The 144179-nt window shown below is 44.3% G+C and overlaps 2 protein-coding genes across 2 annotated transcripts; both read right to left on the bottom strand.

Annotated features, from left to right (window-relative positions):
- Positions 1-9672: 9672 nt before the first annotated feature.
- LOC309545785 (uncharacterized protein) lies at positions 9673-10401 on the bottom strand (the record flags this gene model as incomplete). The annotated part of the gene is made up of 1 exon (XM_082245136.1): positions 9673-10401. The coding sequence occupies one exon, from the start codon at positions 10399-10401 to the stop codon at positions 9673-9675; it is 729 nt and encodes a 242-aa protein (XP_082101262.1).
- A 47981-nt stretch (positions 10402-58382) lies between these two features.
- Positions 58383-138071, bottom strand: LOC309548371 (uncharacterized protein; the record flags this gene model as incomplete). The annotated part of the gene is made up of 3 exons (XM_082248309.1): positions 58383-58678; positions 59596-60366; positions 136859-138071. 3 exons carry the CDS (start codon positions 138069-138071, stop codon positions 58383-58385), a joined length of 2280 nt encoding a protein of 759 aa, XP_082104435.1.
- Between the last annotated feature and the right edge of the window lie 6108 nt (positions 138072-144179).

Raw genomic sequence — 144179 nt, 5'->3', positions numbered from 1 at the left:
CCCCTTCATGTCCAGGGCTTGTTTTGCAATTCAACACTGTGCTACTTTAACCAGTTCAGTACTGGGAACTTCTACCTCCTTCCTGCCCAGGCTAGATTTCAGCTTTCAGAACTGTCACACTTTGAATGACGATTACGTGGTCTAATGTGTCTACTGTACCCATTAGAAATTTTTATCATTTTTCCCACACAAATAGAGCATTGTTTTGATGATATTTAATCACCACTGGGTCTTTTATTGTTTGCTAAATAAATGAAAAACTACAGAAAATTTTGAAAAAAAAAAGTTTTCCTTTTCTGTTACTGTTATAACATTTTGCAAAATAATAATCTTCCTTCAGAAATTTAGGCCAAAATGTATTCTGCTAATTTTTTTATGAAAATAACCCAAATCAGTGTATATTATTTAGTCTGTAGGAAAGTTATCGAGTCTACAAAGTACTGTATGAGTAACTATTGAAAATCAATCAATCCTCATATACTGATGGCCGATCTCATTTCTTCAGGCCTGAAAATGCCAGGACAGTACAAATACCCCCCCTCCCCCCCCCCAAATTATCCCTTTTGGAAAGTAGAAAGTCCAAGGTATTTAGTAAGAGGTGTGGCAAGTTTTTTGAAGTTATAATTTTTTGTCACAATTTTTGGGAAAATTAAAAAAAACATTTATTTTTCACATTTTTTTTTACATATTGTCATCAGTGCTCTACAACATTATCATATAATGGGTGTGATGGTGATCAGGGACATTAACTGGTGACAGTATGTAAAAAAAAAAAAAAAAAATATATATATATATATATATATATATATATATATATATATATATATATATATATATATATATATATATATATATATATATATTAATAAATAATAATATTTTTCGTTTTTATTACTTTTTTTCACATTTTTTTCTTTTTTTTTTTTTTACAAATTATGATTGTTTATACCAGTAAATTTTACTAATCTGATCAACCATTTTTACTGAATGAATGATTCATTTGGTCTGTTTTTTTGTGATTAGCTGTGATTGGTCACTTTAATCACATGGTACATACGGGCTGTGATTGGCCCTGTCTGTACCATGTGATCAGTGTGACCAATCACAGTTAGCTGCCCAATTGTACACAATGGATGGCATGAAAGAAAACCATCCATTGTTTACAAATGTCATGTGATCTGCTGTGATTGGTCACAGTAATCACATGGTAAAGGCAGCCGGTACACTGATCAGTCATTGATGGATGCAGCAGAGAACACGGGCATATGATGAATCGGGTCTTTGGACCAATATGACTGGAATTCATTATTTTTTGCAATGCCCATGTTAAGGGTTAGGCCCAAAAAGTCTTACATTCAGATAAAATCCCAATAAATGTATATTAATTGGTTTGTGTGAAAGTTATATTGTCTACAAATGGTGGTGAATATACTGGAATTTACACAGCTTTACTTTCTGGTAGCCTATCACATTTCTTGAGGCAGTAAAATGTAAAGACAGTACAAACATCCCCCAAAGGACCCCTTTTTGGAAGATATTTGCTCAGAGACATGTTGAATCCATGGAAGATTTCATTTATTTGGCAGCCTAGCCACATAGAGGTCCCCAAAATCCAATGACCACCTTCAGGCTTTCAAAGCAAATTGAGTTTCCTGACTACCTATCACATTTTCGGAGGCTCCTAAATGCTAGGTCCGTAAAACATCCCCTAAATGACTTTCCTTTTTGGAAAGTATACACCCCACAGGATTTGCTGAGAGGCATGTTGAGTCCATGGAAGATCTTATTTTTTTGCTACAAGTGTATTGTCATTGAAGTGCATGAAACACATTATTTTCTTCTATCTATGCCTGCCATTGCAGCAGAGAACACGGGGATATGATGAATCGGGTCTGTGGACCAATATGACTGCAATTCATTTTTTTTTTGTAACGCTCATATTAAGGGTGAGGTCCAAAAGAGTCTTAAATTCAGAAATCGTGACAGGTTTCTACTTGAATGGCCTGGCAAGGTATGCGTTTGGGTTGGCGGTGATGTACTGGTCAGCATACAGGTTAGTTTGGTCCACAATCAAACTAAAGAGGTCTTCGGTTAAGTTTGCCATTTCCATCTGAACCCTGAGCTGGGCTGTGAATGGGGGGGGGGGTAATGGGTGCTGCTGAATCTGGGGGCAGCCAATTAGAGTTCACAAGCACCTCTGGATGGGCTCTACAGGCCTGTGCTTGAAATCTTGGTGGCTGCGCTTGCACTCCGCTATTAGTGCCGGCCTCCTCACCAGCTTGTACTGCACTTCTGGGACTCTCCACATCACCATGGGATACTGCAGTGCTGGTGTGTAAAAGGCCAGGATGTACGAGGCCTCTGGAGCAGCGCTAGTACTGGCACTCTGCTGCATATGAGCATAACTCTGCTTTTCTAGCACCTCAGTAACCTGGGGTCGGGTACGTCTGATCTTAGCAGGGACATCTTCTCCATCGTCTGAGCTCCCTGTCAGGGTGCCGCTGCTTTCCTCAGGCTCATGTTCTGAGCCGGATTCTGATAGAGAGGATTCCCCTTCACTCTCATCTGTCATACTCAGAATCCTGTAGGCCTCCTCACTAGTGGACCTTTCTTTGGACATTTTGGGCAGTAAATTTACAGGTACCTAGTGCGACTCACGGGAAAAAGAGCTCCTGGCTGTCAGTGATGGTTTGTGTGCTAGAAATAAGATTTCCCTGCTAGTGCTGCAGAGATCAGGCCTGATCTTTCTAACACTGCAGTTTTGTGTACAATGTATCAGAGGTGGCAGTGATCAGAGAACGGGGCTGATCCCACTAACACTGCATTTTTGGGGACACTATACTATTGGGGACACTGGTAAAGTTCTGTTTGTGATCAATATACTGATCCATGTTCAGACTCTATATCAATATTGGCGGTTATAGTGTGAGTTTGATAATGTTTCTGGCAATAAAGGAGTTAAATGTGGATGGCGATAGTGTGGCGGACAATCTGACGCTATCTGGGAGGGACACTGACTGACTCTGACGTTATCTGAAGTCACTAGTGACACTAATACAGTGATCAGTGAAAATGCTGTACACTGTACTAATGACACTGTGAGAGGGCAGTGAAAGGGTTACCTGGAGGGAGATCAAGGGGTTAAATGTGCCTCACTAAGTGTGTGGAAGTGTAAATGTGCTGATTGGACTCACACAGGTCTGCTTTCTTCTCTCTCTGAACAGAAAAGGGCTCAGAGAGAGAGAAGAACGGTGCAGTTCCTGTGTCTGTGATTACAAAACATTGACACGGCTGATCTGTGATTCCGTACAGCCAATCAGCAGGTCCAGGCCAAAAATCATTGGCTGGGACCTGCTGACCGACTTGTGCTGCACTGAATGACAGCACAGATGGGGTGGTGGGAGCGCCCCCTACCTGGAAATGCTGGATGTCATCTATGTACCTCATCCAGCACAGCGGGGCCGCTCGGCCGCAGTAAGAATGCAGTGGGCGGTCCACAAGCAGTGAAAATGTCACCTATTGATCATTTTGGGCGCTGTAATTCTCCCAGTCTCATGGACACACACAGGATTTGTATCCTTTTACTCCACACAACTTCATCTTTTATTTTCTACAAACAATGTGGTATTATATTGTGCTTTGTCTGCACTAACATTTATTGGAACGTAGAGTTTACTGAAAATGTAGAACTGATAAAAAGTTACACAAATATTGTGTGACCGAAAAAATTCCAACCACCATCTTTTTATTCTACAGGGTCTCCGCTTTCAGAAAATATATCAAATTTTGGTAGTTTTTTTTAAACTATCATATACTCACTGTGCTATAGTCACACTGGAGGGGGAGGGGCAGTAGTGACAGTTTCTTCTTCTTTGTTCAGTCACAGGAGGGGGCAGGGTGGTGACCAATCTGAATTCCTTATACAGTGCAGAGAAAAGTGAGGTCACAACCTGGCTCTGCTGTCTGGCAGGGGGACATAAATAACATAACTGGCTGAACAGAATAACATTCATACAAATAGGTAGAAAAGTTTACACAGATTTATTTATAAGTAAAATGTCTCCATGGAGTCTGTCCGCGTCTGCCTTGAGGTTACAAGGTAGGAGGAAATTCAGAACAGGATTAGAATCGGCAACTAGAGGGAAGAAATACTACCAATGAATTCCTTAAAGTGAACTGAAAAGACGGTCCTCTTATTTAACCACTTGCTGACCGTATACTGTATATATATGGCGGCAGAGTGGCTCTCCCAGGCAAAACCACGTATTGGTATGTCATTTGCCTGGGAGGAGCCAGGGGACGAGCGTGCGCCGGCAGCAGCGCACTCCCACCCCCGATCGTCAACGAGGAAGCTGGCACGTGTGTCAGGCGGCCCCGATTGCCACCTGACACCCGCAATCTCTCCCCACTGAGAGAGAAGGACGGTCGAATGTTGTAAACACAGCCGCCCGTCCTTCTCCCTGAAATGATCACAGAGCTCATGTGATCCTTCTATATAGGATTGCATGTCTCTCTGATCATTTCACAAGCCCAACCCCCCCACAGTTAGAATCACTACCCTAGGCTTACATTTAACCCCTTGATCACGTACAGTGTTAACCCCTTCCCTGCCAGTGTCATTAGTACAGTGACAGTGCATATTTTTAGCACTGATTACTGTAGTAATGTCACTGTTTCCCCCAAAAGTGTCAGTTAGGGGTCCGATCTGTCCGCCGCAATGTTGCAGTCCCAAAAAAAAAAAAAAAAATCGCAGATTGCCGCCATTACTAGTAAAAAAAAAAAAAAAAATGACAAAAATCTTTCCCATAGTTAGTAGATGCAATAACTTTTGCACAAACCAATCAAAATACGCTTATGGTATTTTTTTTTTTTTTTTTTACCAAAAATATGTAGCAGAATACAAATTGGCCTAAAATGTAAAAAAAATGTATTTATTTATTTTATTTTTTTTTAGAATGTCATATAGCAGAATGTGAAAAATATTGTTTTTTTATTTTTTATTTTAATGTTAATGTTAAAAAATTTGGATTTTTTAATTTTTTTGGGGAATGTTATATATCAGAATGTGAAAATATTGTTTTTTTTTTTTTTCTTGTCGCTCTTTTTTTGTTTATAGCGCAAAAAAATAAAAATTGTAGAGGTGATCAAATACCACCAAAAAATCTCTATTTGTGGGAAAAAGGACGTCAATTTTATTTGGTTACAGCTTCGCACGACCGCGCAATTGTCAGTTAAAGTAACGCAGTGCCGAATGGAAAAATATGGCCTGGTAATTAAAGGGGAAAATCCTTCCAGTCCAGAAGTGGTTAAACAAGGCCCATCCCTAGGACAAACAAACTGCAATAAAATGTATAAAAACGATGGAAAAAAGTACCATAAATCTACTCATCTTACCCCTAGCGGAACCCTCTAGGATCTGTAAGTAGCTGGGATCCCCCACCCTGCACAGCCAGACACCCCGAATCTTCCCTATATATAACACTGATATCTGTACACTGAGTGGCACTCCGTATAAAGATGTCAGTGTTATATATGCAGGTAGGTACCAGCACTCAGTGTACACATATCAGTCTTATACAGTATATAGGGAATAGCACTCACTATGTATATAGAAATCAGGGTTATTATATATGGGATAGGGAATAGCACCTGGGGGATGGGCAATGGGCAGGAACACTCAGCCTTGCTGGTATAGAATAAAGCAGAGTGACACTAAACTGCTGGGCTGGCGATCACACACTGACCTGCTACACACAAGGCGGGTTGCTAGCTCTGAGATGACTCCGCTCTGCAGTGCCTTCTGCCACCTCCAGCTCTCTAAGTTCAGCACTGGCTGTCCCCCATGGTGGGGATGTGGATGGTAGCCCCACCCCTCTGCTGAATTCCACAGGGGGAGAGGTGGCCGGCGTGGCTGCCGCTGCTACCATCCCCATGGCTCCACCATCGCTCTCTCATCCCGGCCAGCACCGGAGTCCTCTCCCAGCACTGCAGAAACCGTCATAAAGAATGCCATGCCTCCTTCAGTCTTAAACCTCTCTTCTGCATATTAAGCTGTGGGCACCTCCAGGAGTGGACTGAGCCTCTTTCAGGGCCCCCCTACTGACCACGGACCCTCCGACAGTGCCAGAGTGCCCAAATGGGCAATCCGCCCCTAGACCTAAGAGATACAATCAGCTTGTCACCCATTCCACCAGACTCCTATAACTGGAAGATTACATTTTTGGGTGGATGTGTTGTAGAAGAACCCAGACCACAGTATTGTGCGGTGAAAATAAAATCCAACTTTATTAATCATATATATGTGACACTTTACCAACAGAAGAAAAGAGATACATTGTTTACATTTCAAGGATCTATTTATACCATTTATATCATCTATGCTAAGAAACTGATCATATGACACGCCCCTCATTAATACCAGCCACGCCCACTTATGTAACCCTCTAAACATCCAAATCCCTGTAAATTCCCAGAAGACACTTTCATCTTTTATCCATAACAAGCTCATTGGGTAGAAGATAACCCCGAGCCCCTCCTACTCATTCCCACACAACAAGTCCATGTCACCATCTACAAGGTTAGAGGACCTGAAGGAGAACAACTAAACTAAAGTTTAAAAAAATTTAAGTAAAACACTGCAAATAAAAACAAACCACAAAACAAATTTTATACCCCCAGTTCCCATATACATATGGAAATGTCAGTGCTGGGTGCGGTTATGTAGGAAAACAACAATCACACGACACATCTTACATATCGCTGCACACACCAGAGTGAGAGGAATAACTCTAGGGACATCATTCATGGATAACTATTTATACTGATGACCTGTAAAGGTTTGTATAGCGTCACCTATGGGACATTTGTAGGTACTGAAGTTTGTCACCATTTCACAAGTTCATCCAATTTTTAGAGCTTGACATGTTTGGTATCTATATACAAGACACAAACCTCATATTTTATATTTCAGCAAAGAAATTGGGTAATACATTGTGTTTGTGGGCACTAAAATTATCTGCAGTGCTTTTTTTTTTTTTTTTACAGAAAATGTGCATTTGATAAAAAATTGTGCCAATATCCTCCAACATAAAAAAATAAATCCTCCGAAATAAAAAAATAAAACTAACAACATTTTATTCTCCAGAGTCTCTGCTTTGAGTAAAAAAAAAATGTTTGTGAGTTTTAAATAATCATCTGGCCTAAAAATGTGAATTTAACCATGTGCATAAAAAGTGTACAATCAACTCTGGCAGTAAAAGAAAGAACCACACCAATGTAGAAAATTATTATCACAACTATAGTAACAACTAATGGCATAAGAAGCAAACCCACCATATTACTCAACCAAGTTCCAACTAAACCCATCCAAGACAATGGATCAAACTTCCTCCCACCTAGGTGCCTGTTGGAACTCCTTTACCTTGTGTAGATATCTCCTTCTGAGATCCTCATGATTTAAAATAAATGTACAACACTCTCTATGTGACACCAGATTGTAGACTCCACCTTGAGCATCCGAGAGATAGTCAGCAGCCATGCAGTTCTGTGACACCACCTTAGGTGATGGAGACACTTCTGCTGTCAGCTCATTGGTTATCTGATCCATGACTCCAGTACACGGGTTCATCGTAATTATCTTAGATTACTTAGATTCCCCATCCCGTCTATGAAGGGATCACTGCATAAAACATTTCCACTCCTGAGAAAATGTTTCTTCTCACTGGAAGGCCAGGGGAGCATTGGGAGAAATTGAGGCTTTCCCTTACAGATATGGGAGGAGCAACATAACCTAAAGTACAGCTATGGGGGGAATTGAAGAGAAGACATTTTAGGGGCTCCTTCCACACAAGAAGTATATTTTATCTGGAAGGACTAGGAATCCATTGAACCAATTGTCCGTTAAAATAACGCTGCGCCGAATCACAAAATATGGCCTGGTTATTAAGGGGGAAAATCTTCCGGTCCAGAAGTGGTTAAAAAAAACTGCCACCTAAAAAAACATCACATTGTCCCCTATGTGATGAAAGGGAAGTAAAACAGAAATTACAAAATATTTTTATTCATTTGCAAAAAAAAAATAGCACATAAAATTTCTCCCCCCCTCCCGAAGAAATTTTGAGGCCCTCCACCTCCACATATATGCTGGTAGAAACGTAAGTGCATGCGTCGCGGTGCCTACGCGTGAAAAAGTTGATTGCGATACACATGTTGCCATGGACACGGGAGTGAAAGCAATAAATCTAACACCAGACCTCCTCCATAACACTAAACTGATACATGTAGGGGGCTTTTTAAGCATTGCCTATAGAAAATATAGGGGACTGAAGTTTGTTGCCATTTTACAGGCACACACAAATTTAAGGTTTGGCAAATTTGGTATCCATTTACTCAGCGCAACCTCTTTTATATTTTACCAAAATGTGGGTAATTGATTGCATATGTTCACCCTAATGTTCACGTTAGTTTTTTATTTTCACTTAAATTTTGTGTTTCCTATACCTTTAAGGTAATATCGGGTGACATAAATTTGAACTACCACTATTTTATTCTCTAGGGAGCTCTCAGAAAATATATAATGTTTGGGGGTTTTACATAATTTTCAAGGCTAAAATGATTTTTAAACGTGTGCAAAAAATGCAAAAAGGGGTCAGGCAGCAAAAAGGTTAAAAGTGAACCCCAACTGGAGGAATGTCAGTCCTCAAAAGTGGTAAGAATGTGACCACACACTTCACACTTGGTAAGCTCAGAGCTCTTGCCATTGTGCTGTGTAAATAGTCTATGGAGATGAATAATAGCTGGACAGAGGAAGAAGATATCAAGGACATTCTTTCTTCACCAGATGGAATCCCGGAGACTTTCAGTAGAACCAAATGTAACACAAAGTAGCCAGCTGAAATTAAATGGTACTGTTAAATGCATCCAATAAACAGCAGCAAGTCAGTGTTGAAGGCCTACAGAAGCTTAGAAAGTTACTTTCTTACTGAACAGAGACTTCTCCCTGGTTGGTGTCCCAACCACAGACCTGCCTGCAAAGCGGTCATTCATGAGAGGAGATGAAACATGGAAAGGAGGCATTGATCATGGGAGAGGAAGTTTGGATAAGGTGAGCATAGCTGGAGCCCCAAAGCCTGGCATATGGTGTATCAACTGTCAGAAGAACCTGGAAGGGACTCTCCCACTGAGGCTTAAGAGGCTTGGCAAGATGCCATTGGATCCCATCCCAGTCTCTGATACTGAGGCAGTGTTGGTCATGTATTCGCTCAGGCAAGGAAGAAAACACTTGGGAACACAGCTCAGTTAGTGAATGATGAAAATGCATTACATGTTCAGTCACTGATACTTATCTGAAAAAAATAAAATAAAGTTATAATATTTACTGCCCTTCTAGGTGTGTGTGTGATGGACATAAGCACTACAGTTAGTGCATCCAATCATTACATTCCAGTTTGCTCACAGATTTTAGTTTATTTTTTTTCTAAAGTCACATTTTATCTTTTCACGACTTCCCTAGCTTGTGGGATGGCATTGGGGCTGTGAAACAAACGGGACACCCGCAAATCCTTTATTATTCCTCCTTCTTCCAGAGTTTCCCCTCTGCAGCTGAAGCTTATGAATCCTCTGGTGATACATTAGCGCAGCATTTACTGTATAATATTTCTCACATTCAAAGCATTAAAATGGTTTCCTTCCAGTGTGAACCCTCTGGTGTCTGATAAGATGTGACTTCATTGTAAAAGCTTTGCCACATTCAGAACACTGATATGGCTTCTCTCCAGTGTGAACCCTCTGGTGTGCGATAAGGTTTGACTTCACTGTAAAAGCTTTGCCACATTCAGAACACTGATATGACTTCTCTCCAGTGTGAATCCTCGGGTGTGTGATAAGATATGACTTCTGTGTAAAAGCTTTACCACATTCAGAACACTGATATGGCTTCTCTCCAGTGTGAATCCTCTGGTGTCTGATAAGATCTTTCTTGGTTATAAAAGCTTTGCCACATTCAGAACATTGATATGGCTTCTCACCAGTGTGAATCATCTGGTGTCTGATAAGATCTGACTTATGTGTAAAAGCTTTGTCACATTCAGAACATTGATATGACTTCTCTCCAGTGTGAATCCTCTTGTGAGTGATAAGATGTGACTTCTGTGTAAAAGCTTTGTCACATTCAGAACATTGATATGGCTTCTCTCCAGTGTGAATCATCTGGTGTGTGATAAGATGTGACTTCTGTGTAAAAGCTTTGTCACATTCAGAACACTGATAGGACTTCTCTCCAGTGTGAATCCTCTTGTGTTTGACAAGATTTGACTTCATTGTAAAAGTTTTATCACATTCAGAACATGGATATGGCTTCTTTCCAGTGTGAACCTTCTGGTGTGTTATACCTTTTGCCTCCATTGTAAAACCTTTATCACATTCCAAACAAGAAATATCTTCTGAAATGACTTCTCATATATACATGGGTTGGACTTTACAGTAAAGACATTGTCACTTCCAGAGCACTAAAATTACTTCTCGTTTGTTGTCCTCTGAGGTTGGATCAATGTTGAAGAGCATTCAAAACATTCATGACATTTAGAACACGGATAGGTCTTGTGTCCTGTGTGAATCTTCCAGTGAACTGCAATAAAGACTTTCAGTCACTTATAACATCCATATTGCTTGCTTCTCATGTAACTTTGTTGTATTGTTGTAACAAGACAAGCATGACCAAAAAATGGTTCATCAATCCACCTGTGCAGAAAAAAAAACAGAAGTCAGAATTCTATAAAAAGGGTTAAAAAAAGTTGCTTCCATTTTTAACATTTATTATTAACTGCTTCCCGCTGGGCCTATTGTAATATGACAGCCAAACAGGAGCCCCATTGTTACATTAGTTAGTGAGGTTGAAAAAAATACATCAGTCCATCCAGTTAAATCTGTGTGTGTGTGTTTGTTTGCTGCTAACCGAACATTGTATACCCGTGTATGTTGTTCTTAAGGTGCTCATCTAATCGTTTTTTGGAAACTATCGATGCTCCCTGCTAATGCCACTGCTTGTGGAAGAGAATTCCACATCCTGACCGCTCTGACATTAAAGATTCCCTTACGTAGTTTAAGGTTAAACCATTTTTTTCTAGTTTTAGTGAGTGGCCCCGTGTTTTACTGTATTCCCTTTCTCTGAAAAGTTTGTTCCTTATGCTATGGTCACCAGTACAGTCTTTGTACATTGTTATCATATCCCCTCTCAAGCGTCTCTTCTCCAGAGAGAATAAGTTCAATGCTTGTAGTCTTCCTCATAGCTGATGTCCAACATTCCCCTAATTATTTTTGTTGTCCTTCTCTGGACTCTCTCCAGTTCCAGCACATCCTTCCTGAGGACCGGTGCCCAGAACTGGACGGCACTATCTGATAAACTGTGTAACTCACTACACTCTCCCTGAAGGAATGTGGAATTGTGTGTACGGCGAGATAGAAGTTAGTTAGGTAGGGAGAGTGTTAGATTAATAAGCAGGCTTGACGGTGGCGCAAGTGAGAGACTGTGGCGCAAGTGAGAGACTGTGGGTTGGAATCCCTTGGCCAGCAGGTGATTGATTTTAATTATGGATATTAATTAAAACCTATTAAATTAATAATGGATGTGGGAACTCGAAGTCCCCGCGAAGAAGCCCATTTGCTCGCTATTCTGCGAACAGGCAGTGTTCGAGTCGAAGTTAGGTTCATCTCGAACACGAAGCTCATCACTATACACCGATTTGGGTTCTTTTTACCAAAGAAATGTAGCAGAAAACATTTTAGCCTAAAATTAAGATGAAAGGCTATTTATTTGCAAAATTTTATAACAGAAATGAAAAGGTGAATGTGTTAAAGATAAGGGTTTTCAGAGATCACCTAAATACAGAGTAGAAGATAATCAGACAGATTGAGGTAGAGACTTGCAGAAGATGGGAAAGGCTCTGGAGAAGTCCTGGAGGTGAGGAGAGTAGGAGGTATTGTGAGGAGTGAAGAGAATGGTTTGGTTGATATTTTGAGACAAGGTTGGTGATGTAGCTGGGGGAAAAGAAGAGTTGTGGAGGGCTTTGTAAGATGTTGTAAGTATTTTGGATAATAATAATAGGAAGAGATCAAACAAAAAAGAGTTGAACGGGCATTATTGCACCTCCAACAGGTAGGAAAGGTTGTGGGAAAAATGTTGTGCAAAGGTGGAGAATGTATACCATCTGGTCAAAGGTTATATCTGGACTCCTGGAGACTGCTGGAAAAGGAGGATTTGTGAGTAGGGTTGAGCGGACACCTAGATGTCCGTGTTCGACGGGTTCGGCCGAACTTTAAAAAAAAGTCCGGGTCCGTGTCCCGCACTTTTACCGAACTTTTCCCGGACACCGAACCCAATTGAAGTCAATGGGGACCCGAACTTTAAGGCACTAAAATGGCTCGAAAACACCAATGGAAAGGGCTAGAGTGCTGCAAATGGCAGCAAAACGTAGTTAAGAGCATGCCAAGTGCTCTGCAAACAAATGTGGATAGGGAAATAACTTAAAACAACAAAAAAAAACAGAAAAATAAAACAATGTTCTTCATCTCTGAAGGACAAGGCCCATATGGAGTAGGAGGGAGGTTGAGGTGGTGGTGGATGTGGCGGTGTCATAGGCGTGCGCACAGGGTGTGCCGGGTGTACCTGGGCACACCCTAATCACCTAGGGCACATAGCATTATCGCTCTGTTTGCCAGTGAGGAGATGGGAAAGATCTCCCTCGGACCTGCTCTGCTCTATTTCTCTTTGCCAGCAGGGAGAGTAATGTATCGGGGCCATGTACATGTAGGCAAACACATGCATGTGTATTTCAACTTTGGGGTGCACACCCTAATGCAATAGGCTGCGCACACCTATGGGCGGTGTAGGTGGAAGCGGCGGTGGAGGAGGACCAGGGCCGGATTAAGAGCATCATGGTCTTGGTGCTGAGGATTTTGAAGGGCCTTAAGGGCCGTGCCTTGGCATGCACCCAGAGGAGGAAGGGTGCAGCCATGCATGCCTAATTCAACATGGGATGCTGTCTCTGAAGCCCATAAACACATCCATGCATCGGCAACTGTCCCTCCTTGTCCGGCCTTCGCGCTGTGTGGGGAGGTTCTGAGGGTGCTGCCTGGGGAAGCGAGCATAGAAGCCAGACTTCTGTGTTTACAAGTGACAGAAGAGCGGTAACAGTGAATATGGCCAATCCGGGGCCTATATAAAAGGTAGGGGCCTGGAGCTGCAGCTCCAATAGCCCCTACGTTAATCTGGCCCTGAGGAGGAGGACGAGGTAGCCAACACTGCTTCTTTTCACAAATTTTAAATGAGGGTACACCCCAAAAGAGTGAGAAAGAGCAAAAATGGAACAATGGGTGGGTAAGGTCGGTATCCATTGCTATTCTGCATAAGGTACGGAAAAGTCCCGTGGGATCCATGCCTGGTTCATTTTAATGAACGTGAGCTTGTCCACATTGTCTCTGGACAGGCGGCTGCGCTTGTCTGTTATAACGCCCCCAGCTGTGCTAAATACCCGTTCAGATAATACACTGGCTGCAGGGCACTCCAGCACCTCCAAGGCGTAAAGGGCAAGCTCAGGCCATGTGCCCAATTTGGAGACCCAGAAGTTGAAGGGTGCAGACCCCTCATTCACTACATGTAGGCGTGTGCACACATACTGCTCCACCATGTTGGTAAAATGCTGCCTCCTGCTAAGACGTTCCATCTGAGCTGCTGGTGCTGCTGTTTGTTGTGGCATGCTGACAAAGCTTTTCCACATTTCGGCCATGCTAACCCTGCCTTCTGAGGTGCTGGCGGTGCCCTGGTTGCGTTGGCGACCTCCTCCTCCTCCTCATCCTCCTCTGCCTTGTGCTTCCACTGTGGCCCCGCTATCAGATGCGAATGCCAGCAGCATCGCGTCTACCAGCGTGCGCTTGTACTCGCGCATCTTGCGATCGCGCTCCAGTGAGTGAATTAAGGACGGTACGTTGTCCTTGTAATGGGGATCCAGCAGCGTGGCCACCCAGTAATCAGCACAAGTTAGAATGTGGGCAACTCGGCGGTCGTTGTGGAGACACTGCAGCATGTAATCGCTCATGTGTGCCAGGCTGCCCAGAGGCGACGAAAGGCTGTCCTCTGTGGGAGGTGTATCGTCCGTGTCCTCTGTATCCCCCCAGCCACGCACCAGTGATGGCCATGAGCTGGCCTGGGTGCCACCCTGCTGTGAACATGGTTCCATCTCCTCCTCCAGCTCCTCCTCCTCATCCTCCAGAACTGTGCCCCTGCTGGACAATTGTGTCCCTGGCGTTTGTGTGTGCAGGAACCCACCCTCGGAGCCCCTTGCGAATGACTGCCCTGAAAGCCTTGGAAATGTTACCTCTTCATCCTCCTCCTCCTCCTCCTCATCCTGTGCCACATCCTCTTCCATCATCGCCCGAATTGTTTTTTCAAGGAGGCATAGAAGTGGGATAGTTAAGCTGAGAACGGCGTCATTGCCACTGGCCATGTTGGTGGAGTACTCAAAACAGCGCAACAAGGCACACAGGTCTCGCATGGAGGCCCAGTTATTGGTGGTGAAGTGGTGCTGTTCCGCAGAGCGACTCACGCGTGCGTGCTGCAGCTGAAACTCCACTATGGCCTGCTGCTGCTCGCACAGTCTTTGCAGCATGTGCAAGGTGGAGTTCCACCTTGTGGGCACGTCACATATGAGGCGGTGAGCGGGAAGGCTGAAGTTACGCTGCAGCGCTGCCAGGCGAGCAGCAGCAGGGTGAGAACGCCGAAAGTGCGCACAGACGGCCTGCATTTTCTGCAGCAGCTCTGACATATCGGGGTAGTTTTTAAGAAACCTCTGCACCACCAAATTCAGCACATGCGCCAGGCAAGGGATGTGCGTCAAACCGGCTAGGCCCAGAGCTGCTATGAGATTTCGCCCGTTATCGCACACCACCAGGCCGGGCTTGAGGCTCGCTGGCAGCAACCACTCATTGTCTGCTGTTCCATGCTCCGCCACAACTCCTGCGCGGTGTGTGGTTTGTCCCCCAAACAGGCAAGTTGTAAAACTGCCTGCTGTCGTTTAGCCCTGGCCGTGCTGAAGTTGGTGGTGAAGGTATTACGCTGTCCGGATGAGGAGGCGGTAGAGGATGAGGTAGCGGAGTAGGATGAGTTAGGAACAGGAGGCAAACTGAAGCGCCCTGCAATCCTCGGTGGTGGAAGGACATGCGCCAAATTGCTATCCGCCTCAGGCCCATCCGCCACTGCATTTACCCAGTGTGCCGTTAGGGAGATATAACGCCCCTGACCGTGCTTACTGGTCCACGTATGGGTAGTTAGGTGGACCTTGGCACAGATGGCGTTGCGCAGTGCACACCTGATTTTTTCCCCCACTTGGTTGAGCAGGGAAGGGATGGCTTGCCTGGAAAAGTAGTGGCGGCTGGGCACGACGTACTGTGGGACAGCCACCGACATAAGCTTTTTAAAACTGGGCGTCTCCACCAGACGGAATGACAGCATTTCAAAGGCCAATAATTGTGAAATGCTGGCATTCAGGGCCAGGGTTCGCGGGTGGGTAGGGGGTTACTTCCTCTTCCTCTCAAGTGTTTGGGAAATGGAAAGCTGAACACTTCCACGGGACATTGTGGAGATGGTTGTTGGTGACCCAGGTGGTGGTGTTGCTGACAGATCGTCTGTTTGCGGGTTGGCAGGTGCCGGTATGACTACAGATGTGGCTGGAGCGGCCGAGACTGCAGCAGAAGAGGAAGCAGGATGAGCCAGAGACGTTTCTTGGTTTTGAAGGTGTGTACTCCACTGCAGCTTGTGCTTTGCACTTAGATGCCTGATCATGCAGGTTGTGCTCAGGTTGAGAAGGTTTATGCCTCGCTTCAGGCTCTGATTGCACAGGGTGCAAACCACTCGTGTCCTGTCATCAGCACATTTTCTAAAGAACTTCCACGCTAGAGAACTCTTTTGAGCTGACTTTGGTGCGCTCGTTCCCTTGCTGCGTTGGGCAGTAGCAGGTGTAGTGTCTAGGGCACGGCCGCTCCGCTTCTGCACCCTGCTCCCTCTTCTGCTGTGCTGGTGGCTCTGTGCGACCACCGCCTCTTCCTCCAAACTACTCAGGTCACCTGCATGACCTTCATTCCATGTGGGGTCGAGGACCTCATCGTCCTCCACATCATCTTCCACCCAGTCTTCACCCCTGCCCTCCCTGTCGGTCTCCACAATGCTGAACGCCGCAGCAGTTGGCACCTGCGTTTCGTCATCATCGGAGACGTGCTGTGATGGTCCTTCCATGTACTCATCTTGAGAAATAAGTGGTTGGGCATCGCTGCACTCAATCTCTTCCACTTCTGGGGCAGGGCTATGTGGATGGCCCTGGGAAACCCTGCTGACAGAGTCCTCGAAAAGAATAAGAGACTGCTGTATGGCTTGGGGCTCAGACTGCTTGCCTGATTTGCAAGGGGGTGAGGTGAAAGACGGTTGGACATTGGCTGCAGGTGCCAACTCTGACCTTTCTGCAGTAGACTGGGTGGGAGACAATGTGAAGGAACTGGAGGCACTGTCAGCAGCAAACCAATCTACTATCGCCTCTACGTGTTCTGGCCTCATCACTTCTAGAGGCGTATGATGCCCTACCAAATACTGATGCAGGTTCTGTCGCCTACTAACACTTGAGGAAGGTGTTTCACTTTTGCGTGTAGCTGGCACAGATCGACCACGTCCTCTCCTTGCAACAGGAGCTCTAGCAGCAGCACCACGACCCAGGCTGTGTATCTCACATGTACAAACACAGACTAGGCCCGATTAAATTTTTTCCTACCCTAAAGGGAGGATGAGGAAGAGGAGTATGGAACAGGCAGCACCCTCAAATCTTCAGAAGTATGAGATGAACCTCAAAAACTTGGAAAGGTGGATCTCACACGTACCGACACAGACTATTCCGCAATTTAATTGATCCCCAAAGGTTTTTATTGAATAGCGGAATAGGAAATATGATCAAAAAAAAGTGTATGTATCTCACACGTACAGAAGCACACTAGGCCCCAATTACTATTGTTTGTACCCCTAAAAGGATGGATGAGGAGGAGGAGTATGGAACAGGCAGCACCCTCAAATCTTCAGAAGTATGAGATGAACCCCAAAAACTTGGAAAGGTGGATCTCACACGTACCAACACAGACTATCCCGCAATTTAATTGATCCCCAAAGGTTTTTATTGAATAGCGGAATAGGAAATATGATAAAAAAAAAGTGTATGTATCTCACACGTACACCACCACACTAGGCCCCAATTACTATTGTTTGTACCCCTAAAAGGATGGATGAGGAGGAGGAGGATGAAACAGGCAGCACCCTCAAATCTTCAGAAGTATGAGATTGTGTTCACTGTACCCCACAAAGATTGTGTTCACTGCACCCCAAAAGGATTGTGTTCACTGCACCCCACAAAGATTGTGTTCACTGTACCCCACAAAGATTTTGTTCACTGCACCCCACAAAGATTGTGTTCACTGCACCCCCACAAAGCTTGTGTTCACTGCACCCCAAAAGGATTGTCTTCACTGCACCCCACAAAGATTTTGTTCACTTCACCCCAAAAGGATTTTGTTCACTGCACCCCACAAAGATTGTGTTCACTGCACCCCACAAAGATTGTGTTCACTGCACCCCAAAAGGATTGTCTGCACTGCACCCCACAAAGATTTTGTTCACTGCACCCCAAAAGGATTTTGTTCACTGCACCCCACAAAGATTGTGTTCACTGCCCCCCACAAAGATTTTGTTCACTGCACCCCACAAAGATTGTGTTCACTGCACCCCCACAAAGCTTGTGTTCACTGCACCCCCACAAAGCTTGTGTTCACTGCACCCCAAAAGAATTTTGTTCACTGCACCCCAAAAGGATTTTGTTCACTGCACCCCAAAAAGATTGTGTTCACTGTACCCCACAAAGATTGTGTTCACTGCACCCTAAAAGGATTTTGTTCACTGCACCCCAAAAGGATTGTCTTCACTGAACCCCACAAAGATTGTGTTCACTGCACCCTAAAAGGATTTTGTTCACTGCACCCCACAAAGATTGTGTTCACTGCACCCCCACAAAGCTTGTGTTCACTGCACCCCCACAAAGCTTGTGTTCACTGCCCCCCAAAAGGATTTTGTACACTGCACCCCAAAAGGATTGTCTGCACTGCACCCCACAAAGATTTTGTTCACTGCACCCCAAAAGGATTTTGTTCACTGCACCCCACAAAGATTATGTTCACTGCACCCCACAAAGATTTTGTTCACTGCACCCCACAAAGATTGTGTTCACTGCACCCCCACAAAGCTTGTGTTCACTGCACCCCAAAAGGATTTTGTTCACTGAACCCCACAAAGATTGTGTTCACTGCACCCCAAAAGGATTTTGTTCACTGCACCCCAAAAAGATTGTGTTCACTGTACCCCACAAAGATTGTGTTCACTGCACCCTAAAAGGATGTTGTTCACTGCACCCCAAAAAGGATGTTTTTCACTGCACCCCACAAAGGATTTTGATCACTGCACCCCAAAAAGATTGTGTTCACTACACCCCAAAAAGGATTTTGTTCACTGCACCCCAAAACGATTGTGTTCACTGCACCCTAAAAGGATTTTGTTCACTGCACCCCAAAAAGATTGTGTTCACTGCACCCCAAAAAGATTGTGTTCACTGCACCCCAGACACAGAAAAATGGATGTGGATCACTGACACCTGCCTATCTCCTATCCCACACCACACAGCAATATCAATTGTAGTTTGTAGAACACACTTTCCCTAAAATTCAGCAGCAGCCTCTCCCTAACAGAATTGAGAAGAGATCGTAGATCGGGACTAAGTGCAGACCCCACCCCACACAGCAATATCGATTGTAGTTTGTAGAACACTCTGACCCTAAAATTCAGCAGCAGCCTCTCCCTAACAGGATTGAGAAGAGATCGTAGATCAGTATTAAGTGCAGACCCCACCCCACACAGCAATATCGATTGTAGTTTGTAGAACACACTGACCCTATAATTCAGCAGACTCTATCCCTAAAATGCCTACAACTCGCCCTGCCTAAACACTCCGACCTGTCCCTCAATTCTATCCGGACACCAATTCGTTTTCCCTGCCTGTCTTTCCCTAATCAGCAGCCAGCACGTATGTGTGCTCTGTCCCTGATCTAAGCAGCAGAATGACGCCGCTGCGGCTGCCTCGAACTTATAAAGACTTGGTCACATGCTTCAGACGGCCAATCACAGCTACTGATACATTTGCAGGCATGGCTGGGATGGCTTAAGGCACACCAGTTAAACGATTGTTGATTGGCTGTTGAAAGCCCGCCATGAAAAGAGAACCAAAACATGCAAAACCCGGAAATAAAACGACCGAACACGGATTTTTACCCGAACATACAGTAAAGTGTCCGTGTTCGGGTAACAAAAATCCAATTATTCGGTACAAACACGAATAATACAGTCCATGTTCGCTCAACACTATTTGTGAGCAAAGAATATGATATGATCTCTTTCTGTCTGGGTGAATGTGTGACCCAAATCTCTTCCCATTTCAGAAGGAATAAAGTTGTGAAATCTCCGTTTTGATTTGTAAGGAAGTGATGGGATATGGAAATTGTGTGACCTGTTGGCTGACTTATCTTTATTCCGGTGTAACGTTAAAAAACCATACCCCGTGAAGAAACCATACCCTCGTCACTTCCGGTCTGAAACAGCTGAGCAGCGCAGTAGTGCGCATGCTCAGAGCCCCGGATACGTGATTGAAGAAGAAAGAATTTGAGAAGTGCACATGCTCGGTGGGCATGAAATTATCACGGCACTGTTTCTAATGTTATACTTGCGGCGGGTACATTAAAACACTTCAGGTGCAACATAAATCATGTCCTCTCCTATCGCTGTAACATCCCTCATCTCCGGTAATAAATATAAAAGCGGCGGCGGGTGTATGAGCCGGAAATGTGACGGCGATCGCGGCTCCGTGATCCGCTTTTATATTTATTACCGGAGATGAGGGATGTTACAGCGATAGGAGAGGACATGATTTATGTTGCACCCGAAGTGTTTTAATGTACCCGCCACAAGTTTAACTACCGTGAGAAATCCATACCCTCCGTAGCGGAACCGGAAGTGACGAGGGTATGGTTTTCTCACGGGTATGGTTTTTTCACGGAACACCGGCATCATGGAAGAATGCATTGTCATCTGACCTGTCTGTAACGCTCATTAATAAATGTTTCATCAATAAATGCATAATATTTTGCCAAACGCAATACGTATATATTCGTTGCAGTTTTGAAATGGTTTACCGGGATTATGGCTGAAGCCTGCAATTCTGTTTCTCATAAAAGCGATCTGAACAGTAGCCGTTGGATCACTTTTAGAAGCAGTGAGAGGGGGGGTGTCCCCTTCCCCCCCACCCTCCTGCTTCTCACCAGTGTTTCTCAGGCCTTCTGTTCTTACCAGTGAGCCTGGTCACAGAGGTGAGAAGAAACCAGATCGTCTCTGATCACCTCTACAATCTAGGAGGACCAGAGCTACATCATGACATCACTTCCAGTCTAGGGCCGAGGTAACCAGGTTTGTTTTTTTTTTTTTTTTAAAGCAAAAGATCACTTTTATTTTTTGATCTTTTGCTTTCAAAGGTAAACCCCGGTTCTCTCCATAAAGAAGAAGACTTGTCATTCCTTATTTGTGTTAACATTTCTTGTAATAGGAATAAAAGTGATAAAAAAAATAAAGGGACATTGTAAAAAAAAAAAGTCAAAAATGTAAATAAATAAGAAAAAAAAAGGCTTGCGAGCAGAAGTGAACACATTCTTAAGTCACACACACATACTGTATGTAAATGGTGTTTGCAACACATGTGAGGTATCATTGTGAACGTTAGAGCGAGAGCAAGAATTCTAGCGCTGGACCTCCTCTATAACTCTAAACATGTAGGCTGTAAAACAATTTAAATTGTAGGCTACGGAGATTTTTAAGTATCTTAGTGTGTCACCATTCCACGAGCACGCACTATTTTAAAGCGTAACATCTTACGATCTTACTTGGCGTAAAGTCATCTTTTTTTTATATTTTCCATAAAAATAGGTTATATATTGTATAATTTTGTACTAAAAAATTCATTAAAGCATACTTTTTCCCAAAAAATTACGATTGAAAAACTGCTACGCAAATACAGTATAAAAAAAAAAAATTGCAACAACCGCCATTTAGGGTCTCTGCTAAAAAATATATGTATAATGTGTGGGGGTTCTAAGTAACTTTCCAGCAAAAAATACAGATTTCTACTGATTTGCCAGAAAAGGCTTGGTCCTTAAGTGGTTGAGCTGGTTAGTTTCTGTCCAACTGAAGTGTTGGAGGGACAGCTGGATGTGGAATCTGCACTGAACCATACCAGGCCACGTGCCCTTAACATGAGAAGGGTACCATGACAGAGGCACCCTAGCAAAGCACCATGTCCTCATGTTGATAGGGACAAGGCCTCTTTCCCACAACTCTGGCCCAGTGGTTGTGGGGGTCTGCAGGAGGGGGTTTATCAGAATCTGGAAGCCCACTTAAAAAAGGGTCCCCCAGAAATCCTGCTCCCCCTACATCAATGAGTAAGGATTACATAGTATGCCTGGTTACTCATTTACAACAAAAACACAGGACAGCACAATGAGAAAGTCCAATCAGCAAAAAACCTAACAAATCCCTAATTATTCATGGCATCCAGCAATGTAGCTCCCTCCAATAGAGCCAAAGAAAAACACACTGACCAGCGGGACTATCGGGAGACTAACTATCGGGAGTCTAACTATCGGGAGACTAACGGGACTTAGAACCTATAAAATCACTTTGAAATATTGGGTCTGTAATATGGAGCATAGTTGTGATAACCCCATTTTCAATGCCTCTGCCTCTCAGAAATTTGGTTTCAGCAGCTAAGCCATCAAAGCTTGTGACCGAGAAGCAGGGTGAAAAATCGGATCTTTAGATAACAGATCTTGTCCATCTGGTAGAGGCCACAGAGCACCGGCTGACAGATAAATGAAGCCAGCATACCCCACTCTGCAAGGTCAATCCTAATCTATGAGAATGACTTGCTTGTCCTTGCTTTCTATCCATTAAAGCTGAACTCCAGCTTTTGATATAATTTACTTATTTTCTTTGGGCCAGCTTGTAAAACTATGTCCCTCACTAACATGTGAGGCCACTGGATGTTCAGTATAAACTGTATGTAGCTGAGGCTCAATGCATTATACGGCACTGTTCTGGGTTTATGCAGAGACTTCGTCTCATACCTGGAACACAGTAGAGTATCTGATCAGTGCTCAGCCATTCAGAGAAAGTGATGTATTCTAGCAATGAATATAAAGCTTCCTCTGATTGGCGGAGTCAGAGGTTGTGACATCATCAGCCCGCCTCTCTGACTCAGCCAATTCACTGCTAGAATACATCGCTTTCTCTGAATGGCTGAGCACCTCTGTGATAGACCACTGTGTTCCAGGTATGAGACAGGAAGTCTCGGCTCGAACCCGGAACACAGTGCTGTCTAATGTATGTAGCCTCAGCTACATACACTTTACACCACACATCCAGTGGCTTCACAGGTTAGTGAGGAACATGGCCCAAATGACCTAAGCTGCCCCAATCAAACATGTAAAAGTGTATCAAAAGCTGGAGTTCAGCTTTAAAGTAGAGGAGGTAAGAACTTCAGTGGAGAAAAAGCATAGATTATGGCATACTGATCCCACTGTACAATTATTTCCCCAAGATAGACATACAACCCAGAACAACTCCTGATGGAGAGACTATTCCTCCAGGTCCAGATGAAACAATTTACAATTCTCCACCCCAGGAATGTGCACCATGGAGACTGACAGAACATGAAGCTCCACCCAGGAATCTACACAATAGAGATTGCTGGAACATGAAGCTCCACGCAGGAATGTGCACCATGGAGATTGCAGGAACACAAAACTCCACCCAGGAGGGGGCGGGTCCTAACGGCGCGAGTGAATGGCTGCCTAATCCCTCAGTTCTGCAACGCATCCAGCCGAACCGACTGACAGCGACCCCCACCAACTGTACCGAACTGAGCCACAACGACCCTACATCGATCCAACTTTGATGTAAAAAAGGAGGAAGGAATACACATCTAAAAGGCTCACCGTCTTCTTCTCTTCCTCGGGCCTCACTAACAGCAAAGATGGCACCGGCGGTACATGCAGCTGCTCGGCGAGACTTTCCTCACTATCCTCTGGACATGAATACCTCCAGCCTCCAGAAAAAGAGTCCAGCTCCTGCGAACATGGTGAGTCATCTCCCCAAACTCACCCTCCACATCCAGCCCTGCCAAATCGAGGCCCAGGATGGAGGAGCCTGAGCACACTCTGCTCACTGCAGCTCCAGGCCTGTTCTCTGTCCCTCCTACTCAGCAAACAATCATGCTTGTGTTGGAGATACAACAGCTTTCAGCTTAGCAGATTAACTGCAGTTCACAAATAGGACACTAGATGTTGCTAATGCTCAGTGATATGCTATGCATTTCTATGATGTGTTGTAATTTCCTGTACACTGTACTGAACTTGTTGGTTATCTCTTCCTGTTCTGTTGTTCTTATTACAATGAGGTGACATCTTTGATTTCTGTGTTATGTTCCAATAAAGAAGCCAGTTCCTGTTTACTCCACAATGTCTGATCTAAATGGACTCCGCTGTACCCAGTGATCACACTCTGCAACAACTATGAGGGAGAAGAAAAGGACAAAGCGGGGCAATGTGGGGTCACTGTGAGTATAGAGGAGAGGAACAATTGTGGGGAAATGTGGGGTCACTATTAGGGAAAGAAGCAGAAACCATGAAGGGGCAATGTTGGGTCACTATGGGGGGGAGAAGAGGGGAACCAATGTGGGGTCACTATGGGGTAGAAAAGGGGAACCATGGGGGGGCAATGTGAGATCACTATAGAGGAGAAGAGAGGAACCGTGAAGGGTGAATATAAGGTCACTGTGGGGGGAGGGCAGCACAAAAACCCAAGAGGGGGTGACAAGCTACATCCTGGGGGGATTCTGGAACAGAACACACAATTCTCAGGGCTCAGTCACAATAACAGTTATGTTGGCCATACACCAGGAGATTTTTAAACGCACGTCTATACAGACATTCATACAAAAGCAGATCTGATGACATGACGAATGTACTGGAAGAAACCTTTGTTTGGAATGAATGGACTTTCCTGAATGAAATCACATTCACTGCTAGAAATTTCTTCTTTCCACAAACATTTTCCATCCGGATCCTTCCAATTTCCTCATCACTGCCATCACACACTTCCATTTCACTCCACTAACCAGAAGAAAATGGAGGGAAGGATCTTACAATGAAAAGATTGGAAGGAGATTGTACGAGTGTATGGGCAGCTGAACAAGGCGATGTTCCCGATGTTCTATGGCTTCTCACCCCTCCCCCATACACAGCCCTTCTCACCCCTCCCCCATACACAGACCTCCCCATCTTCTCACCCCTCCCCCATATGCAGACCTCCCCAGCTTTTCACCCCTCCCCAATAAACATTCCTCCAGATATTACACACCTTCCCTTTCACATTACTCCTCACATACAATGGTCTTACAATATGCCTACCTTATCAAACACAGATCACCTACCTCCCCAACACAGAGCCAACAGATCACCTACCTCCCCCCAACAACAGAGAACCCACAGATCACCTACCTCCCCCAACACAGAACCCACAGATCACCTACCTCCCCCAACACAGAACCCATAGATCACCTACCCCCCCAACACAGAACCCACAGATCACCTACCTCCCCCAGCAACACAGAACACACAGATCACCGACCTCCCCCAACAACACAGAAGCCACAGATCACATACCTCCCCCAACAACACAGAACCCACAGATCACCCCCCCCCAACAACAGAGAACCCACAGAACACCTACCTCCTCCAACACCGAACCCACAGAACACCTACCTCCCCCAACACAGAACCCACAGAACACCTACCTCCCCCAACACAGAATCCACAGATCACCCCCCCCAACAACAGAGAACCCACAGATCCCCTACCTCCCCCAACACAGAACCCACAGATCACCTACCTTCACCCAACACAGAACCCACAGATCACCTACCTCCACCCAACACAGAACCCACAGATCACCTACCCCCCCAACACAGAACCCACAGATCACCTACCTCCACCCAACACAGAACCCACAGATCACCTACCTCCACCCAACACAGAACCCACAGTTCACCCCCCCCCCTCCAACAACAGAGAACCCACAGAACACCTACCTCCCCCAACACAGAACCCACAGATCACCTACCTCCCCCAACACAGAACCCACGGATCACCTACCTCCACCCAAGACAGAACCCACAGATCACCCCCCCAACAACAGAGAACCCACAGAACACCTACCTCCCCCAACACAGAACCCACAGATCACCTACCTCCCCCAACACAGAACCCACAGATCATCTACCTCCCCCAACACAGAACCCACATATCACCTTCTTCCACCCAAGACAGAACCCACAGATCACCTACCTCCCCCAAAACAGAACCCACAGATCACCTACCCCTCCCACACACACACACACAAATAAACACAATAGATCACCTACCTCCCCCTCTCACACAGATCTATAAATTACCTACCTTCCTGTAGAAAACCAGGCCGATGTTGTCCCTCTATAGATCCTAATAAAGTGTCACTGGCAGAGGAGGGAAGTGATGGGTCAGAGTCTGTAGAAGAAGCTCTAGTGACCAGTCTAGATGGACGAGGTGAGAATGTTGTGTAGGTGACCCTCCAAGAGTTCGCCTGATTAGTAGATCTTTAGACGTTGAACTCCCTCTGACAATGCAGACTGCAGTGTAGACTCCACCGGTGTGATCTGTGCATCCAGAGCAGCTTCTTCCTTCTGGAGAAATGAAACTCGGAGAACAATGGAGCTTTTGTTTAGAACTTATGTAAACAGACCATTGTACTCCTCCCTGTCCGCAAACAAAGCTGGGATCAGTTTACCTCGGAGCCCCCTGGGAATATGCTGTGATTTCCAATATTCAGCTAAAGTCATGCCATGGAATCTCAATGACAGTTGTCTGTTTAGGAACTTCTCAGGAGGATTTATATCTGGAGATATTTCCCCAAAAACTGGCTGGATCCTCGTGTCCCAGCTGTGATTTCATCTCCCCATCTGCAGAGAGGGAGAACCCCCCCACTTGTTGTAGAGCCAACTCCGGTCTCCATAGAGGAGAAAGGTAATTCCCAGTAGCAGGTATAATATACAGCAGGGGCATTGGATTAAATTCACGAAGGTCCAATCAGTAAAATATTCTTCCAGCGGAGGTCTGAATCTGTTTTACGGTGACTCAGGTCCTTCACATCACAGTCCCCCTCTATTTTTAAGCTAGATTCACATATCTGTGGCTGCAGAATACGCAGGAAATCACATGAGTTCCCGACCCGCAGAGAAACGCACTGCACTTTAGCAGATACACGGGGTTGTTATTAAAAATGAGTACATTGGCACCTATGGCACATTTTCAAGCTCACCAAATCACATGGAACTGCAGCACTCTGTGGTTTGGTGTGGTACAAAATAAAAAGGGTCAGGACTACTTTCCCTACAGTTCTCTTGGGTAGGCAGCCCATTATAATGAATGTGGTGCCCTACCCCCAACATGCATGCACAAATGTGAATCCAGCCTCATATCACAATTCCATTCTTACATCAGCATCCTCAGTCCCCCTTCACATCAAAATCCCTCTTTACATGACTGTCCTCAGCTCCCCTTCACATCACAATCCCCCTTCACAAGACTGTCCTCAGCCCTCCATTACTGTCCTCAGCGCCTCTTATTAATGTCCTCCGCCTTCCCATTATTGTCTCCAGCCCCCCCCCCCCCCCATTGCTGTTCTCAGCTCCAGCAATTACAGTCCTTAGCCTTTCCCCATTACTGTCCTCAATTTCTCCCTAATATTGTTCTCAGCCTCTCATTACTATCCTCATCTCCCCCCAGTACTCTTCTCAGCCCCTCATTACTGTCCTCAGTCTTCCCTATTACTGTCCTCAGCCCCCCTTCACATTTCTGTCCTCTGCCCCCCTTCTGTCCGCAGCTCTCCTATTTGTGTCTTCAACTCCTCTTTTACTGTCTTCAGACCCACGTCCCATTACTGTTCCCCCTCCCCCTCCAAACCAGCATCTTGTGCCTTACAGCGAGGAGCCTACACACATTGAATGAGAAGTGTCTCTTGTGCTTGTAGCTACTATTTTCATTAAACTCTTCATTCCATTGCCCCCCCCCCCACAGCTGTGATCTTCTGGTGCTGCGAGGGTCAATACCAGCCACTGGACCTGTCTCAGGCACTCACCAGAAGTGGCAACTGTCCTCGCCCTTTCCTGTCCCCACCTTTTCCTGTCCCTGACTTCTCCTGTCCCCGTCCTATCCTGTCCCTGCCCTTTCCTGTCCCTCACCTCTCCTTTCCCCGTCCTTTCCTGTCCCCACCCTTTCCTGTCCCTGACCTCTCTTGTCCCCGTCCTCTCTTGTCCCCATCCTTTCCTGTCCCCACCCTTTCCTGTCCCTGACCTCTACTGTCCCCATCCTTTCCTGTCCCCACCCTTTCTTTTCCATGACCTCTCTTGTCCCCATTCTTTCCTGTCCCCACCCTTTCTTGTCCATGACCTCTCCTGTCCCCACCCTTTCTTGTCCCTGTCCTCTCCTGTCCCCATCCTTTCCTGTCCCCACCCTTTCTTGTCCATGACCTCTCCTGTTCCCATCCTCTCCTGTCCCCATCCTTTCCTGTCCCCATCCTTTCTTGTCCATGACCTCTCCTGTCCCCATCCTTTCCTGTCCCTGCCCTTTTCTTTTCCTGACCTCTCCTGTCCATGCCCTTTCCTGTTTCTAACCTTTCCTGTCCTTACCCTTTCCACCCCTCCTCCATTTATAGAAGCTGTACTATCACCTCTCACAATGAAAAGTGCCCTATGAATGGAGAAGGTGGACCCTTCATCCATCTGCCTCTCCTCCAATCATAGAGAATGACGTATCATTGTGGGAAGTGATACTACAGCTTCTATGAGGGCGGAGGAATGAATATTTCCACATAAATATCCGCCAGCACAAGCGACAATTTCACTGAACTTACACTTTAAGAGAAAAATGTCAGAATTAAAAGAAATCTTCACTCCTCTAGAAATTAGGATTTTTCTCCCAGAAGTGAGTCCATTTCTCCTGGCCGGGGACAGAGGGACATGTGTAATAAAGGAGATCTCACAAAGACTAAGCCCTCTTTTTATGGGACAAATGTCTCACATCTGCATAGACACAATCAGACATGTCAGCGCCATCTAATGGCCATAATGCAGAATTTTTCCCAACTCAGGTTATTAAATAAATATACTGCATTGTGGCCATTAGATGGCGCTGACAATATAGGAACTAATCATATTAGAGAGAAATATGGCAACTTTTAAATGTGTCCTTCCTTTGAGGTTGTGTGAATGTTTGTCACATTTCTACAGTCAGTGCCGGGAAAAGGCCACCCAGTGCCGTGACAAGGCCATCCAGTGCCAGGACAAGGCCATCCAGTGCCAGGACAAGGCCATCCAGTGCCAGTAAAAGGCCATCCAGTGCTGGGACAAGACCATCCAGTGCCAGGAAAATGCCATTTAGTGCCTGGACAAGGACATCCAGTGCCGGGACAAGGCAGTGCCAGGACAAGGCCATCCAGTGCTGGGACAATATCATCCAGTGCTGGGAAAAGGCCATCCAGTGCCTTGACAAGGCCATCCAGTGCCTTGACAAGGCCATTCAGTGCTGGGACAAGGCCTTTCAGTAATGGACAATATTATCCAGTGCCTGGATAAGGTAATCCAGTGTTGGAACAAGGTAATCCAGTGCTGAGACAAGGCCATTCAGTGCTGGGACAAGGTCATCCAGTGCCGGTACAAGGCCATTCAGTGCTGGGACAAGGCCATTCAGTGCTGGGACAAGGTCATCCATTGCCGGGATAAGGCCATTCAGTGCTGGGACAAGGTCATCCAGTGCCGGTACAAGGCCATTCAGTGCTGGGACAAGGTGATCCAGTGCTGGGACAAGTCCATCCAGTGCTGGGACAATATCATCCAGTGTCGGGAAAAGGCCATTCAGTGCTGGGACAAGCAAATAAAATAAAGACCTCCACGCAAAAATAAAATGAAATGGGAGAGGCAGCTTGCAATAAGAAAGACACAGTTCCTTCACATGAAAAATAGAAAAGATTGCAGCGCCCAAGGTTGAATAAATAAAATAGTCACTTAGCTTTGAAAACAAAAGAGAACAAGTGTCATTTAGGTCTTCCAAACAGACTGTTGTGACTGTCCAGTGAACAACGGATAGGTTCATAGATCCTCCATAAGTCACTCAAAGTTGGAACATAAAGAATCCAACATAGCGTGATTCTGTTGGGAATCACAAAAATACATGTAATAGGGGAGGGTCACACCCGTGATGGAAAAAACACTTTAGTGCTGGCATGGTGACAATTTCTTCCTCCTTCACCCATGCAGTGCACACTCACCAACTGCTGGCTGATTATACGCCAGCATATAGGGAGCGAGAAAACCCCACACTCTGAAAACTTCGTTCTACAGGCACACACCAATGGATGACAGCACCCCCACACGTAATACAAGAAAGACCGAGGATTAGAACCCAATTCCGTTTATTTAGATAAAAGCAAATGAAAAAAGTTTACTTACCTGGACAAGGCCATCCAAGCTGGGACAAGGTCATTCAATGCTAGGACAAGGCCAATTATTGCCGGAACAAGGCCATTAATTGCCGGAACAAGGCCATTCATTGCCGGAACCAGGCCATTCAATGCTGGGAGAAGGCCATTCAGTGCTGGGACAAGGCCATTCATTGCCGGAACCAGGCCATTCAATGCTAGGACAAGGCCATTCAGTGCTGGGACAAGGCCATTCAGTGCTGGGACAAGGCCATTCATTGCCAGAACAAGGCCATTCATTGCCGGAACCAGGCCATTCAGTGCTGGGACAAGGTCATCCAATGCTGGGACAAAGCCATTCAGTGTTGGGACAAGGTCATCCAGTGCCAGGACAAAGTTGGAAAATTTTCCCTCCCACCCCTCCTTCTGGTGGAGATGGGGGTGGAGCTGAAAGTGGTGTAAGGTAATGTTTGTGACATTTGGTGATATGATACCTATAGTTATGTTACACAGCTTAGGTTCCTGGAAGGAAAAAAAGTCCCTGTGTTGGCGGTGTCAGTGAAAAAAAAATGTTTCTGTGTTGGTGGTGTCACTGGAAAGAAACTATCTCTGTTGTAACTGGAAGGAAAACATGATGACGTTGATGTGATGAGGGTGTCACTGGAAGGAAAAATGCCCCTTTGTCTGAGGTGTTATTAAAAGAAAAAATATTGCTGTGTTGGTGGTGTCACTGAAAGGAAAAAAGGTCCCTGTGTCAGAGGTGCCACTGAAAAGGAAAATGTCCCTGTGTCTGTGGTGTCATTGAAAGGAACAAATGTCCTTGTGTCAGTAGTGTAACTGAAAGAAAAACAAATGTTGTGTGGAGGGTGTCACCGGAGGGACAAAACGTGTCTTTGTGATGGTGGTGTCACTGAAAGGAAAATATGTCCCTGTGTTGGTGGTGTCAATGAAAGGAGAAATATGCTGCTATGTCACTGGTTTTGGTGTAAGGAGGACTGATTGCCACTAAGACAAGGACATTTTTTCTTTCAGTGACACCACCAACACAGGAAAATTTTTACTTTTAGTGACACCACCAACACAGGGACTGTTTTCTTTCTAGTAATTTGTTGTTTAAAAAAAGGTGCCGGTGACAAAATAAAGAAAAAATGGCGCGAGGTCCCCCCACAGTCCATGCCATGCCCTTATCCGGGCATGCAGCCTGGCACGCCAGGAAAGGGGGGGGACAAGTAAGCGCCCCCCCTCCTAAACAATACCAGGCCACATGCCCTCAACATGGAGGGATGGGTGCTGTGGGGCAGGGGGGGCTCTGCCCCCCACCCCAAAGCATCTTTTCCCCGTGTTGATGGGGCAAGGACCTCATCCCCACAACTGTGGCCAGTGGTGGTGGGGGGTCTGTGGGTTAAAAGAATCTAGAAGCTTCCTTTAACAAGGGGGGTGCCAGATCCTGGTCCCCCTATGTGAATGAGTATCGGGTACATCGTACCCCTACCCATTCACCAAAAAAGTGTACAAAAAAATATAAAAACAGGAGACAAGATTTGTTTTTGACAAAGTCTTTAATAAAAAATTCAAAAATAAAAAACGGTGTCCCTCGATGTAAATCCATCGTTAATCATGCCGCCCGGCGACCCAAAAAAGAAATGAAAACCCTCCCATCTTTTTGGCCGGCCGCTGGCTGAATGCCTGCTCTCCGCTTTGACAGTTATTTTTTAATAAAGGATTTGTCAAAAACTTGTCTCCTGTTTTTGCTACCTTTTGGTAAATAGGTAGGGGGATACTCATTTATATGGGCAGTGGGATATGGGGGCCCCCTTGTTAAAGGGGACTTCCAGATTCTGATAAGCCCCCCACAGACCCCCACAACCAACAGCCATGATTGTGGGGATGAGGCCCTAGATCCTATAAACATGGGCACAAGATGCTTTGGGGGGGTCAACCCCCCACCCCAAAGCACCCACCCCCCCATGTTGAGGGCATATGGCCTGGTATGGTTCAGGAGGGGGAGGCACTCGCTCGCTTTCCTGACCTTACAGGCTGGATGCCCAAATAAGGGTCAGGTATGGATTTTGGGGGGCTCCCACACCTTTTTAAAACAAATTATGGTGTGGGGTTCCTCCTAAAATCCATACCTGACCCAAAGGACCTAGCATTGACTGGGGGACCTCATGCCGTTTTTTTTCTTTATTTTTTTCAATTACCGGGTGCCGGCAAAAGTAACAGCGATTCATTTTAACTGTGATTTGACACTTTTTTTTTTCTTTAGAAATGTAATTTTTGCTGCAGCATGTTCTATACATGCTACAGATGCTCCAATTTACAGGCAGACTAATGGGACCCCCAGGCACTATATTTAAAGGATTTTTTTTGTTTTTATTGTTGCACTTTAAGCATCATTAAAATCACTGCTCCTGAAAAAAAATGATTGTTTTTAAAAACTAAAAATGTATGGATACATGTCCCCCAGGGCAGTACAAAGACCCCCATACCCTTTTTATGGCCATTATACCCTTCTAGAGAATTGAAGATTTATTTTAGTTCTGACATTTTTCTCTTAAAGTGTAAGTTTAGCTAAATTGTCCCTTGTGATGGCGGATATTTATGTGGAAATCTTCATTCCTCCACCCTTATATTAGCTGTACTATCACTTCCCAAAATGAAACATTCTCTATGAATGGAGGAGGGGTGGATGGATAGAAGGGTCCCCCTCCTCTATTCATAAAGCACTTTTCATTGTGAAAAGGAATAGTACAGCTTCTATGAATGGAGGAAGGGGAGGAAAAGGTAGGAATAGGAAAGGGTGGGGACTGGAAAGGACAGGACAGGAAAGGGCGGGGACAGAAGAGGGTGGGGACAGGAAAGAGTGTAGACAGGAAAGGCTTGGACAGGAAAGGGAGGGGACAGAAGATGTTGGGTACAGAAATGGGTGGGGACAGGAAAGGGCATGGACAGGATAGGGCAGGGGCAGGAAAGGGCGGAGACAGTCACACTGTTGATGAGTGCATGTGACAGGTTAAGTGGCTCATATTAACCCTTGCAGGACCAAAAGATCACAGCTATGGGGGGTGGGGAGGAATGAAGATTTCAATGAAAATATCATTCACAAGCACAAGAGACGCGTCCCATTCAATGTAAATTCCATCCCTTGTGTTGAATAATAAATAAATAAACTTAAAGTAGTGAAAAACCCCAAACCAAAACATTTATTATATTGCAGCTTAGCAATTCTTACATTTGGTGGCTGCATGAGTTTTCTTTTTTAGACTTTGTTCTTTTTTATTTTCATCTGGTGATCCAGCCAGTAAGTCTGAGGTTTTTCAAAAGAAAAAGCTTTCTTCCATAAGTATCACCTCACAGGGATGAGACAAACCATTTACCACTGACAGGGGAGCTTACAATGATCAGCTTTTATGTATTCATGTAAAACCTTTATCCTAAAAGGAGAGAAACTGTTACTGTAACTGACTATAACGTGTAAGTTGGAGTTTGGCTTCAGTTTGTTAGTGTATCTAAATCTGCTAGTACATCTAACACTCCCCCCTAGACTGACAATTCTGCTGTCCAATGGTACCTCCAATTCTCCTCCATCCAGAGTGGGAGAGCTTTAATACAGGAGGTGTGTTACTGGCCAGATCACCAGGTGAAAACAGAGGGGAAAAAAAGAAAACAAATGCAGCCGCCACATCTAATACCGCTGTAAAGCTCTATGGTCATTTCTCTAAATGATGTAATCAGCTACAAATACTGTAACTGCTGACTTATAATAAACAGACACTAGAGTTGGGGGAACGGTTCGAGTCCAGCAAAAGTTTGTCTCAGACGTCACCTCTCCGGCTGTATTTGCTGGGCACTCAGCAGGATATTTGCCCGCTGAGCGCCCCATTATGCTGCACAGTGCATTCTAGGGCCCTGGTTGGATGAAGCAATGCTCCTGACCACTAGTCAGATGCAAAGCTTTGCCCAATCAGAGCAGAGAGCACAGTCAGAGCCATGATTGGACAAAGTCATGATGACTCAGCGCTCATAGTCTCCCCCCCACACTATAAAAAGTTCCTTCCCACAGGAAGGTTTTGCAGAGTGTTGTTGGAGTGGAGATAGATAGAGCGAGGCTCAGTTTGCTATTAGTGAGTTAGTGTGGTCACTTATTGTGTGCTTTATGGCCAGTGTGGAGCGCAGAAGGACGGCCTACTGTGCGTCGGTGGCGTGGTGACGTGTGACGTCACTCTGCCCACATTGGGCGGGCTGGCGCCACGCCCTGCTTCGCCAGGGGATCCTGTGTGGATGATGCTCATTGCCACAGCGACGGAGGCGTCCACTACAACACCAGCCAGCTGATTTCAATAATTAATAACATGGACCCGCCCACCTTCACAAGGTATTTCCCCACCACTCCAGTAGGTCAGCTTATGCTGCATGGAGTGGATGGTTGTCAATCCTGCTGAACAAGTGCGGCTTCTATACAAGACAGGTATGTGTTTGGGGTACTGATTGCATTTTTTGCTGCACCCCATTGTACTTACCGACACTACATGGGGATGTCTATCCCCCTAGTTGGGGATTTCCCCCCTACAGCTATTAAAGCTGTCCCTTTTGCAGCAGCTAGATTTAGTAAATCTTTTAGTATTTTTGATTACTTTTGTAATATTTTGTCCATTTGCATTTTTTTCTATGCATGAGCCTACCTTCCTTTTTAATTCACTTTTGTCCCTAGACCAGGGGTGTCAAACTCAATTTCATCGCGGGCTACATCAGCATTATGGTTTCCCTGTCTAGATGTCCAGAGCATCCCACGCCCCCTTACAAGAGATGTCATGAGCCCCCCCACCATCATAAGTCAAGAGTCACCCACCCTTCCTTATATTACAATACACCCCTTTACCTTGTGCTACTGTCAGGAAGAAAATGCGGGTGCATCTGGGAAGAAGAAAGTGCAAGGTCTGGAGGAGGAGGACCAGAGGAGGGCTGGAGTCAGCTTACAGAGTCTGCTGAATGCTGAGACCAGGTGGTGTTGTGGCTGCCCAAGAGGTGCGGGATTTGTAAGAGGAGTTCTGCCCTCCTCTCTGCTGCAGACTGCTGAGAAGGTGGGTGGGCAAAGATGAGCAATTCTGCAGCAGCACAGAGAAGCACAGGATCTGGCAAAGGAGTTCGGACCTCTCTGTTCTCGGCTACTGAGACAAGGTGGGGGCAGAGACAAGGGGGGGGGGGTGCCACAGCTGCAGGAGAGGTGTGAGGGCCATATGAAATGGCCTGGGGGGCCACATTCGGCCTGCGGGCCTTGTGTTTGACACCTGTGCCCTGGACAATCTATCTGGCCGGTGTATACTTTGGCTGTTGCCTGTCTTGGGGTCCTTGTGATTGCAGCTCTGTCTCCAATTGGGAATCAATCATTTCACTATATAGGGGATCTAGGATCGTGCAGACCCATTCGGCAGGGGTTATTTTCCATCCAGCTATGATGTGCAATATATTTGTTAAATTTTCTAAGTATAATTGTAACTTATGTAATGTGCTGATTGTGATATTACTGTACCTTTGGATATAATCTTTGTTCTATATAGATTATCTGTGTGTGATTGGCCTGACCATATTACTAATTATATACATTTACATTTTAGAAAACAATAGTACCCATCGCTACACCACTGAAGAAGGACTCCACTATTAGTCCGAAACATGTTAGGTGTCTACACAACAGTTCATGGCAACTAACCCAACGCTTCAATACGGGTAGCCTTCTGTTTGCCATGTCCTTGTGATGTAACAGGTACTTATTTATGTTATTTGTGTCTATTTTTGAATACTTGTCACTTTAATGAGATATTTCTCACACAAGCCATGGATATATCTGGCATTACACCCCAAAACACATTCTGCTACTTCTCCTGAGTATGGGGATACCAAATGTGAGAGACTTTTTAGCAGCCTAGCCACCTGCAGGAGCCCAAAATCCAAAAAACACCTTTAGGCTTTTAAAGAGCGTATTTCCTCATTTCACTTCCTGAATACCTATCACAGTTTTGGAGGTCCTGAAATTCCAGGATAGCACAAAACACCCCCCTAATGATCCCTTTTTGGAAAGTAGATACCCAAATGAATTTGGTAAGAGGCATGGCGAGTATTTTGCAGATCTCATCTGTTGCCACAAGTTTTGGATATTGAAGACCGAAAGCGGAAATGTTTTTTTTTTTCATTTTTCAAAACCTTGTGACAAAAAAAATGAGATCTGCAAAATACTCACCATGCCTCCTAGCCACTACTTTGGGGTGTCTACTTTCCAAAAGGGATCATTGTGGGGGGAGGGGGTGTTTGTACTATCCTGACATTTCAGGGCCTCCAAATCTGTGATAGATAGTGAGGAAGCAATAAGAGGAAATACACCATTTGAAAGCCTGAAGGTAGTCATTGGTTTTCTGTTCCCGTACGCATCTAGGCTCTCAAAAATTCTCACACATGTGGTATCGCAATACTCGGGAGACATAGAAGAATGTGTTTTGGGGTGTAATTCCATATATACCTATGGCATATGTGAGAAATATCTAAAAAAAAAAAGTGACAGCTTTGTGTAAAAAAATATATATTTTTTTTTTCATTTTCTAAAAACTGTTGGCAAAAAATAAAATCTTCCATGGATTCAACATGCCTTTCCGAAAATAGCTTGGGGGTGTCTACTTTCTGAAAAGGGAAATTATGAAATTATGCCCTTTGAAAGCCTAAAAGGTGGTCTCACACATGTGATGTCCCCAAACTTGGAAGAAGTAGCAGAATGTGTATTTGGATATAATTCCACATGTATCCATGGAATGTATGAGAAATATCTTATTACAGTGACAACTGTGTGTAAAAAAAAAAAATAAACATTTTTAGGCATTTTTAAAAATATGTGTGACAAAAAATAAAATCTTCCATGGGCTCATCATGCCTCTCAGAAAATTCCTAGTGGTGTCTACTCCACTCCAATTTTCATTTTGTTTTGTACTAACGTTGCCATTTTAGCACCTCAAGAAATGCGATAGGAGGTCACGAAGTAACAGCTGCGTAAATTTCAGTATAATTTTTGCTGTATACCGTACCATACTTTGTAGACGCTATAACTATCACACAAGCCAATCATTATACACTTATTGGGATTCTTTTTTTTACCAAAGACATATAGCAGAATATGTTTAGGCCTACATTTTTCACAAAATTAGATTTTATTGGATATTTTTGACAGTAAATGAATGATGAAAATGCATTACATTTTCAATGAAAGCTCCATAAAAAAAAGATACATTTGAAAATCATAAGGAAATACAATTCAGACATTGATGATTGTCTGAAAATTTGTCAAAAGGTTAAATAGTCTAGGGCTGCCACCCCTTTAACATCCCCATCTCTCCATTACCTCCTGCATCTGAACCCTGTGAACCCTCTGGTGTGTGATAAGGTGTATTGGGACGCCGGCCTTTACATGCACATTAACTTTAATGGCACCCCGATCTTAGTCCGTAGGGTTCAATATTGAGTTGGCTCACCCTTTGCAGCTATAACAGCTTCAACTCTTCTGGTAAGGCTATCCACAAGGTTTAAGAGAGTGTCTATGTAAATGTTTGACCATTCTTCCAGAAGTGCATTTGTGAGGTCAGGCACTGATGTGGATGAGAAGGCATGTTTCACAATCTAAATCATCCCAAAGGTGTTCTATTAGGTTGAGATCTTCACTCTGTGCAGGCCAGTCAAGTTCATGTACCCCAAACTCGCTCATTCATGTCTTCAAGGATTTTGCTTTGTGCACTAGTCCAAATCATTTGGTGGAGGAGGGATTATGGTGTGGGGTGGTTTTTCAGGGGTTGGGCTTGGTCTCTTAGTGCCAGTAATGGGAACTCTTAAGTGGTTTGCATTTTGGACAATTTCATGCTTCAATCTAGAAAAGTGTGATGACCTAAACCCCATAGAACACCTTTGGGATGAATTAGACTGAGCCAGGCCTTCTCGTCGACATCAGTGTCTGACCTCACAAATGTGCTTCTGGAAGAATGTTGAAACATTCCCATAGACACTCTCCTAAACCTTGTGGATAGCCTTACCAGAAGAGTTGAAGCTGTTATAGCTGCAAAGGGTGGGCCAACTTAATATACAGTAGAACCCTACGGACTAAGACTGGGATGCCATTAAAGATCATGTGAGTGTAAAAGGCGTCCCAATACTTTTGAAAATATCATAAACTTGGATTGTGTATTGATAATTAACCCTCCTCTTATGTTAGGGTCAGAACCGCCCCGTTTTCAGGTTTTGAATGTCTATAAGTATCACATAAATTTGTTTATTGCATCAAGATTTTTTTACTTTGTCAGGAACCTCTATTTAAACAATGTAATAGAAAAAGAATCCTTTTCACTAAATTATAAAATACTGTGGTGAAAATTAAGACGTTCATGGTGTTAGGGTCAATTCTGACCCTGTTATAATATAGGATTATAGGACACTAATAAGTGAAAAAACTGAAATCATAAACACTCTCTCTGCTTAGTAACACTGACAGTCAATCACCTCTCAACCCTGTGAGCTGTAGTTAGGGAGGGGCCTATCTCTTTGCCTGCTTGTCTGCTTCTCTAAATAAAGTGAAGAAACATAGGACCAAAACATTTCAGAGTTGCTGACTTTATTTTACCATTTTTTAAATTTGAAAATGAGAGGTATGCTATAAGAAGAAAGGTCTAAGGGTCACACCAAAAATATTAAAACCAATCTTTTCAAGGATAAAGAAGCCTAACAAGGTAACCAAGAGGTAAGAAACAAATTGGATGATAAATAATTATTCAGAGGGTATTTTATGGCTGATTTAAGACACGGGTCAAAACCGACCCGTTAACATCATGGATAGTAACCGAAATCTAACATAAGAGGAGGGTTAAACATTACTATGGTACCTACATCCCAATAAATGTACAAATAATGTGGAACCTATAGCGTCCGACTAGCCAAAGCAAGACAAAAAAAAAAAAAAGATAAGGACTAAAAGAAAAGGAAGTATAAAGAGAAAAAAGAAGAAAAGAAAAAGGGGGGGGGGGACAAGAAAAGGGGAGGGGGCGAAAAAAGGGGAGAAGGAGGAGAGAGAAGGGGAAGAAAAAGGAGAGGAATAGAAAGCAGAAAAAAGGAATGGATGTAAAGAAAGGAAAAAAAGAGGGCTGAGGGGCTTTTAATGGTACCGTACTACAAAAATATAAAAAACGGAAATATAAAAAACTTGGTACAATTTTATTCAATCATTTAGAATATAAAAACAAAAACACACATAATGTGGAGGCATACATCAATTACACGAATTGATAAATGTATAACTGATCCTGAAAAGCCAAAGGCTAAATCAGGGCTAAGCCCGACATGTTTCGCAGTATGGGAAACTGCTTCCTCAGGGGCATGCAATTTTGTAGAGAAGATCTTGGTGTTTCCTAATGAAGATATAAACAAACATACAGTTAATGCACAATCCTCATTTCTCACAATGGGCCACGTGGGTAATCTACCTACTCACCAGGGAGCAAGAGCTAACACCAGTAACCACAGTTTGATAAAACAGGGGGCGGGACCATGGAGTGTCTCCCCGGACGAGTGCGGGAGGAGGTGTCATATAGAAAATGTATAGAAGGTACATGTGGTTAATGAGGACATGACTACAGAAGTGAGGGCAGAAAAGTAGAAGAGACCCTTCAGCCAATATAAGAAGATAAAAATAGATAGAAAGAAAACAATACATGCACTGAAATATACGAGCGTGGGCAATATGTATCTTCCTTTGCAGGTGACACCTACCGTCCATCTATCTCAGGAGAGGTATATGGAGTCGGCCAGGGAGTTTGCTGCTGGAGATGTAAAAAACGGATGTGTAGACTGTTTGCAACAGACCGCAAATTGAATTCTAAAAATATAATAACAGTCAAGGATCTGAAAACAAATTATATATATATATATATATATATATATATATATATATTCATGTCAAGATTGACAAAAAATATATCTGATTTCCTCTCATCCCTATCCTTAACCACTTAACCCCCGGAAGATTTTACCCCTTTCCTGACCAGGGGGATTTTTGCGATTTTGTACTGCGTGACTTTAACGGACAATTGCGCGGTCGTGCGACACTGTACCTAAATGAATTTGACGTCCTTTTTTTCCCACAAACAGAGCTTTCTTTTGGTGCTATTTGATCACCTGTGCGATTTTTACTTTTTGCGCTATAAACAAAAAAAGAGCGTAAATTTTGCAAAAATAACAATATTTTTCACATTTTTTTTTATATGAAATCCCCCCCCCCCCCCAAAAAAAATGTAAAAATCAAAATTTTTTAACATTTTTGGCCAATTTGTTTTCTGCTACATATGTTTGGTGAAAAAAAAAAAAAAAAAAAAAAATAATCACAAAAAGCGTATTTTGATTGGTTTGCGCAAAAGTTATTGCGTTTACTAACTAAGGGAAAGATTTGTCATTTTTGGTGTTTTTTTTTTAGCGCGTAATGTCGGTGATCTGTGATTTTTTTTTGCGGTACTGTGACATTGCGGCGGACAGATCGGACCCTTGACTGACATTTTTGACACTTTTGGGGTTACCAGTGACATTTCTACAGTAATCACTGCTATACATATGCACTGTTACTGCAAAATGACACTGGCAGGGAAGGGGTTAACTTTATTGGGGAAGGAGGGGTTAAGTGTGTCCCTAGGGGCGTGCCTTTTACTGTGATTGGCTGTGGCTACTAGTGTAGGAACAGTGATCAACGGTCCTACATAGTAGATCCGTATGATCACCATTCCTACACAGGGGAGGATAGGCGGCTTGTTTACATTAGCCGCCTGCCTTTCTCCCTCTCCACAGACGATCGCTGAGTGACCGGCGGACATCGGGTCCGCCGGTCACACGCACGGACTTCCTAGGGAATGAGCCGTGGCGGGTGCGCGCCTCCGCGGGGGCGCGCCCGCCCGCTATTGGCTCACAAGAAAGTGACAGGCTAGTGACGTATATATACACACGTCACTTTGCCTGGCCGGGGCTGACCGCCGCCGTATATAGTCGTGCGGCGGTCCGCAACCGGTTAATGGGTGTTCAGGAGATGGGAGGCAATACAGTAATAAAAAATAAAAATTATACTCAAAATAACAGCACTGGCCAATAGGGGTGAGAAGGGGGGGGGGGAGTGGGGAACTTACCCCTCACTGGGTGGAAATTCAATTGGGTGGCCTAAATCGAGAGCCCACTATGTAATAGGAAATTGTCCTCCTGTATATATATATAATATTGATCCAAGGTAATGGCTGAAGATGAAATGTTGCAAGGATCTTTAAGAAGGGTTGGTAGGTAATCCACCTATTTAAGCATTACTGTCTAAGAAAAAAGAAAGTAATATGATATATTGTCCATACAGATAGTTATGATGGTGGTCTGAAGTAAAGTCTGGTCTAACCTTACCTGGCAGCAAAGCAGCGTCTGCATCTCCCTGGCTCCAAAGCCGCAATGGCGGCCACGTTGTTTAAATACACCCGCCTTCAACCAGACACGTCATATCCTGGATACGGGAGATTACCGCATCTGGTCCGATCACCAACTGTGCATGCGTCAAAAAACAGCGCATGTGCAGTGCCAAAAAAGAAACCGCCACAGTGGGCGGTTCCAGAAAGCCACAGACAGGTGGGCGGCACCCGAATGGCTCTGTCCCCACCCATACTGCCCGGGCATCACGCACCTGTCCAAGGAAGAACCAGAGCCGCCCTCTGGTGGCTAAAATAAGAAAGCTAATGAAAGTGGCCAAAGCCACAGCATAAGACACCCTGATGTGTGGCCCATGTATGAAAGAGGAGTGAAAATATCAACCACGATCCTAATATAGAAAAATATATATATATTTTTTAGAATAAGCAGCAATCTGCATATAAGCACACAATGTATGCTATAACATAACATATCAACTACAGAATAAACAGTAAATTGACAGTTTAATAGAACAGGTACATATCAAAAGAAATATTGATTACAAACACATTACATATCATTATACAATAAACAAAAAAGCTACTCTTTGTCAGACTGATCACCAATGGACCCACCTAAACCCAAAGCATGGGAAGGAAAGTATTAGGAGACTATTATTTTGGCAGAAACAGATGGAACTGACTCACAGAAGTCAAGCATGACATCAACTATATTCATCCCAAAAGAAGTCATACCATCACAAGAATACATTTGCAGAAGTTATCGCAGGACTCATCAGGCCTCTTCACTGAGGTAATGGTTACATAAAACCCCTGCCAGAGGGTGCAACCACCACATAAAACCCCTGCCGGAGGGTGCAACCGACACATCAGAGAAAAGGTTTATAGGTTAAGACCTCATTTATACCAGGGGGTGTGGTAGCATTTAAACGCTCAATCCAATAGGTTTCCCTTTGCAGTATTCGCTCGTCCCAGTTCCCCCCACAGGGGTCTGGGGGGCACAACCTCCAATACAAAAAAGGATATTACAGAGTTGTCAAATTTATGGTGTAATCCTATGTGCCTAGTTACAGACATTAGAATTCTTCCCCCTTCTGAGAAATATAAGTGGCCACCTATTCTTTGATTCAGCTGGTGTATCGTTTTGCCTACATAAAACGCCCTACATAGGTAGTTAAGGCCCGTACACACGTACCGATCGTCGGCATACAAACGTCGGTGGACGAAGGATCTGCCGATTGTACGCGTGTTAGTATGGTGCCTCCGACAGATGTCTGCGCACAATCCGCGGACAAAAGTCTTTCTTGCAAACATGAAAATATTTGTATGCCGACACCAGAACGGACGATTGTTCGCCTGTCAGTACACAATTCTGCCGACACACAGCTACAAATCCCAACACGCATGATCAAACCAAATGAGTTCCCGGAAGAATTTTCTCTAGTAAACTCAACATTTTATTCAGAAAGAACTTTCGGCTCGCGGAAGTCCAAGAAATAGGTGAAATGCGGAGCACATGCTCATCTTGATAAATGTGAGAAGAAGGAAGATGCTGCTCATAATGCCATACTTTTCTAATAAAAAGGCATGTGTTCTGTTATGATGAAGATAATGTTTGTCTATTCTATCTGTTCTATCAAATTTTAGAATTAAATAATTTGAACTCTTCACCATTATTTTTGTATTTTCACACCAAAGATCTAACTATTGATATGACCCTTTATTCTTGTATGAATTAATGACTAAAACATATTTTTCAGGTTATGCACAATATTAAACATGTTAACAAATTCAGATAGGCCATTTTTTATTTTAAATTTTCTTTATTTTTTGGATCTCAGCAAAAAAAAAACAAAGCAAACATCAATACTTTCTGTATAATAAACTAAACATAAAAAAGGTCCATTTGGACAAAATTAAACTAGAAACTGGCAAACAGGGGTAAAATAAATAATAGGGGGTTACACAAATTAAAGTTGCTGGTAACTGAAATCAGGTTGCCATGAGGGCAGGTTTGGATCCTGCTGGCCATATTGCCACTGGCCATGTGGCATTTGGCGAGGTGGTGGGTGTTGTGGAGGTGGAGGTGGAGGTGGAGGTGGAGGGCACGGGTGCTCCTGGCATGCGTGGCTGTGCTCAGTAAGTATGCCGTTTTCTGCGTTTTGCAGCACATCCAGAATAATTTTTCTGGCATACTGACACTGCCTGAGGTCCACCTTATCCAGGATTTTGGCAGTCATATTCCCGAAGGACTCATTGGCCTCCGGTTTCCTACGGAGGGCTATGGTGGCCTCCTGGATAAACTCGTCGGTGATGTCATCCACGTGCTTCCTCTTTTGCCTCCGTTTGGCAGGAGGAGGTGGTGGTGGAAAGAGTTCCGCAGGCTCCTCAGGCTCCACAGGCTCCCCAGGCTCCTGGCTGCAACCTGGCTCCTCCTCAGTGACACTTCCCTGTTGATGAAATGAACAATTGATTAGAATGTTATAGTGTATATAAAAATGCATGTTTGTTATATTATTGTGAACAAATAGCAGACTTTACATACAGTGGCATATCTAGGGTCTCCAGTGCCCTTGTTGAGGAGCTGTATTTGGCAACAACCCCCCCCCCCCAAGATCAATGTAAAACTGTAACCCACCCCCCCAAAAAAAAATTAAAGGGCATTAAAAGTTTCTAATTTGCCCCTTGTTTGCCCAGTGTAGAGCTCTCTAGTGGGCAATCATTGTCTCAGGTGTGAAAAAGAAAGAGAGGGTTGAGAGATAGAGAGAGGGAGAGAAAGAGGGGGTGTGAGAGAGAGAGGAGGGGGTTGCAGAGAGAGAGGGGCCTGAACTTGCAGAGGACTTGATGTAGGGCATTGAGGGTGAAGCAGTGCAGGGAAACATGAATAAGGAAGCCACCTGCCTTGCTGACCCAGAGTGAGAGACCAGAGACATGGAAGCAAGGATGGATGGATCATTTGCAGGAGCTGTTAGTTTTGTATTAAAAAAGGTTGAGCCAGAGGAATGCTGAGGCTACAGCAGTGTTTCTTAGGACCAGAGGTGTGCTGGGGATGCAGCAGTGTTTGTAAGACCGGAGGGGTGCTGGGGATGCAGTGAGAGGCAGTCTCAGTCTCCTGGTCTTTTGGCTCAGCTGCTCTCAATGTTTTACACCTGCATGAAGCAGCTCTCAATGTTTTACACCTGCATGAAGCTGCTCTCAATGTTTTACACCTGCATGAAGCAGCTCTCAATGTTTTACACCTGCATGAATCCGCCTGCAAACTGGGGGTTCTGGGGTGTGCAGGCTGAGTGGATTGTTAAAATAAACAATAAAACAATGCCAATGTTTTTGTGACCCACCCCCCTTGGCCTGCGCCCCTGGCGGTTGCCTGTCATGCCAACCCCTTGCTATGCCCGTTTACCTAAAGGGTCAATTATGGTTTAGCTTATAATTTTGTTACATGATTACATTTTAGCAGACAATATATTGTGAAATGCCATACCTGAGTAAAACTCTCCTCCAGGAAATCCTCATCCTGGCTTGGATCTACCGACACTGAGCCCTCTGCCGAAGTAGAAGGCAGTGTAGAAATTGACGGCCTGGATTCCATGGTGTCTGCCAGGAACCGCATGTTATCAAAGTACCACAGCCGTGGTACATATACATTCCGTGCCCCTGCTCCAGACTGGGTGGACTCCTCTATTTTTTTTAACTCCCGCCTGTAGGCAGTACGAATACTGTTTATTTTTTTGCGGATATAAGTAAAATTTGCCCCAGGACAGACGGGCTTGTAGAAGGCCACCAAATGTTCCATGGCCTGTTTTCTGAGTTTTCGATTTTTATAATCCGCGGACTTCACTTGCCACAAACACGGCAGTTGCCTGAACTCATCAATAAAACTTATTAAAAAGTTGTGGGTGGTGAAATTGTCCACCATATTGCAGGACAGTATATGCCTGCAAGACACAAAACAACACAAAACATATTAAAATAGCATGTATTTTGGCACATAATAAAGATATTCCTAATAAAAGCTGTATAGGGCCCAAAACACACACTTTCTATTAAAAGAGTCGTACCTTTGTTTGTGGGGAAAAGTCGTGATTCGCCGCTCGATCGTGCTCCAACTCTCGATATGTCCGCTAGCGAATCGTCGGCCGAACGATCTGGCGTCCTTTAAATACAGCGCAGGCGTCAACTCCTCCTCCAGTGGCGGGCTTGTGCAGGGGTGTGTACGTGCCGAAGATCAGGCCTACATGCGACACTCACACCTGAGGCAGTGGAATAATCATTGTTTAATTAGGAACCATGTCTCAACAATCTGGGAGCTCAATTAGTGGGGGCCGAAGTGATTGGGCCACCCGAAAATCAAGGGCTACACCCATGTCAAAGCCAGAAATGGTGGAGATGGTCTCCATTTTAGAAAAAATGGATTACGATGGAAAGTTGGCAAATTACGATCGGCCCAATGCCAGGAAAGATGGCATCATGGACAAGGTGGTGGCCTGTTTGGTCAAAAAATTCGGTGTCGAGCGATCGAAAGATCAGATTCGGAAACGGTGGTCTGACCTCAAACACCGTGAGCAGGATCAGCTTTCCCAAATCCATCGGATTTTGAAAAAAAGTAAGTTTTATTTTTTCTTTATTTTTTTAATCATGCAATATGTTTTTTATAATTTTGTGTATGTTGTATTAACATGTCTAGATTATAATGTCTATGTAAAAAGTTAGATTACTCATTTTAGTTGTCATGTCGTGATTTGATCGATCTATTGTTGATGTTTTAGTATATGACATTAAAAGTCAGGAAGCCATAGTGAAAAATATATGTATTGTGTTGCAACGAACGTTCTTTCATGCACGAATCTTCTCAGCAAACATTCCTATTAATCACAGATTATTATTCAAACCTTTAAATAGGAGAAAAACGTAAACTCCGTGCCAAACAATGGGAAAGGAGGAGGAGAGGTTTGGCAGCTCCATCGGCAGTTGTGGAACAAGATGAGGACATGGGCACAGAAGGTGGCACAGATTCCACTAAAGGTAATTGGTTCCTATGCACTGTCAAACATTAATGTACCATATTTTTCGTAGATAACCATGTACATGTCTTCATATTTGTTACTAAAAGAGCTATCAAGCAGGGCACCATGTCCTAACAAGGGACCAGCAACTGAGCGGAGGTGGACGACGGGAGCCGAGGCAGAGAGCGGCGGCGGCGGAGGTCAGAACCCGCCTTCCTTAGTGCCTGGAAGAAGAGGAGGAGGAGGACCGTCCGTGCCCAGTGAGGAGGAGGAGACATCCGTCCCAGTGTGTGTGTGTGTGTGTGTGTGTGGCAGCAGCTGTGAGTAGAGCAGCAGCTGCAAACAGGGGGAAAGCTGTGTGACTGTACTCTGTAAGAAATCAATAGCTGTTTGTCTGTACTGCGACTGACTGCTGTGTGACTGTCTCTGCAACTGAGTACCTGGTAAGTATCCTTGCGACTGGTAAGTATCCTTGCGACTGGTAAGTATCCTTGCGACTGGTGAGTATCTTGCGACTGGTGAGTATCTTTGCGACTGGTGAGTGTCCTTGCAACTGGTGAGTATCTTTGCGACTGGTGAGTGTCCTTGCGACTGGTGAGTATCCTTGCGACTGGTGAGTATCTTGCGACTGGTGAGTGTCCTTGCGACTGGTGAGTATCCTTGCGACTGGTGAGTATCCTTGCGACTGGTGAGTATCCTTGCGACTGGTGAGTGTCCTTGCGACTGGTGAGTGTCCTTGCGACTGGTGAGTATCTTTGCGACTGGTGAGTATCTTGCGACTGGTGAGTGTCCTTGCGACTGGTGAGTATCCTTGCGACTGGTGAGTATCCTTGCGACAGGTGAGTATCCTTGCGACTGGTGAGTATCTTTGCGACTGGTGAGTATCTTTGCGACTGGTGAGTATCTTGCGACTGGTGAGTATCTTGCGACTGGTGAGTATCTTGCGACTGGTGAGTATCTTTGCGACTGGTGAGTATCCTTGCAACTGGTGAATATCCTTGCACTGGTGAGTATCCTTGCGACTGGTGAAGTAACTTGCGACTGGGGAGTATCTTGCGACTGGTGAGTATCTTGCGACTGGTGAGTGTCCTTGCGACTGGTGAGTGTCCTTGCGACTGGTGAGTGTCCTCGCGACTGGTGAGTATCCTTGCGACTGGTGAGTATCCTTGCGACTTATCCTTGCGACTGGTGAGTATCTTTGCGACTGGTGAGTATCATTGCGACTGGTGAGTAGCTTTGCGACTGGAAGTATCTTTGCGACTGGTGAGTGTCCTTGCGACTGGTGAGTATCTTTGCGACTGGTGAGTATCTTTGCGACTGGTGAGTATCCTTGCGACTGGTGAGTATCCTTGCGACTGGTGAGTATCCTTGCGACTGGTGAGTATCCTTGCGACTGGTGAGTATCCTTGCGACTGGTGAGTACCCTTGCGACTGGTGAAGTAGCTTGCGACTGGTGAAGTATCTTTGCGACTGGTGAGTATCTTTGCGACTGGTGAGTATCTTTGCGACTGGTGAGTATCTTTGCGACTGGTGAGTATCTTGCGACTGGTGAGTATCTTGCGACTGGTGAGTATCTTGCGACTGGTGAGGATCCTTGCGACTGGTGAGTATCTAGTGACTGGTGAGGGTATTAGCGACTGGTGGGTACCCCAGGTTTTGTACCAGGGAAGTTAGAGGTAGTGTAGGTAAGGAAGAGCAGGTTGTTAATATTATCCCCATAGAGTAGTGGGTAATAATGTCCGACAGGATTGGGGATGCCACTCAGTGCACTTCTTGCGGCATGTATGCGTTCCTTGATGAAACAATCGAGGACGAATACTGCTGTGCAAGATGTGAGCGACTTGTTGCTCTGGAAGCCCACATCGTGGATCTAGAGAACACAGTGACAAGACTGCGTGGCATCTACAACCTGAAAAGGAGCTTGGACATTACCCAGCAGGCGCTGGCAGGGGTCAGCATAGAGGAGGGAGGAACAGAGGAGACGCAAGCAGCAGAGGTACGCAGCTGGGTGACTGTTAGGAATGTTAGGGGGAGGAGAGTCAGGGAGGCCAGTCCTGAGTTGGTAGACCCTAACATGTTTGCTGAGTTGCAGGTTGAGGGGGATATCAACTCAGGGGTGGCAGAGCTGGAGCATGCGCCCTCCCCCAGCTGCCAGGGGAGGGACGGCTCCAGGAAGAAGGGGGGCCGTAACGCAGGAAAGGTTAGACAGGTTGTGGTAGTTGGGGACTCAATTATCAAGAGGACAGAGAGGGAAATCTGTAAAAAAGATCTCGTGAACCGAACAGTTTGTTGTTTACCGGGCGCCCGAGTTCGGCACATCGCAGATCTGGCAGACAGATTGTTGGGCGGGGCTGGGGATGACCCAGCGGTCATGGTGCATGTGGGCACTAATGACAAAGTTAAAGGTAGGTGGAGGATCCTTAAGAATGATTTCAGGGACTTAGGTAATAGATTGAGGAAAAGGACCTCCAAGGTGGTTTTCTCTGAAATACTGCCGGTACCTCGAGCCACACAGGAGAGGCAGAAGGAGATTAGGGAACTTAACAAGTGGCTGAGGAATTGGTGTAGGAAGGAGGGGTTTGGGTTCCTGGAGAACTGGGCTGACTTCTCAGTCGGCTACCGGCTCTTTAGTAAGGATGGGCTGCACCTTAATGGGGACGGTACAGCTCTTTTGGGGAGAAAGATGGCCACCGAGTTGGAGGGGCTTTTAAACTAGGAGACGGGGGGGAGGGCTCAGAAGTAGAATCAGTCAGGAGGGAGCAGAGGACTGAAGGCAGTTGTAGGGTCAACAGCGACAGTAGGTCAACAACATCAATTGGCGGGTCTGTGCGGGAGAACAGCAGACCAAACAGAAATAAACAAAACTGCCAATCACGTTTAACTTCCGTAAAACTAAGAGGGGTATATGCTAATGCCAGGAGCCTAGCTAATAAGATGGATGAGTTGGAAATGTTAGTACATGAGGAAGACATAGACCTTGTGGGAATAGCGGAGACTTGGTTCGACCCCTCACATGACTGGCTGGCCAATATCCAAGGGTATTCGGTGTACCGGAAGGACAGGGTTGGTAAAAGAGGGGGAGGGGTATGTCTCTATGTCAAGAACAATATAAAGGTGCTAGAAAGGAGTGACATTACGGATGGGATGAGCATGGATTTAGAATCTGTGTGGGTTGAACTCGATAGGGAAGAAGAAAAGGGAAAAGTAGTTGTGGGGGTTTGCTATAGGCCACCTAACCAAGGGGAGGAGGTAGAGCTGGAATTTTTAGCACTAATAGGTAAAGCGGCAAAACTAGGATCAGTCATCATATTGGGGGACTTCAATTATCCCGACATTGACTGGGAAGAGGGGACTGCACACTCGCATAAGGCCCGGCTATTCACGGAAACCTTACAGGATAACTACATGTCACAGTTGGTGGATTCCCCTACTAGAGAGAATGCTATCCTGGATCTATTGATCACTAATGACCCAGACATAATCTCGGAGGTAGGAGTCCAGGACAACCTGGGCTCTAGCGATCACAGGATGATCACATTTAGTATAAATAACAATATAAAAAGGCAAGTGGGGAACATAAGAACCCTAAACTTCAGAAGGGCAGACTTTCCAAAATTGTACTCATTGATGGAAAGGGTAAACTGGGACCAAACCCTGGGATCACTGACCACAGAGGAAAAATGGGAATGCTTTAGAACAATATTAAGCAAAGGCATCTTGCAGTGCATTCCTATGGGGAATAAATTTAGAAGAGACAAAGCCAAACCTGGCTGGCTAAACCGTAGCGTTAAAAAACTTATTAGGGGAAAAAAATTGGCCTTCAAGAAATATAAATCAGAGGGCACAGTATCGGCCTTCCAGCAATACAAGGAGGAAAATAAGAAGTGTAAACACGAAATCAAGATGGCTAAAATCAACTTTGAGAGACAAATAGCGGAGGATAGTAAAAAAAACCCAAAGAAATTCTTTAAATATATCAACAGCAAAAAAACTAGGGCAGTGCATATTGCACACATAATTAACGATGATGGGAGGATGGTTACAGAGGACACTGAAAAAGCAACCGTGCTGAATTCTTTTTTCTCGTCAGTTTTTACGCAGGAAAAGGAAGGGTACACTGACCATGACTGTATGGTTAGTAGTAATACACAGGACTTGCCACTATGGCTAACAGAGGGGGAAATCAGGGAAAGACTGGATAAACTTAACACAAACAAATCACCAGGCCCAGATGGCGTACATCCGAGAGTGCTCAAGGAACTCAGTATGGTTATATCTAGACCACTGTTCCTGATCTTTGCTGACAGTATTAGGACAGGAGATGTACCAGGGGATTGGAGGAAGGCTAACGTGATTCCGATATTCAAAAAGGGCCAGAGACATATCCCGGGAAAGTATAGGCCTGTCAGTCTGACATCAATAATATGTAAACTTTTGGAGGGGATGATAAGGGACTATATCGTAGAGTATGCTAAAGACAACAACATCATCAGTAGTAACCAGCACGGGTTTACAAATGGGCGTTCTTGTCAAACCAATCTCTTAGCATTCTACGAGGAAGTGAGCTGTGAGCTAGATAGGGGGAGACCAGTGGATGTGGTGTACTTGGATTTCGCTAAGGCGTTTGATACAGTTCCCCACAAGCGCTTAATTTATAAAATAAGGTCTGCAGGTATCGACAGCAGGGTTTGCTCTTGGATACGGAATTGGCTAAAAGGCCGTGTCCAAAGGGTAGTAATAAACAGCGCATACTCAGACTGGTCTGAGGTAGTAAGCGGGGTGCCCCAGGGCTCAGTCCTGGGACCAACCTTGTTCAATTTATTCATAAACAGCATTGAGGACGGGATCAGGAGTTCGTTATCAGTTTTTGCAGATGACACAAAATTGGCCAGGGCAATAACTGCACAGCATGAAGCAGATATCCTACAGAATGACCTGGACAAAATAACGGAGTGGGCAACGACATGGCAAATGAGGTTTAATGTGGAGAAGTGTAAGGTTTTGCACTTGGGGACCAAAAACATAAAAACACAATACATGTTAGGAGGGGAACCCTTGGGGGAATCAAAAAATGGAGAAAGATTTGGGAGTCTTAGTTGATGATAGATTAGGCAACAGCATGCAATGCCAAGCGGCAGCTTCCAAAGCCAACAGAATATTAGCATGCATAAAGAAAGGGATGTATTCCAGAGATAAGACTATAATCCTTCCACTTTATAAAACTCTGGTCCGACCGCATCTGGAGTATTCTGTCCAGTTCTGGTCGCCAGTCCTCAGGAGGGATGTGTTGGAGCTGGAGAAAGTCCAGAGAAGGGCAACTAAACTGATTAGGGGGTTGGAGGACCTTACCTATGAAGAGCGGCTGCAATCGCTCGATTTATTTTCCCTGGAGAAAAGACGTCTGAGAGGGGACATGATAGCAATTTATAAATATCTTAATGGGGATCTCAGCTTAGAAGAAAAGCTGTTCATTCGAAGGAATTGCATGAGGACTCGAGGACATACAATGCGATTAGAGGAGAAGCGTTTTAACCTCAGGCAACGTGGGGGGTTCTTTACTGTTAGGGCTACAAGATTGTGGAATTGTCTACCACAAGAGGTGGTTTCTGCGGGTAGTATGGTGACTTTCAAAAGACTCTTAGACTTACATCTCAAGGATCAGGAGATTGAGGGCTATGTTAGATGATTACAGTCACACACACCTACACAGGTTGAACTGGATGGACTATTGTCTTTATTCAACCTCGCCTACTATGTAACTATGTAACTATGTAACAAATGTACCTCTTGTGACTTTTATGATATGGCCAATGTTTTGTATTATGTAGATGAAGACATTATTCCTGAACTTATCCTGGTGGAGCCAACAAGTGATGAGACACCAGAGCAACAAGAAGGTTGGTAGTCACAGATTTTTGTGTAGTGGGATCATAGAAATATGTGTATTTGCAATGATTGTTTAACCTTATATTCTTGTATTCCCTTGCAAATTTACATTGCAGATGTTGCATCATGCCAGGATGTGGCATCCCCAGCCAGGTCAGAAGCCCGATCTCCTGGCAACTTGCCAAGCAGCATGGAAGCCACTTCCGAAACTGTGGAGGAACCAGGACCAAGTGTCCAAGAGCCAATTGTGTGCCCACGTAGGTTTTTTCATAATGATTTTTATCAGTGTTATTTTTAGCCTCCAATTTACAACACTAGTTCCCTATGGGAGCCTCTTTATTTGAATGGAAGTCGCACCGTAAGTCGGATCAGGATGCTCTGACTTGCGGGGCCACTTGCGTTGTGAAGATTTTTGAGGGGGAACTACACCCAAAAATTGAACAACCCACCGTGGGTGTCCCCCCAAGTTCACAACCAGGCCTTTTGTGTGTGGTATTGAGTTTGAGGGTATGCCCACAACAAAAAGACAGCGTGGGTTACCCCCAAAACCCCTACCAGACCCTTATACAAGCATGCAGCTTGTCAGGCCAGGAAAGAGAACGAGCAAGCGGACCAAACACCCCCTGGACCACAGCAGGACACATGCCCTCAACATGGGGGGGTTTTGTTGCTTTGGGCCAGGGGGCCTCTGCACCGCACACCCAAAAGCACCTTACTCCCATGTAGAGGAGGACAAGAGCCTCATCCCCACAACCCTGTCTGGTGGTTTTGGGGGGTCATGCGGCCAGGGGGTTCCTAGGACTTTGGAAGCAACCTTTAACAAAGGGTGGCCCCCAGATCCCAGACCCCAATCACTATGTGAATGGGTATGGGGTACATAGTACCCCTACACATTAACCACATAAATGGAAGTGTATGTGAATAACGACAGGAGACGTTTATGAAATGTTCTTAAAGATCTTCATCCGGTCTTCTCCACTCTGCTCTTTGGATCTTCTCCTCTCCAGTCTTCTGCTGTCCAATCTTCTGCTCTTATGTTGTCTGCTCTTTTGCCCTAGGCTCTTCTTCTTCCTCCTGTCCTCCTCCAATGCTGTTGCCGTGCATTCTGCCCGTCTCTGGTCTCTGCATCTTAATATATATACATTACAACCATGCCCTCACAATGACATCATCATGCGTTCACACCCCTAATGAATATATAGTAAGCTCAGGAGACCGGCAGAATCATCAGCAACAGCATTGGAGGAGGTCAGGAGGAAGATGAAGAGCCTAGGGCAAAAGAGCATAAGAACAGGGTAGGTATTAACTCGAGAGGAATTTAAAGATTACCTGCACACCAAATGTTTCTATATTATGACCTCATGTAGGTGATTCACATTGACTCCGTTGTATTTTATTTTCCAGATCATGTATTACATACTTGCACATTGGCCAAATTGACCCGTGAGGCTCTTCAATGCTGCTCAGACCTCGAGCAAATAAAAGAGACTGCAACGGCATTGCAAGGAAAGATGCGTGATTTTGTGGACATGCTTGCCAAATTTTAAAAATAATTATTTTAAAATTTTTTACTGTTTGTATTGGGATGTTCCCATTTTTATATAATATTTTATGCCAGTTTTATGACACTCAGATGTTAAAGAGTGTACCCAAGTTTGGGAAAAGCACTTTCCAACACCCTAACCCTAACCCTAACCCTAACCCTGTGAATGTTTGATACTAAAACATTTTTACATTCAACAATGTGTGTTCAATTCTTTATTAGACTTTCGTTGGGGGGTCGAGGTCTAAAGCTGTGTAAAGAAGCACTAAATGTATGATGGCTGTCCTATTCACATATTTACATGTTAATGAAAGCATTTTGGACACTGCCATATGCAAGTTGCTGGAGGTGTCAATGAAATGTTAAAGATACCCCCAGTTTTAACGCATATCACAGTGCGATCTGACATTTCACACAGGATCGGAGCACACAAGTTTGAACGACTGTGCGATCCTATCCTGATGCGGCTGAATAAATGCATCATGTGCGACTTTTGTGCGAGTGCAGTGCGAATTGAGCCATACAAACTGTATAGCTGATTTTCGCATGAACATCTGATCGCATGTAATAAAGGAGCAGTGCGCTACGATATTACATGCCATCAGATGTGCAGTGTGAATTGAGACATACACTTTGTATGGCTACATTCGCACTGAACACGCATACAAGTCGCACATGACCCTTTATTTCTGATGTATCTGGATTGGATCGCACAGTGCTTAACACTTGTGGAATACAATCCTGTGGAAAAAGTAAGTGGCGGGTCACCCTTATGCAATGCTGGAAGGCTGCAAAGTCGCAGACTTCCCGCATCGCATAAGTGTGACTCAACACTCAAGGTACTAGCAGTCCTAGGATTCAATATGGCATTGATATTGCCAGTAGCAATCAGTGTAGGGAGATCAGTGTAATCTATAGTGTATTGCTTGTTCGTTGCTCTAGTTCACTTTCCATTACCTATATATATATAACACTTTGAGATGAACAATGATCAAGTTTCACATAACACTGACATATCCTAACATTGGTGGGCAGTGAGAAGGATGTCATAAATGAACACAACATAACAGGTGTAGGTACTTTGTTAATACCCTAATGTATTATCTGAAATATATAGTATGGGCAACTTCTGGACAATGAACACCAATATAAGGTGACATTAGATGAACCTTGGGTGTGACCTAGTTCTCAATGTGACAGGGTTTGTGTACATTTTGTGGGGTGCAGAAGGCCCTTGTATTTACACCACTGGCTAAAAAATAACACATGGCCATCATCACTTTGGATCAGCTGGTGAGAGACTACAGTCAAGAAACACACTGATGAATGTATTAACCCTTCCAAAGTCACACATATATAACACATGATTAACCCAAATAATTGTGTTTGGCATATGTGCCCAAATGATTATAATCCACAATACAGAATCATTGCAATTTTTGTTTAATGTGTTGAAAAATAATATATCTCTGACATTTATCTTGTGTGTCCAATCTTTAACAAGATTAATGTGTTTGTGACAGTGATTGCTGCCAGGACACAGCTCCTCTCCCCACGAAATAGTCCAGATATTCCTGGCGGATCTGACGGGCCCTGTGTGATGCCAATGCTGACCGTCCAACTTCCATTGACGGCATGGACTCCACTTGGTTAGAAGGTTGGGCCTCTCCACTTGTACCTGGCATAGCAGGGTCAGTATCCAGTTGCTGCAAGACATAATTTTGTGCATTCCTGCGTAGGAAGTTGTGCAAAATGCAGCAACACAAGACCACATTATCCACTTTGTACAGTGCCAGGTTTATGGACGTCAGGAATATCCGGAACCGGTTGGCCATTATCCCGAAGGCATTCTCCACAACTCTGCGAGCTCTGGACAACCGGTAGTTGTAAATCCTTTGGTCTGGGGTGAGGTTCCTCTGAGGGTAGGGCTTCATGAGATGCTCCCCAAGCGCAAAAGCCTCATCTGCGATAAACACAAAGCTCATACCCTCAACAGTTTGCTCCCTGGATGGCAGGTTCAGAGTGCCGTTCTTTAGACGACGAGCGAACTCCGTCTGATCAATAACTCCCCCATCCGAATTGCGGCCATTTTTGCCAATATCCAAAAAAATAAACTCATAGTTTGCATTAACTATGGCTAGCATGACTATACTAAAAAAACCTTTATAATTATAATAAAATGTGCCGGAATTCGGAGGGGGGACAATGCGGACGTGCTTCCCATCAATAGCACCCCCACAATTGGGAAAATTCCACTTCTCCAGAAATTGATCAGAAATCTCCAGCCATTGCTCTGCGTTTGAAGGAAACTGTGGGGAAAAAATAAAAAAAAAAAAAATTAGTGCTTGAGCACATCACATTATTAATTACACACACAGTTGTCTGTTAAATGCTTATGCAACTTGCTAAAAAAATATACAACAGGAAGGCAAAGGTTTGGATATGGGGATGTAACATCTACATACATTTATTTTCAACCTCCTATTGTTCTTATATTGTAAAGGGCCATACACACTAGAAGATTCTCTGAAGACTTTTTCGTGCAGATTTACCTTTTCTATGTAGTGCAAGGGCCTACCAGATTGCATAGGATTTGAAAGTGTTTGTTGGACCTCATATTATTTGGTTTTGGTAAATCGGAAGGATAAATTGTTCTGACAATCTTCTAGTGTGTATGGCCCATTATACTCACCAGCTAGAGCTGAGATTTACAAACTACGGCCATCCAGCTGTTGCAGAACTACACATCCCATGAGGCCTTGTAATTCTCTGACATTCACAGACATGACTAGGCATGATGGAAATTGAAGTTCGTTAACAACTGGTGGCCCATAGTTTGAAGACCTCTGAACTTGAGCTTTGGTATATGCTGACTTTGAGATTTAGCATGTGGGTGGGGGGATGGGTAAGTAAAACTGGGCATTTATACATCAATTAGGGCTTGTGGTCAGTGAAGGTTTTAACATCATTACATAAACATACAGAATCATAGGTGGGAATGGATGGACTGATGTATTTTAGATAAATCATTAACTAGGTACTAAAACATTGGCCAAGGAATAATTGTTTGAGGGAAAGCAATAAAATGACCCAAATTCAAAATACTGTTAACAGGCAATGCGTTTAGGGACACATAGGAGAGAATGGTGGGGTGGTTAGTGGGTAATTTTACAAATGGTTAAAGATAATCTACATCTTTACTACTATGTGCATGCGGACAGAGGGTAGTTTACAAATAATGGCCTGTGTCAATTGCTGTACATCCAAAAACATCATAATTCAGGTGAAACTAGTAATACATGTAATGTAATGTAAAAAATCAAACATACCTTGATATAGTCCTTCTGCAAGACCTTGATGATGGCAGAGCAGGTCTCAGGGATGATGACTCCAAGAGCTTGGGGGGAGATGCCTGTGGTGAACTTCAGATCCTGCAGGCTTCTCCCTGTTGCAAGATACCTCAACGTCGCAATTAACCTTTGCTCAGGAGTAATTGCAAGCCGCATACAAGTATCCTGCTTCAGAATATAGGGGGACACCAGGGCAAGAAGACGGTAAAAGATGGGATCCGTCATCCTCAAATAATTCCTGAAGTCATCAGGATTATTTTCCTGGAGCTCCCTCAGCAAGGACATATGAGAAAATTGATCACGGTTAAGCAACCAATTTTTCGTCCAGGAGGTCCGCTTCTTCTTCCTATTGCTCGTACGTCGTCTCAGAGCCAAAACTCCAACACTAACGACAGCAACGGACGAATTCACGGTCGCCATAATAAATTCTCGAACGATGTCTCGGAAAATAGCGAAATGTCGTCAACCAAACAAATGCTACCGAAATCAGCGCGAGATGCCCAGAAGGGTCACGGCCAAACACTCACTTCCTCTTTTGTAGCGGCGAACGTGCGTGGAACGTAGTGACGTCATTTTCTGTCGGAAGACAAATGTCCTGGGCAAGTTTTAAGCACTTTTCAACAGACAAACAACAAACACACCAGCCGCGAACATTTGTAGGACGTTCCGTCGGCCGACGATCGGTACGTGTGTACGGGGCTTTAGTGCTTGGATAGGATAATTCTTAATTGTTTTTCATGCATCGAGTATTTGGTAATAAACCTGACTGTTTCCATTTCTTTTTTTTTCCAAAAAGTTTTTTGAAGAAACATGGTATAACAAAAAACAGAACATTACAGTGTGATCATTGTAGTAAATATAGTATACATGAATCATTGAAAGTACAGATAGTAATTTGTCGTGAAAGTTGACAACAACAAGAATGCAAATGATTGAATCCACAAAAAAAAAAAAAAAAAGGGAGTAGTATATATCCCTGTTACCAGCACAAGGAGGGGGTGAGGGGGGAGGAGAGTAAGGGGGAAAACAATCCAAAAGCTGTCATTTCTTATATTATACATATCAGTTTATAAGAAGTGGAAAAAGATATACAGCATATAGAACCTTTGTTAATGAAAAGTTGTTTAGGCGAAAATCCATTCAATGTAGTGGGACATTGATCAGTTTTTGGAAATCAGATGAATCAGATCCATTTCTTTTTTAGTAGTAGTCCTATATAATAATAACTCCGCTCTGGATTGGACCTTGGTTTTGTGAAAGGCTTTTCTTAAGATGGATCGTGAGTAGCCTCTTTCCAAGAGATAGGCCTGCAAAGCATGTGCCTGAATCTGGTATTATGTATCAGAAGAGCAATTCCTCCAAAGCCTAAGACACTGAGCATATGGAATGCTTCTAACCAGGGTGGTAGGATGGGCACTCGCTGCGCACAGAATAGTGTTTGCCTTCACTCGGTTTTCTATAGAGATCAGTATTAAGTTCACCATTGGGCAAAATGTTGATCTGGAGGTCTAGGAAAGGCAAGCTCACCCCACTGATGGTGTAGGTAGATTTTAAGTTTAGGTCATTGATGTTCAGGGCCTCAAGAAAGGACGCTAGTTCATTTGAAGTCCGTGTCCATATCACAAATAGGTCATCAATAAAGTGGTGCCGGCACAAAACGTGCATCAACCACAGCTCCATTGCAGAATCTGCAAAAAGTGTTGGTCCATAAATGTAAAATAATTCCTTGTGAGACTAAATCTAAGGAGTTTTATGACAAAATTCATGAGAGGCCACGTGGTTTGCCTCTGTTCTTTGAGAAAGGATTCAGCCACCCGGATGCCATGCTCATGGGGGGGGGGGGATACTCGAGTACAAAGCCTCAATATCGCTAGCCATGAGCAGGGAATCCGGAGGGACCTGAATCCCCTCTACATGTTTCAAAAGGTCAGTGGTGTCGCGTATATAGGATCCCCCCCCTTTTTTTCTTTTCTTCTTTTTTCTCTTTACACTTCCTTTTCTTTTAGTCCTTATCTTTTTTTGTCTTGCTATGGCTAGTCGGACGCCATAAGTCCCACATTATTTGTACTTTTGTAAATATAGTGTATGTCTCATTCAGAATACTAAAATGACTTCTCTCCAGTGTGAATCCTCTGGTGCGTGATAAGGTTTGACTTCTGTGTAAAAGCTTTGCCACATTCAGAACACTGATATGACTTCTCTCTAGTGTGAACCCTTTGGTGTATGTTAAGATTACTCTTTGTTGTGAAAGATTTTGCACATTCCGAACAATGATATGGCTTCTCTCCACTGTGAATCCTCTGGTGTTTGAGAAGGTATGACTTCTGTGTAAAAGCTTTGCCACATTCAGAACACAGATATGGCTTCTCTCCAGTGTGAATCCTCTGGTGTCTGATAAGGATTTCTTTGTTTGTAAAAGCTTTGCCACATTCAGAACACTGATATGACTTCTCTCTAGTGTGAACCCTTTGGTGTATGTTAAGATTACTCTTTGTTGTGAAAGATTTTGCACATTCCAAACAATGATATGGCTTCTCTCCACTGTGAATCCTCTGGTGTTTGAGAAGGTATGACTTCTGTGTAAAAGCTTTGCCACATTCAGAACACAGATATGGCTTCTCTCCAGTGTGAATCCTCTGGTGTCTGATAAGGATTTCTTTGTTTGTAAAAGCTTTCCCACATTCAGAACACTGATATGGCCTTTCTCCAGTGTGAATCCTTTGGTGTCTTTTAAGCTGGTTCTGGTTTCTAAAAGTTTTGTCACATTCAGAACACTCATATGGCTTCTCTCCAGTGTGAACCCTTTGGTGCGCAAAAAAATCTCTCTTCCTTGTAAAAGCTTTCTCACATTCAGAACACTCATATGGCTTCTCTTCAGCGTGATTCATGTTGTGTGTGATAAGCTCTGACTTAATTATAAAAGCTTTATCACATTCAGAACACTGATATGGCTTCACTCCAGTGTGGACCCCCTCGTGCCTGTTAAGATGTGACTTGCTTATAAAAGCTTTATCACATTCTGAACACTGATATGACTTCTCTCCAGTGTGGATTCTCCGGTGTGTGATAAGGCTTGACTTAGCTGTAAAGGTTTTGTCACATTCAGGACACTTGTACGGCTTCTCTCCGGTGTGAATCCTCTTGTGTTTGACAAGATTACCCTTCTGTGTAAATGTTTTATAACATTCAGAACACTGAAATGGCTTCTCTCCAGTGTGAATCATCTTATGTGTGACAAGATCTTTCTTCCTTGTAAAAGCTTTTTCACATTCAGAACATTGATAAGGTTTCTCTCCAGTGTGAGCCTTCTGGTGTGTGATACGTTTTGCCTTCATTGTAAAATCTTTATCAGATTCCAAATGAGAAGAAACTTCTCCTAGGTTTACATGGGTTAAACTTTACTATAAAGCCATTGTCACTTTTAGAACAATGAAATGGCTTCTCTTCTGTTGTCCTTGGAGGCTGGATCAATGTTGAAGAGTATCCAATACACTTACAACATTTAGAACACTGATATGACTTGTGTCCTGTGTGAATCTTTCCCATGTGACTTAGTTGTGCTTTTGAATACCAACGTGACTGAAAACTTCATCAATCCACCTGTACAGAAAAAAAAAAAAAATGTCACAATTCTATATAAAGAGCTAAATAAAGTTGCTTTACATTTTTTTTAATCAAACAGAAAATTTATTGAAACATCCAAAACGTTGCAGAGTGGACAATTGAGTACAATTAGCATTACATTTCCTCATCTGGTACATCGTCAGATAATGAAACATACTGTGCATTCAAAAGTCAAGAATATGTGACAGCATATAACACAAGACAGCCTTATCCTATTGGGTTTCACAGCCATCGTGCGTGGTCCACTCGGAATAGAAAATGAATATGTCAAAATTCAAAAGTATAAGAGTACACCCTGCATCACATCAACATTTTATACAGTGCCCACTTGCCTTCTGGAAGATTGATTTACCCCTTTCATGACCAGGCCATCTTTTGATTTTGGCACTGGGTTGCTTTACCTGACAATTGCACGATCATGCAACACTACCCAAATTAAATGTATATATTTTTCACCCAAATTGAGATTTCTTTTGGTGGTGTTTGATCAAAACTGTTTTTTTTTTCCAAAATGTTCAGTCCTTTTTCGTTTATAGCCCAAAAATTCTGTAATACCAATACAGATACAATCTGTTTCTGAACTGAGTGTATATGCAGCTCATAATTTGATTTTAATACTATATATGTGTTATAGGTCTTTCACATTTGTGTTATTTTGAATACAACAATAAAATTTTGTATATATTTTTTTTTCAACCATTTAAGCCCCGGAGGATTTGGCTGCTCAAAGACCATGCCCCATTTTGCGATTCGGCACTGCGTGACTTTAGGCTCGGTTTCCACTAGTGCGACTTGCTGTGCGACTTGACACATGCAGCCCTCAAATTTTCCACTCGCCTGGTCGCATTTTGCGAGTGGAAAATTCTGTTGGGCGAGCTCTGGGGAAGAGAGGAGAGGAAAGCCGGATAATGTCAGAGCGGCGGATCATCCCGCTGTAATAGCTTCAATTGTAATTGCGGGGCGTTCGCTGACACACACAGTCCCGCCTCCTAGCCCGGCTTCTTTGATAGACAGAACACCTGGCCAACCAGGACGTGTGACGTCTATCAAAGGAGCCGGGCTAGGAGGCGGGACTGTGTATGTCACCGAGCGCCCGGCAATTACAATTGAAGCTATTACAGCGGGATGATCCGCCGCTCTGACATTATCCGGCCGCATACCGATGGGGGGTGTCAAGCCGGCATGAAAATCGATCTCCCAGAGCTACACCGGTACTCGCGCCGATCATCTCCTGTGAAGGCAGCTGCTCCCTCGGTCTGTGCTGCGCTGCTCACGGGTGCTGGAAGCAGGTGAGTGTCCAAGGATTTAGCAGCCTCCCTGTGTGACTGGATAGGAGGAGCGGTGGGGCGGCTGCATATAGAGGAATTGATCTTTCCAGCTGGATGCCTGATTCTCCTCTCTGCAGGCATTGAGCAGCTGCAGGAGGAATATGCAAAGATCAATTCCTCTATATGCAGCCGCCCCACCGCTCCTCCTATCCAACTTCTTTTTTTCTTTTGCTGGCCCCCCAGTGCTGTACAGCCCCTCCCTCTTCAGCCCTCCCAGTGCTCTTCAGCCCCCCTCCAGCCCCCCAGTGCTCTTCAGTCCACCCCTCCAGCCCCCCCAGTGCTCTTCAGCCCACCCCTCCAGCCCCCCCAGTGCTCTTCAGCCCACCCCTCCAGCCCCCCCAGTGCTCTTCAGTCCACCCCTCCAGCCCCCCCAATGCTCTTCAGTCCACCCCTCCAGCCCCCCCAATGCTCTTCAGTCCACCCCTCCAGCCCCCCCAGTGCTCTTCAGTCCACCCCTCCAGCCCCCCCAGTGCTCTTCAGTCCACCCCTCCAGCCCCCCCAGTGCTCTTCAGCCCACCCCTCCAGCCCCCCCAATGCTCTTCAGTCCACCCCTCCAGCCCCCCCAGTGCTCTTCAGCCCACCCCTCCAGCCCCCCAGTGCTCTTCAGCCCACCCCTCCAGCCCCCCCGTGCTCTTCAGCCCACCCCTCCAGCCCCCCCAGTGCTCTTCAGTCCACCCCTCCAGCCCCCCCCCCCCCAGTGCTCTTCAGCCCACCCCTCCAGCCCCTTAGTGATCTTCAGCCCACCCCTCCAGCCCCCCAGTGCTCTTCAGCCCACCCCTCCAGCCCCTTAGTGCTCTTCAGTCCACCCCTCCAGTCCCCCCAGTGCTCTTCAGTCCACCCCTCCAGCCCCCCCCCCAGTGCTCTTCAGCCCACCCCTCCAGCCCCTTAGTGATCTTCAGCCCACCCCTCCAGCCCCCCAGTGCTCTTCAGCCCACCCCTCCAGCCCCCCAGTGCTCTTCAGCCCACCCCTCCAGCCCCTTAGTGCTCTTCAGCCCACCCCTCCAGCCCCCCCAGTGCTCTTCAGCCCACCCCTCCAGCCCCCCCAGTGCTCTTCAGCCCACCCCTCCAGCCCCCCCCAGTGCTCTTCAGTCCACCCCTCCAGCCCCCCCCCAGTGCTCTTCAGCCCACCCCTCCAGCCCCTTAGTGCTCTTCAGCCCACCCCTCCAGCCCCTTAGTGCTCTTCAGCCCACCCCTCCAGCCCCTTAGTGCTCTTCAGCCCACCCCTCCAGCCCCTTAGTGCTCTTCAGCCCACCCCTCCAGCCCCTTAGTGCTCTTCAGCCCACCCCTCCAGCCCCTTAGTGCTCTTCAGTCCACCCCTCCAGTCCCCCCAGTGATCTTCAGTCCACCCCTCCAGTCCCCCCAGTGATCTTCAGTCCACCCCTCCAGTCCCCCCCAGTGATCTTCAGTCCACCCCTCCAGCCCCCCCAGTGCTTTTCAGTCCACCCCTCCAGCCCCCCCAGTGCTCTTCAGACCACCCCTCCAGCCCCCCAGTGCTCTTCAGCCCATCCCTCCAGCCCCCCAGTGCTCTTCAGCCCATCCCTCCAGCCCCCCAGTGCTCTTCAGCCCATCCCTCCAGCCCCCCCCAGTGCTCTTCAGCCCATCCCTCCAGCCCCCCCCAGTGCTCTTCAGCCCATCCCTCCAGCCCCCCCCAGTGCTCTTCAGCCCACCCCTCAAGCCCCTTAGTGCTCTTCAGCCCACCCCTCCAGCCCCCCCAGTGCTCTTCAGCCCACCCCTCCAGCCCCCCCAGTGCTCTTCAGCCCACCCCTCCAGCCCCCCCAGTGCTCTTCAGCCCACCCCTCCAGCCCCTTAGTGCTCTTCAGTCCACCCCTCCAGTCCCCCCAGTGATCTTCAGTCCCCCCAGTGATCTTCAGTCCACCCCTCCAGCTCCCCCCCAGTGCTCTTCAGCCCACTCCTCCAGCCCCTTAGTGCTCTCAGCCCCCCAGTGCTCTTCAGCCCACTCCTCCAGCCCCTTAGTGCTCTCAGCCCCCCCAGCGCTCTTCAGCCCCCCTCCAGCCCCTTAGTGCTCTTCAGCCCCCCCTTTAGCCCCCCCCCAGTGCTCTTCAGCCCCCCACCCTCCAGACCCTTGATGGGCACTGATGAGGCTGCACTGATGGGCACTGAAAACGTTGTTGTTAAAATCTATTTTTGTAACTTCTGCATTAATTCAAAAACATTTAACAGTGTAATTTTGAGATAATTTATGAGGGCGTGTTTAGGGGCGGGATTAGGGGCGGGGCATGGTAGGGGTTGGGTGGGGCAACTGGTGGCGAGTAACCCTTAAGGCCTGGCTAGTAGCTCAGGACTTTAAATTTTGAGCCCTGCACATGTCAAGTCGCACAGCGAGTCAAAAGCCATTCGTTTCAATCTGGCCCGTTTTCACTGCCGCAACTTGAGTTGCGGCGACTTCAAAAGTAGTTTGTGCACTACTTTTGGGCCGACTTCAGTGCGACTTCCCTCTATAATGAGGGACAAGTCTCACTGAAAGCCGCAAACAACTTTCACTACGAAGTCGCGCTAGAAATAGCACGACTTCGTAGCCGGGGTAGTGGAAACGGAGCCTAACGGACAATTGCGTGGTCGTGCGATGCTGTACCCAAATTAAATTCAGGTCCTTTTTTCCCCACAAACAGAGCTTTCTTTTGGTGGTATTTTATCACCTGTGTGATTTTTATTTTTTTGCGCTATAAGCAAAAAAAAAAGCGACAATTTTGAAAAAATAACAATATTTTTCACTTTTTTTTTTATATGAAATTCTCCAAAAAAAATTAAAATCCAAATTTTTTTAACTTTTTAGGCCAATTTGTTTTCTGCTACATATTTTTTGTAAAAAAAAAAAAATCACAATAAGCGTATTTTGATTGGTTTGCGCAAAAGTTATTGTGTTTACTAACTACGGGAAAGATTTATGTCATTTTTATTGTTTTTTTTTTTAACTAGTAATGGCGGTGATCTGCGATTTTTAGCGGAACTGCAACATTGCGGCGGACAGATCGGACCCCTGACTGACATTTTTGACACTTTTGGGGGTACCAGTGACATTACTACAGTAATCAGTGCTAAAATATGCACTGTTACTGTAAAAATGACACTGGCAGGGAAGGGGCTAACTTTATTGGTGATCAGTGGGTTAAATGTATCCCTAGGGGCGTGATTCTAACTGTGGGGGGCGTGGCTTGTGATGTAGCCACAGAGACATACGATCCTACATAGGATTGCATAGCCTCTGTGATGATCTATGGGAGAATGACAGACGGCTGTGTTTACATCAGCCGTCCGTCCTCCCTCTCCTGCGGGAGTTTGCGAGTGGTCGGCGGCCATCAGAGCCACCGGTCACACGTGCGGAAATCCCTGTAAACAAGCAGGGGTGGGAGCGCGCCTTCGGCCATGTGCGCTCGCCCCCTACAGGCTCCTGGGCGAGCGACGTAGCCCTACGTCGGTTTGCCCAGGAGCGGCTGACTGACAGTAAATAAATAGTCGTGCGGCGGTCGGCAAGTGGTTCAAAATCCCTATTGATTTATTGGTACCTTAAAAGTCCCCAACCCAATTTTCTCTTCCTCCATGATCTATGGGTGGTTGAGGTTTTCTTCCTATTCTGCTACATATTTATGGTAAAAAAAAAATCCCAATAGGCTTATATTGATTGCTTTACGTCTATACTGGAAATTGTATTTATTTTTTATTACACTAGTAATGGCGGTGATCAACTAATTATAGCGGGACTGTGAAATGTGATAGTGCGGTGGCCAATCTGACACTTTGTGGGAACCTTCCACTCTCCACCAACAGGTTAATACAACACCACAGTCTCCTCATTCACCTCACAATACACACACAGCCAATTCAGCCCCCATAGGGTCATCATCCACTCTTTCTTCCACAATCGATTTACAAGACCCCACTTTTTTAGAGTTATTACACCAGAAGGCCCTAAAACTCACCCCAACTTTGTAACATATACTCCCAATTCCACTACCCCCCTTTCTTCAATGGATTTGGACACTTCTTGCACTGATCATTCGATCATTAACTTGTCTACCAACATACTCTCGAAGGAGGAATCTGCTATACTCCAAAAAGGCCTTAGTTTTTGTCCAAGTACTAAACTTGATAGGTTTGAATTCATCAAGGACCTTCATTTATTTGCCCGTAAGCTCAACTTCAAAACTTTACAAACAAAATACCATTAGTTCATGGGAGACCCCCAAAGACACATTGGATACTCTTGGACATATTGATCTCACTTTTGGAGGAGAATGAAGATTTTATTGACCGTGTCGATCTGCCCTTGGGGTCCACACGAATCAACCACCCTCTTCCACTCAACCTTTAAACCTTAGGAAAAAGTCAGACAAATACCCTGCAATACAGAACTCAAATATTAACACCTTTTTAAAATTAGTATCCAAAGAACTTGACAAACTCAAAATCCAATCGTCCGATGAACCCAATATTACACTCGAGCAAAGACAAGCAATCAACAATCTGGCCGACAACCATTCAATTGTAATCAAACCGGCAGATAAGGGAGGCAATGTTGTCCTTATGGACAACACCCAGTATGTTGACATGTGTTTAAAAATTCTTAAGAACTACGACTGGTACAGACGAATTACCACAGATATTGTCTTGAAATACCAACAGGAATTTTATGAACTAGTTCATTTGGCATACCTTAATAACACCATACCCAAACACACTTGGGAATGCATCTGCACGGCTTTTCCAATCACGCCGACGTTCAAGCCCCTCCTGAAAGTTCATAAAGACCCCAAAAATCCACCGGGCAGACCTATCATATCTGGCCGAGGATCAATCTCTGACAACGCCAGCAAATTAATAGATTCCTTTTTTAAACCGTTTGTCACATGTCTACCATCTTACACCCGTGATACCATCCATTTTTTTTGGAGAGAATTAACAATATAATAATTTCACAGGAATCACTGTTGGTTACCCTCAATGTCGAGGCGTTATACAGCTCGATCCCTCATGACAGGGGGATTGCGGATGTGCGACACACCATCATTCGCTGGGAGAAACTGGACGCCTATGGCGAGTTTATTCTGTCCCTACTGAATTACATCCTCACTCATAATGTTTTCACATTTCAGGGCTCCCACTACCTCCAGGTACAGGGTGTAGCGATGGGAACATGTTGTGCCCCGTCCTACGGAAACCTGTACCTGGGGGAGTGGGAGGAATTCTTCCTATCAGATGAGTCTTTATCCATGTACACTGACCATATCAAAACATGGGTCCGTTACATAGACAATATTTTCCTTATTTGGGATGGCCCCCTTGATCTTTTACATAATTGCCTCAACAGGATGAACAAAAATGAATTTAATCTTACATTCACTATGAATGAAGATTCAACCATGATTACATTTCTGGATGTCGAGATATTCAAGGGGGAGGGTGGTGTTCTCTACCGTAAGCTCACTGCCAACACCATCCTCCATGCTTCCAGTTTCCATCCAGAACCCATAGTGCGTTCAATCCAGTTCGGTCAAAATTACGACTAAGAAGCAATTGCACAGACTTGCAAACCTTCCAAGAGGCAGCAAACAATCTACGTGATAGACTCTTAAGAGGCTACTCCAGGAACATTCTAAAAAGAGCTTATAAGAAGGCCCTTGACAGCAAGAGAGACCAACTCTTACTTCCTAAGACCCGAAAAGAGGACAACACCCTCAGAATCATTACCAAATATTCTGATCAACATTCTAACATGCGCAAGATTGTAACAAAGTATTGGCATCTGTTGGCATTGGATCCTACTTTAGGACCCCATGTACCATAATTTACCTTCAGACGAGCCCCATCACTTAGAGACAAACTAGTGCAGAGTGAATACAGAGGTAACAGTGAGCATGACCCCTGTAAGTACAAAGGCACATATAGGTGCGGTACTTGCAATTATTGCAGGTACATGTACACACAAAAAAAATCATATTTTACCAAATGGCCAAAAATTTACAGCCAAACACTTCGCCAACTGCTGCACTCACGGAGTGGTTTATCTACTGCTCTGTGAGTGCGACTGCTTCTATGTCGGAAAAACAAAACTCGAGTTTTGGAGGTGTGCCTACCGACATATAAAAAGCATGAAGTTCTGTGACCCAGAATAGCCACTAGGCTGTCATGTCAGCATTGTACATGTGGGCATATTCCCTAAACCAAAATTCCTTATATTGGACCGTATCCACCCCAGTTCCAGAGGCGGAGACTGGAATAAACGTCTCCTGCAGATGGAACTGAGGTGGATTTACTCATTAAAAGCTACTGAGCGCCCAGGCCTTAATGAGGCAATTTCCTTTAAATCCTTCCTTGAGGGTTTTAACTTGGGGGGCATGGAGAGATAATCTCCCCCCTATACAACCCATATCCTTGTTGGTTAGACTGTGTTTCTTTTTTCTTTGATATCATATATTGGTTTGATCCCCTTTGATATATACTGTCTTTTCTATTGCAGGGACTGGAATCATGACTGGTGCCAAGTTCTTCTTTTTATATAGTATATTTTAGGATACTTCTTGTTATTTTCACTTACTTGTAGTGATTGATAATTTAACGATTACATATATATTACAATCTTGCTTTATCTGCCAAATACCATACTAAGCAAAAATCAATTGCCCCATACAATTTGTAAAGTATTAGACCTTTTCATCGATTTATTTGTGTGGTTTCCCCCCTCTTTTTTCAGCCAGCCCGGCACGGTAAGAGGCGCCATCTACTGGGCGCCTACACGTCGAGCGCGTGTTCACTTCCATCTGACATCTCTTAGGGGGTGTCCATCACGCGTCCGATGCTAGCTCCGCCTGCGTTCCATGCAGACGGAGCGTTCTCCACGCCGGTGGAACGCAGGCGCCGGCTGCGCCTTCATGACATCACACGCAATGCGCGTGTACGTCATCAGTGGGGACTCGCCCGGCACCTGTGATCCAGGGAGCCCGCGGCGGGACGCCAGCTGAGCGGCATTCACTCAATCAAGCCCACTAAACAGGTACTATTTAACCAAGCTCCGGTCGGCGCTCATTTGTGCAGTCTGCCGTTCAGGAGCTTGGTGCCCCACATACCTACAATCTCTTTCTTTGCTGTTTTCTTCATCCAGGTAAGCGTGCATCTTACAATCTTTGCTTGACCATCTTTTGGCAAGATTGTACTTCGCTAACTCTACCCCTCTGGACAACCTATCTGATATCCTCAGTTTACCCAATTTGCATATACCTATTGAGAGCTTTTTCTTTCTCCCACAAGGGAGCACTACTTCTTGGACATTTTTAAATATACCTTTCTATTTGAATATATACAGCCATATCTTTGGCTGACTAACTCCAATCTGGTTTTTAATCAATGTTTCCAATGCCCATAGTCTTGATATTAATTCAACACCTAATAGCATACCTTTCAGCTTCTTAATTCGTCTTTATATCACTTTCTGCAAATTTCAGCAAGTGAAAAGCATGCTCTCCCCCTTTTTTTCTTTTTTGACCCTAGTTGTGGATGGCTCTTTCTCAGTACACTGTTCAGCCACTTTGGACTCCAGCTGTTCCGAATTCAGGGGACACACAATTAGAGAAGCATCTGGCAAATACATTCTCCTATCTGGTCTCTTTGTTGGCCATCTAGCACCAGTCAGGCTCCAATCAACCATGTGTTGTTTTTATTCCAGCAAGCATCCAATATTCTTGTGCAGTTAACCATGTGAGTTGAATATCCTTGAATCTATTATACAACATACAAGTAGAATGTATTGTTATTGTACTCTTTTTTGACAATCGTTAAATGTGTGGCTTTATTATTATATTCAATACCAACAGAAAACCACCCAAAATCACCCCTGATGAAGAAGCAGTGACTTTGAAATGCGTCGGGTATCAACTTTGGACTCAGTGGTTGGTTCTGACACAATGTATTTGTTTTTTGCTTGCTTATGTTTTTAACATATTATGTATTCCATGTATAATAAAATTTATATATTTTTCAATTTTTTGGTATATTATTCTGCTTTGTGCCTTTAAAATCCCACGCCAGGGGAATCCCACATTTTGTCTATTATCCAGGGATGTGGCACACTTTTTTAGAAACCCTACCAAGAGCACCCATTGCTTTGTGGGAACCAGTGACACTAATACAATGATTAGTTCTAAAAATATGCACTGTCCGTGTACTAATGACCAAACTGGTGACCCTAGCATAGGGAACAAACTTTTCAGAGACAGGGAATACAATAAGACACGGGGCCACTCACTAAAACTAGAAGAAAAGCGGTTTAATCTTAAACTGCCTTAAGGGTTCTTTACTGTCAGAGCAGTGAGGATATGGAATTCTCTTCCACAAGCAGTCGTATCAGCAGGGAGCATCAATAGTTTCAAAAAACTATTAGATGGGCACCTTATAGATGTCAACATACAGGGGTATACAATGTACGGTTAGCAGCAAACACACACACACACATTATAGGTTGAACTGGATGGACTGATGTCTTTTTTTAACCTCACTTACTATGTAATGACACTGGCTGGGAAGGGGTTAACATCTAGGGGCAATCAAGGGGTTAAATATGTGCCTAACAATGCTTGTGTCATAGGTCTGCCACCTAAGGGTTAACTTAGTGCAGACTAATTTCAGTGATTGGCAACAGGCTGCCTTATTTAAACACCTCAGCAGCACTGAGTCTTTGCTGTCTGATCTGCAGCTTTACTTTGAGTTCTGTTCCTGTGCTTGTATCGATTCCTGTATTGACCTGGCTTGTCTGACTTTGTTGCTGTCTCCAGTCCTGACCCCGGCTTGCCTTGACTCTGCTATACCTGCTTTCTGCCTGATATCCTGCTGCCAACCCCTGCCCGTACACCGACTACTCTCTGCCTGCTGTTTAAACTGTATCTGATTACCTGTGTCTGAAACCGGCTTTTCTGACCCTGCTCCAGTCTTTGCCCATCCAGCTCCTTCCAGTGCCTGAAGACGCTGTCCTGCATCCACTGTGCATCCACACCTCTTTACCTGCTTCTTCCTGCAGCTCAGCAATCCAGCCGTGTTCAGTGACTTATCAGCTACTCTTCTCAACTGCCAACAGAAGACCAGCGCAGGCACTCTTACCTCACTGTGCTCTCGCATCCACTGTTGCAACTTCAGTGGTGCCTGAGCCAGGGCTGTACAAGGTCTCCCTCCCTCTGTACGTCAGGCTCTGCTACAAGGTACGTGACAGTATCAGACAGCCATGTCTGAGCCTGCAAGAGGGACCTCTCCAATGGATGAGATCTGTCAACATCTTGCAGCCCTCAACCAAGCCATCAAGTCCCTGCAGGAAGGCTACGTTCAGCTGGAGGAACATGTGCAGTCTTTAGTCACTTCTGTAGGACCTATCACAGCTCTCTCTCCTGCTGCTGCACCAATGCTGACTACTACCGCACGCACTGTGATGATGCTACCACCTGAACCCAGGGTTCCTACACCTGAAAGGTTCTCAGGGGATCAAAGCAAATTCAGGGCATTTCACAATGCATGTCAGTTATACTTCGCCCTGCAACCCCGGACTTTCTCTCTGGAATCCACTAAAGTAGGATTCATTATTTCCTTACTTCAAGGGGAACCCCAAACCTGGGCCCACCGCTGCTCGAGGAAAATAGTACTCAGATTCATGCTATGTCATCTTTCTTTGGCGCAATGGCCCAGATGTACGATGACCCCCAACGAACTGTCACAGCGGAGGCTGCTCTCCGTGCGCTCCAGCAAGGCCGCAGAGCGGCTGAGGACTATGTCACGGACTTCAGACGCTGGAGAGTGTATACACAATGGAATGACGCAGCTCTGCGACACCAGTTCCGCCTTGGATTGTCGGAAGGTCTTAAAAAGACGAGTTAGCTAGGGTTGGAGTACCTAATACCTTGGAGGGCCTTATCACCCTGGCTATCCAGATTGACTGTCGGCTCCACGAGCGTTGGTCAGAAAGATTTTCCCCGCAGTTTTGTCCTACATGGATGATGCCTAGAGCTCCAGTTCTTGCTCATCCTAGGTTTACCACTTCAGCTCCAGCCAGTTCAAATTCTATTAACCCTGCATCAGATGTCCCTGAACCCATGCAACTCGGGTTAATGCGTCCTGTGCCGTCTCCTGAAGAGCGACAACGCCGCCAACTAGGCAACCTATGTCTTTACTGCGGAGAAGCTGGCCACTATGTGCGGACCTGTCCTATTAAGATGTGCAAGTGTCCACCTGTCTTCCCTGCTAACCTGTCAACTTTATCTGCTAATGCAACTCACCTAGCTCTCCCAATCTCATTCCAGCTTCCGGAAGGAACTATCTCAGTTAACGCCATTATTGACTCTGGAGCATGCAGTTGTTTCATTGACTTAAACTTTGCCACTCAGCAGCAAATTCCTCTGTGACCCAAGACTCAAGGACTTTCTGTCTACCTGACAGATGGTTCATGTATTAGATCAGGATGAGTTACTCAGGAAACACCTCCATTACCCGTGATTACTCTTACTAAACATAAGGAGTCATTGAGCCTGGATGCCATCTCTTCTCCATTATTTCCCATCCTCTTGGGCCTGCCTTGGCTTCAAGCCCATAACCCTCAGATTGATTGGAGTCCGGAGAGGGCGGTATTTACAGGAGACGAGTGCGGTGGGTATGACAGTGAGCAGTATGTACAGGAGAGAAGTGCGGAGGGTATGACAGTGAGCAGTATGTACAGGAGAGGAGTGTGGATGATATGACAGTGAGCGGTATGTACAGGAGAGGAGTGTGGGGGGTATGACAGTGAGCAGTATGTACAGGAGAGGAGTGTGGAGGATATGACAGTGGGCGGTATGTACAGGAGAGGAGTGTGGAGGATATGACAGTGAGCGGTATGTACAGGAGAGGAGTGTGGAGGGTATGACAGTGGGCGGTATGTACAGGAGAGGAGTGTGGAGGATATGACAGTGAGCGGTATGTACAGGAGAGGAGTGTGGGGGGTATGACAGTGAGCAGTATGTACAGGAGAGGAGTGTGGAGGATATGACAGTGAGCGGTATGTACAGGAGAGGAGTGTGGAGGATATGACAGTGGGCGGTATGTACAGGAGAGGAGTGTGGAGGATATGACAGTGAGCGGTATGTACAGGAGAGGAGTGTGGAGGGTATGACAGTGGGCGGTATGTACAGGAGAGGAGTGTGGAGGATATGACAGTGAGCAGTATGTACAGGAGAGGAGTGTGGAGGATATGACAGTGAGCGGTATGTACAGGAGAGGAGTGTGGAGGGTATGACAGTGGGCGGTATGTACAGGAGAGGAGTGTGGAGGGTATGACAGTGGGCGGTATGTACAGGAGAGGAGTGTGGAGGGTATGACAGTGAGCGGTATGTACAGTAGAGGAGTGTGGAGGATATGACAATGGGCAGTATGTACAGGAGAGGAGTGTGGTATAGTGTTGGATCATCATACCCTCCACTTGTGCTTCTATCTTATCATCCTGGAGGAAATAGAAGCACAGGTGGAGGCAAACAATGGACCCACTGTACACCTAACTTCTTGGAATGCCAGGACCCAGCGGGTTCTCCTGGGGTTTCTCCCCTTATTCTGTCTCAGCCACATTAGTGGGAGATCAGCCTGAATGTTCTTCCTAGGAAGGAATACTGGAGACATTTTCAGGCCCATTGATTGTGCAGCAATGAAGAGGAAACCATCACAGAGAAGCAGAGTCTGAAGCCGGATTTACTGACGTCCCAGATAAGCAAATGTGTTCCACCAACATTTAGAGAGCGCAGTGACCCACTTTATTGAGGTGATTGGAGACAAAGTGTATGAAGCCACACACACAATTACCAAAAGTATTGGGACGCCTGCCTTTACACGCACACCATTTTTAATGACATCCCAGTCTTGATCCATAGGGTTTAATATTGAGTTGGCCCACCCTTTGTAACTATAACAGCTTCAACTATTCTGGGAAGGCTGTCCCCAAGGTTTAGGAGCGTCTATGGGAATGTTTCACCATTCTTCCAGAAGTGCATTTGTGATGTCAGGCGCTGATGTTGGATATATAATATATAAACATAAGTCGCGCTAAATGATGTGAACAAATCAATGTCCAAAATAAATCAAGTCCTAGTGTGAAGATAAATCCTAGTGACAATGGATAATCTTCAAATTGATGTGACTACTAAGATCCACACTTTAGGAATCCAGAAACTTATAGGTGATGCGCTTACCGAACAAACAATAAGTGATTGCAGAAATAAATAAATCACAAGAAGTGGACTTGATTGTAGAAACACATGTGATGAACTCCCAAGAAATATAGTCATGGAATTATGGAAAAAAAGAAACCACCATAGCATAATACCATAACAATATGTATTATTCCTTAAGACACCCTAAAAGTGCACCATGCAGGAGGTGTGTGAATCCGTCACCAGTTGTGGGACTGCTTGCCAGAGAAAAACTTGTATGCAGGCATAAATGACACTCCCTAAATGAGTGAACAACAGAGATGGATAATGGAAAAGTGAAAGAAAACCACCACCGATTTCTAAGCCGCTTACCAGATTGAGGATGGACAAGGCAGATAGAGACAAAATCCCAAATCTACCAGGACCACCAACACTGACATTAAGGGCCCCTTACCAGACTCAGGTAGCGATTGCTCAATGTATGGTATCAAACAGATCCAGTCCACCGATAGATAAACCTCACACAGCAGGGTCAAGTTGATGATGGTCCCAACAGATGAGCCAATATTCCTAGTAGATGGGCAAAAGCCAATCCCAAATACAAAGAAAAAGCGCCAATAGTGTAAAAACGTAAACACTGTTTTATTAACCACTTAAGCCCCGGAAGATTTTACCCCCTTCCTGACCAGGGCCTATTTTGCGATTCGGCACTGCGTGACTTTAACGGACAATTGTGCGGTCGTGCGACACTGTACCCAAATGAAATTGATGTCCTTTTTTTCTTACAAACAGAGTTTTCTTTTGGTGGTATTTGATCACCTGTGCAATTTTTTGATCATGCGCTATAAACAAAAAAAAAGAGCATCAATTTTGCAAAAATAACAATATTTTTCACATTTTTTTATATGAAATTCCCCCCCAAAAAAATGTAAAAAATCAAAATTTTTTAACATTATTGGCTAATTTGTTTTATGCTACATATGTTTGGTAAAAAAAAAAATGCAAAAAGCGTATTTTGATTGGTTTGTGCAAAAGTTATCGCGTTTACTAACAAAGGGAAAGATTTTTGTAATTTTTGTTGTTTTTTTTAACGCATAATGGCGGCGATCTGCAAATTTTTTTGCGGTACTGCGACATTGTGGCAGACAGATCGGACCCTTGACTGACATCTTTGACACTTTTGGGGCTACCAGTGACAGTTCTACAGTAATCAGTGCTATACATATGCACTGCTACTGTAAAATTACACTGGCAGTGAAGGGGTTAACTTTTTTTGAGAGGGAGGGGTTATGTGTGTCCCTAGGGGTGTGATTCTAACTGTGATTGGCTGTGGCTTGAGGTGTAGGAACAGTGATCAATGGCCCTACATAGTAGAACCGTATGATCACCATTCCTACACAGGGGAGAATGACAGGCGGCTTGTTTACATCAGTCGCCTGCCTTTCTCCCTCTGCACCAACGATCGCTGAGTGACCGGCGGACATCGGGTCTGCCGGTCACACACACATGGGAGGGGGGGGGTCAATGACCGCGCGGGGGCTCGCGCTCGCTCCCTAGACCCTCACAGGCTAGCGACGTAGTACTATGTTGTTCTGCCTGTGAGGGGCTGACTGCCGACGTAAATAGTCGTGCGGCAGTCGGCAAGTGGTTAAGTAAAGGAAACACACTTACATTCTGTTAAAAACAAAGAGCATGTAAAGCCGCCGGCCGGACGGCAAGGCACATCCGCTCGCTTGGAACGCTTCCACGGATGACGTCAGCACGCCGTGACTGATGTTGGACCCAAAAGTGTTCTGTCAGGTTGAGGTCAGGCCTCAGGCCAGCCAAGTTCCTGCACCTTAAACTCGCTCATCCATGTCTTTATGGACCTTGTTTTGTGCACTGGTCCAAATCATTTGGTGTGGGGGGGGGGGGGGATTATGGTGTGGGGTTGTTTTTCAAGGGTTGGGCTCGGCCTCTTAGTTCCAGTGAAGGGCACTCTTAAAGCATCAGCATACCAAGACATTTTGGACAATTTCATGGTCCCAACTTTGTGGGAAGAGTTTGGGGGGTGGCCCCCTTCCTGTTCAAACATGACTGCACACCAGTGCACAAAGCAAGGTCCATAAAGACATGGATGCGTGAGTTTGGGGTGGAGGCACTTGACTGGCATGCACAGAGTCCTGACCTCAACCCGATAGAACACCTTTGGGATGATATAGAGTGGAGACTGCGAGCCAGGCCTTCTTGTCCAATATCAGTGCCTGACCTCACAAATGGAAGAATGGTCAAACATTCCCATAGACACTTTTATAAACCTTGTGGACGGCCTTCCCAGAAGAGTCAAAGCTGTTATAGCTGCAAAGGGTGGGCCAACTTAATATTGAACCCTACGGAATAAGACTGGGATGCCATATAAGTTCATGTGTGTGTAAAGGCAGATGTTCCAAAACTTTTGATAATATAGTGCATGTGTGTGTATATATATGTACACACACACACATACATACATATACACATACCACCTCTGTACTGATGGCACCCAGATCTATTTTTCGACTCCTCAATCCACCCCCTCAATCCCCTCACGTATCACAGACATACTGAGAGACATATTAGTATGAATGTCACACCATTTCCTCAAACTCAATATTTCTCCTCCGTGACTTTACCATTGAGATCCACAGCACAACCATTGGTCCCTCCACAAACACCAGGGTTCTGGGTGTAATCCCAGACTCTGACCTCTCCTTCAGCCCCCACATCCAATCACTGGCTACATTTTGCTGCCTTAACCTCCTCAACATTTCCAGAATTTGCCCCTTCCTGACTAACGACACAACAACTTAATCACTCCTTGCTTATTTCCCGCCTTGACTACTGGAACTCCCCCCTCAATGGCCGACCTTTACAAAGGGGTATCCCCCCTTCAGTCTAATATGAATGCTGCTGCCAGACTAATACACCTTACTAACCAATCCGTGACTGCTGCTCCTCTCTGCCAATCATTCACTGGCTTCCCCTCCCCCATCGTATAAAATCAGAATACTAACCACACTTTACAAGGCCATCCACAACATAACCCCCACCTACATCACCAAACTTATCTGCAGATGTAATTGTACTGTCCCCCTTTATATTGTAAAGAACTGCATAAACTGTTGGTACTATATACATCATGTATAATAATAACAACATATCCAGACACTATATACATGGTGTATAATAATAATAATATACCCAGACACTATATACATGGTGTATAATAATAATATACCCAGACACTATATACATCGTGTATAATAATAATAATAATAATATACCCAGACACTATATACATGGTGTATAATAATAATATACCCAGACACTATATACATGGTGTATAATAATAATATACATAGATCGGTAATCACAAGGAGGATCAGCGGGTCACAGATCAGTGATATGTATATAGCAGGGACGGGAACCCCGTACAATGAATAGTTAGTTGATGTTCGGAATAAACTACCAGCAGAGGTAGTGAGACGGTCAAAAGTAAACGGCTTCAAACATGCTTGGGACAAACATAGATCTGTAGTCTGACAATAAAGGGAACGAAAAAAAAAAATGGGAAGATTCGATGGACAACTCGGTCCTTTTCTGCCATCACATTTCTAATAGGAAATCCGCCTGACTTACCTGTGTGATCTGATATGGAGGAGATCCCATGCTGTCCCTATGGTGGTCGTGTGTTCAGGATGGAGAAGCTGCTCAGCCTGCTGGAACCGGATCTAAAATGGCTGAAAACAGTGTCAAACAATGGGAAAATGTTCCAGGGACAGGAAGTGACATAAGACAGGAAGTGACTCAAACAGGAAGTGACATACGACAGGAAATGACATAGGACAGGAAGTGACATTTGACAGGAAGTGACACTGGACTGATTAATACAGAGGGTGCCATATGGAAAGCAGACACTAGATGGTGCCGGTCTCGATAGATGAAAAGTACGGAGTTTGTGGATTTATGTTTTTTTTTTTTACTTTTACATTCTAACTTCTTTTAAATTTTTATTGGAATTTTAATTTAACATTCCAATAGCTGCAAGACTTACTATTGCTAGTATGTGGAAATCTACCGAATCTGCCAACCAGTCCAACGCATTTACTTTAAATTTTTTATTGGAATTTTAATTTAACAATTTCAACAATAACATTTACAATTATTTGTTACTTCTGACTCATTGCTTGGTACATGTAACAACAGTTAGGAAAATGAAGACAATTACGAAAATTTCAGGATGTCAGGTTATCTCTATATAAAATTATAAGTGATGAAATATATCTGCGACACATACATTGACCTCGGCCTGACACATCAACCTCTGTGCAGGAAAACTGGGCCACACACATACAATAGTGTTGACCGACCCTTAACAGTGCAAATTAAGACAGGCTTGTGTAACTAGTCAGAGACAATTGACCATGCAAAAACGTCCCCATTTTCAAGGTTTACATACAACGGAGCTCAAAGGATAAAAAGCCATTTTGTTTCCCTGGTCATGAAAAGAGAGAAACCAGAGGGATCATAAAACATTATGTTCTGGCCATGAGACGTTTTGTCACACAATGGTCAAAACTCAAATTCAGGATAACACCTGTGTTCACCCATCCACTAGCAGATAAACTATTGTTTCAACCATGAGAAGACAAACAAACGGAACATTGCCGGAACAAAGACTAGAGTCTGTAATTCATTCACTTACACACACACGGGGGTAAAGATTGTGTCATACAGACAATTGTCCATTGAAAACTAAATGCTATTAAAGAAGCAGACTGATGAGAACTGCATCCTCAAATGAATTTCATATAATCATAAGCTTATACAACATCCTTGTCCCATCATTTACAAAAGGGGGTTGTGGAACTTATGATGTTATGACAATCTTCTATTGAGAAGTACATTATATCTATCATATATTAGTGTCAATTGGTCAGAAATTCTCCCATATTTTATGTCCAATCCCAATTCATGAATGTATTGCTGTTAACCTCTTTACCACTAGCCACTGTGCTGCTACTGCGGCACAGTGGCTCGTTATCGTCTAGCGACGTAGACCTACGTCGCTGGACTCCTCCCCCTGTAGGCGGCGCTCGCGCACCGCCGGAGGCGCGCTCCCGCTGTTTTCATTCACAGCGGGAGTCGGGCCAGGGGAGGAGCGGCGGCGATCGCTGCTCTGCCCCCATCGTCGGGGAATCCAGTTTGGAGATCCGCCCGCCTGTGTAAACAGAGTGGGCGGATCTCCTAAGTGACAGGGAGTGACAGATCGGAGTGTTCAGCATATCTATCCCTGGCTCACTCAGTCACCTCCCCCCCCCCACACATTAGTAAGCACCAGGCATACATTAACCCCTCCCTCTCCAATAAAATTAACCCCTTCCCTGCCAGTGTCATTTTTACAGTAACAGTGCATATTTATAGCACTGATTACTGTAGAAATGTCACTGGTACCCCGAAAAGTGTCAAAAATGTCAGTCAAGGGTCCGATCTGTCCGCCGCAATGTCGCAGTCCCGCAAAAAAAATCACAGATCGCCGCCATTACTCGTTAAAAGAAAAAACACCAAAAATGACAAAAATCTTTCCCTTAGTTAGCAATAACTTTTGCGCAAACCAATCAAAATACGCTTATTGTGATTTTTTTTACCAAACATAGGTAGCAGAAAACAAATTGGCCAAAAATGTAAAAAAAAATTGTTTTTTACATCTTTTTTGGGGGGAATTTCATATAAAAAAAATGTTAAAAATATTGTTATTTTTTCAAAATAAATGCTCTTTTTTTGTTTATAGCGCAAAAAGTAAAAATCGCACAGGTGATCAAATACCACCAAAAGAAAGCTCTGTTTGTGGGAAAAAAAGGACGTAAATTTCGTTTGGGTACGGCGTCGCATGACCGCGCAATTGTCAGTTAAAGTCGCACAGTGCCGAATCGCAAAAAGTGGCCCAGACGTAAGGCAGCAAAATGCCCTAGTGGTAAAGTGGTTAACATAATAATCCCCTAGTAGATAATATTCTGATTGGAAATAACCCATGTGTAGAAAAGTTTACATATACAAGTTGTTGTGTAGCAATACATATATATATATATAACTGTCTATGTATCTATATCATTCTTACTGCTACTAAATGTAAAGTATATGGGTAAATCAGTCATTTCCAATCAATATATATATATTGTATTAGTAATATACTTAATTCAATGGAGTACCAGGTCCAATCTTTGCTTAGATACATGGTGGATATTAGATGGACATGTATAAAGGATAGGAGTATGGATAGATATTATGTTGCTTTATGATAGTCTAAATATAAAGAAATCATAATTTAATTTTAATATACTGGTTAGAGGTGTTGACCAATGACATCACCAGTTAATGAATAAGATTGCCCTACCAATGGGGATGAAGTTACTCCCTCTGGGTTTAACTTATGGTAATTTTAATAGTCCTTTGTTCTATACCATATAAAAAGGAAAACGCAGTTGAGATTGGACTGGAAAAAAAAAAACACCTAAAGAACAAACCTAAGGAAGGACACAGGAAAAGACTGCTGCCATTGACCACACTGCCCACTTGCTGATTTCTTGCTGTTGAGACAAACCACCATACTTTGAACATTTTTCCTTGGAAGGAGTGTTGAGAGATAGGCTTAATAATTTCTCCTTAACCCATATGTTTCCAAGATAGTAGGAACTGTATGGTACTGTTTGAAGTTTTTATGATAATCTACATTGGGTAGAGCAACTCTATATGTTCATTTTTCTTTTTCCACTGAATCAATTGATTTTATGAATTTAAATTGTTTGTCAAGAGTTAAGACTAATTTAACAGATTATTGAATTTAAGTGTATTGGGTATAATAGGGTGTTGCTCTTTAACCACTTTACCACCGGAGGATTTTCCTGCTAAAAGACCAGGGGGTTTTTTGCGATTTTTTACTGCGTGACTTTAACGGACAATTGCGTGGTCCTGAGACGCTGTACCTAAACGAATTTCACATCCTTTTTTTCCCACAAACAGAGCTTTCTTTTGGTGGTATTTGATCACCTGTGCGATTTTTTGATCACGCGCTATAAACAAAAAAAGAGCGTAATTTATGCAAAAATAACAATATTTTTCACTTTTTTTTATATGAAATTCCCCCCAAAAAAATGTAAAAATCTAAATTTTTTAACATTTTCGGCCAATTTGTTTTACGCTACCTATGTTTGGTAAAAAAAATTGCAAAAAGCGTATTTTGATTGGTTTGCGCAAAAGTTATCGTGTTTACTAACAAAGGGAAAGATTTTTGTCATTTTTGGTGTTTTTTTTTAACGAGTAATGGCGGCGATCTGCGATTTTTTTTGCAGTACTGCGACATTGCGGCGGACAGATCGGACCCTTGACTGACATTTTTGACACTTTTGGGGGTACCAGTGACATTACTGCAGTAATCAGTGCTATATATATGCACTGTTACTGCAAAAATGACACTGGCAGGGAAGGGGGTTAACTGTATTGGACAGGGAGGGGTTAAGTGTGTCCTAGGGGCGTGCTTCTAACTGTAGTGGGACATTCCTATTGGTGTAAAAAAAAAGATCAACGGTTCTACATAGTAGAACCGTTTGATCTTCATTTTTACACAGGGAGAACTGACAGGCGGCTTGTTTACATAAGCCGCTCTGTCTTTCTCCCGCTGTACCGGCGATCGTAGTGTGACCGGCGGACATCGGGTCTGCCAGTCACACTCCCGCACTCCTCTGTGAACGAGCCGAGGCGGGCGCGCGCTCACCCGCTATTGGCTCTAGAAGGAGTGACAGGCGAGCGACGTAGACTTACGTCACTCTGCCTGGCCGGGGCCGACTGCCGCAGTAAATATACTGTGCGCAGTCGGCAAGTGGTTAAGATAAGTTTCTTTCTTTCCTACGTCCGCGGAAAGTGAGAAACTGCCTTAAGAGTGGTCAGGCATTTTGTTTTTAATATTTTAATTCACAGTTAATTTTACTTTCTATCGGGTTATATCTAATTCTGTTTTTGGTTTCAAAAATTGATTTCTAATTACATTGTATCTGTGCAACATATTTTTGATATTGTGTGTGGAATATGAATCACCAGTAAATTTAGTTTTGTATGTAAATATATAATTATACTCGTGTTTTAATAAATTATATTTATTAATTTAATTGGGAGATATTTATATATTGGTAAGAAATCACCATAAGCTCCAAGAACTCAGGAAAATTGCTGTGGAATATTAATGAGGTCTGAACAAAACTGATTGGGTTTTTCTTAGTTATTAAATTATTTGCCGTAATCGGCTGGAGACACTGCGTCATAATTCTATTGATAATTCAGACACCGCCTTTTAGTAATAAATAAAAAATAGTCAGATTTTATACCACACTGCACAACAAGGAGTACAAGGTAACAGTTAAAGGAGAAAAAATATAAATAAAAAATATATATATAAAAATAATTAAATAAAACACAGCATGCCCAATCCGCCTCCCCCAATGGGAAGTATCTGTAAGTGGATTTGGTTACCGTGTACTGAGGTTTATTAGGGATTTTGCCCCCACAAGGTGATCAGTGATCTCTTTGTTGCTATTGCCGAACCCATTGAAAGTCATGTGAGCCGAATCTGTCAATTAAAAAAAGAAATTGCATTTTCTCAGCTAATAGGCAAGGGGGGGGGGGGGGGGGTGAAAAAATAGCATGGGGGGGTGGGCACTGCCCTGGGGAACATGTACCAATGCAAAAAAAAAGGTTTAATTCTATTCAGCCAGAAGTGTTTTATTATTTAAATGATTATAGTGTAAGATTGAAAATGCTCAATTTCTATAAATAGCATTTCTGGGGGGGAGGGGGGGTCCTAATCCTGAATGTGAAGGGACATCTCTGTGATGTACAGATAGTGCTGCAGCAGCATGCCCAATCCACCTCCCCCAATAGGAAGTATCTGTAAGCGGATTGGTTGCCGTGTACTGAGGTTTATTAGAGATGGGACATTGTAACCAATTCATCTTCACTATAATGGAGATTTCTTTAGGTAAGTAGAAGCTCTTTGGGTTGTTTAACCAAATTTGCCATTTCTTTTTCCATTTATTAGTAGATGAATTTTTGTATGATAAAAGCATTTGGTGCTGTGCTTTGTATATTCAGTCTGGTGATTACATTGGACTGGTTGGGAGATTCCCCCTTGTGTTCCTGTAATTTTCTTCATTTTCCTAACTGTTGTTCCATGTACCAAGCAATGAGACAGAAGTAACAAATAATTGTAAATTTTATTGTTGAAATTGTTAAATTAAAATTCCAATAAAAATGTAAAAGTAAAAAAAAAAGAAAGTGCTGCAGCAGCGCTGACATTTACAAGGATAAAATGGATTAAATTGTCAGCAAATTACATTTCACCGCCAACCTCATTTCTTTCCTTAAGATACAACACACTGCAAGAGTCTGCTATGTACTATGGGGGGTCTGCTATGTACTATGGGGGGTCTGCTATATACTATGGGGGTCTGCTATATACTATGGGGGTCTGCTATATACTATGGGGGTCTCTGGGGGGTCTGCTATGTACTATGGGGGTCTGCTATGTACTATGGGGGGTCTGCTATGTACTATGGGGGTCTGCTATGTACTATGGGGGTCTGCTATGTACTATGGGGGTCTCTGGGGGGTCTGCTATGTACTATGGGGGGTCTGCTATGTACTATGGAGGTCTGCTATGTACTATGGGGGTCTGCTATATACTATGGGGGTCTTCTATATACTATGGGGGTCTGCTATGTACTATGGGGGTCTGCTATATACTATGGGGGTCTTCTATATACTATGGGGGTCTTCTATATACTATGGGGGTCTTCTATGTACTATGGGGGTCTGCTATGTACTATGGGGGTCTTCTATGTACTATGGGGGTCTTCTATATACTATGGGGGTCTTCTATGTACTATGGGGGGTCTTCTATGTACTATGGGGGTCTGCTATGTACTATGGGGGTCTGCTATGTACTATGGGGGGTCTTTGGGGGGTCCGGGTGTTTTTGTTTGTGATTTGAGCCGGCAATAAACAGAGATTTCCTGGCAATGTAAACTGAACCATTTTCTTATCTCTATAAATGGCGGTTTTGTTGCGTTCCGTCCTCCAGTAAGAATGGAGAATTCACAGCTCACCCCCAGAGTCTAATATGGAGTTTAGGGGTCCCTCAGGAAATCCATACCGGACACAAAGGAATATAAACTGACCGCCTAAACTTTCACACACATCCTATAATCACCATATATATATATATATATATTATATGTTTTCAGAAGGGGAATAAAATGGCGGCTGGGGCAATTTTTGATGTCACGATATTTGCACAAACATTTATCATATACACATTTTCAGAGAAGAGTACACTTGTAATACCATGTACTGGGGGGAGGGGTAATACCATGTACTGGGGGGAGAGGTAATACAATGTGCTGGGGGAGGGGTAATACAATGTACTGGGGGGAGGGGTAATACAATGTACTGGGGGGAGGGAAAGTGTAAGCGATGGGGGGAGGGGTATGCTCAGTGAAACCATTTTCTTGTGGCTCAAAAAGGATACAGAAATGTATCTCCTATTATCCGATCTATAAACCAGAGGCTCTGGGCGGACAGTTGGATAAATGGTTCTATATTTAGGATGTATCCGGTCTATAAACCAGAGGCTCTGGAGGGACAGTTGGATACATGGTTCTATATTTAGGATGTATCCGGTCTATAAACCAGAGGCTCTGGAGGGACAGTTGGATACATGGTTCTATATTTAGGATGTATCTGGTCTATAAACTAGAGGCTCTGGATGGACAGTTGGATAAATGGTTCTATATTTAGGATGTATCCGGTCTATAAACCAGAGGCTCTGGAGGGACAGTTGGATACATGGTTCTATATTTAGGATGTATCTGGTCTATAAACTAGAGGCTCTGGATGGACAGTTGGATAAATGGTTCTATATTTAGGATGTATCCGGTCTATAAACCAGAGGCTCTGGATGGACAGTTGGATAAATGGTTCTATATTTAGGATGTATCCGGTCTATAAACCAGAGGCTCTGGGTGGACAGTTGGATAAATGGTTCTATATTTAGGATGCATCCGGTCTATAAACCAGAGGCTCTGGGTGGACAGTTGGATAAATGGTTCTATATTTAGGATGTATCCGGTCTATAAACCAGAGGCTCTGGAGGGACAGTTGGATAAATGGTTCAATATTTAGGATGTATCCGGTCTATAAACCAGAGGCTCTGGGTGGACAGTTGGATAAATGGTTCTATATTTAGGATGTATCCGGTCTATAAACCAGAGGCTCTGGATGGACAGTTGGATAAATGGTTCTATATTTAGGATGATTCCAGTCTATAAACTAGAGGCTCTGGATGGACAGTTGGATAAATGGTTCTATATTTAGGATGTATCCAGTCTATAAACCAGAGGCTCTGGATGGACAGTTGGATAAATGGTTCTATATTTAGGATGTATCCGGTCTATAAACCAGAGGCTCTGGATGGACAGTTGGATAAATGGTTCTATGTTTAGGATGTATCTGGTCTATAAACCAGAGGCTCTGGATGGACAGTTGGATAAATGGTTCTATGTTTAGGATGTATCCGGTCTATAAACCAGAGGCTCTGGGTGGACAGTTGGATAAACAGTTATTTTTTGTGGTGGACGTCGATGAGTTGTGGGAAATGTGTGTGCAAGAAGTATTTGTGTGCTGTGGGAATCTGTATTTGCAGGATGCTGATGTGTATGGGGGAGGGGCGAGAAGCCTGGAAGGACTATGTATGGGGGAGGGGTAAAAGCTAGGAAGTGCTGTGTATGGGGATGGGATGAGAAGTCAGGGAGTATTGTGTATGGGGTAGGATTAAAAAGACAGTATGGGGGAGGTGTTAGAAGCTGGGTGGGACTGTGTATGCGGGAGGGGTGAGAAGCTGGACAGGGCTGTATATAGGGGAGGGGTGGGAATCTAGGGGGGGCTGTATATGGTGGGGGGAGTGGGAAGCTAAGGGATGCTGTGTTTGGGGGAGGGGGTAAGATGTCAGGGAGTGCTGTGTATGGGGGAGGGGCAGTGAGGTCACATGTAATGAGAAGTACAGACACTCTCTTCTTTCTAATATTAGAGGACAGGATTGGACAATTCCAGTACAGGGAGGAGGAGGTTGGAAATATTGGGGCTCAGTCACAGCACACAGCCCATGTTATTGTGTGTATAATGCGTGTTCTCTGGTGTGCAGTGTGGGGGCGCTGTTGTGCGGTGTAATGAGGTGTTAGGCTCTCTTCTATAGAATTCTATGGGCTGCGGCTCTTTGTAATATTATACAAGGTGTGGGAACGCTCGGCACAAACAATACAACCTCACATTGTTTTCTTTGATGGTGACGGAAGCCATAGAACATCGGGAACATCGCCTTGTTCAGCTGCCCATACACTCGTACAATCTCCTTCCAATCTTTTCATTGTAAGATCCTTCCCTCCATTTTCTTATGGTTAGTGGAGTGAAATGGAAGTGTGTGATGGCAGTGATGAGGAAATTGGAAGGATCCGGATGGAAAATGTTTCTGGAATGAAGAAATTTCTAGCAGTGAATGTGATTTCATTCAGGAAAGTCCATTCATTCCAAACAAAGGTTTCTTCCAGTAAATTAGAAGGACATTCATCATTGGAGGTACTGAGGAAAGTTTCCATATCAATGTTTGTACGGATGTTCATTTCAAAGTCTACTAGTGTATGACCAGAGTAACTGTTGGTGTGAATGAGCCCTAAAGGTGACCATACACTATACAATCTGATTGTACAATCTCCTTTCCATCTTCCATCAACTACATAGTACAAGGATCTGCCCAACCCCCATACACATTGAATGGAATGTTTGGGTGTGTCCTCCTATTACATTGTTTTGGAAAATCTAAAGAAGATTGTACAATCAGATTGTATAGTGTGTGGTCAGCGTTAGGCTTGTGTGTTCTATTCCAGAATCCCTCCAATATGTCACCCACTTCCTGTGTTCCCTGTACTGCCCCTCCCCCATAGTGACATCACATATTCTCTCCTGTGTCCCCTCCCCCACACCACCAATATGAGAATGTATGTTATACCGCGCATGCAGAAGATGGAGCGTGTGATGTCATGTGCCTCGTCTCACACATGCGTCGTACAACATTCCTTTCATCTCCTGCAAGATCTCCGGGAGAAAGTTTTCCCCAAGAAATGAGTGTCATGGCGTCCAGCACATGTAGAAGATGAAGTGTATGAGGTGATCCCCCGGTGTGTGCAATATGAGAGTCCTGAGAGATGTGAGAGCTCAGCTCCGGATCTCTCTGAAGACACCGGTGTGATCGGGGGAGGAAGGAAGAGGACACAAGAAAGGGAAAGCTGCTCATACACTAGGAGATTATTGGAGGAGAATTTGGAGAAATCTTCTCACTACATTCCATGGATTGATGAATGGCGCTCAGAAGGAGTTCAACATTTCATTTCCTTTTATCATCTCATTCTGGAATGAATGGAATTTACTGAATGAAAACCACATTCACTGCTAGAAATTCATTCCTTCCCCATCCTGCTCCTCCCAATCTTCTCCTCACTGCGCTCAATAATCAACATTGATTTCCCCTCCACCAACCAGAAGAACATCCAACAAACCTTCTTCAAATGAGATTCTACTGGTGTGATCCCAGAGAATGGGGGGAGGGGTCCTCTTTGTGAAACCCCCTCCCCCGCACTGTGTTTGTAGTCAGCATGGCCCCCTGGGAATCTGTGGGGGAGGGGCTCCCTGTGAGGAAGTTGGCTCACAATGTGATTGGAGTTTTCCCAGATCCATAGTGCAGACACAGAACGGCCCTCACACCTCTCAGCCAGGACAAGAAGCCTCCATCTTCCATCGGGGACACGGAGGAGAGACAGAGAAGATCCTCACACAGGTCAGAGCAGAATCAGCTTCATGTCTACAGTCTGCACATTGCAGGCCTAGGACCCCCCACAAGGTGGAATGACACTTTAAGGGGAACTTTCCCCTGATTGTGGACACTTGTGAGCAGGAGGAAGAGAAGCCGAGAGTTGGGAGAGATTTCCCCCTTCATGTCCGGTCACCGTGCTGGGAAGAGTCAGAAGTCACCCAACCATAGAAGAGTCACCAGAGGAGCTCCACATCAACCTCCAGACCAGGACACCATCAGCCAGGTATTCATCCCCTTATTCACCCCAATGACCCTCTGTTCACTGACTTCTCCCCATCCACCCAGCTATCCCCCCCACTGCCCCCCTTTCCACCACTCTGTCCCCTCACTGCCCCACTGCCTACCCTTCTTTTCCCCCACTGCTCCCCTATCCACCCCCACCCCACCACTGAGCACAAGTGCCTCCTGTCTCCCAACTGAGCAACTCTGTTCCCCCTTTTTCCTACTAATCACTAATGTCCAACATTTCCCCTCAGTGATCACCAATTTATTCAATTTATTTTTCATTAATTGATAACAATAGCAGGCTTCCCTCCCCCACACTGAGCACAGATAATGGGCATTTTTTTTCCTCTCACTGCCCCCCCCCCCACTTCCCTGTCCCCTCACTGTCCCCCTGTCCTGTGTGTGGTGTGGGGGTGTACATGGATAGTGGGAAGAGGGAGTAACACAAGGATTCTAGCTTGTAGGGTAGATGGAGGAACCCCAGAAGTGTGTGCTGATTACTCGACTGCTCCATCCAAACCGTTAAGCTGGCCACACATTATACAATTTTCCTGTTCAATCTCCTGTAGATAACCTTTACCTATGTGGTGTAAGGGCCGGCCTGACTGCATACAAACTGAAAGTGTTTGAGTATGGCCTCATATTATATGGTTTTGGTAAATCTGAAGGAAAGTTGTACAAAAAAAATTGTATAATGTATGTCCAGCCTGAGTTCCCCAGATTGTATGTAAGATCTGTATCTACCTGAGACTGGTAAGCCAGCTAGGTCTGGGTGGAGTCTCCCTCCAGTGATGAGCAGAGGTATTGCAGACTGTGCTAAGTCTATCACAGCTGGTTCTATTGGCTAACAATAATCTCCTCTCCTTCCCTCCTACACCAAACAAGGTAATCTCCTCGTTTTCTAGTTCCCGTGGGCTTCCATCCTTGTCATGTGTGTGGCAGTGGTGGGATAATAGAGTGTGTGTGCTGTTATACAGCTCTTACCCCTGTCTGAACTGGGAACTTGGGGTTCTCCTTACAATCTGCCAGCATGCTGGGTGATTTCTGTGGATATGCAACAGAAGGCGATACCCCGTGTGTTGTCTGACCTCCCACATCCCTGTACCCCGATACCATAGTCTGTAACATCAGATAGAGGACATGTTCAACTTTCTTTCCTATGACTGAACATTGTTTTCATCCTGCTGACCACACACCCAAATAATTTGCCCCCCCCCCCCCGAAAAGCAGTATAAGGGGCACTATGACTATAATATTGTGCTGACCTCTCTACTCTATATATTGTGTTGTACATTACATAGTCCTGACCAGAGTGTTTGTTGCCCCCACAGTGGTGGTAGTTTCTCATTAATGAAGGTCTTCTTTATGGTCGGCTCAGAGAAGGTTTCAGCTCTCTTCCCGTATTCTGTGTTATTTTTTCAGACTTAGTATTGTTGGTGTTACAAAGACCCAAATTCTGCACCTATTTGGGACATATTCATGACATTGTTATCCAATGCAGGTGACCTTACTTGTGGCCATCACTTTGACTAAAAGGTCACAAGGATGTTTTGAGACCAAGGATCTCCTTTTTACCCAAACTGATCTCTGCTTTTCTCCTTAATGGACAGATCGCATTACCCTCCCTGTGTCTGGCACTTGTTCACCCCCAGTAGATCTCTCCCCATTGTCTGGATGTGGGGGGGACGGTCGGGATTCACCTCTCAGCCAATGCTTTTTTATGCAGATAGATTCCCTGTTTGTTATTCCAGAGGCTAAGAAGAGGTTCTCCATATTCCAGATCCGCTATTACTAAGTGGATATGAAAGGTTCTAAGTGAATTCAGTAAATAATTTTGCAGGTTTATGTGTGGGGATACAATGCCTCCTTTTCCCATTATAGCCCACACCATCAGAGTAGTGATCACTTCTTGGACTTTTTATCCTCAGATTTCTGTGTCTCAGATCTGTAAGGCCCGGTCTTCCTTTTACATTCTCTAAGTTTTACAAGGTTGATGCATTGAGCAGTTTGTCCATTCTGGTCACCCACCCATGAAACCTCTGCTGCAGCCAGAACTCAGTAATTTATTGGTGGTATCTCTACTGCGGATAAATGACAGCTTCCAGTTTGGTGGGTAGGATTCTGGCTTCTATCACCATCCTAGCAACCAATGATGCTGTGTAGACTGGCCACCTGCATTTTAGCAATCAATTATCTCATTGGTTGCTGGGATGTAGGTGGCTGCAAAGTAAATGCCCGCATCCAAGCAACCGAAAACACTGCACTGCACAGTGTCACTGGGTTCTAGGACACAGGTGGCCAGGAATATGTGATTTAGGGATGAAGTAGTGAAATTTAGTCAATTTAGTGAATAACATCACATGGGAGCCCCTTACTCTACTTTCAGCTTCCAGCTTGGGAAATGTCATTTGCAGTGAGATTCTGTGGGGAGCAGATAGTCTGGTTGGTCTTCATGTTTTTCTTTGGCATGTTGGAGGGATCTTGATGCCATTATTATGAATTCGTTTTTTTTTTTATGGGGCGATGGTTTGCTGTTTGGACTTGTGTTGCATTGTGTTTTTGTTGTAAACTAGTAACCAGACATACTATGGACCCCTTTCTCATTCATGTAGGGGAACAAGATATCTGAGGGCACCTTTTTTTATAGGGGGGCTTCCAGATTCTGATTCCCCCCAGCAAACCCTCCCAACCACTGGGACATAGTTGTAGGAGAGATACGTTTTCCTTATTCACATGGGGACATGGTGCCTTGCCAGGGGGCCTCTGTCAGGGTACCCTTCTCATGTGGAGGGCACATGGCCTGGTATGGATGAATGCAGATTCCACATCCAGGTGCCCCCCCCCCCCACCACTTCAGTTGGGCAGCCACTCAACAGCCAATCATTTATTGATGAGACGTTTATTAATGATATCTACAGCCAGGTCAGGTGACAATGTATTCCTGCATGATGCCTGAATAAAGATGAAGTCAGCCAGCATGTCACACCCTTTACATATCCCATCACTTCCTTATCAATCCAAACAAACACATGACACCCCCATTCCTTCTGAAATTCGAAATAGATTTGGGTCACACATTCACCCAGACAGAAAGATCTCATATCCTATTCTTTGCTCAAAAATCCTCCTTTTCCAGCAGTGTCCAGGAGTCCGGATATAACATTCTGACCAGATGGTATACAGTCCCCACTCTTTTACTCAAAATTTTCCCCACAACTTCTCCTACCTGGTAGAGGTGAAATAATGCCAGGAGAACTCTATTACATATATTCTGGGAACATCTGCTGTTACGTATTTTGGAGAGAAATTCAAAGATTTACCAAACATCTAACCAGAATAGCCCTGGGGGATGACCCTTCAGCTTTTCTTCTACACATGACCCTCCTTTCTAAGACCCAATATAAAAAATGACTGCTCATTCGCCTTATAAACGTGGTGAGATCTTCTACCCCACCGAAATGGAGATGCACGGATCCCCTACAACACGTCTGTGGATTTCTAGGGTTAATGAGATCAAAGGAAAGGAAGATCTCACCACATCTCTGAAGTTCAAGGAAAATAATTAGAAATAATTAGCTTTGAAAATGGAGAGAATTGATTTTCAAGATTTGCCTCCAATTGATTTCAATGGGGTTTGCATTTATGTCAGCAATTTTTGGAAATTTTAGATGCACTTGCTGAATGCACCTGCAAATAAAACCCGAGCACATCCCCCATCGCTATGAAGCACATTTCTCTGAATGAGAACAAAGAATGAGATTCTCCTGCTGGAAATTGTAATAAACTGTCTATTTTATCAGCCAATGGGAATAATATAGTGTCCGCAGTAAAATAACATTGTATATATTGATTCTATGTATTAGATACATTTAATAATGATTTTTAAAAAAGCAAATTTATTCAGCCCTATTTATAGAACTTTGACTTTTATGTTTTTTTTTTTTTTTTTTTGCACAGGTGGATTTATAAACCAAGTTTTCTGTCATTTTGGACTTTATCAATACAACAAAGTAACATGGGAAATGAGCCATATGGGTGTCTCATGTGACTGAAAATCTTTATCACAATTCACGGGAGGATTCACACAGGACACAAGACATATCCGTGTTCTAATGGCATAAATGTTTTGGATCCTCTTCAATATTGATCCAGCCTCAGAGGACAACAGGAGAGAAGTCATTTCAGTGTTCTGGAAGTGACAACGGCTTTACAGTGAAGTTCAACCCATGTATATATAAGAGGAGTCATTTCAGAAGATATTTCTTGTTTGGAATGTGATAAAGGTTTTACAATGGAGGCAAAACATATTACACACCATAAGGCTCACACTGGAGAGAATTCATATCAATGTCCTGAATGTGATAAAGGCTTTACAACTAAGAAATATCTTATCATACACTACAGGATTCACACTACAGGAAAGCCATATCAGTGTTCTGAATGTGACAAAGTTTTTACACAGAAGTCAGATCTTATCATACACCAGAGGATTCACACTGGAGAGAAGCCATATCAGTGTTCTGAATGTGACAAAGCTTTTACGAAGAAATCAACTCTTATCGGACACCAGAGGGTTCACACTGGAGAGAAGCCATATCAGTGTTCTGAATGTGGCAAAGCTTTTAGGCAGAAGTCAGAGCTTATCAGACACCAGAGGATTCACACTGGAGTGAAGCCATATCAATGTTCTGAATGTGACAAAGCTTTTAGGCAGAAGCCAGAGTTTATCAGACACCAGAAGATTCACACTGGAGAGAAGCCATATCAGTGTTCTGAATGTGGTAAAGCTTTTAGGCAGAAGTCACATCTTATCAGGCACCAGAGGGTTCACACTGGAGAGAAGGCATATCAATGTTCTGAATGTGACAAAGCTTTTAGGCAGAATTCAGAGCTTATCAGACACCAGTGGGTTCACACTGGAGTGAAGCCATATCAATGTTCTGAATGTGACAAAGCTTTTATAGTGAAATCGGAGCTTCTTGCACACCAGAAGATTCACACTGGAGAGAAGCCATATCGGTGTTCTGAATGTGGCAAAGCTTTTAAGCAGAAGTTTGAGCTTATCACACACCAGGGGGTTCACACTGGAGAGAAGCCATATCAGTGTTCTGAATGTGGCAAAGCTTTTACACAGAGGTCAGGTCTTATTGGACATCAGAGGGCTCACACTGGAGAGAAGCCATTTTAATGCTCCAGAAAAAGGGGGGATATTAAAGAAATTGCAGGTGTCCCATTAGTTTCACAGCCCCAATGTCATCCCACAAGCTAGGGAAAAGTGAAAAAAATTAAATGCTACTTAACAAAAACTCAAATCTGTGAACAAACTGGAATGTAATTATCAGATGCATTAACTTTAGTGCCTATGTCCATCAGAAAAACACCTAGAAGGCCTGTAAATATTTTACCTTTTGACAATTTATTTTTAGATACTCAGCAATGACTGAACTGTTTTCCTCATGATTCTTTATCTTTTTTTTTTTATGGAGCTTTAACTAAACATGTATTTTCATCATTCAATAACAGAGCTGTGTTTTCAAGTGTTTTCTTCATTGCCAGAGCTAATACATTAATAATAATGCCTCAGTAGCAGAGACTAGTATGGGGTCCAATGGCAGATGGCTACATGTATTCCATTTAGCTCTGCTTAAAATCTTCAGGATCTCATCAGGTGAAGAATGGGCGTCCTTGATATCTTCTTCCTCTGTCCAGCTATGACTTATCTCCATAGACTATTCACACAGCACAACTGCAAGATATCAGAACTTACCAAGTGGTGAGTGTGTGGTCATATCACTTCTTCTGGGGGACAGAAATTCATCCAATTGGGGTTCACTTTAACCGCTTGCCAACCGCTGCACGACTATTTACTGCGGCGGTCAGCCCCTCACAGGCAAAGCGATGTAGGACTACGTCGCTAGCCTGTGAGGCTCTAGGGAGCGAGCGCGCGCCCCCCCCCTCACTCGCGATCATCTGTTACACCGGAAGAAAGGCAGGAGGGTAATGTAAACAAAGCCGCCTGTCATTCTTCCCTGTGTAAGAATGGAGATCACACGGTTCTACTATGTAGGACCGTTGATCTCTGTTCTTACACTAGTAGCCACAGCCAATCACAGTTAGAAACACGCCCCTAGGGACACACTTAACCCCTCCCTCTCCAATAACTCCTTCACTGCCAGTGTAATTTTTACAGTAACAGTGCATATGTATAGCACTGATTACTGCAGTAATGTCACTGGTAACCCCAAAAATGTCAGTCAAGGGTCCGATCTGTCCGCCGCAATGTCACAGTCCTGCAAAAAAAAAAACGCAGATCACCGCCATTACTCGTTAAAAAAAAAAAAAACAACAAAAATGACAAAAATCTTTCCCTTTGTTAGTAAACACGATAACTTTTGCGCAAACCAATCAAAATAAGCTTTTTGTGATTTTTTTTTTTTACCAAACATGGGTAGCATAAAACAAATTGGCCTAAAATGTTAAAAAATTTAGATTTTTAAATTTTTTTTTTGGGGGGGGGAATTTCATATAAAAAAATGTGAAAAATATTGCTATTTTTGCAAAATTGACGCTCTTTTTTTGTTTATAGTGCATGATCAAAAAATCGCACAGGTGATCAAATACCACCAAAAGAAAGCTCTGTTTGTGGGAAAAAAAAGGACGTCAAATTAGTTTAGGTACAGCGTTGCACGACCGCGCAATTGTCCGTTAAATTCACGCAGTGCCGAATCGCAAAATAGGCCCTGGTCAGGAAGGGGGTAAAATCTTCCGGGGCTTAAGTGGTTAATGACTCTGAATGGAAAGATCACTTTTTGGGGTAAAGTTTGCAATGAGCACTTCTTATCTCTGGAAATGCACTAAAGTGTACCTATGGCCAAAATCAATAATTATATAAATGGTACAATCTGTCATTAGCATAGAAGTTTTGTTTTTCCGAGTCTCCCCTTGTAACTTTTTTTTTTTTTTTTTTTACCTGTTGATCCTCCCAGCAGATCTGTTTTTTTTCTACTTCCTGTAGAAGGATATTTTGCAACAATGGCAGTTGAAGGGGTTGGGGAACTCAATATAACACTGTTGGTGGTGCTTACAACTGTCAGTTTTCATTCATTTGGTGGTTTAAAACTTAAAAAAATAACCTGTTGCTGTAACTGCTTTAGAAGCGTTAGCTGAAGTTGGGCTTTACTTGTTGTGAGTCTTACTTAGAATCTATCTAAGACTTCCCTGTACAGGGTGACAACACTGCTGTGTAATGTTACTGCAGAATGATGGGGGTTGTCACCCTGTTACAGAAGGTGGGAAAATAACAGATCTACAGACAGGATAACAGATGATAAAACGATGTTGCAGAGGGAACTCCGGGAATGATAATGACAGATTGCATTACACATTAAGTTAGCAGACTTCCTGCTGTTGGTCTTATGTATGAATTGTGTTCTGATATTTACTGTCCTGCTGTAAAAGGTGTAAATGATTGCCCACATCTTTCCTGTAGTAGCCGGGACTACAGACTCCTATTAGGAATATTAGGATGGGTACCTACCCAAGGGGGTCACCTTTTTGGATCTGAGATAAACATTTCACATGATTTCTTAAATTCCATTGTTGAAACCACCAAGAAGAGTCTCACTTCACTAACAAAAGGAGAGCCAATCACAGGCCACTAACATTTCATGGTTCTCAATGTAATTGCAGAATAATTAATCTCCATTGGTCCAATGGATTCCTAGTCCCTCCAGATAAAATATACTTCTTGTGTGGAAGGAGCCCCTAAAATGTCTTCTCATCAATTCCACCATAGCTGTAATTTAGGTTATGTTGCCCCTCCCATATCTGTAAGGGAATGTCTCAATTTCTCCCAATACTCCCCTGGCCTTCCAATGAGAAGAAACATTTTCTCTGGAGTGGAAATGTTTTATGCAGTGATCCCTTCATAGACGGGATGGGGAATCTAAGTAATCTAAGATAATTAGGATGAACCCGTGTACTGGAGTCATGGATCAGATAACCAATGAGACCATTGATGTTATAGCAGAGCTGACAGCAGAAGTGTCTCCATCACCTAAGGTGGTGTCACAGAACTGCATGGCTGCTGACTATCTCTGGGAAGCTCAAGGTGGAATCTACAATCTGGTGTCACATAGAGAGTGTTGTACATTTATTTTATATCATGAGGATCTCAGAAGGAGATATCTACACAAGGTAAAGGATTTCCAACAGGCACCTGGGTGGGGGGAAGTTGGATCCATTGTCTTGGATGGGTTTAGTTGGAACTTGGTTGAGTAATATGGGGGGGGGGGGGTTTCCTTCCTAAGCCATTAGTATCTTCTATCCTTTTGATAATAATTTTATACATTGCTGTTGTTTTTTTCTTTCGCTGCCAGAGTTGATTTTGATTTTTTATGCATATGGTTAAATTCACATATTTAGGCGTGAAGATTATTTAACCACTTCAGCCCTGGAAGATTTTGCCCCCTTCCTGACCAGGCCCTGTTTTGCGATTCGGCACTGCGTTACTTTAAAGGGCAATTGCGCAGTCGTGTGACACTGTACCCAAATAAAAATTGACGTCCTTTTTTTTCCCACAAATTGAGCTTTCTTTTGGTGGTATTTGACCACCTGTGTGATTTTTTTTTTTTTTTTTTTTTTTTTTGCGCTATAAACAAAAAAAAATAGCAACAATTCTAAAAAAAAAAAAAAATTTCACATTCTGCTATATAACATTCTCAATTAAAGGTAAAAATCAAACTTTTGTAACATTTTAGGCCAATTTGTTTTCTACTACATATTTTTGGTAAAAAAAAAATAGAAATAAGCGTATTTTGATTGGTTTGCGCAAAAGTTATCGTGTCTACTAACTACGGGAAAGATTTGTAATTTTTATTTTTTTTTTTTTACTAGTAATGGCAGCAATCTGCGATTTTTTTGCAGGACTGCGACATTGCGGCGGACAGATCGGACCCCTAACCGACCTTTTTGACACTTTTGGGGGGCCAGTGACATTACTACAGTGATCAGTGCTATAAATATGCACTGTCACTGTACTAATTACACTGGCAGGGAAGGGGTTAACCCAGGGGTTATCAAAGGGTTAAATGTGTACCTAGGAGAGTGATTCTAACTGTGGGGAGGGGGGGTGTGGCTTCTGAAATGACCATAGAGACATGCCATCCTACATAGAAAGATCACATTGGCTCTATGATCATTGCAGGGAGAAGGACGGGCGGCTGTATTTACAACAGCTGACTGTTCTTCTCTCTCAGCGGGGAATGATTGCGGGTGTCAGGCGGCAATCGGATCTGCCTGACACAGGCATCGGCTTCCCTGCTGACGAGGAGGGGCGGGAGTGCGCCACCGGTGGCACGCGCTCGCCCCCTAGCCTCGGGCACGTGATTACCGCCGTACATGTATGGCGATTTGCCTGGGAGCGGTTGCCTTCTGCAGTACATCTGTGGCGGGCGGTCGTAAAGTGGTTAAAACTCCCAACTTTTTTCTTTTTTATTCTCTGAAAGTAGAGATCCTGGAGAATAAAATGGTTGTAGTTGCCATTTTTTCTGTCATAGGATATTAGCGCAACTGTTTATCAAATGCATATTTTCTGTAAAAACAACAGTAAACTTAATTTTAGTGCACACAAACACAATTTATTACCCAATTTCATTGGTGAAATATAAAATATGAGGTTTGTGTCTTGTATATAGATACCAAACATGTCAAGCTCTAAAAATTGGATGGACTTGTGAAATGGTGACAAACTTCAATACCAAAAATGTCCCATAGGTGACGCTCTAAAATCCTTTACAGGTCATCAGTATAAATAGTTATCCATGAATGATGTCCCTAGAGTTATTCCTCTCACTCTGGTGTGTGCAGCGATATGTAAGATGTGTCGTGTGATTGTTGTTTTCCTACATAACCGCACCCAACACTGACATTTCCTATCTGTACACAGGACACGGTGCCTTAAAATGTATTTTGGGGTTTGTTTTTTTATTTGCAGGGTTATTTTATTTATTTTTTCACTTTTATTTTTTTTTAATCAAATAAAGGTTTCATAGCCCCCACCCCCTTCCATGTGATAGCATATTGCTTTTCACGGGTCCTCTTTCAGGAGGAATCAAAGTTTTTAGACTTCTAATGTCACAAAGCACAAATCCTGCTTTATCAGCTCCTTCCCCGGCCAAATCAACGGGGGAATGACAACTCTGAACCCAGAAATGATGTAACCTTGCACCTTCCGTGTTCATTCACTGGAGTGGAGATCAGAGATTGGATGTTTGCTGATCTCCTTCTGCTCTTCCCAATGACACCCACCATTCCATGTCTTGGGCTTGCAGGAGGAGCAGCGGAGCCCAGTATACATGGTGGGGGTTGTGTACCTTCAGTGTGGCTGAATCACTTCTACCAGGAAGCCGACAGTTGGTGTAACAAATGTAAACAAGCTCCCTGGTTCTATAGCTATAAGGCCGTGCTGCTGCTGATGTAAACCTTCCATTGGCCGGAGTGAAAGGGTTACACTAATGTACATCTGACAGATCTGTATCTGAGGAGACCATAAAAGCAGCATTAGAAAGAAATGTGAGCATGGCTTCAGTCAGGCGATGGTCCTGGTGGTCATGGTCTTGTCCTCCTTCAGGTCCTCTAACCTTGTAGATGGTGACATGGACTTGTTGTGTGGGAATGAGTAGGAGGGGCTTGGGGTTATCTTCTACCCAATGAGCTTGTTATGGATAAAAGATGAAAGTGTCTTCTGGGAATTTACAGGGATTTGGATGTTTAGAGGGTTACATAAGTGGGCGGGGCTGGTATTAATGAGGGGCGTGTCCTATGGTAATCAGTTTCTTAGCATAGATAATATAAATGGTATAAATATCTCCTTGAAATGTAAACAATCTATCTCTTTTCTTCTGTTGGTAAAGTGTCACATATATATGATTAATAAAGTTGGATTTTATTTTCACCGCACAATACTGTGGTCTGGGTTCTTCTACAACACATCCACCCAAAAATGTAATCTTCCAGTTATAGAAGTCTGGTGGAATGGGTGACAAGCTGATTGTATCTCTTAGGTCTAGGGGCGGATTGCCCATTTGGGCACTCTGGCACTGTCTGAGGGTCAGTAGGGGGGCCCTAAAAGAGGCTCAGTCCACTCCTGGAGGTGCCCACAGCTTAATATGCAGAAGAGAGGTTTAAGCCTGGAGGAGGCATGGCATTCTTTATGACGGTTTCTGCAGTGCTGGGAGAGGACTCAGGTGCTGGCCGGGATGAGAGAGCGATGGTGGAGCCATGGGGATGGTAGCAGCGGCAGCCACTCCGGCCACCTCTCCCCCTGTGGAATTCAGCAGAGGGGTGGGGCTACCGTCCACATCCCCACCATGGGGGACAGCCAGTGCTGAACTTAGAGAGCTGGAGGTGGCAGAAGGCACTGCAGAGCGGAGTCATCTCAGAGCTAGCAACCCGCCTTGTGTGTAGCAGGTCAGTGTGTGATCGCCAGCCCAGCAGTTTAGTGTCACTCTGCTTTATTCTATACCAGCAAGGCTGAGTGTTCCTGCCCATTGCCCATCCCCCAGGTGCTATTCCCTATCCCATATCTAATAACCCTGATTTCTATATACATAGTGAGTGCTATTCCCTATATACTGTATAAGACTGATATGTGTACACTGAGTGCTGGTACCTACCTGCATATATAACACTGACATCTTTATACGGAGTGCCACTCAGTGTACAGATATCAGTGTTATATATAGGGAAGATTCGGGGTGTCTGGCTGTGCAGGGTGGGGGGTCCCAGCTACTTACAGATCCTATAGGGTTCCGCTAGGGGTAAGATGAGTAGATTTATGGTACTTTTTTCCATCGTTTTTATACATTTTATTGCAGTTTTTTGTCACAGGGTTGGGCCTTGTTTAACCACTTCTGGATCGGAAGATTTCCCCCTTTAATAACCAGGCCCTATTTTGTGATTCAGCACTGCGTTACTTTAACTAACAATTGCGCGGTCGTGCGACACTGTAACCAAATAAAATTGATGTCCTTTTTCCCACAAATAGAGATTTATTTTGGTGTATTTGATCACCTCTGCGATTTTTATTTTTTGCGCTATAAACAAAAAAAAAAAGCGACATTTTTGAAAAAAAAAAACAATATTTTTGACATTCTGATATATAACATTCCCCAAAAAAATTAAAAATCCAAATTTTTTTAACATTTTATGCCAATTTGTTTTCTGCTACATATTTTTTGTAAAAACAATCACAATAAGCGTATTTTGATTGGTTTGTGCAAAAGTTATTGCGTTTACTAACTACGGGAAAGATTTGTCATTTTTTTTTTTTTTTACTAGAAATGGCGGTGATTTGCGTTTTTTTTTTTCTTGTGGGACTGCGACATTGCGGCAGACAGATCGGACCCCTAACTGACATTTTTGACACTTTTGGGGGGACCAGTGACATTACTACAGTAATCAGTGCTAAAAATATGCACTGTTACTGTACTAATGACACTGGCAGAGAAGGGGTTAACACTGTTGGTGATCAAGGGGTTAAATTTAAGCCTAGGGGAGTGATTCTAACTGTGGGTGGGGGGGCGTGGCTTGTGAAATGATCACAGAGACATGCAATCCTATATAGAAGGATCACGTGAGCTCTGTGATCATTGCAGGGAGAAGGACGGTCGGCTGTGTTTACAACATCCGATCGTCCTTCTCTCTCAGCGGGGAACGATCGCGGGTGTCAGGTGAGAATCGGAGCTGCCGGACACATGCGCTGGCTTCCCCGCTGATGATTGGGGGTGGGAGCTCCTAGCTCCCCTAGCTCCTCCCAAGCAAATGACATACCCATACATGGTTTTGCCTGGGAGAGCCACTCTGCCGCCATATATATATATACAGTATACGGTCAGCAAGTGGTTAAATAAGAGGACCGTCTTTTCAGTTCACTTTAAGGAATTCATTGGTAGTATTTCTTCCCTCTAGTTGCCGATTCTAATCCTGTTCTGAATTTCCTCCTACCTTGTAACCTCAAGGCAGACGCGGACCGACTCCATGGAGACATTTTACTTATAAATAAATCTGTGTAAACTTTTCTACCTATTTGTATGAATGTTATTCTGTTCAGCCAGTTATGTTATTTATGTCCCCCTGCTAGACAGCAGAGCCAGGTTGTGACCTCACTTTTCTCTGCACTGTATAAGGAATTCAGATTGGTCACCACCCTGCCCCCTCCTGTGACTGAACATAGAAGAAGAAACTGTCACTACTGCCCCTCCCCCTCCAGTGTGACTATAGCACAGTGAGTAGATGGTAGTTAAAAAAAAACTACCAAAATCTGATATATTTTCTGAAAGCAGAGACCCTGTAGAATAAAAAGATGGTGGTTGGAATTTTTTCGGTCACACAATATTTGTGTAACTTTTTATCAGTTCTACATTCTCAGTAAACTATACGTTCCAATAAATGTTAGTGCAGACAAAGCACAATATAATACCACATTGTTTGTAGAAAATAAAAGATGAAGTTGTGTGGAGTAAAAGGATACAAATCCTGTGTGTGTCCATGAGACTGGGAGAATTACAGCGCCCAAAATGATCAATAGGTGACATTTTCACTGCTTGTGGACCGCCCACTGCCTTCTTACTGCGGCCGAGCGGCCCCGCTGTGCTGGATGAGGTACATAGATGACATCCAGCATTTCCAGGTAGGGGGCGCTCCCACCACCCCATCTGTGCTGTCATTCAGTGCAGCACAAGTCGGTCAGCAGGTCCCAGCCAATGATTTTTGGCCTGGAGCTGCTGATTGGCTGTACGGAATCACAGATCAGCCGTGTCAATGTTTTGTAATCACAGACACAGGAACTGCACCGTTCTTCTCTCTCTCTGAGCCCTTTTCTGTTCAGAGAGAGAAGAAAGCAGACCTGTGTGAGCAGTGGTGGGATTCAAAAATTTTAGTAACCAGTTCCGACTTTGTAGCATGGTATCATTTTATTTTTTATCTAATGTCAGTTAGGGGTCCGATCTGTCCGCCGCAATGTCGCAGTCCTGCTAAAAATCGCAATCGCCACCATTATTAGTAAAAAAACTAAGCAAAAATGACAAATCTTTCCCCTAGTTAGTAGACACCATAACTTTTGCACAAAACAAACTGGCCTAAAATATAGTGCAAAAAAAAAAAAATCTCACAGGTGATCAAATACCACCAAAAGAAAGGACATCAATTTTATTTGGGTACAGCGTCACATGACCTCGCAATTGTCAGTTAAGTAAGAATCACAAAAATGGCCTGGTCATTAAGGGGGAAATCTTCTGGTCCAGAAGGAGTTCAATTAAAAGCAGGGAGTTAGTACATCAGTGAGTGGTGGTGGTGGACACAGCAACCTCCCCCTTCCCCTGTATGGAGAGAGAGAGAGGGGGGAGAGAGAAAGAAAGAAAGAGGAAGGGAGAGAGAGAAGGAGAAGAGAGAGAGAGGAGGGGGGGGGGAGAGAGAGAAGGAGAAGAGAGAGGAGGGGGAGAGAGAGAAGGAGAAGAGAGAGGAGGGGGAGAGAGACAGAGGAGGGGGAGAGAGAAGGAGAAGTGAGAGGGGGGAGAGAGAGAGCGAGAGAAAGAGAGAGAGAGGAGGGGGAGAGAGAGAGAGAGAGAGGAGGGGGAGAGAGAGAAAAGGAGAAGAGAGAGAGGAGGGGGGGGGAGAGGAGGGGGAGAGAGAAGGAGAAGAGAGAGAGAAGAAGAGAGAGAGGAGGGGGAGAGAGAGGAGGGGGAGGGAGAGAGGAGGGGGAGGGAGAGAGAGAGAGGAGGGGAGGGAGAGAGAGAGAGAGGAGGGGAGGGGGAGAGACAGAGAGGAGGGGGAGAGAGAGGAGTGGGGGAGAGAGAGGAGGGGGAGGGAGAGAGAGGAGGGGGAGGGAGAGAGAGGAGGGGGAGGGAGAGAGAGGAGGGGGAGGGGGAGAGAGAGAGGAGGGGGAGGGGGAGAGAGAGAGGAGGGGGAGGGGGAGAGAGAGAGGAGGGGGGGAGAGAGAGAGAGGAGGGGGAGAGACTCACCGAATCATCAGTTTGTGTCTGCTCTGAGGTCTTCTGTCAGGCAGTTTCCCTTCTGCAGCAGCCACATTGTGAAGATGCAGGGAGGAGGTGGGTGGAGCCAGACCCAGGCACGGTGGACAAGGAAGATCCTACTTTGCAGTGCATGTTGGGTCTTCTTCTACTCTGCACGTCACTGGTTGCTAGATGCCAGTCGGCTGGCCATCCTAGCAACCAGTCTACTGCACACAGATACTGCAATACGAATACGGCAATTGATGGCAATCCACAAATACCAGCTGTGCCGGTAAATTACCGGCTGGGTGGGAAGCCTGTGACAGATGGACCGACAGGATCTCAGTTCACAGAACTTGTGAAATGTTAGTAACAGGTTCCAACGAACCGGCTGAATCCCACCACTGTGTGTGAGTCCAATCAGCACATTTACACTTGCACACACTTAGTGAGGGATATTTAACCCCTTGATCGCTCGCCCTCCAGGTAACCCTTTCACTGCCCTCTCAATGTCATTAGTACAGGATACAGCATTTTCCATGATCACTGTATTAGTGTCACTAGTGTAGCACTGCCCCCATAGGAGCTGCTGAAATGGGTCCCCCTGGGTTACTATTGGCAACAGACTAGCAACTGGTGGTGGGAACTTAGTATTTCAAAGCTTTAAAGTTCAGACAAGGATCAGTCCATAAATTAGTTTTTCTGTGTTTTTATTTTTGTTGGGATGGGAGAAGGGATGAGTGGGATACTTCAACTGAAACTATGCACAATTTGTTGGGGACTCTAACTGTAGAATGTGCCAAGGCTGTTGCTTCACCCTGCCACTGAAGTGAATATTTGAAAGGTAAACTAATGATTAATTACTCTTCAGGGTATTTTTTGGCACCCCCTTTCTCACTTGATGTGTGTGCTAGCCTCTGTCCACTGACCTCACTGGAGTGGTTCCCTTTCCTAGGAAGACCCCTGGCAAGTTCCGGGGTACCCACAGATACAGTTTTTCCTCCTGTCACTCTGCCTTCAGCTCCACTGTCAGTATCCTGGACCTCTCCACTCAGCACCACACACTGGCCCCCAGGCCCACTGCCTGAGACCACCTTCACTGCTGCAGGAGGAGAGACAGCCGTCACCCTCCTCCTGGGACCTGGCTACCGGCCCAAAGACACCCCGTCACATGTGCCCCCGGCTTTTATGGTCAATCCCAGGATGCACTGTGGTTGTGCCTTCCCACTGGGACTCCCACAAAAGCCAGTGTGTCATTGGCTTGGTTTCCTCCACTGTCCAACAGGCTCTCCTTTTGGACACAGTGGGGACACTCCCTCAGACCAGATGACACACCCTGGACACAGGTAACAGACAGAACACCAAAACCACTCTCCTGATAAGCAGCCAGAATCAGAAACTAGGCTTTTACCTAGCACCTATCTAGGAGGGTTCTACACTAGTGACTTCAGTTAACATCAGAGTCAGTCAGCGTCCCTCCCAGATAGCGTCAGATTTCCCGCCACACTATCGCCATCCACATTTAACTCCTTTATTGCCAGAAACATTATCAAAGTCACACTATAACCACCAATATTGATATAGAGTCTGAACATGGATCAGTATATTGATCACAAACAGAACTATACCAGTGTCCCCAATAGTATAGTGTCCCCAAACATGCAGTGTTAGCGGGATCAGCCCCGTTCTCTGATCACTGCCTCCTCTGATACATTGTACACAAAACCGCAGTGTTAGAAAGATCAGGCCTGATCTCTGCAGCACTAGCAGGGAAATCTTATTTCTAGCACACAAACCATCACTGACAGCCAGGAGCTCTTTTTCCCGTGAGTCGCACTAGGTACCTGCAAATTTACTGCCCAAAATGTCCAAAGAAAGGTCCACTAGTGAGGAGGCCTACAGGATTCTGCACATGACAGATGAGAGTGAAGGGGAATCCTCTCTATCAGAATCCGGATCAGAACATGAGCCTGTGGAAAGCAGCTGCACCCTGACAGGGAGCTCAGACGATGGAGAAGATGTCCCTGCTAAGATCAGACGTACCCGACCCCAGGTTACTGAGATGCTAGAAAAGCAGAGTTATGCTCATATGCAGCAGAGTGCCAGTCCTAGCGCTGCTCCAGAGGCCTCGTACATCCTGGCCTTTTACACACCAGCACTGCAGTATCCCATGGTGATGTGGAGAGTCCCAGAAGTGCAGTACAAGCTGGTAAGGAGGCCGGCACTAATAGCGGAGTGCAAGCTCAGCCACCAAGATTTCAAGCACAGGCCTGTAGAGCCCATTCAGAGGTGCTTGTGAACTCTAATTGGCTGCCCCCAGATTCAGCAGCACCCATTACCCTCCCCCTCATTCACAGCCCAGCTCAGGGTTCAGATGGAAACGGCAAACTTAACAACCCCCCCTGACTTTTTTTAGCTGTTTTTCAATGAAGACCTCTTTAATTTGTGGACCAAACTAATCTTTATGCTGACCAGTATATCACCGCCAACCCAAACTCATACCTTGCCAGGCCATTCGAGTGGAAACCTGTCACGATTTCGGAATTTAAGACTCTTTTGGACCTAACCCTTAATATGAGCGTTGCAAAAGAAAAATAAATTGCAGTCATATTGGTCCACAGACCCGATTCATCATATCCCCGTGTTCTCTGCTGCAATGGCAGGCATAGATAGGAGAAAATGATGTGTTTAATGCGCTTCAATGACAATACACTTGTAGCAAAAAAATAAGATCTTCCATGGACTCAACATGCCTCTCAGCAAATACTGTGGGGTGTATACTTTCCAAAAAGGGGTCATTTAGGGGATGTTTTACGGACCTAGCATTTAGGAGCCTCCGAAAATGTGATATGTAGTCAGGGAACCCAATTTGCCTTGAAAGCCTGAAGGTGGTCATTGGATTTTGGGGACCTCTATGTGGCTAGGCTGCCAAAAAATAAAATTTTCCATGGATTCAACATGTCTCACAGCAAATACCTTCCAAAAAGGGGTCCTTTGGGGGATGTTTGTACTGTCTTTACATTTTACTGCCTCAAGAAATGTGATAGGCCACCAGAAAATAAAGCTGCGTAAATTCCAGTATATACACCATCATTTGTAGACAATATAACTTTCACACAAACCAATTAATATACATTTATTGGGATTTTATCTGAATGTAAGACTTTTTGGGCCTAACCCTTAACATGGGCATTACAAAAAATAATGAATTCCAGTCATATTGGTCCAAAGACCCGATTCATTATATGCCCGTGTTCTCTCCTGCATCCATCAATGACTGATCAGTGCATCAGCTCCCTGCCTGTACCATGTGATCACTGTGACCAATCACAGCAGATCACATGACACTTGTAAACAATGGATGGCTTTCGTTCATGCCATCCATTGTGTACAATTGGGCAGCTAGCTGTGATTGGTCACACTGATCACATGGTACAGACAGGGCCAATCACAGCCCATCTGTACCATGTGATTAAAGTGACCAATTACAGCTAATCATAACAAAACAGACCAAATTAATTATTCATTCAGTAAAAATGGTTGATCAGATTAGTAAAATTTATTGGTATAAACAATCATAATTTGTAAAAAAAAAAAAAAAAAATTGTGAAAAAAGTAATAAAAACTGAAAAAATATTATTATTTGTTAATATATATATTTTTTTTTACATAGTGTCACCAGTTAGTGTCCCTGATCACCATCACACCCATTATATGATAATGTTGTAGAGCACTGATGACAATATGTTAAAAAAAAATGTGAAAAATAAATGTTTTTTTTAAATTTTCCCAAAAATTGTGACAAAAAATTACAACTTCAAAAAACTTGCCACGCCTCTTACTAAATACCTTGGACTTTCTACTTTCCAAAAGGGATAATTTGGGGGGGGGGGGGGTATTTGTACTGTCCTGGCAATTTAAGGCCTGAAGAAATGAGATCGGTCGTCAGTACATCAGGATTGATTGATTTTCAATAGTTACTCATACAGTACTTTGTAGACTCGATAACTTTCCTACAGACTAAATAATAAACATTGATTTGGGTCATTTTCATCAAAAAATATCAGAATACATTTTGGCCTAAATTTCTGAAGGGAGATTATTATTTTGCAAAATGTTATAACAGTAACAGAAAAGAAAAACTTCTTTTTTTTTTTTTTTCAAAATTTTCTGTAGTTTTTCATTTATTTAGCAAACAATAAAAAACCCAGTGGTGATTAAATACCACCAAAACAACGCTCTATTTGTGTGGGAAAATTTTCTAATGGGTACAGTAGACACATTAGACCACGTAATCGTCATTCAAAGTGTGACAGTTCTGAAAGCTGAAATCTAGCCTGGGCAGGAAGGAGGTAAAAGTTCCCGGTACTGAAGTGGTTAAAGTAGCACAGTACTGAATTGCAAAACAAGCCCTGGACATGAAGGGGGTAAAACCTTCCAGAGGTCAAGAAATTAATAAATCTTGCTTTAACCACTTGCTGACCGCCGCACGACTATCTACGTTGGCGGTCAGCCCCTCACAGGCAAACTAACGTAGGGCTACGTCGCTTGCTTGTGAGGGTCTAGGGAGCGAGCGCGCGCCCCCGGAGGCGCGCTCCCGTGCAGTCACGGACCCCCCCACGCGTGTGTCCAGCGGACCCGATGTCCGCCGGCCACTCGGCGATCGGCGGGGGAGAGGGAGAATGTCAGGCAGCTTGTGTAAACAAGCCACCTGTCATTCTCCTCGCTGTAAAGACACTGATCACATGGATCTACTATGTAGATCCGTTGATCAGTGTCCTTACAGCTCAAGCCACAGCCAATCACAGTAGAAAGCACGCCCCTAGGGACACACACAGCCCCTCCCTCCCAAATAAAGTTAACCCCTTCACTACCAGTGTATTTTTACAGTAACAGTGCATATATATAGCACTGATTACTGTAGAAATGTCACTGGTAACCCCAAAAGTATCAAAAATGTCAGTCAAGGGTCCGATCTGTCCGCCGCAATGTCGCAGTACCGCAAAAAAAATCGCAGATCGCCGCCATTACGCGTTAAAAAAAAAAACAACAAAAATGACAAAAATCTTTCCCTTTGTTAGTAAACGCGATAACTTTTGCGCAAACCAATCAAAATACGCTTTTTGCGATTTTTTTTACCAAACATATGTAGCATAAAACAAATTGGCCGAAAATGTTAAAAAATTTTGATTTTTACATTTTTTTGGGGGGGAATTTCATATAAAAAAATGTGAAAAAATCGGATTTTTGTAAGATCTTACCGTAAAATCCTTTTCTCTTAGCTCATTGACAGACGTAGTCTTCTTGATTCACAAGAACTGGGTTATGTTGTCTCCGCAGGAGTAGGACTAGGCAGAAAAGAAAAAACGTTCTGGCTCCACCCTAGGGGCAGTCCCAGAGGGTATATCCTCCCTCTCTCTGCTACAAGGCATCAGTTCTGTCACAAAGCAGCAACAGAGAATTTAACCCAACCCAACTCAATGATAGAGGGGCGGGTACTACGTCTGTCAATGAGCTAAGAGAAAAGGATTTTACGGTAAGATCTTACAAAAATCCGATTTTCTCTGTCGCTCATTGACAGACGTAGTCTTCTTGATTCACAAGAACTGGGACATCCAGAAGCAGTGCCACAAATGAGGGGTGGGATTGACAGAAATCAAAATCCAATCTAGAAGGCCCAACCAGTGCCAAACTAGAAGTTTTAAAGGCTCATTATAAACAAAGAATGAGACTCAAATAAAAATTCCAACGGAAAAAAACCCTCGAGGTAGACCACTGGTCTCCTCAAATGGCGGCCTGCAAACCCTTGCGGCCAAACGAGGCATCAGACGATGCCATTACATCAACTTTATAATGTTTTGTAAAGGTATGCACCGACGACCAGGTAGCCGCCTTGCACACCTGGACCACTGACGCCTGATGGCGAAAGGCCCATGACGCACTAAGTGCCCGAGTGGAGTGCGCCTTAACAGGGAACGGGGCCTCCCGACCCTTAATAGAATAAGCCTGTACCACCGTCTGTCTGATCCATTTGGAAATAGTCACGGCAGATGCAGGCAACCCCTTTTTGGGTCCATCCGGGACCACAAAAAGTGAATCCGTCTTGCGAAACGAGTCTGTCGTTTTCAAGTATACCCTGATCGCCCGGACCACATCTAAGGAGTGCAAAGCAAACTCCCGAGGATGACTGGGCTTAGGACACAGGGAAGGTAATACAATTTCTTCATTCAGATGAAATTCTGAAACCACTTTTGGTAGGAAGGATGGATTCGGACGAAGAACCACCTTATCTCTATGAACCACCAGATATGGGGAACGACAAGATAATGCGGCCAGTTCTGACACCCTGCGTGCAGAAGTGATAGCCACCAAGAAGGCCACCTTCTGGGACAACGTAGGTAGAGGAATCTCCCTAATATCTTCAAAGGGAGGTTTCTGAAGAACCAACAATACTAAATTAAGATCCCAGGGTGGTAACGGCACGCGCACTGGCGGAGCCAGATGTCGCACCCCCTGGATGAAATTCCGCACCAAGGAATGAGTAGCCAAAGGCTTCTGAAAGAAGATAGCTAAGGCTGAGACCTGACCCTTGATAGTACTCAAGGCCAGTTTCTGCTCAACCCCTTGTAGAAAAGCTAATATTCGACTAACCGAATAAGACCGTGGACGGAACCCCAGAGGTTCACACCATGCAATGTAGCAATCAAAAAGGACAGATCTTGCACATGCTGATATACAACAAGTACAAAGAGGAGTACTTCACCAGCCCATGGCGCTGTCCATGTGTTCACCTCCTTTGTTTGTATGTTTTTTAGCTGAAATGTCCTGGTTGCTGCTGCTCCTCTCTCACTCCACTGGGGGGGGGGTGGATCAAAACAATTCAAATCTGTAAAGAAAAGCGCATGCAACCTCGGGCAATAACACTTTAATTAAGGACAATAACACAGTACATTGGAATTGCACTCACACTTTTCCTTTAAGACAATCGCTTTACAGCATTCCAACAGGAGCTACTCACTCCTCCCGTCCCTCCAGATGGTGACTCTGCGGTCTCCTCATCCGCGGCTGCCACCGCTCTATCCCCGCTCTCCTTCACTTCCTGTGTTGCCTGGTCACCGGATGCCGGTTCTAGTGCGCCTGCGCACTATACCAACGTAATCTACGGCGCCTCAGGAGAGCCTCAGCCAAACCCGGAGCCACAAGTTGTACGGAGCTGCGAGGTGGGGGATTCAAGACACGGGTGCACTACCTCTGCTGTTACTACGGACAACGCGTTTCGGAGGCTGAGCCTCCTTCCTCAGGTCCCACCTTGCTTCCTGCTAACGCCCCTCCCTATATACCCGGGATACCATCGGCCCTAATTATTTAGTTGTGTATTCTTAAAGGGGCCTTAAACTGGCCCCTTTAAGAATACACAACTAAATAATTAGGGCCGATGGTATCCCGGGTATATAGGGAGGGGCGTTAGCAGGAAGCAAGGTGGGACCTGAGGAAGGAGGCTCAGCCTCCGAAACGCGTTGTCCGTAGTAACAGCAGAGGTAGTGCACCCGTGTCTTGAATCCCCCACCTCGCAGCTCCGTACAACTTGTGGCTCCGGCTTTGGCTGAGGCTCTCCTGAGGCGCCGTAGATTACGTTGGTATAGTGCACAGGCGCACTAGAACCGGCATCCGGTGACCCGGCAACACAGGAAGTGAAGGAGAGCGGGGATACAGCGGTGGCAGCCGCGGATGAGGAGACCGCAGAGTCACCATCTGGAGGGACGGGAGGAGTGAGTAGCTCCTGTTGGAATGCTGTAAAGCGATTGTCTTAAAGGAAAAGTGTGAGTGCAATTCCAATGTACTGTGTTATTGTCCTTAATTAAAGCGTTATTGCCCGAGGTTGCGTGCGCTTTTCTTTACAGATTTGAACCATGCAATGTAGGACTTCCATGTGCGATGATAAATCTTTCTGGAAGTCGCTTTCCTTGCTTTAACTAGAGTAGGAATAACTGAAGCTGACAAACCCTTGTCCTTCAGCACCTGGGTCTCAATAGCCAGGCCGTTAAAGCCAGCGATCGTAAAGCAGGATGGAAGATCGGTCCCTGAGACAGTAGGTCCTCCCTGAGAGGAAGTCTCCACGGGACGTCCGCCACCAGTCTGACCAAGTCGGCGTACCACGCTTGGCGAGGCCAGTCCGGAGCTACCGGGATTACTGGAATTCCTTCCTCCTCTATCCTGCGAAGAAGTCTTGGCAGTAACCCGAGAGGAGGGAAGGCATACATTAGCTGGTATTGCCCCCACGGGGCGATCAGTGCGTCTGCGGTCTCTGCTAGAGGATCGCGGGAGCGAGAAACGAATCTCTGTACTTTCCTGTTGAATCGTGATGCCAACAGATCCACATCCGGGGTGCCCCAACGTAGGCACAACTGGTGGAAAACTTCTGGATGGAGGGACCATTCCCCCTGATCCAGAGTCTGACGGCTGAGATAATCTGCCTGCCAATTTTCCACCCCCGGAATGAACACCGCAGAGATCGCTGGAACAAATCGTTCCGCCCAGCGAAGAATGCAAGCCACTTCCTTGGCCGCTCGGACACTCTTGGTGCCCCCCTGGTGATTGACATAAGCCACGCCTGTGGCGTTGTCCGACTGGATTCGAACCGGGCTGCCCTGGAGCTGCTCGGTCCAGTGAATCAGACAAAGTCTGATCGCTCTCAGTTCCAATACATTTATCGGCAACCTGGATTCTTCCAGGGACCAAAGTCCCTGGACAGATAACTGACCGAGAATTCCTCCCCATCCGGATAGGCTGGCATCCGTGGCCACTATCGTCCAATATATTGGCAGAAATGACTTTCCCTGGCTGAGCATCGGAGACCGAAGCCACCAGACCAGAGACTCTCTGGTCTGTTTGCTCAATCGGATGCGATTGTCCAGGGATTCCGGATTCCGATTCCATCTGAGAAGAATCTCTTGCTGAAGAATTCGGGTATGGGACTGGGCAAATGGGACTGCTTCGAAGGAAGCCACCATCAACCCCAGAACCCTCATGCAAGTTCGAAGAGAAGACCAGCTGTTGGATAGTAACAACTGGACTGCTGATTGAATCTTCCGGAGTTTCCCTACCGGAAGGAAAACTCTTGTCCTGACTGTGTCTAGAATTAGACCCAGATATTCGAGCCTCTGGGTGGGAACCAGAAATGACTTTTGCTGGTTCACCAGCCACCCGAATTCCTGTAAAGAAATTATAGTAATTTCTATGTTTTGTAGCAGGGTCTGAGGAGACTCTGCATGAAGTAGGAGATCGTCTAGGTAACCTAGAATCGATATGCCTCTTTGGCGCAGTAGTGCCAACATTGGGGCCAACACCTTCGTGAAGACCCGAGGAGCCGTGGCGAGACCGAAAGGTAACGCCACAAACTGATAGTGGTTCTCTTCTACGGAAAAGCGTAGAAACCGCTGATGTCCTGCGAAAATGGGAATGTGAAGATAGGCGTCCTTGATGTCTATGGACGCTAGGACATCCCCTGGATGCAGGAAGGCTGCTACTGTGCGAATGGATTCCATCTTGAATTTTCTTATGTTGAGAAAGGAATTGAGTGCCCTTAAGTCCAGAATTGGACGCACTTTGCCCTCTTTCCTGGGTATTGTAAATAGGTTTGAATAAAACCCCTGAAAACGTTCTGTCCAAGGAACGTGGACTACCACTCCTTGTTGTAGTAAATCCGTGACTGCTCTCCGCAGATCTTCTAGACGATCCGGGGATAGTCGGATATTGGAAGGGAAGAATCGCGCCGGTGGGAGAGATCGAAACTCGATCTTGTACCCTGACCTTATGACTTCGCAAACCCACTTGTCCAGGATTCTGGAAAGCCATGGATCCGGGAACCGGCGAAGACGTCCCCCCACCCCAGTTATGGGTGGGGCGCACCTTCAGGCTTTGGACGATTTATCTTCAGGTCTGGAGGGGGCGGGCTTTTGCTTGCCCGACCAACGTCCCCTGAAGCCTCCTGAAGGAGCTTTGGAGGACTTAATCTTTTCACCCGCGGGACGAAAAAACTTTTTGTGAGCAGAGAAAGAAGGCCCTCGTCTTTGACGAGGTCCTTTACCTTTAACATTTTGCGGTAAAAAGGTGCTCTTTCCTCCCGTGAGATCCTTAATGATCTCATCTAAGTTGGCTCCAAATAGACGCTATCCTAAAAAGGGGATATTAGCCAATGCTTTTTTGGAACCTTGGTCGGCTAACCAAGCTTTTAGCCACAGTGTACGCCTGAGAACCACTGCTGAAACTGATGCTCGCGCCAATAATGGAGTGGCGTCTAACGCCGCATCACACACAAACTGTAACCCCTGTGTCATTTGTTCCAACAAATCTGATACCGCCTGAGGGACTTCTTCTAAGTCCCGACGCAACCACTTGGTCCATTCAGTTACAGTCTGCGAAACCAGTCCAATAGCAATTATTGGTCTGAAAGCTGATCCAATCAAGGAAAACATGGTGCGAGACATAGCTTCTATCTTGCGATCCACTGGATCTTTAAAAGACGGAGCGTCTTCTAAAGGAATAACCGTGGCTTTATTCAATCTAGCAATTGGTGAATCCACCACAAGTGGTTCTGTCCATTTCTTAATGAGGGTTTCCTCAAACGGATAACGCCTGTTAATGCGTTTAGAAATAGCAGAAGTGCGTTTTGGCAGACTCCATTCTTCTTTGATTGGATTGCCAAAACATTTGGGCAATGGAAAAACCTTCGCTACTTTGATGCGTTTTTTAGTCCCAAAGGGGATTTCAGTTTCAGCTGTTTCCGACGGAATACCCTGTAATCTTAAGGTTTCTTGAACAGATACAATGAGTGCGTTTACCAACGCTTCCTCTCGAGCTATGGCTGATGCCGAAACATCCTCCTCACTGTCTGAAGAGACAGGACCCGAGACACCAATCCCAGATTAAGTACCTGCAACTGCAGAAATAGGCTCAGATTCTGAATCCCAGGTTTCAGATAATAAGGGGTTAGGCGGGGGTCGCTTTCTTGCGCCCTGTCCCTGACAAGCCACTTCCACCCGGGACACAAAAGTTTCCATAATAGCTGACAATGATTCAACCATCAGTGGGGTGCTGGAGGATCCTGCAGACACCTCGAGGGGATCCGGTGGAGATACATGAGTGGCAGAGTCCATGTTAATTCAGGACACCTCTGCCAGAAAAAACAAAAACTTTTTTTTTTTAATAAAAAATACCTCTTTTTTTTTTTTTTTTTTTCGTATCCCCCTAGCGCAATAGCGCCCCTCAGAGTACCTGCTTCTCGATCCCCACAGAGAGAGAGAGAGGGACCCTCAAGGCTCACCACCCGATGCAGAGAAGTTTCCAACCAACTGCAGTCAGCGTCTGTCTTTTACAGACTGGAAAGAGCTGTGTTAGTTTTCCCGGGTAGAAGGACGTGGCTCCGCCCCCTGTGTACGCCTTCCGGCGTTCCCAGGCCTCCACGAGGTAGCTGGGCTCATCAAACATGGCCGCCCCCATACAGGAGACAATAGACTCCAAAAACATGGCGGACGGCGTGACCTGAGGACATTCATGCACCCGGTCTACGGCAAAATGGCGGCGGACTGCCGAAATCGTTTTTCCCAGCACATCCACCTGCATCTCTGCTAAATGGCGGTTTATCGATCTGCAGGAGGTACACTACAATTAAGGTAGGCTTATACCTCCTATGTCTGCTGTAATACTGCAGTCTGCTGGGTGGAGTGTTAGCTCTCAAACCAAGTCCACTTCCCACCAAACACATGCTGTATTTACAAGGGGGACTTTTAGTGTCAGACAGATACTGACCATGTATGGAGGGGCCCATAATTCATACTGCCTCATAACGAGGAAAAAAAGGGAACGTTTACTCACCATACCGAACCGACAGGCACCCTCTCTTCACAATACCCTCTCCACCGGGGTGGGGGGTTGTGGACCACTCCGGACGCCTCGACTCTCTGGTTCCTGGCGTCCAAGCGAGACTTTTAACTCGCAAGGTCAGTCCCTCCACTGGGACTCCGTCGCGGCAGACCCGTGGTCTGCACGCGCTCGTAGGCAGAAACCGGGGTGACCACTGGATCTCAACATCCAGCCCGTCGCCCGGCCCCGCATACTTACTTGAATGTGTCGCGGCCGACCAAGCGCAATGCAATGGTCTGCGCGCGCTCGTAGGCCGGCTGGGGTGACCACTAGTGTTGCCCAGTCCGGCGTATTTGCTTGAAGATCTCACAGGAAAAAAACACTGGAGAAAAACTGCCTAAAAAAAAATCTTTTTTTTTTTTTTTTAAAGAAAAAATCTTGCCAGGACCCAAAAGATCCCAGCAAGGAACTTAGGTCCTTACTCCTGACTAGACAGAAAAAACTGATTCCCTGTAGCAGAGAGAGGGAGGATATACCCTCAGGGACTGCCCCTAAGGTGGAGCCAGAACGTTTTGTCTTTCTGCCTAGTCCTACTCCTGCGGAGACAACATAACCCAGCTCTTGAGAATCAAGAAGACTACGTCTGTCAATGAGCGATAGAGAAATGCATGTTGTTTACAGAGTTCAATAGCTCAGGTTGAAATAAACACAAGTAAATGTGTCAGCCATGGTCAGTAAAATGGAATTACCCCATCTCCACGGTCATCAATATGAAATGACCATTACCCCTTTTATTACCCCCTCTCCACTGTAAATAATATGGAATTACCCTTTCTCCATGGTGATTAATATGGAATTACCCTTTCTCCATGGTCATTAATATGGAATTACCCAAATTTCACAGCCATTAATTTGGCATTATCCCCCTATAGCCATTAAATTAGAGCTACCCCCACCCCATGGGCATTAACACTGATTCGCACCTTACACCATGGCCAATAATATGGAGTTTCCCCCCTTGTAGCTATACCATCCTCCACTCCACTGTACTTGCTAAGTTAAAGCTGAACACTGGGAAAAATGCTGAATACTTAGATAATATACACATATAAGAACTATTTTACCTGCCAAAGAAATTGTACTTCTGTCCTCCCAACACACATCAGTACAATGTCACCAGACAAGTGCTGCCAGTCAGTGTCCCTAATCACCACTTCACCAGTTACAGTGTCCCTAATCACCGCCACACCAGTTACAGTGTCCCTAATCACTGCCACACCAGTCACAGTGTCCCTAATCACCGCCACACCAGTCCCAGTGTCCCTAATCACTGCCACACCAGTCACAGTGTCCCTAATCACCGCCACACCAGTCACAGCGTCCCTAATCACCGCCACACCAGTCACAGCATGTCTAATCACCGCCACACCAGTCACAGTGTCCCTAATCACTGCCACACCAGTCACAGTGTCCCTGATCACACCACACCAGTCACAGTGTCCCTAATCATACCACACCAGTCCCAGTGTCCCTGATCGCCGGCACACCAGTCCCTGTGTCCCTAATCACCCCCACACCAGTCACAGTGTCCCAAATCACCGCCACACCAGTCACAGTGTCCCTAATCCTGCCACACCAGTCACAGTGTCCCTAATCACTGCCACACCAGTTACAGTGTCCCTGATCACCGCCACACCAGTCACAGTGTCCCTAATCATGCCACACCAGTCCCAGTGTCCCTAATCACTGCCACACCAGTCACAGTGTCCCTAATCACCGCCACACCAGTCACAGCGTGTCTAATCACCACCACACCAGTCACAGTGTCCCTAATCACCGCCACACCAGTCACAGTGTCCCTAATCATGCCACACCAGTCCCAGTGTCCCTAATCACCGCCACACCAGTCACAGTGTCCCTAATCATACCACACCAGTCCCAGTGTCCCTGATCGCCGGCACACCAGTCCCTGTGTCCCTAATCACCCCCACACCAGTCACAGTGTCCCAAATCACCGCCACACCAGTCACAGTGTCCCTAATCCTGCCACACCAGTCACAGTGTCCCTAATCACTGCCACACCAGTTACAGTGTCCCTGATCACCGCCACACCAGTCACAGTGTCCCTAATCATGCCACACCAGTCCCAGTGTCCCTAATCACGCCACACCAGTCCCAGTGTCCCTAATCATGCCACACCAGTTACAGTGTCCCTGATCACCGCCACACCAGTCACAGTGTCCCTAATCATGCCACACCAGTCCCAGTGTCCCTAATCACCGCCACACCAGTCCCAGTGTCTCCAGGGCAGTGAATGCCAGGAGCAGTGTTCCGTATCATTAACATATCAGTCACAGTGTCACCACACCAATGTAAGCCAGCCATTGCTTGTCACCACACCAGCCCCCAAGTCACCATACCAGTGCAGGTAGACAAAGTGTTCCTGATTGCCATCACACCAATGCCTGCCGCCCAGGGCCGGAGAGGGACTCATTTTCAGCCCTGGAGTTTCATGCCTTAGACCGGCCCACTTAAGTTCACGACTGACTATATTAACTTCTTCCCATTATATATAGTATATAGGCTGTAGCGCGGACTTGAATTTTCGGGAGGCCGTCTTTATACGGCCTCCCAGAAACAGTCTTCCCGCGCGCTCCCGCCAGCGCGCATCGGGGAAAATCTGTGTCGGCCGTGTCCCTTGGACACAGCCGATCACAGATCGTGGTGAATGGCCAATCACAGCGGCCATTCACCACGTGATCGGACCGTCCAATGAGAGATGATCTCATATGTAAACATATGAGATCATCTCTCATCGCCAGCGCGCCTTCCTCACATGGAGCCTGCAGTGTGAGGAAGGAGGGGGAGCCTCACAGCGCCGGGGACACAGAGACATGTAATCAGGGCACCGATCACCAGTGCCCTGATTACAAAGGTAAAACACATACACAAATTGCCACCATCAGTGCCCACAGTGCCCGCCATCAGTGCCCCCCATCAATGCCCACAATCAGTGCCCATAGTGCTGTCAGTTAGTGCCCATCAGTGCCTGCTCATCTAGGCACTGATGAGCACTGACTGGCAGCACTATGGGCACTGAGTGTGGGCACTGATGGTGCTGCCCATCAGTGCTCATCAGTGCCGCCCATCAGTGCTCATCAGTGCCACCCGTCAGAGTCCATCAGTGCCATCCGCCAGTGCCCATCAGTGCCGCCTATCAGTGCCCATCAGTGCCGCCTCTCAGTGCCCAGCAATGCCACCTCTCAGTGCCACCTCTCAGTGCCCAGCAGTGCCACCTCTCAGTGCCCAGCAGTGCCGCCTATCACTGCTCATCAGTGCCGCCTATCAGTGCTCATCAGTGCCGCCTATCAGTGTCGCCTATCGGTGCTCATCAGTGCGGCATATTAGTACCTCCTCATCAGTGCCCATAAGTGCCACCTCATCAGTGCCCATAAGTGCCACCTCATCAGTGCTTATCAGTGCAGCCTATCAGTGCCCATCAGTGCAGCCTATCAGTGCCCATCAGTGAAGGAGAAAAATGTATTTATTTTCAAAATTTACTCGCAGAAAATAAGAAAAACTTTTTTTTGTTTCAAAATTTTCTGTCTTTTTTTTTTTTTTGTAAAAAATAAAAAACCCAGAGATGATTACATACCACCAAATGAAAGCTCTATTTGTGTGAAAAAAATGATAAAAATTTCATATGGGTACAGTGTAGCATGACCGCGCAATTGTCAGTCAAAGTGTGAGAGTGCTGAAAGCTAAAAATTGGTCTGGATGGGAAGGGGGTTTAAGTGCACAGTAGGCAAGTGGTTAAAATAATGTAATTAGGGCGTGTGGCCGGAAGCGGTCATGAGCGGGTGTGCTCCGTAAGCCTCGCAAGAGACTCCCTCCCTGCAAGCTTGGGAAACCTACCCGAAGGACGACCAGGGGACCGGATGACTGGGAGGAGATGTGAGCGGTGAGCCACACGGATCCGTTGCCTGGCCCCACTGGAGGTTCGCTTGGCGGCTCGTTCTCCTCGGTGGACCGGCTGTTCCAGGAAGTATCCCCCCTCCCGAGACACTTACGAGGTAGGGTACAGGACTGGCTCTGAAGGTGGGAGGCGCTGCTAGCTGGAGACCGCACTTGGAGACGGCAAGGAGGGAGGCGGGGGATCGGTACTGCGTGACGCTGCGGAGGCGGCGGAGCGCTTCAGTTCCCTGCCCCTTCGCCTGTGTCGCTGGTGGAGGCTGGATGCTCCGTGCCGTGGGAAGCGGCGGTATTGAAGCCACAGAGCCGCACCGCCTCCTAGCTGGAACGTGTAGCTGGTCGGTGGAGTTGAGAACGAAAGAGGAGGAAGGGAGATTGGAAAAAGCAGCATAACCTGTCACTAAAGAGAGAATACCTAACAGGAGAAGGTAATTGCTGTATCATTGTTGAACTGATTATATCTACCTACTTTGCTTGTGGGATCAGCGGGAAGAGGGGATAAAACCTCCTCAGACTGTGATAGTTACCATCAGTGACCTGTTATCATCTGCTATAACCTTTGGTGTATGGAATAGAGTTGTGGAGGATATACTGCTGAAGTTTGACCTAGTAGGATATCGCAGAAAGTGGAGAGAGATTCATAGACTTGTAAACCCAATATCAGCGGCCCAATACCTTGTAAAAAAAAAAAAAAGATAAAAAGAAGCTAATATGACCCTCACAAAAAAGAGGAAGGTTAAAAAGAATACTGTAAAAGACTCAGGAAAGTCAGAAGGAGAAACACAGACAGAGTGGGACTCAAGTGGTATGACAGATTCTAGGGTTACGTCTCCCTTACAAGAAAGGGATGAGGGGTTCAACCTGAAAACACAGAAAGAAGGGAGCATACCCTTCCTGAATGCCCAGTGGGCCGCACAAATGGCTAAATTTAAGGCAATGATATGTTCCCTTCCAACCAAGGCCGACATGGAACAGCTGGTGGGGCGAGTTGAGGAGACACACAAAAAAGAGATCCAACTTATTAAAAATGAGATTCAGGTATTGTCTACCAGACTACGAGAGGAAGACGTAGAAATAGCTTCAATAAAAGAACGACTGTTAGCTCTGGAGAAGAGGTCAGAACAGCAGGGCGACAGAGATGCTAAGTTACAGCTACGGGTGGAAGACATGGAAAATCGAAGTCGCCGTAATAATCTGAGAATACGAGGGTTAACAGAATCATTAAAGAGTCCACAGCTGGAAGAATCAGTTGATATGCTATTTAAAAATATCCTGGGGGTGAATTACCCGGGTAAAATAGAACTGGATGGGATACACAGAATACCAGGCCCAAGGAAGAAAGATCAGGAAATACCTAGAGATGTAATTTGTAAGCTGCACTACTATTCCCAGAAGGAGAAGATTTTGAGGGAAGCTCGTGAATCTAGAGTTTGGAAATTGCAGGAGATGGACATACAGGTGTTCTCGGACATCTCTAAAGGGACTTTACAGAGAAGAGCTGTCTTGAAACCTATTTTGGAATTAGCCAAAAGTAAAGGCTGCACGTATAGATGGGGTTTCCCATTTGCAGTAACATTTAACAGGGATGGACGCTTTTTTACGTTACGCAACTTTCAAGATAGAATAGCCCTTTTTGAATTTTTGGAGGTTCCACCTATAGAGGTTCCAAACTGGCTGGGAAGATTACCAGGGAATTAGATAGGGATTACAATGGGAGACCAGGGGGGAGGGGGAGGGAGAGATTAGGAAGTGAGATCTATTTAAGATAATTGATGGGAATATGGAATGGTGTTGTGGTTTTCTCTCCCCTTGGAGGGGTTTTTTTTTTTTTTTTTTTTTTTGCACAATATGCATATATTTAGACATATAAGTAAATATGAGGGGTAAACCTCTCCTTAAGAATTTTTTTTTTTTTCCTTTGTTGGTTTAGCACATACACAAAATGTAAGGAGCACAATACACAATCCCCCCTTTTTTTTTTTTTTTTTGACACAACAATGCATACAATATACACACTTTTTGACACATACGTAAATATGAGGGGTAAGCCCCTCCTTAAGAAATTTTTTTTTTTTTTTTGGGTGCACATAGCACATATACATACTCTGAGAAGCACAACATAATTATTGTTTTTTTTTTTTTTTTTTTTTTTTTTTGTGCACATAGCACATATACATACTTTGAGAAGCACAACATAATTATTGTTTTTTTTTTTTTTTTTTCCCTCCCCTTTCAGGGGGCGAGAACGGAATATAGATCTGTAAAAATTTACAATGAAATGTCATGGGTTGGCTACTCTGCTCCTTCCCCCTTCTCCTGGGATGATCTTTTGAAAGATATGAGAAGGTGGGGAAAATGGGTTTCGGTACACATAAATAAGGATAAAGTACGGGATAGTTAAGTGACTAGATAGAAACTTATATAAATATATAAGGTGTTATGGCCTCCCTCCTCCCCCCTCTTCCTCTCCCCTTCCCGCCTTCGGTTTGCCTTTTACTTCTTACTCCCTCCCCCTTTTCTTGCCTTCTCCCTGCCCCGTTTGTCTGTCTAAGTTTATTCCTTGCTGGTATGTATGGAGGGAGGAAGGAGAGGGGGGAAGTGATTTGGTCTTTTTACTAGCTATACAAAATCGGGGGGAGAGATGGGCCCCCTTAATAACCTGCAGGGGTGAGGGGGAATAGGAGCCCTCTCCTTTTTTTTTTTTGTTTTACTAGTATTAGTTCTTTTTCTAAGATAGAACTATTATGAAGAGAGTTAAATTGTTATATATGGAGTGTAGGAGAGCTTTAAACTGTTATTTAATCAGAGAGGGAAGGCATATCCAGATATTAAGGCTCCGGAGCGGGGGGGGGGGGAGGGGGGGTTTGAGGAGAGGGGGAGGATGGTAGGAAATAGGAAATATAAAGCATCTAAACAGGGAAGGGAGGGAGGAGCGAGGAAGTTTGTGACTGCCCCGGGCACTTACCCCTAGGAAATCAAGAACACATTGTGGCGGTAAAACGCCGTGTGTTAGAAGGATTTAAAAGGGAAAGGAGTGAAAGAGAGAGGGAAGGAAGTGTGTCTGAGTGAGCGAGAGGGGGAGACTGGGTGGTGAAGAGTGTGTGAGTGAGGTTTTTGTGGAGTGAGCTGTTTTTCCCCTTTTTTTTTTTTTTTTTTTTTTTCCTTGGGACTCTCCCCCCCTGTGTCACGGAATATCTGCCTGAGGTAATCAGGAAATCTAGCTTAGCCCCATTATGGAAAATATAAAAATAGTCTCCATAAATGTAAAAGGTTTAAATACTCCAGAAAAAAGAAGGATATTACTAGCAGAGCTTAAACGTGTGAAGGCAAACATAGCGCTAATACAAGAAACGCATTTTAAAACGGACAGGCTACCATATTTGCAAAATAATGCTTACCCATTTATATATCATGCAACATACACACAGTCGAAGTCTAGGGGGGTATCGATATTAATTGACCGTAATATACCATGGCAGCTTGAGGAAAAAATATGTGATGACAATGGGAGATTTCTCTTCTTAAAAGGGAAATTTGGGGGAAACCCGGATGACGATAGCAACCCTCTATGCACCTAATAAACAACAGGATAAGTTTATAACTAAAACATTAAATACGCTTAGAGACTTCTCCCAGGGACAACTGATATTAGGTGGGGACTTTAATATGCCACTGTCTCCCACGATGGATGTATCCAGAACTAAAATAGTGCCCTCTGAGAGGATAGGTAAACGGATGATAAGGACGTTACATAAGGAGCAATTGATAGATGTGTGGCGACTCCAGCACCCGACTGAAAAAGAATTTACATTCTATTCACACCCACATGGAAGTTATTCAAGATTGGATTTTTTTTTTGGTACCCCATGCTTACCTGCAGGCGGTCATATATACAGGCATAGATAGCATTGCGTGGTCAGACCACGCAATGATCACTATGTTATATAGTGCCTCCTCAGCCGAGTCCAGAAAACAAAGATTCTGGAAACTTAATGAAAGCTTGCTTCAGAAAGAGGAAGTAAAAACGGAAGTGCAGAAGGAGCTTAAGGACTATTTTAAAAACAATGACCAACCAGGGTGCACCATTGGCTTACTATGGGAAGCACACAAGACAGTAATAAGAGGAATACTAATTAAGCATGGGGCGAGGATAAACAGGGAAAGGAATAAACAACTGCAAATACTATTGGACAAACTTAAAGTATTAGAAACAGAACATAAAAAAAAAAGGCAGATGCAACATTAGGGGAGCTGAGCATAGTAAGAAAACAAATACTAGATATATTACAATACAGAGCGAAGGCCGCGATACAAATATCAAGGAAGACAGCTTATGAATCAGGGAACAAGTGTGGGAAGACCTTGGCAAGATCCATCCAAAGTCAAAAAATAAGATCATATATCCCACAGATTGTGTCGCCAGAAGGAATTAAAAAGGTTATACCAGAACAAATAACGGAAGAATTTAAAAAACTTTTATGCAAGGCTCTATAATTTACCAGAAATAGGCAAAACGCAAGAGGAAAGGGAAGAGTATTTAGCTAAATCCGGGTTACCGAAACTTACAGAAGAAGAGAGAGAAGATTTAGAGAGTCATATTTCAAGGCAGGAAATAGAACAGACTATAAAGAAGATGAAAAAGGGTAAGGCTCCAGGCCCAGATGGACTGACACCACAGTACTTCCATGTATTGGCCCCCATATTGGGACCATACATGGAAAGACTGTTCTTCCAGAGAGGGGTGGAAGGGGCACTATCAAGAGACACGTTAACAGCATATTTAACATTGATACTAAAGGAGGGAAAAGACCCAGCGAACTGCGGCAGCTATAGGCCTATTTCACTCCTAAATACGGATTTAAAAATTTATACAAAAATCCTAGCAACTAGATTGGCAAAGGTAATGGCAAAAATAATACATCTTGACCAGGTGGGATTCATGGCATCGAGAGAAGCCAGAGACAGTACCACTAGAGTTCTAAATCTAATACATATAGCTACCATTGGGGTACCCCGTGTGTTATACTGAGCACCGACGCAGAAAAGGCTTTTGACAGAGTCGAGTGGGCCTTTATGCAGTCGGTGCTCAGACACATAGGAGTGGGGGAAGTGATGCGAGAAAGGATAGCTAGAGTATACTCTAATCCAACAGCAAGGGTAAAGGCAAATGGGACACTATCAGAACCTTTCAGTATTAAAAATGGTACAAGGCAGGGGTGCCCATTGTCCCCCCTGCTCTTTGCATTAATATTAGAACCATTTCTGAATAAGATTCGACTAAACCCGGATATAAAAGGCATCAAGGTAGGGAAAGAACAATACAAGACTGCAGCATATGCGGACGATTTATTGTTCACATTAACAGAACCAGAAATTTCTACACCGGTACTTTTGGAAGAATTCAAACAATATGGTGAACTATAAAATTTCAAAATAAACTATGGGAAGTCTGAAGCGCTAGGTATAGGAATAACAGACGTAAAAAAAGCTAGATTAAAGAGCAATTTCAAATTCGCATGGGTAGATAAGGCCGTAAAATATCTAGGAACTCGTATAACTGCAGATCTGGCCCAGTTATATGAACTAAATTTAATACCCCTGATGGAAGAAACAAAAAAAAAAAAACATTGGAGCAATGGAGAGGGGGCCTTCAATCTTGGTTTGGTAGAGCAAATTTAATAAAAATGAACATCCTACCAAAATATCTATATATAATGAGGGCTCTCCCAATTAAAATATCAAATAATTTCTTCAAAATAATAAATGGATTGTTTGGTAGATATATATGGGCCGGTAAAAAACCACGCATAGCCCGTAATAGTCTGACATTACCAAAAAATATGGGGGGGTTAGCAGTGCCTGACCTACGCAGATATTACCACGCTATTCATTTGAATCGAATATTAGATTGGTGGCATCAGGTAGATTCAAAAAGATGGGTTCAATTAGAGCAAGCGCAGACATCAGTAACATTAAAAAGAGCGATCTGGTGTTATAAGACACTTCCTAAAACCCTGAGGACACATCCCTTAATAGGAAATACGCTAAAAATAGGTTACCAGCAGTCCCTGAGACAAGGCCTTACCACAGCAGAATCCCCACTGTATCCGATTTTGAGGAATCCAGAGTTTGTACCTGGATTAAACATTCAACATTTTAAAAAAATAAGGGAAACAGGACAAGATGATGTTAAATCATACATAAATCAGTGGAGCTGGCCCCCAATATTTAAGTTAATAGAGAAGGAAGGACCATATGGTCTTTGCCTATGGGAAGCTATGCAACTCCGACATTTTTTTGAATCTCTACCAGCCCCGGAAAAATTTGAGAGGCCCTTAACATCTTTTGAAAAGCTATGTGAGAAAACAGGAGGAATAGAAAGATCCTTATCTTTCCTATATAAAACGTTGAATACACCGGTAAATCAACCAAGATTAGGATGGCTAGAAAAGTGGAAACAAGAACTAAACATAGAAATAACAGAGATACAAAGACAGAGAATGTTTAGGGCAATATTCAGACCAACAAAATGTACTAAAATTCAAGAAATAAATTATAAGATTCTAACGAGGTGGTATAATACACCAGACAAGTTACATAAATGGTACTCGCAGGAATCGGACAGGTGCTGGAGGTGTGAAGAAGGAGAAGGTACATTGTTTCACATATTTTGGACCTGCCCGGAGATAAAAAAATATTGGATAGAGATAGGACAAATAGTACATAAAGTAACAGGGTATAAAATTGAGGAAGATGCGGCGTTTTGTCTATTGCATATATCGGAGTGGCCAGTAGGGAAATATGAAAAAACAGTTTTGCCTCACATGATGAACGCTGCAAGAGCATGTATACCTTTATTTTGGAGAAAAAGACAAGCTCCGGCTGTATTTTATTGGGTTAGAAAGCTAGAATATATCAATAAAATGGAAGATCTAGTGCTTTCGGCACAATATAAACAGGACCAATATAAAATGGTATGGAGAAATTGGAACCTGTTTATGAGCTCAGAGGAGGGGAGGCAAATGTTAAGGTCTCCACCTCAGAATGAGGAAATTATATGCTAGACTTGGAGGAGAGGGGAAGGGGGGAGTTCCTATAATATTTTTTTTTTTTTTCTCTTTACTTTTTTCCCTGGTTTCTGTGTTGATGGGGAACGATAGCGGAGTATGTTGGAGGGGAAGAATGGGGAGTGTTAGGAATGAGAGGGGTGGGAGGGGAAGGGGGAAGGGGGTTTTAGGGGAAAAGGAGGAAAAGGGAAGATGTGGTGAAGAAGATAAGGGGACTATAGATGAATTTAGGACCTAAGTAATAATTGAGATAAGAATATAAGGAAGGAAGGTAAGGATAAAATGAATAGGAGCAAAAAGGAGACTTGCTAACTTGATATTGCCTTGCCCCAGGGATAATATTGGTTAAGTGATAGTAAATGTCTAGATTGGAATTTACAGAGGAGTAGAATAGTCCTCTGAGACAAGAAAAGCCTAAAGTATATGATGATCTGTTAGAGAATCAACCTTGTCCTTTGTAATATAATGTATATGTAAAAAAAAAGAAAAAAAAAGAAAAAAAAAAGAAAAAAAAAAAAAAAAAGATATGTAAGATGTGTCGTGTGATTGTTGTTTTCCTACATAACCGCACCCAACACTGGCCTTTGCAGATGTATGCGGGAACTGGGGGTTTACTAATTTGTTTGTGTGTTTTTTTTTTTTTTTTAATTTACAGTGTGTTACTTTGTTTATTTGAAACTTTTTTTTTTTTTTACTTAACTTTATTTCTATTACTCAGGGGGTTGATGGCCCCCATATGATATCCTATTGCTGGTCACAGGTTCTCTTTAAAGATATATAAAATGTATATTAGACGCCTAACTTCACATTTGAACCCCAAAAAAGATGGTCAAGCACACATCATACTTAGTCAGCTCCTTCTCTGGTCACAGCAACCGGGCACTGACAGCGCTGAACCCAGAAATGACAGAATCTTGCCCCTTCCACATTCATACGGTGAAGGGGAGATCAGAGATCGGATGTTTGCTGATCTCCTTCTGCTCTCACCGCTGACACCCGCAATGCCTGTCTTGGGTTTCCAGGAGGAACAGCTGAGCCCAGTATACATGGCTGGTGGGGGGGGGGGGGGGTATTCTCAATGCAGATGAATCACTTCCACCATAAAAAACCACAGTTGGTGTAACAAATGTAAACAAGCTCCCCTGGTGCTATTGCTATAAGGCCGTGCTGCTGCTGATGTAAACCTTCCATTGGCCAGAGTGAAAGGGTTACTCTAATGTACATCTGCCAGATCTGTATCTGAGGAGACCATAAAAGCAGCATTAGAAATAAATGTGAGCATGGCTGGGAATGAGCAGGAGGGGCTCGGGGTTATCTTGTACCCAATGAGCTTGTTATGGATAAAAGATGAAAGTGTCTTCTGGGAATTTACAGGGATTTGGATGTTTAGAGGGTTACATAAGTGGGCGGGGCTGGTATTAATGAGGGGTGTGTCATATGATAATCAGTTTCTTAGCATAGATGATATAAATGGTATAAATATATCCTTGAAATGTAAACAATCTATCTCTTTTCTTCTGTTGGTAAAGTGTCACATATATATGATTAATAAAGTTGGATTTTATTTTCACCTCACAATACTGTGGTCTGGGTTCTTCTACAACACATCCACCCAAAAATGTAATCTTCCAGTTATAGGAGTCTGGTGGAATGGGTGACAAGCTGATTGTATCTCTTAGGTCCCTTGTACATGGGGGGGTCCAGCCCCTGTGTGTGCAATGCTGGCGGTATAATACACCTGGTAGGCACAGGTACAGCGCCCACCCCCGCTGCCTGCAGCCTGTCAAAGTCTATTTCTCTAAGTTTATTCACACAAGTAGAGCTTTATTTGTGGTATTTGATCTCCATTGGGTATTTTTATTTTTTATTCTATAAATGAAAATAAAACAATATGTTCTACCCTTCTGTTATAAAACATATCCAATAAAATCTAATTTCATCATAAATTAAAGTCCAAAATAATTTCTGCTACATGTCTTTGGTAAAAAAAAAAAAAATCCCAATAAGTGTATATTGATTGGTTTGTGTGAAAGTTATAGCGCCTACAAACTATGAGATATATACTGGGATTTATGCAGCTTTTACCTTCTATCAGATTTCTTGAGGTGCTAAAATGCCAGTGCAGTAGGAAAAAAAACAAATGATCAATTTTTGGAAAGTAGACACCCCGAGGTAAGTCCTGAGAGGCTCGGTGAGTGCATGGAAGATTTTATTTTTTGACAAAGGTTTTGGAAAATTACAAAAATAGTTTTTTACAAAAAGTTGTCACTTTAATGAGATATTTCTCACACAAGCCATGGATATATGTGGCATTACACCCCAAAACACATTCTGCTACTTCTCCTGAGTATGGGGATCCCACATGTGAGAGACTTTTCAGCACCCTAACCACTTACAGGTCCCCAAAATCCAATGACCACCTTCAGGTTTTCAAAGGGCATATTTCTCTTCCTCACTACCTATCACAGTTTCGGAGATCCTGAAATGCCAGGATAGAACAAACACCCCCAAATCACCCCCTTTTTGGAAAGTAGACACCCCAAAGTATTTGATAAGAGGCATGGGGAGTATTTTGAAGATCTCATTTTTGTCACAAGGTTTTGAAAAATGAAAAAATAAAATATAAAGTCCATGCGGCGGCCTGCCTGTGTGATATAGCGGCAGCAGCTGCTGCTCTCCCTGTCAGGCTTCACCAGTCCAGCACTGTGCAGAGGGATCATCCCATCCAAAGAGGGATCTCCATCCAGGTGGATGATAAACACTGACATGTGATTTGGATGAGTCTTTAAGTATCTGATTTTGTGAGTACATAAACGTATGTACATGGGAGTAAACACAACGCAATGTGACTCTGGGAACAAAACACAAGTTTGTCTCCTTTGATCCCCTGTCCTTCCCAATGCTAAAAAATGCACTGAGAACGCATGTAAACGCACATGTGGAAATTCATGAGAAACGTGCAGTTCCTGGTGTGACCGGACCCTTACAGGGAAAACTTTTATTTGGGGGTGACGTTTGGTGACAATGTGATCAGTTACACCCACTTATGTTTTATTTCACCATTACTTTTCTTTTATATCAGTGTTTTCACTTCAGTACATGAAATAATCTGATATCTGAGGGAAATCTGAGAGCGATATGAAGACTTTGTGGCGTTATATTGTATGTTCATATGTCTGTGTGTACATCAGACCGAAAAGAGGGACAGAGAAATATGGAGTCCTACAAGGGAGAGTGATGGGAGATATGATAAAATACAATCTCATTACCTCCTCCGCTGATACTTCCAGCAATGTCTTCTCTATAATTCCTCCCACATGGAGCTTCCTGTCTGTACCTCACTTCACTTCCTGTCTGTACCTCACATCACTTCCTGTCTGTACCTTACATAATTTCCTGTCTGTACCTCACTTCACTTCCTGTCTGCACCTTACTTCACTTCCTGTCTGTACCTCACTTCACTTCCTGTCTGTACCTCACTTCACTTCCTGTCTGTACCTCACATTACTTCCTGTCTGTACCTTATATCACTTCCTGTCTGTACCTCACTTCACTTCCTGCCTTCCAGAGAGATTTCCTGTCTCTGTATAAGTGAGATCACCACCTTGTGGAACTCAGAAGATCTGCAGCTACAGGAAGTATCACAGGAAACTAAAACCAAACTGTGTACAATTAAAGCAAGATTTATTAATTTCTTGACCTCTGGAAGGTTTTACCCCCTTCATGTCCAGGGCTTGTTTTGCAATTCAGTACTGTGCTACTTTAACCAGTTCAGTACCGGAAACTTTTACCTCCTTCCTGCCCAGGCTAAATTTCAGCTTTCAGAGCTGTCACACTTTGAATGACGATCACGTGGTCTAATGGGTCTACTGTACCCATTAGAAATTTTTATAATTTTTCCCACACAAATAGAGCGTTGTTTTGATGATATTTAATCACCACTGGGTCTTTTATTGTTTGCTAAATAAATGAAAAACTACAGAAAATTTAGAAAAAAAATAACAGTTTTTCTTTTCTGTTACTGTTATAACATTTTGCAAAATAATAATCTTCCTTCAGAAATTTAGGCTAGAATGTATTCTGCTAATTTTTTGATGAAAATGACCCAAATCAGTGTATATTATTTAGTCTGTAGGAAAGTTATTGATTCTAAAAACTACTGTATAAGTAACTATTGGAAATCAATCAATCCTCATATACTGACGGCCAATCTAATTTCTTCAGGCCTGAAAATGCCAGGACAGTACAAATACCCCTCCTCCCCCCCAAATTATCCCTTTTGGAAAGTAGAAAGTCCAAGGTATTTAGTAAGAGGCGTGGCAAGTTTTTTGAAGTTATAATTTTTTGTCACAATTTTTGGGAAAATTAAAAAAAACTTTTATTTTTCACATTTTTTTTAACATATTGTCATCAGTGCTCTACACCATTATCATATAACGGGTGTGATGGTGATCAGGGACACTAACTGGTGACACTATGTAAAAAATATATATATATTAATAAATAATAATATTTTTTCAGTTGTTAATACTTTTTTTTCTCGATTTTTTTTTTTTTTTTTTTACAAATTATGATTGTTTATACCAGTAAATTTTATTAATATGATCAACCATTTTTATTGAATGAAACTGATTAATTTTGTCTGTTTTGTTGTGATTTGCTGTGATTGGTCACTTTAATCACATGGTACAAATGGGCTGTGATTGACCCTGTCTGTACCATGTGATCAGTGTGACCAATTACAGCTAGCTACACAATTGTACACAATGGATGGCATCAAAGAAAGACATCCATTGTTTACAAATGTCATGTGATCTGCTGTGATTGGTCACAGTGATCACATGGGACAGGCAATGAGCTGGTGCACTGATCAGTCATCGATGGATGCAGCAGAGAACACGGGCATATGATGAATCGGATCTTTGGACCAATATGACTGGAATTCATTATTTTTTGCAATGCCTATGTTAAGGGTTAGGCCCAAAAAGTCTTCCATTCAGATAAAATCCCAATAAATGTATATTAATTGGTTTGTGTGAAAGTTATATTGTTTACAAATGATGATGTATATACTGGAATTTACGCAGCTTTACTTTCTGGTGGCCTATCACATTTCTTGAGGCAGTAAAATGTAAAGACAGTACAAACACCCCCCCAAAGGACCCCTTTTTGGAAGGTATTTGCTGAGAGACATGTGGAATCCATGGAAGATTTCATTTTTTGCCAATAAGTTGTTGGTAAAAGAAAAATAAAAATTTATTTATTTTTTTTACACAAAGTTGTCATTTTAGTGAGATATTTCTCACACATGCAATGGATATATGTGGAATTACACCCCAAAACACATTCTGCTACTTCTCCTGAGTATGGGGATCCCACATGTGAGAGAGGTTTTGGCAGTCTAGCCACATAGAGGTCCCCAAAATCCAATGACCACCTTCAGGTTTTCAAGGCACATTGGGTTTCCTGACTACCTATCACATTTTTGGAGACTCCTAAATGCCAGGTCTGTAAAACACCCCCTAAATAACCCCTTTTTGGAAAGTATACACCCCGAGGTATTTGCTGAGAGGAATGTTGAGTCCATGGAAGATCTTATTTTTTGCTGCATGTGTATTGTCTTTGAAGTGCATGAAACACATTATTTTCTCCTATCTATGCCTGGCCATTGCAGCAGAGAACACGGGGATATGATGAATCGGGTCTGTGGACCAATATGACTGCAATTCATTCTTTTTTTGTAATGCCCATATTAAGGGTGAGGTCCAAAAGAGTCTTAAATTCAGAAATCGGGACAGGTTTCCACTCGAATGGCCTGGCAAGGTATGGGTTTGGGTTGGCGGTGATGTACTGGTCAGCATAAAGATTAGCTTGGTCCACAATCAAATTAAAGAGGTCTTCAGTGAAAAACAGCTAAAAAAATGTCAGGGGGGTTGTTAAGTTTGCAGTTTCCATCTGAACCCTGAGCTGGGCTGTGAATGAGGGGGAGGGTAATTGGTGCTGCTGAATCTGGGGGCAGCCAATTAGAGTTCACAAGCACCAATGAATGGGCTCTACAGGCCTGTGCTTGAAATCTTGGTGGCTGCGCTTGCATTCCGCTATTAGTGCCGGCCTCCTCACCAGCTTGTACTGCACTTCTGGGACTCTCCACATCACCATGGGATACTGCAGTGCTGGTGTGTAAAAGGCCAGGATGTACGAGGCCTCTGGAGCAGCGCTAGTACTGGCACTCTGCTGCATATGAGCATAACTCTGCTTTTCTAGCACCTCAGTAACCTGGGGTTGGGTACGTCTGATCTTAGCAACATCTTCTCCATCGTCTGAGCTCCCTGTCAGGGTGCCGCTGCTTTCCACAGGCACAGGATGGGGCAGGGTGGTGACCAATCTGAATTTCTTATACAGTGCAGAGAAAAGTGAGGTCCCAATCTGGCTCTGCTGTCTATCAGGGGGACATAAATAACATAACTGGCTGAACAGAATAACATTCCATTCCATGATGAAAGGCATCCGGTGCACCAATAATCCCCTGGGACATACAAACAAACTGGGAAAACCCCAGGGGGCACATAAAAGCCGTCTTTTATTGATTATCATCACTCATGGATACTTGATAGTCCCCGAATCTCAAGTCCATTACTGTGAACCATTTACTGACTTGCAGGATAAGAGGTTCCCCAGTGTGAGGAGGAGTGTATTGATCTGGATCAGTTCTATGATTCACAGTTCTGTAATCAATACATATTCATACTCCACCATTTCTTTTTCTGATCACCACTATTAGATTCTATAATAATGGTTTTATCTTTTATTTTTTACACTCTCACACATCATCCAAATCTTAGGAAGGAGTCCATCGGAATCTCATTCTAGAAAGGGTGATCTCCGTTAGGTGAATAGTGTGCTAAATGCTCCAGGTAGGTGACATTAGGGGGGGGGGGGCAGTAGCTCCTTTATAATCTGACCAGTCCTTAATTCATCACCATGTAGCACAACCCTATAGGAGCCGCAAGTAGCTGGAATCCCCCACCCTGCACAGCCAGGCACACCAAATCTTCCCTATATATAACACTGATATCTGTACACTGAGTAGCATTCCGTATAAAGATGTCAGTGTTATATATGCAGGTAGGTACCAGCACTCAGTGTACACATATCAGTCTTATACAGTATATAGGGAATAGCACTCACTATGTATATAGAAATCAGGGTTATTAGATATGGGATAGGGAATAGCACCTGGTGGATGGGCAATGGGCAGGAACACTCAGCCTTGCTGGTATAGAATAAAGCAGAGTGACACTAAGCTGCTGGGCTGGCGATCACACACTGACCTGCTGCACACAAGGCGGGTTGCTAGCTCTGAGATGACTCCGCTCTGCAGTGCATTCTGCCACCTCCAGCTCTCTAAGTTCAGCACTGGCTGTCCCCCATGGTGGGGATGTGGACGGTAGCCCCATCCCTCTGCTGAATTCCACAGGGGGGAGGTGGCCAGGGTGGCTTCCGCTGCTACCATCCCCATGGCTCCACCATCGCTCTCTCAGCCCGGCCAGCACCCGAGTCCTCTCCCAGCACCGCAGAAACCACTGGAAAAAATGCCATGCCTCCTCCAGGCTTAAACCTCTCTTCTGCATATTAAGCTGTGGTCTCCTCCGGGAGTGGACTGAGCCTCTTTCAGGGCCCCCCTACTGACCACGGGCCCTCAGACAGTGCCAGAGTGCCCAAATGGAAATCCGCCCCTAGACCTAAGAGATACAATCAGCTTGTCACCCATTCCACCAGACTTCTATAACTGGAAGATTACATTTTTGGGTGGATGTGTTGTAGAAGAACCCAGACCACAGTATTGTGCGGTGAAAATATCATCCAACTTTATTAATCATATCTATGTGACACTTTACCAACAGAAGAAAACAGATAGATTGTTTACATTTCAAGGATATATTTATACCATTTATATCATCTATGCTAAGAAACTGATTACCATATGACACACCCCTCATTAATACCAGCCCCGCCCTCTTATGTAACCCTCTAAACATCCAAATCCCTGTAAATTCCCAGAAGACACTTTCATCTTTTATCCATAACAAGCTCATTGGGTAGAAGATAACCCCGAGCCCCTCCTGCTCATTCCCACACAACAAGTCCATGTCACCATCTACAAGGTTAGAGGACCTGAAGGAGAACAACTAAACTAAAGTTTAAAAAATGTAAGTAAAACACTGCAAATAAAAAACAAACAAACCACAAAACAAATGTTATACCCCCAGTTCCCATATACATACAGTATAGAAATGTCAGTATTGGGTGCGGTTATGTAGGAAAACAACAATCACACGACACATCTTACATATCGCTGCACACACCAGAGTGAGAGGAATAACTCTAGGGACATCATTCATGGATAACTTTTTATACTTATGACCTGTAAAGGTTTGTATAGCGTCACCTATGGGACATTTGTAGGTACTGAATTTTGTCACCAAGTATGCACAATTTTTAAAGCTTGACGTGTCTGATATTTATTTGCTCAACACAACCTCATCTGTTATATTTTACCAAAGAAATGATGTCATAAGTTTATTTGTGTGCCCTAAAATCACCCTTACTGTATTTTTACAGAAAATATGCATTTGATAAACAGCTTTGCTAATATTGTGTGACATAAAAAATTGCGACTACCCCCATTTTATTCTCCGGGGTCTCGGATTTCAGAAAATATATAATGTTTGGGGTTTTAGCTAAATGTGAATTTAACCATGTGTGTAAAAAAGCAAAATCAAGAAACAACAACAGTAATGTATAAAATTATTATCAAAACTATAATAGTAACTAAAGGCTTAAGAAGCAAACCCCCCATATTACTCAACCAAGTTCCAACTAAACCCATCCAAGAAACTGGCTTCCACTTCCTCCCATCCAGGTGACAGTTGGATCTCCTTTACCTTGTGTAGATGTCTCCTTCTGAGATCCTCATGATATAAAATAAATGTATAGTGAGGTACAGATTGCTGTTAGGAGGGGATAGATAGCAATGCCCACATCCCCTGTAACTGAACTGTATAGAAATAACCCTCTAGGGGGATTTTTAGATCATTAATTACAACATAATTAAAAGTTACTACAAAAGGCTTTATTAGTACAATGCATGTAAAAGAAACATTCGTGTTCAGATAAAATACCAAAGCGGACAGAGAAAGACTCCCACACGAGTCCTTAGGACAGATAAATGTGGTTATTTCTCTACATTCATCCATATAACTACTTGCAACCGCTTTGATATCTTATCTGAGCAGGAATGTTTCTTTTACATGCATCGTACTAATAAAGCTTTTTGTAGTAACTTTTAATTATGTTGTAATTAATGATCTAAAAATCCCACTAGAAGTTTGAGGCTATACAGTTATTATAAATGTACAACACTCTCTATGTGACACCAGATTGTAGACTCCACCTTGAGCTTCCCAGAGATAGTCAGCAGCCATGCAGTTCTGTGACACCACCTTAGGTGATGGAGACACTTCTGCTGTCAGCTCTGCTATAACATCAATGGTCTCATTGGTTATCTGATCCATGACTCCAGTACACGGGTTCATCCTAATTATCTTAGATTACTTCGATTCCCCATCCCGTCTATGAAGGAATCACTGCATAAAACATTTCCACTCCAGAGAAAAATGTTTCTTCTCACTGGAAGGCCAGGGGAGTATTGGGAGAAATTGAGGCTCTTACAGATATGGGAGGGGCAACATAACCTAAAGTACAGCTATGGGTGGAATTGAAGAGAAGACATTTTAGGGGGCTCCTTCCATGCAAGAAGCAAATGTTATCTGGAGGGACAAGAAATCCATTGGACCAATACGGATTAAACATTCTGCAATTACATTGATAAACCATGAAACGTTACTGGCCCGGGATTGGCTCTCCTATTGATAGTAAAGTAAGTGAGACTCCCCTTGGCAGTGTTATTAATGGAATTTAAGAAACCATGTGAAATGTTTCTCCCAAATCCAAAAAAAATGAACCACTTGGGTAGGTACCAATCCTAACATTCCTAATATGAGTCTGTAGTCCCGGCTACTACAGGAAAGATGTGGGCAATCATTTACACATTTTACAGCAGGACAGTAAATATCAGAACACAATTCATACAACAGCAGGAAGTCTGCTAACTTAATGTGTAATGCAATCTGTCATTAGCTTTGCCGGAGTTCCCTCTGCAACATCGTTTTATCACCTGTTATGTCTGTAGATTTGTTATTTTCAGTCAAAAAAAAGATGAAGATGAGAATTGTGAGGAAAACAGTTCAATCATTGGTGCTTATCTGAAAAAATGTCCCTGTGATATATGCACAGGCCTTTTAGGTGTGCATCCATCCATTACATTCCTGTTTGCTCACAGATGTTAGTTTGCATTTTTTTAAAGTAGCATTTTATCTTTTCAATTCTTCCCTAGATTGTTAGAGGAGATTGGGGTTGTGAAACTAATGGGGCATTTGCAAGTCATTTAATATCCTCCTTTTTCCCAAAGTTTAATCTCTGCAACTAAAGCTTGTGAACCCTCTGGTGATATATTAGCCCAGCATTAGCTTTGTCACATTCAGAGCACTAATAGGTCTTCTCCCCACTGTGAATCCTCTTGTGTGTGATAAGGTTTGACTTCAGTGTAAAAGCTTTGCCACATTCAGAACACTGATATGGCTTCTCTCCACTGTGAACCGTCTGGTGTGTGATAAGATGACCCTTTGTTGTAAAAGCTTTGCCACATTCAGAACAATGATATGGCTTCTCTCCACTGTGAACCCTCTGGTGTGTGATAAGTTCTTTCTTGGTTGTAAACGCTTTGCCACATTCAGAACACTGATATGGCTTCTCTCCAGTGTGAATCATCTGGTGTGTGATAAGAGAACTCTTTGTTGTAAAAGATTTGCCACATTCAGAACAATAATATGGCTTCTCTCCACTGTGAACCCTCTGGTGTGTGATAAGTTCATGCTTGGTTGTAAACGCTTTGCCACATTCAGAACACTGATATGGCTTCTCTCCAGTGTGAATCCTCTGGTGTTTGATAAGTTCATACTTGGTTGTAAACGCTTTGCCACATTCAGAACACTGATATGGCTTCTCTCCAGTGTGAACCCTCTGGTGTGTGATAAGTTTATACTTGGTTGTAAACGCTTTGCTACATTCAGAACACTGATATGGCTTCTCTCCAGTGTGAATCCTCTGGTGTTTGATAAGATTACCCTTTGTTGTAAAAGCTTTGCCACATTCAGAGCAATGATATGCCTTCTCTCCACTATGAACCCTCTGGTGTGGGATAAGTTCTTGCTTGGTTGTAAACACTTTGCCACATTCAGAACACTGATATGGCTTCTCTCCTGTGTGAATCCTCTGGTGTTTGATAAGATGACCCTTTGTTGTAAAAGCTTTGCCACATTCAGAACAATAATATGGCTTCTCTCCACTGTGAACCCTCTGGTGTATGACAAGTTCATGCTTGGTTGTAAATGCTTTGCCACATTCAGAACACTGATATGGCTTCTCTCCAGTGTGAACCCTCTGGTGTGTGATAAGTTCATACTTGGTTGTAAATGCTTTGCCACATTCAGAACACTGATATGGCTTCTCTCCAGTGTGAATCCTCTGGTGTTTGATAAGATTACCCTTTGTTGTAAAAGATTTGCCACATTCTGAACAATAATATGGCTTCGCTCCACTGTGAATCATTTGGTGTGTGATAAGCTTTGACTTTTGTGTAAAAACTTTGTCACATTCAGAACATTGATATGAATTCTCTCCATTGTAAACCTCCTGGTGTGTGACATGTTTTGCTTCCATTGTAATGTTTCCAAACAAGAAATATCTTCTGAAATTACTTATCTTATGTATTTATGGGTTGAACTTTACTGTACAGCCATTGTCACTTCCAGAATACTGAAATTACTTCTCTCCTGTTGTCCTCTGAGGCTGGATCAATGTTGAAGATCCAAAGCATTTGTTCCTTTAGAACACGGATATGACTTGTGTCCTGTGTGAATCCTCCAGTGAATTGTGATTAAGACTTTCAGTCACATAAGACACCCATATGGCTCATTTCCCATGTGACTCAGCTGAATTGATGAAGTCCAAAATGATCGAAAACTTAGTTCATAAATCTGCCCCCCCACCCCCACCCCAAGGCACCCTGTCCCTGTGTTGATGGGGACAAGGGCCTCTTCACCACAATCCTGGGTGGTGGTTGTCTGCGGCTGGTGACTTATCAGAATCTGGAATGGGGGCTCCCAGATCCCGGCCCCCCTATGTGAATGATTATGGGGTACATTGTACTCCTACTCATTAACACAAAAAAAAAAAAAAGTGTCAAAAATAAATAAAAACAGTACACAGGTTTTTGATAAGTCCTTTTAAAAAAAAAAATAAATAAATAAAATGTTTAAATTTAATTTAATTACAAAAAACGATGTCCCCTGATGCAGATTCATCGTCAATCATGACGCCTGCCGCACCGCCGGACCCCAAAAAAAGAAAAAAAAACACTCCGCCCACGAGGAAGGCTGACCGCCGAATGCCTGCTCCTCCGATTGTCAGTTCCTAAATAGGTAAGGAGCGTGTGGCGTCACCGACCAAGCATGACCCAACAGGCATTCCGCAGGCGGCCTTTAACGGGTGCGTTATTGACGAACCAAAAACCTGTGTACTGATTTTATTTATTTATGACACTTTTTTTGTAAATTAGTCATTCATATGGAGGGGGGGGGAAATCTGTGGGCCCCAGATTCTGATAAGTCCCTGCCCGCATACTCCCACAACCACTGCCCAGGTTTGTCGGGAAGAGACCATTGTCCCCTTTAAGGGGGGCAGGGCCCCCCCACCCCAAACTATTCGCCCCCCATTTTGGGTGTATGTGGCCTGCTATGGTTCAGGGTGGGGGGGGGCTGGTAGCTGATGACTCATTTATTGTTAACCACCTCCTTCCCAAGCCTATTCTCACACTTCGCTCCTACATGTAAAAATCTACTTTTTTTTGCTAGAAAATCTCTTAGAATCCCCACACATTATATATGTTTTTTTTTTTTTAGCAGAGCCCCTATAGAATAAAATGATGGGTGTTGCAATTTTTTATGTAACACGGTATTTGCGCAGCGGTTTTTCAAACACAATTTTTTGGGAAAAAAACATATTCATGAATTAAAAAATAAAAACAGTAAAGATAGCCCAATTTTCTGTATAATGTGAGAGATGATGTTACATCGAGTAAATAGATACCTAACATGTCACGCTTTAAAATTGCGTCTGCCCGTGGAATGGCGGTAAACTAGAGATAGTTGTATTGTCACTCTGATGTTCGTGACAATACCTCACATGTGTGGTGCGATAACCGTTTACATATGCGTGCGGGAGTAATGTATGCGTTCACATTTGCACGTAAACATGGAGGCACTTTCAATTTTTTTCTTTTATACAAAAAAATGTTATACTTTTTTTTTCCACACAAACTTTATTGCTATCACAAGGTATGAACAACATCCCTTGTGATAGCATAGGCATTGACAGGTCCTCTCTAATCTGGTTCCTCATGCAGCCAATCGGATCAAGATAGCTCCGATCGGCTGCTGCTCTGGCTGCTGGTGGCCAGGTAAACAAAGGGACAGAACCGGAAGTGAAGAATACTCGTCAATCCCGGTTTCCAGGGTTACAGAGAGAGAGGGGAACAACGTCAGTTCCTCTCTCTGTCCCAGGCAGAAATCAGGGCCGGCCGCTTCGCTCCTGGCCTCCGCGATTGGACCGGAGATCCCCGGAGAGGCACTCGCAGAAGTGTGAGTGGCTAATTATTAATGGTACCGGGATGATGCCTATAGGTGTGCCCACCATCCCGGTATAACCACTAAAACCTGAGGATGTAACAGAACGTCCTTGGGTGGGAATTTGTTAAGGGCGTGGCGGCCAGCTTCCCAGCCCCGCTCTTTAACAACATATTGGCTGTGTGCTCGGGGTAGGGAACATTCCGCTGAGCGCACAGAAAATTTGGATGTTCTCCGAGTGGGCAAACAGGCGCTGTTTGGGCTGAACTTTTGCTCGGCCTGAACCAATCGCCCAACACTAGATCTGAGATGCAGAAACCTGATGATGAAAAGTCCAAGAAGTGCTCCCTACTCTAGTAGAGTGGGCTGTAATGGGAAAAGGAGGCACTTTATCACACAACTCATAGACCTGCAAAACAATTCATTGAATTCACTTAGAACCTATAAAATACACTTAGTAATAGCGGATCTGGAATATGGAGAACCTCTTTTAGGACCTTCTGGAATAACAAACAGGGAATCTATCTGCATAAAAAAAGCATTTTCCAAGAGGTGAATCCCGACCGTCCCCACCACATCCAGACAATGGGGAGAGATCTACTCGGGGTGAACTAGTGCCAGACACAGGGAGGGTAATGCAATCTGTCCATTAAGGAGAAAAGCAGAGATCAGTTTGGGTAAAAAGGAGATCCTTGGTCTCAAAACATCCTTGTGACCTTTTAGTCAAAGTGATGGCCAAAAGTAAGGTCACCTTATTGGATGACAACGTCATGAATATGTCCCAAATAGGTGCAGAATGCGGGTCTTTGTAACACCAACAATACTAACTCTGAAAAAATAACACAGAATACGGGAAGAGAGCTGAAACCTTCTCTGAGCCGACCATAAGGAAGACCTTCATTAATGAGAAACTACCACCACTGTGGGGGCAACAAACACTCTGGTCAGCACTATGTAATGTACAACACAATATATAGAGTAGAGCGGTCAGCACAATATTATAGTCATAGTGCCCCTTATACTGCTGGTCGGGGGACAAATGATTTTGGGGTGTGGTCAGCAGAATGAAAACAATGTTCAGCCAAAGGAAAATGAGGAAAAAATGCCATCTATCTGACGTTACAGACTATGGTATCGGGGTACAGGGATGTGGGAGGTCAGACAACACACGGGGTATCGCCTTTTGTTGTATATCCACAGAAATCACCCAGCATTGCGGCAGATTGTAGGGAGAACCCCAAGTTCCCAGTCCAGACAGGGGTAAGAGCTGTATAACAGCACACACACTCTATTATCCCACCACTGCCACACACATGACAAGGATGGAAGCCCACGGGATCTAGCAAACGAGGAGAGGACCTTGTCTGGTATAGGGGGGGAAGGAGAGGAGATTATTGTTAGCCAATAGAACCAGCTGTGATAGACTTGGCACAGTCTGCAATACCTATGGCCACCTCTAGAGGGAGACTCCACCTATATCTAGCTGGCTTACCAGTCTCAGGTAGATACAGATCTTACATACAATCTGGTGAACTCTAAACCTGACCATACATTATACAATTTTTTTATACAACTTCCCTTCAGATTTACCAAAACCATATAATATGAGGTCATACTCAAACACTTTCAGTTTGTATGCAGTCAAGCCGGTCCTTACACCGCATAGGTAAAGGTTATCTACAGGAGATTGAACAGGAAAATTGTATAATGTGTGGCCAGTCTAACAGTTGGGGAACAGTCTAGTAATCAGCACACACTTCTGGGGTTCCTCCATCTACCCTACAAGCTAGAACCCTTGTGTTACTCCCTCTTCCCACTATCCATGTACACCCCCACACCACACACAGGACAGGGGGACAGTGAGGGGGCAGGGAAGTGTGTGTGTGTGTGTGTGTGGGGGGGGGGCAGTAAGAGGAAAAAATGCCCATTATCTGTGGTCAGTGTGGGGGAGGGAAGCCTGCTTTTGTTTACAGTTAATGAAAAATAAATTGATGATCACTGAGGGGAAATGTTGGGCATTAGTGATTAGTAGGAAAAAGAGGGAACAGAGTTGCTTAGTTGGGAGACAGGAGACACTTGTGCTCAGTGGTGGGGTGGATAGGGAAGCAGTTGGGGGGGGGAAAGAGGGGTAGGCAATGGGACAGTGAGGAGACAGAGTGGTGGACAGGGGGGCGGTGGGGGATAGCGGGGTGGATGGGGAGAAGTGGGTGAACAGGGGGTAAGTGGGATGAATTGGGGGATGAATACCTGGGTGATGGTGTCCTGTTCTGGAGGTTGATGTGGAGCTCCTCTGATGACTCTTCTATGGTTGGGTGACTTCTGACTCTTCCCAGCACGGTGACCGGACATGAAGGGGGAAATCTCTCCCAACTCTCGGCTTAAGTTCCCCTTAAAGTGTCATTCCACCTTGTGGGGGGTCCTAGGCCTGCAATGTGCAGACTGTAGACATGAAGCTGATTCTGCTCTGACCTGTGTGAGGATCTTCTCTGTCTCTCCTCCGTGTCCCCGATGGAAGATGGAGGCTTCTTGTCCTGGCTGAGAGGTGTGAGGGCCGTTCTGTGTCTGCACTATGGATCTGGGAAGACTCCAATCACATTGTGAGCCAACTTCCTCATAGGGAGCCCCTCCCCACAGACACCCTGGGGCCACACTGACTACAAACACAGTGCGGGGGAGGGGGAATCACAAAGAGGACCCCTCCCCCCATTCTCTGGGATCACACCAGTAGAATCTCATTTGAAGAAGGTTTGTTGGATGTTCTTCTGGTTGGTGGAGGGGAAATCAATGTTGATTATTGAGCGCAGTGAGGAGAAGATTGGGAGGAGCAGGATGGGGAAGGAATGAATTTCTAGCAGTGAATGTGGTTTTCATTCAGTAAATTCCATTCATTCCAGAATGAGATGATAAAAGGAAATTAAATGTTGAACTCCTTCTGAGCGCCATTCATCAATCCATGGAATGTAGTGAGAAGATTTCTCCAAATTCTCCTCCAATAATCTCCTAGTGTATGAGCAGCTTTCCCTTTCTTGTGTCCTCTTCCTTCCTCCCCCGATCACACCGGTGTCTTCAGAGAGATCCGGAGCTGAGCTCTCACATCTCTCAGGGCTCTCATATTGCACACACCGGGGGATCACCTCATACACTTCATCTTCTACATGTGCTGGACGCCATGACACTCATTTCTTGGGGAAAACTTTCTCCCGGAGATCTTGCAGGAGATGAAAGGAATGTTGTACGACGCATGTGTGAGACGAGGCACATGACATCACACGCTCCATCTTCTGCATGCGCGGTATAACATACATTCTCATATTGGTGGTGTGGGGGAGGGGACACAGGAGGGAATATGTGATGTCACTATGGGGGAGGGGCAGTACAGGGAACACAGGAAGTGGGTGACATATTGGGGGGATTCTAGAATAGAACACACAAGCCTAACGCTGGCCACACACTATACAATCTGATTGTACAATCTTCTTTATATTATACAAAACAATGTAATAGGAGGACACACCCAAACATTCCATTCAGTGTGTATGGGGGTTGGGCAGATCCTTGTACTATGTAGTTGATGGAAGATGGAAAGGAGATTGTACAATCAGATTGTATAGTGTATGGTCACAGTTAGGCCTCATTCACACCAACAGTTAACCACTTGTGGGCTGGAAGGATTTGCCCCCTTAATAACCAGGCCATATTTTGCGATCACAGCCCTCCCCGACTTCTCAACCTTCCTCCACACACAGATCTCACATGTCACTTCCCTCACTTATACAGTTCCTGCAACTCCCCAACCTCCCATACACAACTAATACATCCAGAGCCTCTGGTTTATAGACCGGATACATCCTAAATATAGAACCATTTATCCAACTGTCCATCCAGAGCCTCTGGTTTATAGACCGGATATATCCTAAATATAGAACCATTTATCCAACTGTCCATCCAGAGCCTCTAGTTCATAGACCAGATACTAAATATAGAACCATTTATCCAACTGTCCATCCAGAGCCTCTGGTTTATAGACCAGATACATCCTAAATATAGAACCATTTATTCAACTGTCCATCAAGAGCCTCTGGTTTATAGACCAGATACATTCTAAATATAGAACCATTTATCCAACTGTCCATCCAGAGCCTCT

The sequence above is a fragment of the Pelophylax lessonae genome (genome assembly GCF_965119305.1).
Source record: "Pelophylax lessonae genome assembly, chromosome: 2".
Classification (NCBI taxonomy): domain Eukaryota; kingdom Metazoa; phylum Chordata; class Amphibia; order Anura; family Ranidae; genus Pelophylax; species Pelophylax lessonae.
The sequence above is the reverse complement of the archived record's forward strand: the minus strand, read 5'-3'. Positions and strand labels throughout refer to the sequence as shown.